Consider the following 144,179-nt stretch of genomic DNA (forward strand, 5'->3'; position numbering starts at 1 on the left):
CTAATTTGTTACTGAGGTTAATGGTAGTGCTTATACTGACATCAGAGTTAACGTGGCTGCTGAGATTATCCTCACATTGAAAAAACCTGAAATAGAGATTTTGTTCTTACAGTGAAGAAGATGCAGTGAAGAGATGAGATTCAAGTGTTTTTATTAACTGTTGCTTACATATCTTGGATGACTGGTCATTCTTCGACTTTAGAGAAAAGTATATGTTCAAATAAACACAAGTCAGCATCTACCATTTTCTTGTAAATCATGGTGATTTAACCATAAAGCATGAGTACAGAAATTTGAATATATTTTACAGAAAAGTTATTTTCTCTATTTATTATATGAATGATGGATGTAGGATAAATGCATAGTAATAATATATTTCATTTTGCAGCATTTTCAAAGCTATTTGAGCCATATAATTATAATTAAAATTCTAATATTCATCACTGGTCTTGTTTTTATTCATACAAGAATTATTTCAAAGAATAAGGAACTTGTATTCCACATATCAAGAAAAGCACATTATACAAAGTCCCTTGAACTAACTCCATTAAAATCCAGTCATCATCTTTTGCCATTCTAAATTGCCAGATTCATCATCCTTTTTTTTTTTTTTTTTTTTTTTTTTTTCATTCCTGGTAAGCATATACAAAAATCGCACTCTTCTATGGTTAAGACTTTTGAATAGTATGATATAATTCCCCATGGCAAAATTTTTGTAGTAGAATTACAGTCTAGGCAAATTAATGACAAGAAGCAAAATTCTCCAGGGACGTAGTAGAACTATTCTCATGATAACCCACACCCTTTATTTGCTTTATTCCCTCTGTCTCTTGTCTGAGCTGTATTTTTACAGAGAACCGTTGAGTCTATCATTAAAACATAAAGGTTTACAGAAGGACTTTGGAAAGGCTTAAAGTTAATTGATGTCCAAACCCTCTCAGTCTGCAAATCGATAACAAAAGACATTTTGCCTCCTTTTTGCAAACAGAGCAGACGTCTAAGTAAAATATCACCTCTGGAACAGAAGCAACTGACTTTTATGTTCTCATCACAAAAATGGAAGCTCTCCACTGGTGGCCTTTCTTATTCACACCACACACATGGCAATCTTTGACATTCATTTCCTTGAATATAAACAGAAGATACAGTCTCCATCTACTGAAGTTAATGAATTGAATGATTAGGCCTCACCATATACCCCTTTTATTCAAATGCCTAATGACTTGATCGTACTTGCAGAGTTCTGCAAAAAAAGTGCATTAAAATCAATTTTATATTACAGTGAAAAACAGATTATTGGTGAAATAGTACTTATCTGCTTAGCATAAAAGGACCTTTTCATATGAAACCTTAACCCAAATTAGATACTGCAATTTTCCTACTGCCTAAAATAGTCCTGTTTTTTTGTTTGCTTTTTTGTTTGTTTGTTTTTATCTTGAAATATAAACAAAATAAAAACGGGGGTGGGGGTGGGGGTGGGGGGAAGGGAACCACAAGCTAAATTTTATGCAGGTATGAAGGATATTAGACTGCTAGCAGAATACAGAAAGAAACGCTCCTTCAGTCTGCATATGTAACCTTTTGGCATGACCAAGCATTTAAAAAGAACTCCATAATTTTACCCATTAGCAGGTTAAAAGGAAACCCTCTACAAATTCATGCAAATAAAAATGTCATCTATTGGAAACAAGATCTGGTCCACTCATATTTCTGATGAGTTTTTAGATGTCCAGGAATGCATGGCTGAGATAAGGCAGAGAATGTGGAGAAGTGTTAACAAAATATACACATTATTTCATAAAACTATAGAAAATAGCTCTTAAATTCTCCCCACACAGAAACAGACTTCATTCTATCACTGCATCCCCATTTGTAACTATCAGTGATACCAGTAAAGCATAAGTAGTTGAGAAAAGCAATTTTAAGTAATTAAGTTATCTAACTTAATTACTTAAAGGCAAGTTCTTAGCCTGTTTCACAAAGTATGTGATGATAGGTACGTAGTTGAAAAGTAGTTGTGGAGAGTTGTTAATCATTGAACAATTTCTCTGTTTTTTTAAAAAATGTTTAAATAAAGGTTTAAAGATGCGTAAGAGTTTAGTTTAATTTTATCCATCTGTTAGAACAATATGTTAGAAATGGAAGACTTTGCTAAGGCTAAAGGAATGAGTTGCAAAGTTGGGCATGAGATATTTATTTTCATGTATATCTGCTTGGAAATTCAATTCTGTTGTTCTGCACTCTTCATCAATGTGGGGGAGTTGGAGGTGTTGCAGCCCTGATTCTTTGTGTTTGTCTGTCCTTTTGTAACACTTGTATTCTCCGTTCTTATGAGTTTGAGTCCAAAACTCCTATACAAAATCAAATTGTGTGTATTTTGGGGCCTGATCGCATATAAGTCCCTTACATATAGCTTGTTGGAAAAAAATATATTTTTAACATGTTGATTGACTCCAAAATATTTCAGTGGACAGCAGTATAAATGTCAGAGCTGTACTGGTTCTGGGGCTGTAAGGAAGCAGCAGAGTAGACAAAACTGCCAGCTAGCTGAACATACAGTTTAATTTCCTGAATTAACTTGCATTACATCTTACAGTCCACGGGACTGCAGTAGATGAAATAAAATAATTAAAAAAAAAAAAAAAAAAGCTTTTTATACATCTAATTTTTCATTCTAACACACAATTCAAAACTAATCAAGAATGCCCAAGGTTGCAAATGTTCTCCGGTCATTGCTTCCTGTCAGCATACAAGCAGTTCAGATTTCAGAAAGGATCTTTTTTTCCCTCAATATCAATAGAACAGAAAATGAAGTTTAATTAACTGATTATCAATGAAAATTCTACAACAAAAAGGCAAAAGGGAAAAGAATTAAACAGCTATACATTTCTGGGCAACTAATGTGTGACATTTTATCTTGTTTTTCAAGAACAGTGAACCCTTGAAGTTCCCACCAACCTCAGGTGAAGTTGTGGTTGGTTAGCAGTCCTACAGACTTGGATCATGGTATCTGCAGTTTGTAGCTTACATGTAAAAGGATCCAGAACAGTGGCCATTTGGGAAATTTTCGCTTTTACGTGCAAACTGCCAAGAAGCCCTTAACCCATCTGCTTGGGAGCCCCATATTTTATAAACATTCATGTTTCTACTCAGTTGATGTTTCAGAGAACTTATGCTCATTGATTTACTGTACTTAAAAGGCAATGTTTGAGCAATTGAGTTTTTACGTATTTTTATCCATTGCTGTCAATGTTGTGTAAATGCTTCTACAGCTGGCATTATTTATAGAGTTATGTAAACTATGGCTAGGCTTCATTTCCCAAGCTGAAGTTCTGAAGCATATTATAAAACTGTTGCATAAACAAAAGGAACAAAACAAAAAAGAACAATCCCCTACTTCCTGCTATACATCACTATGATTTTCTGAATACCATACAACATTTTCATACAGATCTTCTGATGCAAGCTGAAGTCTCCATAGAAACCAGTTCCACGCCATCATTTTCTACAGATGACAATCTATGCAGCTTTTAGGGACAAACTTGGCTATACACCAAAAACCCTACTACTTGTCCCATGAGTGAGGTTCTGTAGTTGGGAAAAGGAAAAGCAGAGCTTGGGTTTTTTATTGCAGGAATCTATTTGCTTATTTTCCAAAAAGAAGCCTTCCTTTAGGAAGGTTAAACCTATAATGCCCTCACTAATAACCCTACAATTTGTTGCATATCAAATACAGGTCAGTTTATCTATTTTCCACATGTACTCCAAAAGTTCCTAGTGCCTAATTACACAGAGGTCTTGAAACAATTTTTCATAATTTGTTATCACATTTAAACTTTTTTGACATTTGAACTACAAATGATTAATAAGGTTGTCATATAAAGTAACATTGTTGTATGAGTTAGGCAACATTTTTAAACATGTTCTTTTAGACCCTTGAAGACTTTAGCATATATCTTTGCATTTGTTATACTGAGCTTGTGTGTAAATTGATTCTTATACAATCATGTAACCACAAGAAATACTACCATTAAGGGATGAAAGATGACCTTAAACACCATTTGCACTGCACCACAAGGTTCACAATGTTTGTTGGCTTTTTTCAGTCTCATATCCCAGTCCCTTGCAAATATGTGACAATTTTCTGCTTAGTTCTGCTCCAAAAAATAAAATTGTTTAATATTAAGAAGCCAGTTACAACTTATACCATTGACTTAACTGTTTCTGTTGCATGACAGATTGTGAAAGATTGAAAAATGAAATCACGGTAAACAGAGAAGTACTGGTTTATATTTCAGCTTCTCCAGAGCTAAGAATCAAGGTAAGCAGAAAAGCAATGACAAAAAGGTCTGAGGAAAGTTACTGTCAAGATCAGTGGCACGGTCACCTCCAGTCCTATCTCACATGATCATTAGGTAGATGCACACATTTAACATCAAGCTTTTGAAAATTTCTGTTTTCCTTGTCCTTGTTTTCTTCAAATGTTTGGAGCCTTCAGGCCACACAGTCCATCTGCAGCAGAAAGGGTTGGCCACACCTCTCTCCATTGTTTTCCTCAAGATTCCTGAACAGGGACAAATTCTCAGTGTGAGAATAAAAGGAATAGGTGGAAATAGAAACAGATAATACTTTGCAGCTATATCCTGCACTGCAAAGCCACCATAGTCCACTATATTAGTTATCTTAAATTGTATTAATTAATTTGATCTGTTAAGAACACATAATTACTGCTGTGGTGACAGCACAAGTTGTGCAAGTAGCCTTTTTTGTTTTTTATCCTCTATTTTCAATCATTTCATGATGTTGATAAACTAATTACGTGAACTAAAAGTGCCTGCTTTAGTGTTCACTGCAGATTGAAATTTCTTAAGAAAAGCTTCAACAACAACAAAAAACCCTTTCCCATATGCAAATACTGGAGAATGGAAATGAAAAGGGGTTTTGTTAGAGTTAAGTGCGGGAGGACTTCTGAAATTTTCACCACGTGTTGCATTTGCTGAATAATATCTGTTGTCTGCTTTGCTGACATTGAGGGTCTAGTGGAAAAATAAGTGATCATTTTCTGGAAAACTTTTTCAAAATATTCCTGAAGGAATAGAAGTTTGAGTTGACAGACTACTTTAATTCCAGTACTTCCTAACTTCCAGACTTGTGATTTTGCAGCCTTAAAATATTTTTGATAGACACTATTTGACATGGGTATGAAACAAAATGTAACACATTTTTTTGTCAGTGAGAATATGAAAATTATTTTTTTTCTTTTCTAAAATGCATTTGGTAGGTAAGCTAGAACTCCAATATAAACTCATGTTTATGCTTGTTAGAACAGTATACATCGAAAAAAATCTTGTCAAGTATACAACCACAGGCATTTCAAAGTTTCTCTCTACTTGGACACACCCTTTTTTGTAAACTCAGATGTATAAATGAACATACCGAATGGATATTGGGATATAGATATAACCAGAAATGAGTCCACAGAAAAGTGGTAGATTGTTAAAAATACTTTCATGCCCAAACAGCTGCAAACTGATCTTTACAGTAATTTTGATCTAAGTGAGAGCAGCAGACATGTCTGGCTTGCCTGGAATTTTAGAAATTATTGATAGGAACACAAAGTGATTTTTATTGTCATACACTAACTTACTCCTAGGACTTTTTGCAACCAGAATTGCAAGAAAGAAAAAAATGTAACAATCTAAATTTGTCCTTAGAGGCATAAGTACAATGAGTTCAGGGTATATTGTACTTTAGTGGTTCCCAAAGGAATTCTGCCTTTATTCCATTTGATTCATGCTTCTTTCAAGACAATTATGCTTCACATACTTTTTGTTTACAGACCTGCTACCCGTTTTCCAAATCAGTCAGTCAGTCATATTGGAAACGTACTGGAAATATTTTGATAAAATAAACTGCATAGACCTGTTTAATTCCTCTTAAAAGAACATGCATTTTATTTAAAACCCTAACTAGAGCATGTTCTTTTTCTAGAGGTTTTGATGAATGCACACTAAATGGGAAGGGGACCTGGGCAGGTATGTTCGGAGGGAGTACAGTGATGGATGGAGTAGTGCAAGACTTCACTATCCGTAAAATATCTTCTCTACGAATTCTTCACTATTCCTTACTATTTTAATGTCTGTTGAAATCTAAGATGTACACCTCTATTGTGGCTGAAGGGCTAATTACAATAACAGCACAAAGAATTGAAAGCATTTTAAATTACAAAAAGCCGTAGGTCTTTACTTTGGCTAAAGAGCTTTATATCAGTAAGTAATACTTTACAAGATTTTACCATTGGTTTGACCCTTTCTTGATCAGAGATTGTGAATCATAGCACTTTGTTTATTTGTTACTAAAATAAAATTCTGAGTATTTTGTGGAATTTTCTTCTTGAACAATTTTCTGCCTCTAAAGGTGGATATTTCTAATTGAGAAAGAATTTGCAAAGAATCTCCTGGAGTATATTTCCATGATAAAATTGCAGAAGGTCTTTATTCCTTCCTGCATACAAAACCAACATTTCCTCTCCTAGCCTGAGATAATATAATATAAGCTTGATCCTAATTTATCTCTGTACGACCAACTTATTCGAGAAAGGTTTGCTGCTAAATTTCTAAAGGTGGAAAGGTACTTGAGACAAATATAACCACTCCTACCTTGGCAAACATACCACTCTCCCACCCTTACTAAGAAACCAATGTTACAATAGAATATTGTACAGTTATGCAATGCCACAGTATTTACACATCTGGGATTTAAAAATATTTTGTGATTTACTTTGAGTAAGTTTTGTTCTTAAATGCAGGTATTCATAATTTTGAACTTCTAACCCTTCAATGAAACTATTTAGAGTCCAGAAAGACTCCAGCTGCAATGAGGGCAATACACAACAACTAAGGCTGATACTCTAAACTGGAGACTTTTACAATGCCTTCGTATGTGGTCAGTGGCCTTACAAACCAAGAGACCACACACGCACAAACAGAGGCTCTCATAATTGCCTAACATTTTCACCACCTGTCCTGAAGCGACGTTATCAGATGTGAACAAACCAGTAAAAAACAGTTTATAAGCTATAAATGGAAGCAGCTATGTCAGAGAGCTGATAAACATTTCAGTGCAAATTATTTGTATAGCAGACTGTAATTTACACTACACTAAACTGCTTTAAAGTATAGGTTTCAAGTTACAGGATGTCACAATTACTGTTTTGGGAGGGGGGCTATGTATGTTGGGGTGGGGTGGGGGGTAGGATAAGAAAGAATGCAGGCAGGTGATATTTCTTCTTTAACAGATTATGTCAAAGATAGCCTTATCTTTTCCTTGCATTTTCTGCTTCATCTTTGCCATAGTCTGTTACCCAGGTGTGAAAGCTTGGTTTAGTTCAGAAAAAAAATATAAGGATACCCACCACATTCAGCCTCCAGAGGTATCATGGAAATGCTGATATGTCAATCTCCAGTGACACCAACATAATGAATCCAAAAAAAAAAAAAAAGAAGAAGAGGTAACCTTACACATGTTACTAGTTTAAATGGACTAACATTGAGTGGAAAAACATATTTTGTATAGATGAATCAGGTGAATATGAAGGTATCTCCACATCCAATTAGAGCTGTTTAATTCCTACATTGTTCATTAAAGGCATTCACTTTATAATATTTTACTAGTTGCTCCTCTGTCATGGCAGATCTGAAAGAAAATTAGACTCTTCTAGAACTGGATATTTTGTATGATATGTGATGTTTTGATGTTTTGACTTAAATTCTCACTTATTTGTTACTTAAGCCCAAAGATCAGCACTTATTGGCTTCCAAAACAAGAAAAAAAGAGAAGCAACTCTTCCTGCATGCAATTAGCCCTGTTAGCTTTGCACATCCCATTCAGGAAAAAAAAAAAAAAAAAAAAGAATTTTAGTTTGTATTTTCAGTGAACTTGTCCTTGAAATTGTATTCTTATATATTAACCTCTTATTGGGTTTGGTTTAATTTATCAAGGTTGTGAATTCTTGCCTATAATACTCTTGTACTAATAAGATTATCTTTCAAGAATGTCTGATATTTAGACATATACTAGTAAAATCTTTTTTTTGTGATATATAGGCATGTACAAAAAACCTTTAACACTTATAACTGGCAAAAACAATACTGAAGAATTTTCCACATATTGCTTACCACATTGTTTTTGCAATTCAGCCCCTTCAAGGTCACCTTTCTGTATTTGATAAAACTATTCTCACCTGGAAATCTTGTAAAAGCTGTATTGTGCAGTTACACAACTCTGCAGACATCTAGAGACAAATTGTTCGATTTGGTGCTATTTAGCACAGGAAATATTCCTTACTATTGCCTGTTACTGGCTATGATAGTTTGTTTCTTATCCCTTAGGCAAAGCATGAGTACTGGTATTAATGTTTAACCAACAACCACTCACTGGTGGAGCAGTGGGCGGTGTTTGAACCACACATTTATTCGTGATGACTTCTTGAAAATTTAGTTAGGAAATAACATCCCAATTTCATCTCTCAGATCATCATCCAGAAGACCTAGCAAGTTTTATGCTATGGAAATCTGTGTCCTGATTGGACATTTTGCAGTGTTTTTGTTATTGCTGTCTCAGAAAGGCTATCACAGAATAAGAGAAAAACAGAGAAGGAGTGAAACAGTTATCATATGGTAAAAGATAAGTGAGAATGTTTCTTCAGTTTGGGAAGGTCTGACTGAGGCAGGCTGAATGAACAGGAAAGAAATCACAGGGGTCAATGATAGAATTACTGTAGTGAAGAGGTCTAAATCTAATGAAATTAGGGACATCCAGCAAAATTATCATGCACAGACTAATTAACAAAGGAAGTAGTATATTCTTACATACCTGTAAGTCGTGGAACTTGGAGTTTTATGATGTTTCAGATGTTGACTACAGGAGACTGCACAATATACAGTTGGATTAGTGTCCCCTCCCTCACCATAAATACAACTGACATTTTTCAGGATTGTCTGCAGAGCTAAGTGGACTTAGGTCCAATCTGTTGCAGCAATTCTGTAAGTGAAATTGCATTGCAATGGTGGCAACACTGCTTTTTAGTGTGGAAGATTTTTCTTGCTCTGATTAGCTGAGGAATGAAAGCTTGAGGCTCTGTGCCTGCAAAGATCACAAAAGGCTTTTGCTATTTCTCCCAATTAAAGCTCTCTCACTATTCTAACCTTTCTAATTTCAGCAGTACTTTCTGTTCAGATGAACTTCAGTTTTCCTGGAAAGTAGATATTTTTCCATTAGCAAAGCCCCTTTTTAAAACATTCAGAAAACAAAACAATGTTTTTGGCAACACAGGCTCATTTATGGACTAGAAATGAAGTGTGAAAATTGTTGAAAAGTGTTACTTATTATTGCAAATATTTCATATGTTTCTAACAGCAGTGTTTCAGGTGTACTAGGCAACATAGTCTGAGAAAACATCTGAAAATTTCAGAACTTTAAAATCACAACTTTGAAAATTAATGTTTGGGAAACTTTTTTTTTTAAAGTTGACTCTTTACTGAACTTTGAGTGGCAGTCTCTCTCCTTGTAATCATTGCTTCTCTCTTCCTGTTGATTCTTCATGAATTCCTTGAGCTTCAACCCCATGACCCTTGCTAAGAAGGGTATCTTATACTTTCTCTGATGCTGACTGTGTCTTCAAAGCAATTGTCTAATTTGGTCACGAATCACGTAACCACCAGAACACATTGCACCATTTTGTCATTTGTAAAGAATCAACAGATTTAACATTTTCTCTTATTTTACTAAACAAGAGGCTTCATCCATGATGCTATGCTAACCACCTGCTTCCCTGTCAACCTCCAGCAAAGAATCTTCTCCTACTACTTAGTATCGCTGATTAATTTTTAAGTATCTAGTATCAAATATTTATGGTGAGTATATCCTCTGTGGCTTTGGTGGAGCTCTGGAATTTTGCTTCAATGCTGCAAGCACTCAGACAGCAAGAACTGGACCTGATGAGGCCCCACACAGATTTCAGTATAACCTGGTTGAGTCAGGTGGCAGGGAGCTTGGAAACTGAATGAAGTTTCTGAAACCTAAAAATAAAATTAAAAATTAAGCCATCAGTCAAATCATTAATCAGTAAAATTAAGCCATCAATCAAATTCTTATTTATCAAATAATTTCTGATGAATGCATACAGCAGATGAAGAAAGGAAATACAACAACAACTGAAAGAGGATAAACATCCCCTGGAATTATTCAGTCTAGAACTTTTCATATGCAAGTCTGTGTCCTTGAGCATGCAGTTGCAGAAACAAAATGAAAACGAACACTAAATTTTATAGCTGTGAATTGGAAATAGATGCAGATCATCAGCTTGAATCCAGGCCAGGATAGCAGTAGCTGAAAGTCATTATGTCATGGAAACAATTGTGTAGTCTGTTAAAGATGGGTTGAGATTTGCAGAAAGCTTTTCATTACCCAAAATCATGTGGGCATTAAAATGAAGGAGGAATATTATGATTTAATTCCTCTTTCAGTCCTTCCTGAAGTCCAGCTCAGCAGGGGAAGAGCTAGGATGAGAGACTAGCTGTGCTATTACCTGCAGCGGATCACTATAAACAAAAAGGCTAACATCAACCTAGTTGAAAGGAAACGTATAGTTATATGGGCAGTGTATCCACCCCCTACTCATATCCCACTCTAATCTCTAATTAAGTATTACATGGCTTCCATTTAAGGAGACACTCCATTGGTTTCAGTCAGAGTATAATAAGCTAAAGGAAACCAAATAATGGAGTAGTGAGTTATGGACTCTTGGGGCATTAATCATACACAGAAAGAAAACAGACACCACGAACTTCACAGAAAAGCATGTTTTTCTCTTTTTCTTCAGGTGGGAACAGCCAACTACTGTCAGACATGGAGATCTCTGGTCATCTCAGCATCCAGGCAGAACTGACACTTTGCTAGTACATTGCCCAGCAGGACAGACCAGAGGGGCACCAGAGTGCTCGCTGCAGCTGCTTGTGCTGGCCATTGCAAACCGCTATGCTAAAACTGTGTAACTGGCTGCACACCTCAGAAACGCTCCATTTGCTATGAGTTACTCCAGCTTGCTGGTGACACCTTCTTGTACAGTCTGTTCTTGTCTCTAACTCTGTTTCTTTGTCGATAATAGTTTAGCAAGCAAAGTCTGCAAAAAAGCTAAGTACATATATATATAATTGGGTTATGAGTCATATGTGTTGCAGTGACCACCAATTTTTTGAATATATCAATATTAACTTGAAGTATAGAATACTGGCTCTTTCTAAATTCAGAGTCTATACCTCATAAAATAAGTTACATTAAAATAGAATCAAAGAACAGTAACTTTAAGAATTATGATCTTCTATACCCCTCTAAAAGTCACACCTCTTTCACGAATTTCAATTCAAATATTCTTTCATTTTCTTTTTGAAATGCATATGAACTGAACAACACCACAACCTTATTTGCAGAGACAATATATAAGACTTATTTATAAGACTAATTCTTCCTGTACCTAGAGCAGAAGGAGGAGACAGAGAAAGTAAGCTTGGCCTTTGATACCCACAGGGAACATGTAAACTAAACACAAGTTCTGCATTGTTCAACTTTTTGCTTCTTTAGCTTGAGCAGAAGTAGTTTTTTATTTGCTTATCTCAAGCAGCTACCCAAACTACCGTCTTTCCCTGTCTTTTATCAGTGGACAAAGCTCTGGCCTGCAGATCTTCCCAGAATTCAAACACTTCCCCAAATAGCTACAGCTTTGTAATCAACTCTCTGCTTTTCTGAGCTTTGTTTTAACCTCCTGATCACCTTTCAGCCATCAGAGGGCTCCATACCTGTGGGGAGCAGGAAACATTACTAACTCACAGCTCACCAGGGCCATGGAGTCCAGGCACTGAACTTTCACGTAGTGAGTACTTTGCCATATAGTGTTTCAGTGGTTCTGCAGTACTAGTAACGACAATTCATTGCCCTGGAAAGATAACACCCTTAAATTGCTTACTTCAGCAAAATTTCCACAGTTGATTTTTTGCTGCTGTTGTTGTTCAAAGAATTTTATATATTTGATTTAAATTAAACAGTGGTAAAAGGGAGAAACAGTGCAAGACCTCATCCTCAGAAGTCGTGGCAATAAACTAAGGTGTGGAAAGAAAATTAAAGTCCTGGTGCTACAAATACCCCCTGCTTATTAACTACAACTGCTTCACCTTGAAGAACCAGTAGGTCTTGTTTAAAGCACTTGAAAGGTGGGAAATTCAGGTAGACACCCCTGTGTCAAGCACTCTGTGACCTGGTCTCCAGTGAGGCTGCAGACTGCTCTGGGATGGAAAGGGCTCTCTGCTCCAGACATGAAATCCCACATGGGCCAGAACTGGGTGTGAATTCTCAGGAAGGATGTCCTGGAAAAGAAAAAGATGCTGACAAGTTCTCACTGGTTTTCTCTAAGTGCTGGCTATGGAACATGAGGCCACAGGTTCCAGTCTATGAGGGGGCAGAGGGACCATGCATAGAAAGGATTGATACATGCAGAAGACCCAGAAAGCATTGTTCCCACTCTACTCAGTTACTCACTTGAAAATTGTATGAGAAGACAAATACAGGTTAATGGTTTCTTGTGCCTCTTACTTCAGGCAAATCTGGCAAAGTGCTGTGTCACAAGAGCCAAAAAGAAGAATTCATTTTACAAATAAAAGTGTCTGGGCTCCCACATAAAACCTTGAAATGTTGTGGGACTTTCCTTCTTGCAGCTTGTTTTATTGCCTTGTAGGCAACTGACATAGCAGTGGGCTATTCAGCTTTATTTCGTTTATTAGTAGTAGAGGGCACACACACAGACAAAGCATGCCTAGCTTAAGGCTTCCAGGAAAGAGTTAATGATTACACATTATTACATCTGCTTGGAAAAAGTGAAATTGACAAAGATATATTGCTCCTTCATCTTGAAATGCCTGGAAGCCCACCTGTCCCATGAACGTCTTGCATACACAGCAAGCTCATGCTATGTTTATTTCTAATGTAAAGTTTGTTCTTTTCATTTTGTTGGATCTCTTTCTCTGTTTTACATGCTGTATTTCTTGATGTCTGTTGTGCTGCCTGAATAAGAGTAAAAAAGGTTTTAAGGAGTCCTTTGGCACTGTGAGTGCAGTGGAGATTTTTAACATGTTTACTGAGAGACAGGCTGTGCAAAGGATTTGTTTTTGCGAGTATTTGTGTGCATATGCGTGCATCATCCCTGTGTGTGGCCTGTGTGAATATAAAGTGCCATTTACCCCGAGGGCTCTCTAAACCACCCTCTCTGCCTGTGTAGAAAACATCTTTCTACTGTAACTAAGCAGAATAGCTATTTGTCCATTATTTCTTTTATATGTGCACACTTTGGCCCTCTGTGAGTCTCCTCTCCAATTTTGCTTTATATTTTTCTCAGGGGCAGCCACAAGTCCTCTAACACCACAGCACAGGCACAGCTGAGTTGAGAAGAGAGAGTCAGGACACTAGAAATACACTATTGCTCATTTTCTCACAAAGCAGATGCTTCAAACTCCGTCACTCTGTGACCACCTACTAGGACTGCTCCTCCATGCATGTTTCTGCCTCCTGCCTCCGAATACACTCAACCACCAGTCCATTTGTTGTATTTCCCTCACTCATGGCACTCCTTTCCCAGCACATGTCACTGATTTAAGTTTCTGATTCCTCAGAGGTTGCATGGATGAACTTTTTACAGAATTACACAGGACATCTACTTCATGGACCATGGAAACAAGGTCCTATCTCTATCGTATTAAACTATTTCTTCTACATGAATAAATAAGTCACCAAGTAAAACCATCACAAACCAATAGTTCAAACACCTTTTTGAAATGATTGTTATAAAACCTTGGAATGGATTTGTTTAATGTCTTCCTCATGCATGCTTACTGTGCATACTCACCACTAGAAATCTGTGGAGTTAACTTAATTATCAGTGCAAGCAATTCTAATCTACAGTAGTTTCTGGCATATAAAGTTCATTAGCAAAAATAAGGAAGCATAAAACACTTCACTGCTAGTGCATTGAAAATTAAATTGGTCTACTTTGGAATCTGAGATAATTGATATCTACTTTATTGTGAGTAGTTCAAAAACCTTATTCCAGAGGTTGTTCCAGAGCACAATACATAGTGTTTGAATGCAGTCTTTCATTTATTTTGTTTATCACCAATAGTGGCAAGTGTTTCAGACTCATTTTTCTGCTAGGGAAACTGTAGTTGAGGGAAGACTTTCACAACAGTTTGAGAGTTTTGCTGGTCTAATGACTTTCCATTAGCCATTACTGCTTCCAGTATGGGCAGGCAGATTGCTCAGATTCTTCTAATGTATTTCTATTACCACCTCAAAGCTGCTCTGAAATGATTAAGCACATGGCCGGGAACCACAAGTTCTTTTTCTCTTCCAAAGCTGAACTCTTCACACAGCATTTATTTGTGTGGGTGAGGAAAAAGGTGCTCAAAAGTGTGAAGGATTCCTAGCCATCTGGAAAACTGGTACTGGTACTTACATCTCCCAGTGCAATGCTTGGTGCGCAGTACCTGCTGGAGAATCCTCATCAATGTTTCTGGTGGTATACTAGGTCTTTTTACCTTTTACCTCAGTGGATTCCAAATTTCCCCTTTTCTCTCCATTTTTTTTTTTTTTTTTGAGGATGTACCTATAAATGGTCTATGTCTGTAAATTTAGCCTGACGACACTTTTATTTCAGATGCTTCTTTCCAGTTTATGAAGAAGGAGAACATTTCACCAGAGGGTATCAATCCCTGTGAGAAGAGAGGCCTCTGCATGAAGCAACAGACCAGGACTGAATATTTTTTAACGTGTTTCTAGCTATTTGAATATGTCTTACTATAGGCGAATTTGTGAAAGAAAAGCACCCAAGTAATTAATTCCCAGACATTCCTTCCTCATAAATATGAAAAAATACAGAGGTTGACAAAAGTAGTGGTTGGTTATATGATCTATGAAACTATTCTCAATCTAGTATGCTTTTAGTATGGATATAAGAAGTAAATTCTTGTGCTAGTGGTCTTGATTGTTTATCCAAAAGTAGTTACATGGCATTAACAAGGAAGAAGAAATATGTATGGATTCTTCATTGAAAACCACACTTAATTTTCTAACAACAGAGACATAACCGGCATGTAGTGTTTTCAGACAGGCAACGAATTCTAGCATGGAAGTTAAAACTGCATCAGCTTTTGCTTTATAAAAAGCAGCAAGCAATCTACTTGCTTCGCAGACTTGCGGATACTTGGGTTAGGAGTCTCTACAGCTCTGACTGTGACACTACCTACACCGCTCTGCTTGCCTAGCTTGAGGCATGTTCCCATGGGCTACACTGCTGCCTCGCCATGGTCCTCCAGGAGCTCACAGGCAGCACAGAATTGTATGTGCACTGGATTATGCCTACACTGGGTTGTGTCTGTGCTGTAGCACACTGCAGTAAGCCTGGGACATCCTGCTTTTGGATATAAGGGGCCTAAGTTCCTTAACTCCATATTTTGGAAAGGGATTGTGTGAAATATTGGCAATGACTTGTGTTATACCCTGCTAAGGGAATGAGACATAGAATATCTGGAAAGCACATAGTGAAATTAAGCACCACTTGGAGCCCTGAACTTCCGCCCGTGTGGTCATCTTCCTCACCTGTCAGTGTTCTTACTGCACTCACTCAGCACAGGTGAGATGGGGCTAGGAATGTTTGCTGGGTCTGGCCACGATGGAGATAACTTTCTTCACAGTGGCCATATGGTGCTCCGTTTTGGATTTGTGTCCAAAGTGGTGTCTATAGCACACTAGGGTTTTGGCTGGTGCTGAGCAGTGCTTGTGCAGAGTCAAGGATTTCTCTTTTTGTCACTCTGCTCTCCCAGCACACATGCCAGGGGAAGGGACACAATCAGCAGCACTGACCCATGCTGAATAACACTTAGCTTAGCTGATGGCCAGCGACAACTCACCCCAGAGGGCAATTACTTAAAGGAGAACTTAACTCTTCAAATTGGCAGAGATTTAGAATAGCAGGTTCTGGTTTTGATGAATCTGGATGTGGTTGCTGATGTAAACACGGCAGGGCCTATTTCATAGAAGAAATCAGTGCATCATTTAATCTAGCAGAGCAAGGTAGATATCAGCTAGGTTATTGCTCATAAATGTTTTGAGTTTTATTACATACCTTTAATGTTTTAATTTTTTTTTTTTTTTAACCTGGTAAACAGGTGTTATACATTATTTAGAAAATAAAAATAGATAGGAGATTTTAATACCAGAAATCTGGCATTGAGCAAAATGCTACTTCAGAGATGCACTTACGTCAAAAATATAAAGACATTTTTAACAGAAAGACTAAGAAAAGTAACTAGATGAAAGTGTGTTAAATTAGAAGTCCAGTAGTACTTTTAGCTCAATTATTAATGAATGGTGGACAGCTTAAAGATAAATTCGCATTGCTGGTTGGGAATCCAAAAAAAGACAAACTCAAAGCTAGATGGATATGGAAAGAGAACTTGATTCCTCTGACTGCTTATCAAAATCTCAAGATTTAGACTTTCCAGAGGACAAGGGCACAGATGCTACTAAGGGTAACATCTTCAGAAAGAAAATTTTGCGTTGTACTCAGCTTTACCTTTTTTTTTGAGAACAGGCAGGCGCTCATGGTTCAGAAGCATGCCCTTCCTCCTTCATAAATCTTAAGATCATAAAACACTTTGGTAAAGCCCACAAGTTCTCTTGAAGCATACTTGTAACAGCACTAGTGGCAGAAATCATGAAGTAATTGTCTCATTTAATAAGGTCCAAATTTTACTGCAGTTAATTTCTAAGTAGTCAGGAGCAGATTCAGCAAAAGGTTGTATTTCTTGCTGCAATTTCTGCATAAATGACATAGGAAATTGGCTTATTTATTTAAATGGATGTCAGATGTTGCTAAAAAGACAAGAAAACTCAGTCATGGGAAACAACTTCTTAGTACAACAGGGTACTCATAACTGCTGAATAAAAGTGTAGGTAGTGAATTTTCCTTCCAGAAATATGTGTTACACCTTTAAGTCATCAGTGGCATTTCTGCATCATGAAGGTCAATGCACCAGGAGTAATCACCTGACTTAATAACCCTTAGCAGTTAGTACAACAGTGTCAATAAAAAAAAAAATAAAAAAAAAAATAAAAAAAAAACACCATTTAATAATAGATTTATATAAAGTTATATTTCTGGTAACCTAGTACAAGCAAAAATATATATATATATATTATATAGAACTCTTCAAAAATGTTTTAAAACCAGATTTATTTTTTTTTTAATATTATCTCTCTGGAACACATTTATTCAGGTAAAAGCTGGAAATACTACTATGCCAGAAATACCTGTTTTTCAGTAAAAAAGAGCGTACATATTTTCTTTTAAAGGTTGCAAGTGTAGCTCTGTGCAGACTTCAGTTAGGACAAGTTAAGGAAGCAGAACATAGAGGAGACTTAAAAATGGGCACAAGTGAGCTAAATTCGTTTTAGTATCAAGCAGGAAGGAATTCCGATTCAAAGCAAGCATCCTGGTTCAGCTTTCAGGGGGAGGTAACAGGAGAGGGGCTGCAATGAACATCCTGTTCAGCATGCTACACATCAAAATCTGGATTTTAAAAGCCTAGACAGCCTAAAAACTTGTATTTTGACACCTTAGAACTATTCTATAGGCCTCTTCTGTTCTCATATTTGTTTTAAACAGACCATCTCTGTTTACTCTAACAGCTATGTCTATTTACTTTAGGTTCTTTTTCAGGCTCAATGGCCACATTTCTTGAAGCTTCAACAAAATGATTTTGGTACTGACGCTGGTAAGAATTTACACACATGCTAAACTTCCACGAAATGTATTCCCCTATGAATAACACTGCTGTCAGTGAGACCATTTTTGCAGTTCAACGTGTATGTAAGCACCTGGAGAAGCAGGGTCCTTTAACACTATCAAACAGAGCCAGTGGCTTGTGTTTAGTAGTGTCTAGCTTAACTAACATCAGTTTGCACCTAAGGAGACGTTAGGCCATGTGACATTAACTCAGTTTTTATCTTTTAATGAGGAAATTGTCATTTCTAAAGAATAAATCTTTAGATAGATAAAATAGGTAGATAAAATTCAAGTAGGTTCAGTAAGACATTTGGTATGATGGTATATTAGAAGTTATGTGGAGTTTGATTAACCTAGGAATGGTCAGAGATGGAAAACATTAACTCACTAAATAGGAGAATGCCTTGAGTTATCCTGAAAAGTTAAAAAGAAACTATTCTTTCTGGAAACACATTTTGAGGATAAATTATTATTTATTTTTTTAATTAATTACAAGATCAGTAATAAGTGTAAATGCAACATAAGTTGCTGTTGCCCAAGTTGTGGGATGCCAATGATCCAGAAAAGAACCCAAAAGTTATTCAAGAGTTAGGGAACTCTGAGGACAAGAGCCATGGGAAGAACTCAATGGTACCAAAAGAAATAACTTCACCCATTTAGCATTTGTTAATACGAATCTTCACTCTCCTGGGTGATTACCACTTGGAAAAAGAACAGAAAGGATGTCTATTATCTGTTGTGCAGTAAGACATTAAAAAGAACTTACATTTTAAGAAGTAACCTTGTGTTTGTGAATACAAACCAAGTACAGTACTCACTGCAGCTCCTCTCCCCCCATGCTTCCCAGTAGATGATACCAAAACATTAGGACAGGTAAAGAGAAAATGGGAAAGAGGACAAAAAAAAAAAAAAAAAAAAAAAAAGAAAGTTACATTTTGAAATAAGCAATTCATGGGTGGTTTTATATCAGCATGACCTCTGGAATAAGCTGAACATAGCGTGTCTGAGTCCAGCAGACTCCTGTGTGGGATCTTCACTCCCATCCATGGCATTCTACCCGGCTTCAGCTGCTGTTCTGTCGTGGTTGCAGCCAAAGGAGACTCAAAAGCCTTTCATGTACAGACAGATGAAACAGGCAGTTATACTGTCTGGCTGGCATGCTCACTTTGTCTCTGCTGCTAAACAAAAGGTCTCTGTACGAGGTCACTGTATAATGAGCTGCAGTTCAGTTGTAAATACATTTTCGATGTTTCCGTCCCAGTGCAGAACAAAGAGGATTGTCCCAATTCAGGTCAACACTTCGCAACATCATCATTTGAGGAGAAAAATAATTTTTTTCATCAGTTTGTAAGCATCCCCATTTCATGGGAAGCAGGCTTCCTGATGCATTTGATACTGGCTGCGATGTCAAATGCTTGCCATTGCCCTCTTTAATCTTAATTGGTGATCTCTGCTTTGAGTTTTGTAGCATTTCTGCACACTCAATATTATGTGAATGAATCCTGTTTTGTTCATCCTTCAAAACTACACTGCTTTGGTTTTCAAAGACTTTCTTTCCTCGGGTGCCTGCAAATAAATAAAATTTCAGGTGCAAAGCACCAACAAAAGATGAGCTGGACTAGGAAATGGAAGGTTGGTTGGTTTGCTTTTCCAGAAGAGAATTTTTCAAATTGTTTCATGTATTTCAGTTCCTCTCCAGAATGCAAAGCCAACTTCCAGGTCTGCAGACTCATAACACTGATATTTCACTGTGGACTTCATATTTTGATTCTGAAACTGGCTCAAAATTCTGTATTCACTCTAATTTTTGGGTTAAATTTTAGGACTTGGACTATTTCACACTAACTTTAACATCACCTAGTCCAACTGCCTGACCAATTCAGGGCTAACCAAAAGTTAAAGCATTATCAAAATTTTTAGATTTTTGAGGATAAATGTAATATACTCAGATAGTATTATTAAATACTAAAGAATATTTCAGAATTCCAAAATCAGATTTTCTTTCAAAACTAACACACACACACAAACAAGCAAAAAAAAACAACCCACCAAAAAAAAAAAAAAAAGGAAAAAAAGAAAGACGCTTATTCTTTTGAACTGAAGATTATGGGAGATTTCCTACTAATCATGTAATTACAGTTGTGAATTAGCATGGGAAAAAAAAAACAAACAGCTAAATAAATTTTCATCTGTCCCACTGTAACTTACAGATAAAGCAAAGCTGACAGTTTATTTAAAATTATCCAGTCTTTAATATTTTTTCAGCATGATCGGATCTAAAGAATCCTCTTGCATTAAAAGATATTAATTCAAAACCTTTGGCAGTTTCTTCTTTCTGGATAAATCCCATCTCTTTGGCACATTTCTTCTGCTTTTGCACAGTTTTGCCTTTGCTACCCTGTGTTGTTGTGAACACAGCTACATTGCTCCTCAAGTTTACACGTAGATGCACAGGGGCCAGTGATTAGAGATGGCAGTAAGCATTCCAGAATTTTTTAGATTTGTTTATTTTATTCCTGAAAATGATTACTGAATGCTTTATATGATGCATCGTCTAAGCATGGAGTAGAAGCAAAAACCGTTTTCGGGTGCCACATTTCCAGTGTCAGCTTAGTCTTTGCAACTACATTGCTAATAGGGCACTTGGAAAATATACCCTACTAGTTCCTAAATAAGGAAGCATACAGACAGATTTTCTTGGCAAATTCTTACACTAACATAACAGCACATTAACAAGGTACTTTATAGCAATATAGGGCAAGGTTACTGTGCAAAATGTTTAGTTTTAGGAACACCAATACCTTTCAGTATAACCCTCATACTTTCTCTGTTCTGAGTGTTTTGCATACTTTCAATTACTCGTTTCCTGGACTTCCAGAACATGTCTGCATCTTCCCAAGGCTGTGATGATCCAAACTCTTTTCCACCTCTGGTGTGAAATTCCTAATGCCTGATGACCAGTTTCTTTGGAATTAATTAGAATATTCTTTCTTTAAAGACAGACCTGCATTTGTAATACACTGCTTTGACCCAGGCGTAATGGTATGGTTTCAAGTCTCTCACAAGGGGCTACCTCAAAAATGTGTCACCAAATGAGGCAGAATGTCAAATATTCCCTGAGTAAACAACTCACTAACCTCCAGGCCTGCTCACTCCTTACAAATCCATCAAGTGTAGTTGTTCCCCACTTCTGCTTCTTCTGAACTGGTGATTTCTGACTGACTAGAGCTTCTTCTAGTTATGCAAAAGCTTGTCAACCAGCACGATGTAAAAGAAAAAAAAAAGTTGCTTGAAAAAGACTGCAGTCTGGCTCTTCTAAAATTGTACTTGTATTAGAAAATGAAGGTGAGGAGATTTAGAGAAAAGGTCTTCCTTCCTTCCTTCCTTCCTTCCTTGGTTAGTCAAAGCTGGGAAGTTTCTGACTTCTGTTTTCAATTGCAATTGTATTTTGTTTGACTATTGTTAAGAACAAATAGATTCTGTGAGGAAAAAAAGCTTTTAAAAGAACATGGGTGTGGTTTTTGTTTCTCCTCTCTTGCTGGTGACACAGCCTACATGATTGTACTTTGAAAATGCATTTCTTGGAGGGGGAGTTGGAGCCTGGATGTCTCCTTCAGTGTAAAAGATTCTAAAAAAGCAACAAAGACAAGGTCATATTAAAGGATTTGAGAGATTTGTCAGGATGATTCATCATGATACACTGCAAAATGTTAGAAGCACGTTAGATGTATAGTTGATTTCTCCAGTCCCTTTCTACTGCATGGAAAACTCCACCAAGCATCTCGTTTCCATTTATGAATCTATACCCTTTCATTATCCCTGCCAAAGAAAACACAAAATCTTTAATATTTAAGAATAATTGAAGAAATATTAAGGAAGAACTATGGCTTATCCAGTCTAAAGGGTCTGTTTACGAGGGCTCATGAACTTGAGTCTTTTCATTCACTGAATAAAAAAAATATCTTTTTGGAACAAGACATATAATTCAATCTCTCTCCTCAGGATACAGCAATACCACGGATGTAGAAGTCTTACACCTTTTCTATTTCTTTTGAGTATTGCTTGTTTCCTAATGTGTCTGAAATAGAGAAAACAGCATAACTGGAGCAAAAGAGCTCTAAACTTCTTCATATAACTTTATTTATTTCATGAAGAATATTGGGGTGCAAATAGACTAGACTGTCTGACAGTTTCTTTTGACGTGCAATTATGTTTATTATTCAAGTTTATCCAGAGCCTATTTTCAGGAGGTTTCTTACTTTACAGACCGAAAAATAGCTAGCAAGAAATATAGATGGGCAAAAACAAGTATTTCAAGCACAATCAAAAGGTTATGAGTGTGCCAAAGCAAATAAACAAACACAATACGAAAGGCTTTGTTTTTGTCCTACTAAATCATAACCTTATTTTGAAAATTGGTATGTGTTTTGTAATTTTTTTGTTTTCTTGTTTTGACAAAGAAAAGCATTCCTTGGAGATTTAATTCACTTTAACATACACTTTGGGGAGTTTCTTGGAAGCTGATAGTAAGAAAACATCCTCTCCTTTTTATTATAAGTTAAATTTTTCCTTTAATTCTGTGAATTTCTACTGCATTTTATTTAGTGTGCTTTTGTATAAAGGAAGGAGAAAGAGAAAGGAGTGATACATAAACTTGCATGGCTTCTAACACAGATGTATATTTTTTTTTCCTTTGAAAAATACATTAGGCCAAATCCTACTTTTAGTTGTAAGGTTCAGTCCCAAAAATCTCTAGTGAAGTCAGTGGACTTCCTCTGGATTTACAGGTATAACAGGCTAGGCTTTATCTATGGGTATTTATGTTTTGTAACAAGTAGTGTTCCCTTGAAGTTTTAACATACACTGTATGAGCAGCTTTATCTGGATATAATCAGTACATCTTAAATGATGAATAACAAAGACTTACAAATAAATAGAAATGTTGTCTCACTCTTCAAAGGAACTGCTTGTTTGTTTGTTTGCTTGTTTTGCTCTGACTTTAGTCCTTATTTAATACTGAGTCCTTATTTTATACTTGCCTTTGAGAGTATTACATTTCTGCCAAAACTGCTTAAAAGGCTTTTCATCTACTTCCAAGTCATCTAGGCTCTCCTTCATTCCACAATGTGCTGTTTTACTCCCAAGAAAAATCTCACTAATAAAAGTCATCAAATATCAAATAATACACTGATTTTTGAATTAACAAATATATTTCTGGGTAACATTGTATGAAGTTACTAGGAAGACATTAAATACTTAACCAATGCCTTAAAAAGTATGTGGATATGTATATGGCTTGCTATACTATTGTATTACTATGTAAAAGCTGCAATTCTGGTGTGACTTATAAAATATTCTTCTGAAGTGATCCTGCCATCTATACCTTAAACAGAATTCTAAGGAAATTTGTAGTGTTATTCTTACCGATAAAAACACCCTTAAAGCTCTCTATGACATAGAAGAGTTACTTTTAAGTCTCAGTTTTAGAGTATAGATGCTTTTATTGCTGCATGAAATTTGCATTTGATTACCTAAATAATTTTCTAGCCCTTACCACAATAGATTTTTATCTTTCACATTGACCAAAAAATTACTATGTTTGCAACTGGGTAGAGAATTAGTTCATATTGTAGCTTTAACTCTTGTAATTACCTCCCTTACCTTAGAACCACAGAATAATCATAGAATCATCTAGACTGCAAAAGACATTGAAGATCATCAAGTTCAACCACCAACCTGACCTACTGTGTCCTACCTCTAAAATGGGTACCTCAGTGCCATGTCCACACATCTCTTGAATACATCCAGGGGTGGTGACTCCACCACTTCGCTTGGCAGCCCATTCCAATGCTTGATCACCCTTTCTGTGTAGAAACTCCAAACAGCCCCAACTCCCCCTCATATGTCTTGTTTTCTAGATCCTTCACTAGCTTGGTTGCTCTGCTTGAGAAACTCATTTTCCTTCTTGTAGTGAGGAGCCCAAAACTGAACACAGTAGCTGAAGTGCAGTCTCACCAGTGCTGTTTACAAAGGGATATCTTCTCTCCCTAAAGTTGTTTTTATTTAAAAAACAAAATCTGGAAGTCAGGATTATGCTTTCCTTAAGACTGGGAGTTTCCATTTTGTAACAATGCAAGTTATTTATCACACCTTTCAGTAGAAATTGAGAGAATGAATGTTCTGTATCCAAAGTTCCTAAAATCATTGAGTTTGGAATACTCACTGAATAATCAGTGAGTTTGGAATTTCTGTGAAACTTTTGTTTCAGGGAAACAAAAGTCTGAAGAATGACTGCATTTTCAAGCGATGCGGTTAGAAAATGCTACCGTTTCAAAATCTAATGCTCAGAAAGTACAGGATTTCTAACCTCCAGATAGTAAGCTTAGTCTGGACATATATAATTATGTCTACAGCAATATTACTGTAGATTTCTAAGTGTTTTTCATGTCATAAAAAAGGTTTTATATTTTGAGTTAGCTATATTTTTAAAGGAATGTCATCATTTAGACCTGGTTAAGAAGACAGTGGTAATCCAGACAGGAGGTGTTAGGGCCAAAAGTTCTTATCAGAGAAAAATAATCATGAACCACTAAAATGATTAAAGAGATCTTGATCTGAGTCCATGCCAGGGATGTTTGAGCCACAGATGTTTCAATTTAGTTAATGAAAGTAGCATGACAAACTTCCTCCCACATAATGGGATTAGACATTAATTTAAGAATATTAAGTATTCTAAATGATCAGAAGATATTCCCTTTATAAACAGGAAATCTGTGTACAGGACAGAGCTGCAGCAGAGTAAGAAGTTACACCATCATGGAAAACTGAGTATAAGTAAATATTTTTACAGAGTGCTTGAGAGACACCTGAAAATGACAACTCCTTTGTGCCAGAGATTTTTCACATGATTAGTGTTGAAGGTGGATCAATGGCTTGTAGCAATGGTGATGGGGGTTTGGAATATTTTTAGGACAACAACATTTTTGGATATCACAAAATCCTTACTTGAGTGAAAAAAGTACAAACTGCCAAATTTAAACATATGAGACACTGGTTTTAAATGAAGTTGGAAAACAGATTCATAATAATTGTTTGGTCTCCTTGAAGTTAATTTAGCAGATATATCAACATGAACAGGAAGGCTGAGGACACAAAGGTAATCAGAAAAAAAGATGGAGAGCGATAAATTACTGAGGTGATTTAGAATAATAGAAAAATACAAATATTTAGAATAATAGAAAAATATAAATATTTAGAATAATAGAAAAATAGAATAATACAAGAACAGCACAGAACATTTACTAGTGAAAGGATTTCTGATGGTGAGTGTTAGCCAGTTGGGTTAATTGCCAACTAAAATGTCACTAAAAGTAATACTTTTGATGCAGAAAAGTAAGAAATGAAAGATCTTATAGCACTGACAGCACAAAGCTTGTCAGTTTGGGTAGACATTGGAGACAAATACAAGGTAAAAGAAAAACAGGGGCTCAGCTCTCCAGGAGCTTTTGATACAAGACTTGGAAAGAAAAATGAAAGATGGCAGGTGATACAAGGTAGAGTTATTTGAGGAGCATTTGTTATCTAAAATGTCAGATGTGATAGAGTCTTGTTCTTATCTCAACATCAACCCATCTCTTCTCCTTGTGTCCCTCATAGGTTCTACAATGCATTCTGATCCAAAAAAATTGCAACCAGACAATAATGCTCTTAGGGATACAAAAATAAAGGTAATGACTCAACTAGATGAAGTTATTCTACAACACTCTTATAGCTGTATTATAATAACTTTATTTGTGTTTTGTAACATTAACAACACTGCAATATTTGGGCTAGATTTCCGGTATATGTGTATGTAAAGGTTTAAGTATTAAAAACTTCATGTCAAAGGAGTTTGAGAAATGCTAAGACATACAGTGTCAAATTTGGCTACCCTGTACTTGTACTGTCAACCACACATTTTTTTTTAAGTAAATGATTCAGCGTGAATAACCATCTCTCCCATGTGTGTAACACTGTAGCAGACTGCTGTGACTAATATAGGACATATATAATCACATGATATTTCCATTAGTAACATGCAACACAAATATAGACTGGACACCCCCCCTCCCCTTTTTTTTTTTTTCCAAGCAGTAAAACCTGGATATCTGTCTCATATATTCCTTTTGTTGCTATGCAGTCTTCTGTGTACTTTATTCCACAGATTTTATTTTAAAAGTACCAATATATATATATATATTTTAAATGTATTTATATAACATCGTAGTTTTACTTACAGTGCTGTAAGTTATTATAAAAACAGAAAATAAATTTTCATCTCAAAAACTGTAAGAGTAGAAAAAATAGACTACAAAAGGAGTCATTTTTTAAGTATTACTTCCAACTGCTTGTGGAAATCAGGCTGATTATTAATGATATTTCAACTTTGTTGATGTATTGTTTACATGTTTTTCAAGTTAAAGTCAGACCACAGTACTTTACTAGCTTTTAGTATGTAATATTTCAGTTTTGCTTGTATAATAGAAAAAATATATACATTTCTCCAGTCTTTGTCAGCAAAAAGTATATTTGTCTTCTTAGAAACTCTATATTTCATTCTGCATTTCCTGAAGAAAGTCAAGATTAAAGCATAAGTTTAGCTGATTCTCATGATAATCACAGGAATTTTTAATTAAACTAGCAAATATTATTAATTAACAAATTAATATTTTAAAACTCCTGGAAGGTGATGGTTGGACCAGATGATTTGGAGGTCTTTTCCAACCTTAATGATTCTATGATTTATTCTACTGTATTAACATCCAGGTATAAAAGCAATTTTGTCTTAGAACAGTTCTTGTCTTAGAATAATATTTAAAATTTTGTTCTTGGGAAAATATTAAATGTGACTTCAAACATAACCAACAATTTTCCTGTTCTTATTTACAATTTAGTAGTAAATTAATAAAACTGGAAAACAAAGGCTCTAAACATGATGGTTGGGTTAGCTCAACAGTAGTAGATGAATTATTGAGAAAAAAAAAAAAAAGCAGACAAGAGAGCTTTCCCTCTCCTACTAAATTATACTTGAGATCCTTATCCCTCCATTACCTTCATCCCCATATACTACTCCTTTCCCGCAAACCCAGTGTACTGTAAATTGTTACAGCTCTTAAACTGACTTGTCATATTTGGCATTAGTTTAATTAGTTTTGGCAAATGCTTTTTGGTGACTCATGGGAGAGTTCTTTTGGTCTCTTTACTAACAGATGTACCATTTCCTGTGCTAAAAGCAATGACAACAATGTCACATGGCTATAAAATTGTAGGAATTTGCTACTCATAGGCCAATAAAAACAACTTGTCTGGAAAAAAAAAAAAAAAAAAAAAAAGAAAGGAAGAAAGGAAAAAAAAAAGAAAAAGAAATGGATTAGATAAGACAGAATACACATGCAGAAACGTTTGGTTATAAAATATTGAATCCTTTGTCACTTATCTAAATTTTGTATGTAAAATTCTGTATAACAGAAAATATTAACTTGGTCTGAAAGTGACAATTATTTTTTTGGGAAAAAAAAAAGAACTAAAAAAAAAAGTGACTACATTGCACAAAGCTACCTCTTTGTGTTACTTGCATGGAATAAACAGAACACACATAACTGCTGTCACTTTATCATCTTAAGTACAATTCCCTACTATCGTTATTAAAGTAAGGGGTGAGAAGTAGTAGTGAATCAGTAGTATTGTTCTATGGAGTAATACTAGATGACCAGGAAATGTTCCACAATAATTTCTAAAGCATGATGTATTAATTCACACGTGCTTCCTCTCTTGCTATGCTTTGTTTATGCCACGGAGAAGCCGCTAAAAGATAGAAAAATAAGTTGAAGTGTAGCAATTAGGATATAGCAATTTCTTTAAACGATCCCCAAAACTCCCTCCTCATTTGGAATCAGAGGGAAAGCTGCACCTCTTCTGGCATGGGTGAAAAAAAGGCAGTGGCACCTTGCCTGCAATGCCATCTTTTTGTTCCAACAAGGGCCCTGGAGGAGGCTACCAGGTCTTTCCTAGACTCTTTTGTTCTCAAGCCCTTAGGGGAAAGCAATTTAAACTATCAGTGACCATAGAGTTTTCTGCCAAACACCTCTCACAGCCGTTCCTTCAAGTAAAGCCTTACAAACATGGGTATATATTGTCTATTCATTTCAGTGTGCTTTCATAAACATTCTGAGATTTTTATCTCTTTTAACAAAGAACAGGAAAATCCTGTGAATCCTCAGGAGGAGAGATTTCCATGTGAATATGTGCCTGGCCATTCTGAAATATTTTTAAGATGCATGTCCTTCTGATGAGACAGCCAAAACATGTGGCTTTTGCCTGGCTGCACTATACAAATAGCGTTTCAAGGTGTGGTACAGACATCTGGATGTAGGTAGACAGGAAGGACCATCCTGCTGTTAATAAACTGTGATTGTTTAGATCTAGCTGAAACATTTTTTAGATAATTCAAGGGGAAAAAAAAAAAAAAAAGTTAATGAAATATTTTTTTGAACCATTTCTCAAGGAGCTTCAATTACTTCATTCCCCAGTGCAATTAATCTGTCACCTTTATCAGAGCTGAATTCACCAAAACAAAACAAAAATGAAGGGAATGTATTCATCACTTAATTAAAATTAAAGGTTCAGTTTTAGACAAGCTGCCACAGGGATATGTAATTTACACTTCCTAACATCAGCCAACCCTCCTATGCCAGAGGGGGCAATTCATCATGGAGGGGGGGGGGCGGTATGTGGTGGTTGACGGGAGTGCTGCCGGCAGTAGGCTCCGAGTCGACACCTTTGTTAATCATCCTAGTTATGCCCCCTTCTGGACGACGCTACCCACTCCTCTAGCTCCTCCATCAACAGCCAGGACCCAAAACTGACATTACTTACATTGAACCAGCAGCTTGCTGCTGCAACTTCCCGACACATCACAAGGTGGGCAGAAGAAAATTCCTCAGCATTAGAAACAAATTTTCAGGCCACAAATAAAAGATTACATACACTCACTTACTTTTTTTTTTTTTTTTTTAATCCTAACTCTCTGCATACATGAGGACAAGAAAGAAAGGTTCTTAATGACAAACTAGACATGAAGAAAAGACTAAAATTAAACCTGGAGTTGGAATGGTCTCAGATGTACTTTTCAAATCACCTTATATTTCCATGGTGTTTACTACGGATTCCTTCTTTCCACTTCCCTTTTGTATTAAGTAAAAAGTAAATGATTTTAAAAATCTACTATGTACACGCCCCCATCCTGTAACATTAATTCAGGCTTCAGTTAGTCAATTAACCAAAGTTTGATATTTGGTGTATTTCTCACCCAGCTCTTGACTATTTTGATGGCTTATGTGAAAAAAAAAAAAAACAGAAGCAAGCTTGGAAAAGAGCTCTCTATCCAAGAGTTCAGGAGAGCAGATTTTGGCCTTTTCAGGGGTCTGCTTGGTAGACCACTATGGTACAAAGCCTTGCAGGTGGGGAGGCCAAGAAGGCTGGTTAATATTCAAGGCTCACCTCCTCCAAGCTCAGAAGGGGTGCATCCCAACAAAGACAAAATCACGCAAAAATACCGGGAAGCCTGCATGGATGGACAAGGAGTTCCTGGAGAAACTTTAACAGAAAAAGGTCTACAGAGGGTAGAAGCAAGGACAGATAGGGAGGAATACAGAGACATTGTCTGAGCAGGCAGGGATCAGGTTAGGAAAGCTAAAGCCCTTTTAGAGTTAAATTTGGCCAGGGAATTCAGCAACAGGAAAAGCTTCCATAGGTACCTCAGTGATAAAAGGAAACTAGGAAAATTGTGGGCCCTCTCCGGAAGGAAATGGGAGACCTGGTTACCTGGGATACAGAGAAGGCTGAGGCACTCAATGGCTTTTTTGCCTCAGTCTTCGCTGGCAAAACATATAGCTATATAGCCCAAGCCCCATAAGGCAAAGGCAGGGACTGGGAGAATGAAGAACTACCAATTGGAGGAGAAGATCATGTTCAAGATCATGTAAGGAACCCAAAGGTGAACAAGCCCTTGGGAGCTGATGAGTAACATCCTGAGGTTCTGAGTGAACTGACGGCTGTAGTTGCTAAGCCACTGTCCATCATATTTGAGAACTCATGGCAGTCTGGTAAAGTTCCCACTGAAAGGACGAGGGCAAACATAACCCCTATTTTTAAAAATGAAAAAAACGAAGACCTGGAGAACTACAGGCCAGTCAGTCTCACCTCTGTGCCTGGCAAGATCATGGAGCAGATCCTCCTGGAAACTATGCCAAGGCACATGGAAGGTAAGGAGGTGATTGGTGACGGCCAACATGGCTTCACTAAGGGCAGATCATGCCTGACAAGTTTCATGACCTTCTATGATGGGGTTTATATTGTGTTTACGTGGCAAGGTTTTGGTAGCAAGGGGGCTGCAGGGGTTGCCTCTGTGAGCAGGGCCCAGCAGCTGCCCCATGTCAGATCAGAGCCCACTCCAGCTGGCCCTGAAAGGGACCTGCTGCTGGCCAGAGCTGAGCCAGTGAGCAACTCTGGTTGGGCCTCTGGGAGAGCAGACTGAAGAAAGGCAAAAACTGTGCAACAGAAGCAGCTGGGAGGGAGAAGTGAGAAATGAGAGAGAAACAGCCCTGCAGACCCCAAGGTCAGTGCAGCAGGAGGGCAGGAGGTGCTCCAGGCATGCAGCAGCAGTTCCCCTGCGGCCTGTGGAGAGGCCCCTGGTGGAGCAGGCTGTCCCCCTGCAGCCCATGAGTCCCACACGGAGCAGATCTCCACGCTGCAGCCCGTGGAGGAGCCCCCGGTGGAGCAGGTGGATGTGGCCTGGAGGAGGCTGCGGCCCATGGAGAGCCCCCGCAGGAGCAGGCCCTGGGCCGGAGCTGCAGCCCGTGAAGAGGAGCCCACAAAGGAGCAGGGGGTCTGGGGGGAGCTGCCGCCCGTGGGGGACCCTTGCTGGAGCAGTTTGCTACTGACGGATGGACCCTGTGGTACGGAGCCATGTGAGAGCAGCTCTTGAAGAGCTGCTGCCTGTGGACAGCCCCTGCAGGCTCAGTTCGGGAAGGACGGCATCCCGTGGGAGGGACCCCATGTGAAGCAGGGGCAGGGAGTGACCGTGAAGGAGTGGCGGAGACAAAGTGCTGTAGAGTGACTGCAACCCCCACTTCCCCATTCCCCTGGGCTGCTCAGGGGGGAGGAGGTGGAAGAGGGTGTATGGGGAGAAGATGTTTTTAGTTTTCTTTTAGTTTCTCACTGTTGTAGTTTGCTAGTGATAGGCAATAAATTACATTGAACTCCCTATGCTGTCTTGCTCATGACAGTAATTGGTCAGGAATCTCCCTGTTCTTATCTCAACTCTTGAGCTTCTTTCTATCGTATTTTCTCCCCCTTTTCCTATGAGAGTGGTCTCTAAATTGGAGAGACATGGACTTGACAAATGAACAATTTGTTGGATAAGGAATTGGCTGTATGGTCATACTCAAAGAGTTGTAGCCAATGGATCAATGTCCCAGTGGAGATCAGTAACAAATGGTGTTCCTCAGGGATCAGTATTGGGACTGGCACTGTTTAACATCTTTGTCAGTGACATGGACAGTGCAACTGAGTGCACCCTCAGCAAACTTGAAGATGACATCAAGCTGTGTTGTGCGGTCAACATGCTCAAGGGAAGGGATGCCTTCCAGAGGTGCAGGCTTGAGAGGTGAGCCTATGCAAACCTCATGAAGTTCAACAAGGGCAAGTGCAAGGTCCTGCACCTGGGTTGAGGCAATCCCAAGCACAAATACAGGCCGGGCAGAGAATGAATTGAGAGCAGCCCTGATGAGAAGGACCTGGGGCTGCTGGTTGACAAGAAGCTCAACATGAGCCAGCAGTGTGCACTTGTAGCCTAGAAAGCCAACCGTATCCTGGGCTGTGTCAAAAGCTACATGGCCAGTAGGGTGAGGGAGGTGATTCTCTCCCTCTACTCTGCTCTTGTGAGACCCCACCTGGAGTACTGTGTTCAACTCTAGAGCTCCCAGCATAAGAAAGACATGGACCTGTTGGAGCAAGTCCAGAGGAGGGCCATGAAAATGATCATATAGCTGGAGCACCTTTCTTACGAAGGAAGGCTAAGAGTTGAGGTTGTTCAGCCTGGAGAAGAGAAGGCTCCAGGGAGACCTTATAGCATCTTTCCGATAGCTGGAGGGTGACTACAGAAAAAATGTGAAGGCACTCTTTGTCAGGGAGTGGAGTGATAGGACAATGGAAAACGGCTTTAAAATGAGAAGGTTAGGTTTAGATTAAATATAAGGAAGGCATTCTTTACTGTGAGTGTGATGAGGCAGTGGAACATGTTGCCCATAGACATTGTGAATGCTCCATTCCTGACAGTGTTTAACGCTAGGCTGGATGGGGCTTTGAGTAGTCTGATCTAGTGAAAGATGTCTTTACCAATGGCAGGGTGGTTGGAACTTTGTGATATTTAAGGTCCCTTCCAACCCAAACCATTCTATGGTTCTATGATTCTATGAAATCTTTGTGTTTAGTTTTGATGAAATAATTATAACTTCATCAAGCTTTGTAATGTGGAAAATCTTTTCAAAAGAAAATCACAGAAATTATATATTTGACATTAGGGATTTTTAAACATGTCCAAGAGTTTCTTTTCTATGCTATTAAGGCTAACTTTGACTTCCTCTTTTTGACTCTGGACAATGTTTAACACATAGGGAGTTATTTTGCTAATAAAGAAAGCCTATTGTGACCTTTATATTGTCTGTGATACAAAAACCTCACACCATAACAGAAAGCAATGTCAGATTTAATTAAAATCCTTGCAATATTATCTGTCATCATGGTGACTTTTTTTCCCATCAGCAACTGGGGAAAATGTGTCCACTCCTTTGAAAAAGTGTGAAAACATTTTGTATTAATGAAAACAAGTTGAATATTTATTTCCAGGTTAAAATTTTGGTTATATAAACCAAAAATGACTAAGCAAGATTTCAGTAACATAATAATAACTCAGGTTGAAAGACTTCAGACCATTTTAGGAGAACAAAATCTTCAGATGCCAACGATTTAATTTCTCACACTAATATAGATCAGTATGATTGCCTTCCTTTGCAGACAGATAAATCGAATGAAGTTATGATGCTATGTGCTAAGAGACTATCCTGGATCTTGATGTCATTTTTAATTTTTTTTTTTGGTAAGCATTCATTTTAAAATTAAAAATGCTTAGTGGATCAGAAAAAGAGGCCCTCAATGTTTTGTGTGAGTATTCGTGGACACTTCAATTCCTATCTAGTGTAATTATTTGAATTTCTAACAGTAATTTAGTCTCTGTCCACGTTATGCCTCTTTTATCTTCTCAAGAATTTGTAGCTAGTGAGTTGAGAAAACCATTATTTACACAATTTCTGGCAGTACCATATAATTCATATTGTCTCCAGCAGACTTATACGAATATTCATTTCAGTACACTCTTCTCACCACTGAGCAGAGAAATGAGATGTAAAGAGTTTTATCCTTTCTCTTTTAAAAATATAGACTGCACTTTTTACAACTAAAGTTTCAGGTTTTAGAATCACGTACTTCATGATACATTGCCATTATAACTGAATGTTATTGCTTTCCTTTCTTTTCTCTTTCAGATTGACTCAAGAGATACCAGTCATGGGAAAAAAATGTGTAACTCTAACTCACGTTAAAGAAAGAATATAATTTATATTTTCATTACTGTTTAAATAATTTTAGATTGTATAAAAAGTACATAATAAACTTTGCTTATTACCAAATTTTAGTATTTGTATAGCCCATGTCTTTTGCATTTTTCCTTATGAAAATTGTTTCCACAATGTTTGTGTTTCTGACAGTATTGAAACTTGTTCAAGATTGCCAACTAATTTTTGTGTAAATAGTAAAAAAAATCACAAGACATCACATTGGGAGTCTGAATTACCACCCAATGTGTATCTTATTTTTAGATTTCATTACTCAAACATTTACATTTTTTAGATATGCTTTTGGCTTTGTTTTCAATTCACAATTAAGCTTAACTTGCCTGCTATTTTTGTGTGCAAACTGAACCCAGCTGCAGTCGTCCTCTCTGACAGACCAACATCTTTCTTGAAACCTTAGTTCTTCTGGCATGGAGAGGTAAACTGTTATTGTTGTTGCTGTTTTGGGTTTTGCTTGTTTGTTTTATTATTTTTTATTGTTAGGAAACATACCTTTCCTGGAGCATTTGACAGTTGCTAAAGATTAAGGTCAGTTGTCCAATTCTCCCATCTCAGGAAAATTACACCACTGTTAATAAAACCTTTCAGATTTTGTGTGACAGCATGGCTTGAGCAAGGCAGAACAAGCTTAACAAGGGCAACGGTGGTAATTCAATGCTATAATACTACTCACCAATGTAACTGAAAACAGAATTCATATCAGTTTCCTACTCCAAGTCTCAGGAGATTTGAAATAAGGATGGGGACACCATTACATTATTAGGCAGGAATACCAGGAATATTACTGAGGCACCAGGCTTAATAATAATTTGAAAATTAGAAATTAAACTTGAAAGCATAAGACAAGTCACCATCCTTTGTTGGTATAAGGCAAAATATTTCTGCTGCATATTAACACTGGCAAATTTTATTTCTGCAAAAATTTTTAAAGCTCTTTTTATTTCTCATTTTATGGTTCTCAATAGTAGGAAAGATATTAATGTGAATAGTCACAGAAGACTATTTTGCCCATCTTGTTGAAAGAATAAATAAGCATATAATCAAATAACCATATAGTTTATAAAGAATAATGAATTTGGGAATGTGTGTTTTAGCATATGGACACATACACAGGATACATAACAGGCAAATTCTTCATGGCATATTTCTGGACACGAGTTTAGATGTCTTCTGTGTTTATCAGATCTGCATAATGAAAAGAAAAAAGAAATCATCATCTTGATGATCAATTTCATTACACGTCATTCATGCAGCTGCAATAGGTATGCACAGCACTCTAAAATAACACTGAAGAACAGCACAAAGTTTTTGTCTGTACTCTCACTATTGACAGGGCACAGTAAGTACCTTTTTTTTCCATTCTTGCACTTTCATCTGATACATCAGGCCTCCAAAGCAGCTCTTTTACAGGGTCATAAAAAACTCTTGGATATTCTGAGTCCAGAACAAACACACACACACAGAAAACCAAAACAAAATAAAAACCCCCCACCTCTTTCACCACTTTTGGGACCAGACTTTCATTAGACTCTTCACCACTGCAAGACTCTACAAACATTTCTATCCTGCCCAGGTTCAGGCAAGCCTAAGTTGTTTCTTTGGCAGCTAAATAAGCAATCATCTCCTATCAAGCTCTACCTTTCCACAGGGAGCAATCTTCTTTAGGTCCTGGCACTCAGCCAGTGTTTTTACTCCCACAGTAACAGATTTAAAAGAAAATAAAATAAAAGAAAACAAAACAAAAACCTCTTCCCATTCTCAAAGTGGAAAAAAATCAGTGTTAGGCTTCTCCCTTGGAATCTCCCAAGAAACAACTTAACATTGGTTGCAGCAGCTCCAGAGCTAATTAGGACCTTTAGTGGCTCACTGTATGTTTCTTAAGTAAAACAGGGCACAGCAAGTACCTGACAAATCAGCCTTACAGGATGGAGTTCTCTTAATCTTGGAATGCCAGATTCAAGAAAAATAAAGCTAGATTGCATTTTTTATTTTTTATTTTTATTTTTTTAGAAAAAGATGTTTCTACCAGTGGTGAAATGAAGACTACATCATTGTGCATGACTTGCACCACAAATTTTGATGCAAATAATTTCAAGAAATGTTTTAAAGTGTAAAAATTGCATTTATATCACATATGCAAACATACCGGGGGAAGGTGCAGGGAGGGATGGGGGAATAAATATTCCAAATACTTCATTGAACTAAGGAAATTTAAAAGATACACATGTGAAAGTATCAAACCAAACAGCTTACATCCTTGTGCTAGCTGAGGTATAAACAGGAATGCCCTAACAGGTAAGGGTAAGGGTTCACAATGAAAAGTGTGCAAAAGGGACAATCTGATAAGATTTTCTGATTCTGCAATTGTTGCTTGCTGTTCCAATCTCATCCCAAAGTAGAACTGATATATAAACATTGTTTGGGAAGCTCTAACTATATGCTAAAACTCTGGCAGCATAGAATTCAGCATGGCAGTTCTACCTCACAGTAAGATACACCTATACTGGGATCTGTTGACAACTGTGTGTTGATTTGCCCTAACAACTCAAGTTTTAGTATCAGGGTTTATCATGTAAAATAGTTCTTCAGGTTATTGGTACCTTCCATGGCCAACTTACTCTGTATATTGCAAATAAAAATCTCCATTGTTTATCCCCTTTTTTTTTCTTGGTTTGCTCTTTACTGAAAGATGTACTATATATTGGCTGTGCCAGCTCCATTGCAGATCACAGGATTACATCACTGTTGATTCTTAAATGTACTTGAATGCCCCATATGTTTGTTCATATTGGTGGACAACTCGGTAACGACAGGTACGGAAGCTGGAAGTATTGCAATAGCAAGCAAGTTCTGAGAAGCCAGATAAATTACTATTAAAAGTTTTTGCCAAGCTGTCCTAGCTCCACTCATGACACATGCATCTTTCAAATAACAGAACACAGCCAGAGCTTTAACTAATGGCCCTCCAGTGCTGGTTGGCTGCTTCCTATATGTGATGTAATTGTGAATCATAACATATCATGAAGTTACTCAGTCTTAGTAATAGAACAGCTTTTTTTTTTCACACATTTTGTTAATCTGTATAGAAAAAAGAAATGTAAGCCAAACTTCTACAGTTTGGGGTATTCTTAGCCAAGGAATGATTTTGTACAGATCAAAGTAGGTCCTCACCAGCTCTTGGAGGGTAAACCCCTACTGTAATTCATATTTACAACATCCTGCATATATATTGCAAATATTGTGACATAACAGACTCCACTTTTCAACCAAGTCTAGAACATACATTATGTCCAGATAAAATAATTATAACAATTAAAGGACTCATTATCTCTCTCTCTTTTTTTTTTTTTTTTTTTTTTCCCCAGGGGTTGGGATAGCTGCTACTGCCTTCTGACCAAAATCCTATCCTATCCAGAGTATCGAATTGTTTGATATTATTGAATATGTCATTCAATTTAATTAGCTGGATGCAATATGGACTTCCTGACCTACGTACTCATTTGCAGCAAGGAAGTTGTAATCACTGTTGAGGAAAGACATATATATGAAGCCTTTGCTTTCTATGATCTGGTACTCATGCAGTGTACTGAGTGCATTTCTCAGTTTATGTTTACTTCTAGTCTGTGGTCCCAAGAGACATCCTGGGAATTGGTCATCAAAATAATCCTGATTTGTGCTCTCCTTTTATCAGTTCTGCACCCTTCCTGGAAGCAGATCCTGCATTCAGCCTTCCATTCTTTCCATGATTAACAATGCAATCTTTGCAATACATATGTGATACATATGTGATCCTGCAATTCAATATACTGTACCAAATGACCCAAACTCTTTTCTTCAATAGAAGTAATGGTCATAAATCCAAACAAGAAGAGACAGACAGCACGCTACTCCAAGCAACACTAAAGTTTGTGGGGTCTGAAATCAACAAACATTTCAATTGTGGAAGTTCCCTCCTTCCAAGAAGGAGGTGAGAATAAGAAATAACAGAAGAATACACTGAAATGTAAACTATGCCTATGACAAAGGTAGGGATCTTATCCAGAGAAAGAAAAAAGGAAAACAAAATTCAGTTATGCAATTAATGATCTATTGATGTGCAATTTTCTTCTGCTTGGTTCACAGTTCAAAATACGGTTAATATAAAAATCAATCATTTTATTTCCATATTAGACTACAATGAAAGTAAGATTGAAGGAATGTTTATACCTGAGTGATCTCTACATCTTCCATTGCATGCAGCTTCTATTCCTGATAAAGCTTTTGGTTTCCGCTCCCACTTCTCTCTTCCTTTCCACCCATTTTCATCATCTGTTTATCATTCAGTATCTTTCACAAGACTAGGGTGGCACGAATCCATTGGAAGATTGCTTTCGAGCCTTTTCTCCTTATCTTCCTGTACTTGGATGCTCTCCATGCTATCTTACTGAGGATAGGAAGGCTTTCTTCCTGAGCATAGGCTTGTGCTTTAGCACTCCACCTTCCAAGTGGGAGTTGTTTATTAAGGAAAAGGAACAGACATTTCAAACCAAAATTGAGAACTTGCTTGACAAGAAGCAGAAAAGAGACATAAGATTGGATGGTGCACTCTAGCTAAATGGGGTGTTGCCATTTCCTCTCACTCGACACCTAGGTTGCCCTCCCACTTGATGGTGTTAAATATCAGGCAAGTGCAGAGTGATTTCTTTTGGCTGCTTAGCAGGATTCTTCTGGAGGCTATGTGGCACAGAGAATGAAAGATGAGTTATTTGATGCAGAAATAAACTCCATAGCTTAACTTTCTAATCTGAAACCAAATCTTTATCTGTAACACCTGAATGCACATCTTTATAAACTTGTAGAGCCAAAAGGATTTTGACAGTATACATAAAGTTCAGGTCCAGGGCCTCATAAGGTTTCTAATGAAATGCATCTAATTGATATTAGTAGGAGCTGGCTCTATGACTTCCAATAAACTTTAGATAAGAATTCTCCTCAGCTACTATTCCATGAAGAACTGAGACAATGCTGGCACCAAATGTTTAATAATTATCAGGTCTTCTCAGGGTGCTTTTAATTTTTTATTTTAATACTACAGAGCAGCATCAAGCCTTCTGTACTTGACACTGAGCTAAGAGCTAAGATGTTAGACCAAATAATTTAGGGAACAAAATGTGAACTGAGAGACAAAAGCCTGTGGAGAAAACTGAAAAAGTTAATAGACTGTGGTAAGTTGAATAAATAACTATAGACAGCATATTAGTCTCTATTAAAAAAGCAAACTCTTCAGTAGATGGCAGGTACCACAGATATGCTATGTTTTTAAGAGACAAATACAGTACAAAATAATTAATCCATGAGGCTGAGTCTGGCACCTCGTTTCTTATGACGGCTACTTTAGTTTGGTGGCAGTCTACCTTGTCAGAGCACTCAGCCTTCTTGCTAGTTTATACAGTATAAACTTTGCAAGTAGTACCAATGACAGGCTCACTCAGCAGTGTCAGAGTCCTGATGAAGGCTGCAGCTCTTTTGCCCAACAAAAGTAAGAGAAGATTAGAAAGTAGATAGAAGCTGCATGCAACCTGCAATGTTTCAGTGTTGCAATCTCTTGCTTCAACTCTTTCGTTGTCCAGTTTAGTATCCTCTCTTTGGATAGCCTACTTCTCCAGTTGATGGAGATGTGGGTGGTGTGGGTGATGCACCAATTGGCAGCTGTCTTGGTCATAGCAACCATGGTCATAGTGACCATGAAGCATTGAGTTTAAAATTTTTAGTGGCAGGAGAAAAACTGCCCCCAAAACATCAACCCTGGATATGGGGATAGCAGACTTCAGGCTGCTCAGGGAACTAGTTAGTAAGGTCCCCTGGGAAACTGCTTTTGAAAGCATCAGCATCCATCAGTGCTGGTCAGTCTTTAAGCACTGCCTCCTAAAAGCACAGGATCAGGCAATCCCAAAATATCGGAAGCCTAGCAGGTGGGGCAGAAGGCCAGCTTGGCTGACCAGGGATATTCTTCTAGAGCTTAGGGACAAAAAGAAAGTGTACGGCTGCTGGAAGCAGGGTCAGGCAACGTGGAAGGAATACATGGACACTGTTCACCTTTGTAGGGAGAAAATTTGTGCGGCCAAAGCCAAATTAGAGTTGAAGCTGGCCAGGTCTGTGGAAGACAATAAAAACATTTTTTTTAGATATATGAAAAGAAAAAGGAGGACCAGAGAAAACATAGGTCTGCTACTTGATGGGGATGGTCACCTCATAAACAAGGACATAGGCAAAGCAGAGACGTTTAATGCCTTCTTTGTATCTGTCTTCAATGCCAATGATGGGCTTTGGGACCCCGGTGCACTGAGCTGGAGGGCCATGACAGTGGGAATGATAAACCCCAACCAACCCTGAACGTGTGTGGGATTTGCTGCTCCACCTGGATCCATACAAGTCCATGGGTCCGGATGGGATTCATCCCAGGGTGCCCAGAGAGCTGGCTGACATCATTGAGGGACCTCTCTCAATTATTTTTCAACAGTCTTGGGAATCTGGAGAGGTCCCATTGGACTGGAAGCTGGCAAATGTTGTGCCAATTTTCAAGAAGGGCAAGAAAGAAGCCCCTGGTAACTACAGACCTGTTAGTCTCACATCAGTACCTGGTAAAATTATGGAGAAGATTATCCTGGGAGTTACTGAAGTGCACCTGAGGGACAATGCAGTCATTGGTCCCAGCCAACATGGGTTCACGAGGGGTAGGTCCTGCTTAACAAACTTAATTTCCTTTCATGATAAAATAATCCATCTAGTTGATCAAGGGAAGCCAGTTGATGTAATCTTTTTGGATTTCAGTAAAGCTTTTGATACAGTTTCCCGTAGGATCCTACTGGACAAAATGTCCAGCATACAGCTAGATAAAAACATAATATGCTGGGTGAACAATTGGCTGACGGGTAGGGCTCAAAGGGTTATTGTAAATGGGGCTACATCAGGCTGGTGGCCAGTTACCAGTGAGGTCCTCCAGGGCTCCATTTTAGGGCCAGTTCTTTTCAGTGTTTTCATAAATGATTTGGATGTAAGACTAGAAGGTGTTTTGAGTAAGTTTGCTGATGATACTAAACTTGGAGGAGCTGTTGACTCTATTGAGGGTGGAAAGGCCTTGCAGAGAGATCTGGACGAGAGCTGAGCGATCACCAACCGCATGAAGTTTAACAAGAGCAAGTGCAGGGTCCTACACCTGTGACGGGGCAACCTTGGCTATACGTACAGACTGGGGGATGAGATGCTGGAGAGCAGCCCCGCAGAGAGGGATCTGGGGGTTGTGGTTGATAGCAAGCTGAATATGAGCCAGCAGTGTGCCCTGGCAGCCAGGAGGGCCAACCATATCCTGGGATGCATCAAGCACGGCATTGCTAGTCAGTCAAGGAAAGTCGTGCTCTACTCTGCACTGGTGTGGCCTCAGCTCAAGTACTGTGTGCAGTTCCGGGCATCACAGTACAAAAAGGATGTGAAACTATTGGAAAGTGTCCACAGAAGGGCTACAAAGACGGTGAAGGGCCTAGAGGAAAAGACATACGAGGAGCAGCTGAGGTCACTTGGCCTGTTCAGCCTGGAAAAGAGGAGGCTGAGGGCAGACCTCATTGTGGTTTACAGCTTCAACACAAGGGGGAGAGGAGGGACAAGTGCTGATCTATTCTCTCTGGTGACCAGTGATAGGACCCGAGGGAATGGTGTCAAGCTGTGACAGGGGAGGTTCAGGCTGGATATCAAGAAGAAGTTCTTCACTGAGAGGGTTGTCGCGTGCTGGAACAGGCTCCCCAGGGATGTAGTCACTGCACCAAGCCTGTCGGAGTTTAAGAAGTGTTTGGACTGTGCTCTTAGTCATATGCTCTGAATTTTTGGGTAGACCTGTGTGGAGCGAGAAATTGGACTCGATGATCATTGTAGGTCCCTTCCAACTCAGGATATTCTGTGATTCTATGAGATATGATGCATATTCCACTGCATATTCCAATGCATATTCCAATGTCAAGGAAGGGCTTACTGTCTCACTGCTAAGCCTCATTCACTAACCCACACAAGATTAAGTTCCAATGGCCCTCCTATGAACTCAAAAGGCACAATGCTGAAATGATAAATAACAGTGCCTCAGGCAGAAAGTAGAGGGAAAGAGAGAGTGTTTCCTTCATCATGTTCAGGCATTACTGTAACACAGAAAAAGTATTCCTTAAATAAAATACAAAGATCTCTAAAGCCAACACCTCAGCTGAATTGCAAACCTTCTTTTCTAAGCAGCTCTCAGTTGAGCTGGGAGATACTATCAATTTTTGTTTTCTGAAAATGTCCTCAGTTCTATATGAGGAGCATATCCCAGGGAGATAAAATTTTAATATTAAAAAAAAAATAATAAAATAATTTAATATAAAATTTTATATCAAAAACAATGAGTTATCAACACAAGCTGCTTTTCAAGAAGTACTTTCTTTTACCATAGAGTTATCTTTAGTTCATATTCTCAATAATACCTGCCAGAGAAGGTTCAGTGGTGCTGTCTGTAAGTGCAAGCTTTAGTGTATGTTCAAAAGGAAGAATTGTCTTAAATCAAGATATACAGGATAGAATATGTGAAAGAGGATTTGTCTTCTCAGAGCCTCAGAGCCTCAGAGCCTCAAATTTCCTAAAATCCGCACCATACTGTTTCAATATCAACTGAATCACTCTATCAAGGACTGCTTATGATTCAAATATTCAGATCTTCTGTGATTCACCTCTTGAAGTGTTTGTTTTCAGTAGAAAATAATTTCCATGTTCTGTAATATTTCTCAGAGTCACTTTGTACTCATGAACACAAGACTAGTAGGCCCATAGCTCTAATTGGTTCATATATAGCCACTTGGAAGGCATTTTTTTGCTACTTATAGTCACAGAGGGCACTTTTGGGGCTCATCTCTCTACACAAAAACATTTCCATTGTTTGGAGCATGTCAGATGAGTAAAATTTGGCTGCCAATAGATCATCTTGTTCAGTAAGAAGTATTTGCTGTAAACACTGTGCAGGACTGCAGCCTTACCTTACCACCACTATGGATCATAAATTCAACTAGAAATTATGCTCTCTTGCTATTCTGCAGGCCTCAGGCCTATATTCTGCCAAGCAAGAATCTCCTGTTCATTCTAGAATCTCTCCTCAGCCCTTAGGCTTTAGGCAAAATTAGCAGCCCACCCAAAACGAAATCCTAGGGCCCCTAGCAGAGGATTTTTTTGCTTGTATCTTGCATATGATGAACAAAATACAATCTTATGGAAGACTACACTAAGAAAAGGGAGCCTAACTTCATATGCAAAAAGGTTTGATGATTGGCACTGAGTTAGGACACAATGCTTTATCTCAGGGCTGAGTGGTACCTCATCTCTATCCAGTCTTGAGAACCTGCCTGCATAAGTCCTGCAGGTGTGGCAGATGTAAAGCTGTCTGTGACCAAAAAGTTCCCGTATAAAGGAGCGAATTCTTTAACCCCTTTGTATCAACAAGGAGTCTACATCTATAGACAGTGTGATAAAATGCTGAACAGGAAATGAATGATAATAATATTTGTAGGACAAATACGCTCCTTGGCCCCCAACATACACACAAGCAGATGTTCTATTTTTTCATGTCAGCGGGAATGGTGAGTTACGGTGCAGAGCTGAAATTCCAGAAGCTGTGTTTGAATTGCGGTGTCATTTGGGTGTAGCAAATATCTTCCATCTCTGCTCCATTTTTCATGAAGGAAATAAAAATGGAAGTCCCTGCTCGCCTCATGAAGTGGGTCTGGATTTAAGGGAGGTTGCAAAGAGGATGCAGCTAGGTAGAAACCAGAGGTGGCCAGTTGCAGAACAAGAGGCAACGGACACAAACTGAAACACAGGAGATACTCCCTGAATCCCAGGAAACACTTCTTTACTTTACTCTGTGGGTGGCTGAACACTGGCACAGAGAGGCTCCCTCTCTAGTTGTGGACTCTCCCCCCCGGAGATCTTCAAAAGCTGCCTGGACACGGTCCTGGACAACCTGCTTCAGGTGGTTCTGCTTGAGCAGTGGTTTGGACCAGATGACATCCAGAGGTTTCTTACAACCTCAGTCACTCTATGGTTCTGTGGATTGTGTGAATCCTGGAGTTAGAACTGTATGTTGTCATTAGATGTAGCAATGGAAGACATTGCAGTGAGCTGAAACTATGTTTTGGAAGGCAGAGGAACGACTACCAAAAAATGAAGTCTGCCAGTGTCATGTTAAAAGTTTGGACTATAGATTCATAATGGTGTTTTCAATTATTCTCCTATCATGTGGTAGGGGGTATGACCAGAGATTCTTCCAGTTATCATTTGATAATTTGAACCTCCTCTCCCCCTCATCCCCCAAACTAAAGATATTTCATAATAGAAGGGATTGTTCTTTTTGTCCAATTCTTGGTGAAGAATTATTCACCTTCAAAGTCTCCCAATGCAGATAATTCAGTGAATCTAACAAAATAATTTAGGTCTGCTATTTATACACAAGCAAGCATTGTCAGGAGTGTACTATCTACAACTCCAGACACCTCACAGGGGGCTCTGTCCATGGTGCCAGCTGAGGCATTTTCTTATTTGCTGTTAGGTAAGTGGCACAACAGAAGACTAGAAAGGATGAATACTTAGGATATAGTGTCTGAAGAATCTGAAAGACACCATGTAATATGTTTCTTTAGTCTTCTGCAGGAATACAAACCCATCAAATTACAGACATTTGCTTTTTTTTTTTTTTTCCTAAACTAAAGGCTTTAAAATACTATTCATAAAACTCCACATGTGGAGAAAATGGCTTTGATCCAGAAAGCCTATAATATAGACAGATAACAGAAAAGATAAAATAGCAGAAATCATGCAACAATAGTAGGACGTTATAGCAATGACACTGAGCTTGTGTCTTTGCCTTTTTTCTACAAATACATTTGTTGTTTGTTTGTGTGTTTGTTTTTATCCTTATGTATTAGCTGCCATATTGAAGAAAGGATTGAAGGAATTAATAAGCTAAATGCATTAGTATTAAATGGCAACAAAATGAATATCAGCAACCTCAAAAGCCACTTTTCTGCATAAATTTGACCTAGCAAAAGCTATGCCTTTAAAACTAACCTTTTCTGAAGAAGTTAATTCAAGTAAAACAAGTAAATTGGAAATATGACATAAGGCATCTAAACAAGGATCCCATTTGTGGAGATGTCATCCCTTTATCTGCTGTGAAAGAAAACAGGCCCTTACAGACTGCATTATAGCTCCATCTGTAGGAAGCTTGGACATAAATAATTTTGTGAGTCAGCAAATATACATATGGATATGTCTCTCAGCTCTGGCATTTCTTGTATCTCTTTTTGAAAGCCTGGAGTTTACAAATTAGGTCTCTAATTCTAGCTCCCCTTTGGCCCTAGAATTCCTTTCTGAAGTCAAAAGGAAAACAGGGCAAAGGGAAGATGAGATGGAAATAAAAGTAAGATCATGTTCCATGTCTTCATCCCAGTTATCTGAACTGTCTTACATATATTTTACATATATATGTATCAGAATTTAGATTAAGGCTTTTTATAAAATTCAGGTTTATGATGTGCCTGGAACGCTTTTCAAGGTTTGGTTTCTGCACCTTAAGACTTCTTCTTTGTCAACTCCAATGATAGACAATATTTTAAAGTGATAGACTGCTATAATTGTTGTTAGAATAAATGTGTGTTGTTTTCTTTGTTTGTTTGTTTTCATTTTTGTATTTGTTTTCCTCAGAAAATGATAGGAATTCTGTAGGAACTAGCTACATGGACAAGTCTTTTCTCCCTGTCTAAATGCCTGTGCTACTGCTCATCCTAAGAGGCCACACCTGTGATGCATCTGAAAGTACACATCATAAACTAGGTAGGTATTACCATACACATCTAAGAGTTTTAGCTATCATTGGATACTAAATAAGCTAAGCTATATTTAAACTGACTTTCTTGCAGGCAGTTATTGGCTTTATTTCAATAAGACAGAGCACAATGCAGACTGCAAAGCCTACCTGAAATAATACAAAAGCCCACACTTGCTGCATCGATGTGGTTAAACTACTACTTGATATCCCAGTCAGCTAATATAAAGCCATGTCACTGTAGGCAAGCAGAAGGGCACATTTTCTGACGCAATTATTTTCATGGGTATACCTGGGGATTCTTCTAATTTAGATATGAGCTGTGCTGGCACGAGAGGTCTTGTTTAGAATAACTTACCATATTTACCTAAACAAATTATTTCAGTAATTTTTAGTCTAAATATATTGTTAGATATCATACTACTTATATTGCAATACTAGCATAAGTTTTCAGTATACATGTAAACCAGCTGTTTTTGCCAGTTGAAACAGCCTTTCCTAAATGATGGTAGCTACTTTTGGTAATGTGTTTTCACTGAAAGTGGTATGCAGACTGAAACAGTACTCTATTTTCTCAGCTTAGAGGCACATTCATTCCAAAACAAAAAGCAGAGTCAATCACTGAGCAGTACAGTCTTCTCTGATTATCTTATGCAAATGACCACATCCACTATAGCTGATGCAGTAAAATGATTTCTGTGTTTATACAAAATTACTTTAACCAGTCTTGGCATGAATGATTCTATTTCATTGCAGATTTATATATTGACTCTGTATGGAACTCTAATTTTTGGTAAAAAACAATACATAACAATAAAAGCTGATCTTGGAACTTGAGTTTAGCGATGTGAATCTGAAGCTTTGAAATAAGAAACTAAGAATCAAAGGATTTTTTTTTCCTTGTTGCTGTAAGTGTTCTTTGTTCTGTGGGGCAATTCTTTCATTCAACCTCCCTGTATTTGGTTGTCTAGTTGTAAAATGTATTGCTGCTGTCAGCGTATGCTGCAATATGTTACTTGTTGGGTGTCAGAGATGCTGTGACAGAAAATATTGTTAATATGAAGTAAAGTATTTGGAGAAAATTAATTAACAACTTCCTGCAGCTTATGGTGCATTTGGTTTTCAATTACAGGTTTATCCTATCACCTATTTTGCAAAAATATATGCCAAAATTGGTAATACACCAATTGTTCAATCACAGAGTTGTTTCTACAGCATACTGTAGTTCATTTTGTATTTATAAACTATGGTGTCTGACAACACTTTGAAAATTCCTCTAGGCATTTTCTCTAGTGGCTAGGTTTGTTTTTGGTGAGCAATTTAAAGGCACAAAGACCTGTTTGCCTTCTAATTGATAATTAGATGGCACATTAGCAATAGTCCTGATCCCTGAGAAAAATAGCCTAGATCTACCCCACAGGACATTCCCTCTGGTGCGTGAGACAAAGGCAGTTCATTTCACAGATATTATTATTTCTTGCCATTTATAGAATAGAACCAGTGTGGTAAATACGACCTATGAATCAAATTATACTCCAGGAGATTTTGACTGACTTCTCCAGATCATAGCTTTTAAAGGATCTTTGATTACAATGAATTCTGATTGTTCCAGAGTGAGCAGTACAGCAGTTAAGAGGAAAAATAATACTCAGTTATGTGCAAACTGCACTTTATATTGAATTTTATGTATTGTAATCTTCTATATAACTGCGAAGTGATGAGATGTGATTACACCATCTACCAGTCTTCCCTAATAATATTCAAATCTTTGGACCAGTTTCACCCAAAATGGAGACAGAACCATAAAATCTTTGTCAAGCTTAGTTGCAAGAGGTTCTACATCCAACCTCTTGCTGAAAGCAGGACTAATTTCAAGTTAGATTATGTTGCTCAGGTCTTCATTCAAGATTATGTTGCTCAGTTCTTCATCCAGTCAAGTTTTAAGAATCACTAAGAATGGATTCTTTAGCTCCTAAAAAGTCTCTGTGAAAACTACATATCTAAGGTCTAATGAAATTTATCACCTGGGTAGGTAGGCCAGTATGAGTGGCTTTGTCAAAGGCAAGGCAGACAGGAGGCAGTTAATAAACATTTTGTTTCACTTCTATTAGTTAGCCAGTCAGGTCATAGCTGAGATTAATATTGTGCCCTGTGGAGGAACTGGCAAGAACCTGATGGACAATATCAAAAGGAAAATAAACAAAGAAACAAACATACAAACAAACAAATAAATAAATAAAAGAAAACTTTGTTAGGTCTCCTGTTTCCCAAATAGTTTGGAAAGGTTTTTTTTGTTTGTTTGTTTGTTTGTTTTGGGTTATTTGCTTGCTTGCTTGCTTGCTTGCTTACTCTTATTGTTGCTGTTGTTGTTTTGGTTTTGTTTGTTTGTTCATTTTGACCTATAAAATGAATACAACATCATAAGCAGAAGTTTCATTTTTCAACTATTTCTTCTCCAGTGAAATGGAGTTCCCCTTCATGAAAAATATTTTCACAGTGGAGATACAGGAAGCAAGATACAAGATACGTAATTGGCCCAGATTAAAAACTCTTATTTGCCGACATCTTTCAAATAAACTTAAACCACCTAGGTTGATTTTAACTAGGATTCAGTTTATTTCTGAAGGCAGAATGCAGATGTGCTGGTTTGTTTTCATTATATATTGTTTAATCCTACAATTCTTACAAGTTCCTAATTGTGCTTGATACAACAGAGTTCATTTAGAAATGCTCCAGAGCAAGAAAGCATCAACTGCTATAGAGTGGATTTTAGCTTCCCCAATTAGGTTGTAACACATGAGTAATTCTGTGGATTCATACAGGTTGGGACTACTAACACCCAGCGCTGATGTATTCAGACCTTTCTAAACATAGATAAACCTAGATTTAAGAGCTAGAATTAGGATTACAAGACACCGTCATATTCAAGAATACAGCAATTACAAGTTCAATATAAAGTCTTACAGAAATTTTCTGACCTCTTCAGATAATATTAGATGTTACTGCATTTAGTATGAGAACAATATTTTTCTAATTTAAATATGGAACACTACCAAATGTGTTTGGTACTACTGTTGAATTTTAATGTCTACACATGTCCACAACTATTTTATTATTGGTAAAAGAATAAAATTATAAAAGTCATTATAGAGGTGGAACTAGGGCATATAACTAAGGTATGTGTGAACACACAGAAGCACCTGAGATTTTTGGGAATGTACCAAATGACTGATAAGATCAGTAGAATAAAAATTAAGCACTGTTAATATGGAAATTTATGTTCATATTTTTTCATGGTGGTTCAGAAAAGTCCACATAATATATATTCCAAATGCTGACAAACCTTTTGGAAAAGGCAAAAAAATGACCTCTTGCTCTGTTAAAGGTTTTCACCAGAAATAAAAATACTATAACACATTCCTATAATTTCTGAAAGACTGTAAACTTGTGGGCCTCTGAATGTCCATTATAGTAAGAAAACATATACAGATTTATTCAGTGGGCAGCTGGCATGCCAGTTACCTAGCAATGAAATACAAAAATTTTTCTACATGCACATTTTATTGAACATCTGTCAATAACCCCCCCTTAAGTTGTTTGATATAATTGCATCAGAGGCATTACCATAGCAAAAGACCTCTCCAAAGCAAGCATCTTATACAGAAATTGCTTTTCAGACTAATTTAATTGCTGTTTAAATTGATACCTAACCTCTGAGTATTAAAGAAAAAAGATCTTAAAAAGGTACAACTAAATCTCAGCATAGAGGCAAAGGCTTACATTCAACCACCCCTAAAAATCCACTACACATAAGCATGGTAACTGTGGTTTTCTGCATACCAGCACTGCATTCAGCAATACTTGGCAATCCAGCACTGTATGTTCTTGAAAGGGAGAGTGACATCAAAACAGCTAATCGTTTCAGGGATCCAGTAATACAGACTGATTTCTTCTTATTTCGGATGTAGAGGACATTTGTTTAACTGACAAATTGGATTTTATTTCCCAGTCAACTATATCTTTCAATGACCGATCATCATCCAGTCCTGAAATAAATGTTACCTGATTAAAGTAGTAAAGGTTAAAACATTTAAAACACATGCTGTAGATCTCAGAAATCAAGTCAAGATGTGTAAGGGTAAGAATTATTAGAGGATTTATGAAATCCGCCCTGAACAAATTAATTCATCAGTTTAGCCAAAGGCCTGTCAATGAATTCAAGAGCTTTACAAAAAATGGAACATCTGTTGCATATTTAAAGGTTCTGTTTATATGTGAATGTAGTGGATTATTCTTTCTGAGATGGGATACACAGTTTACGTAAATGTATTTGGAAGTTAATTTGGAATTGCTCTCATGTCTTTGAGGATCAGGAGTAATCCATGGAGGACTCTAACAATTACTAGTCCTCAAGCCTTCGGAGTGACTGAGGAGAATTAGGTCTTGAGCGAAGCTGAAAGATACATACATAAATCTAGATAATGACATTGTCAAAACAATCTATTACCACATAAGGGTTAATAGTTTTACTTTTTTCTTTTTCCTTTTTTTTCTTTTTCTTTTCTTTTTTTTTTTTTTTTTTCTTTTAAGGAATCAAGACTATGTGTCTTTCTAGAAACAAAGTAGAGTCTCTCTTCCTTTTGTGGTCTTTCTGAGATGATGTAATAATTTAGGCTCTAATTTGTCCCAGCACGAAGTACTTACTAATCTCATTCTGTTTTAGAAAATCACATAAGTCTCATTCAGCTAAAAGAATTCAAATGTCTTGTTGTGAAAGGATGGTACTGATCAGAAAATTTGCATTAACTGCTTAGGCACTTAGTTTTTTTGTTCTGTATATATATACAGCTTTTTTTTTTTTTTTTTTTTTTTTTTTTTAAATACAAAACAGATTCTGTAGAAAACTGACTTAAATGTGTTTCTTTGTAGTAGTTATATTAACTTAATATACATATATATATATATACATACAGCCACTTAGAGTGATTTTGTAATCTGTCTTTATTTTGCATAAGGGGTTCTAAGAAAACATCACACTGGTGCAAAAGCTATTCATACCACACAGAAGATGGAGAACTTTGAAACACTTTTGGCCAGGAAGTTCTCTCCTCTGCTTCATTTTCTATGATGGCTGCAGCCACTCCATTTATTTTTATGGCTTCCGTAGCTGTAGCAGTTGGGTGATAAGCATCATTGAAGGCATAACAACTGCATATCTCTCAAACACAGAATTTTTCCCTCCCATCTACACACAAAGAGCTTGTACAAGTGATGAGTTAATCTCTTCTTTAAGATAAAAAAAATGGGGCATGCTGTATGAGCAGTGACTGTGATAAGAATGCTCTTGGGAGCTCTTTTTTCTGCTATTTTTTTCCATTTTGTTATACCTAAGACTGTATTTTCTCCATCTTCTTTTCATCTGGGTTGAGGTCAATGGAAAACACTTGACAGTTGGCCAAGGTAGACAGGGACTTCTGCCTTACACTTACAGTCTGTGTCATGCTGGCAGAACCAGCCTCTAGGACAGACAGAGAGGAATACGAGAATTTGAAACAGGGCTGGAAAACTTTGGGCTGGCTGTAACCTTTCATGTTGTGGGAATACTCTGGTCTGTACAACAAGCAGAAGAAACTCAGCATCTTTATCTTTATTTTTGTCTTTATCTGTGGCTGTTCTTTTCTTTTTGGCTTGCTTTACTTACCATACTTTAAGCATTTTTGTTTACAGAGAGGGGAATGTAGCTTTCAGTGCAAGAGAGCACTGTGCAGGGGCAGGCAGGTCCACCATGCAGTGCAACCAACTTGATTGAAAGTCTATTTCAGGTCAGCAAGCCATCACGCTCAGAAAGAAAAATATTCTTCCAAATGCAGTAAATTCTCCTACTCTTTGGCACTGGTTTATGCTAGCAAAATGTGCTAGCAAAACCAATCATTTTAAACTAATTTAATATCAAATACTACACATGAACACATAAAGAAAAGTCTGTTCTATTTAAAAATAAGAAAAAAATATTGAGGTTGGGATCCAATCCCTAAATAAGACTGATTTCATTTATTTATTTATTTATTTAATAAGGAAGCCTATTACATCTTCTTGAGGTAAATTAAAGGTTAAAAAAAAAAAAGTGTGCTTTTAACAGTAACAGTAATTACTTTTGCAAGTCATAGATTATTTTGTGGTTTATAGATAGCTTATTCTATATGCTACAACCTGAAAAAAATGGTACCAACATGGAGTTTACTGGTTAAAGTGATCCACAGAAAGTATTAGAATGGTACAGCTCAAAGTTACGGACAGTTTGCTTATGGCTGAGGAAGATATATGTTTGCTTTGGACAGCAAGACTTTTATGGCATATGAATTAAGTTTACTATTTTGTGGTTTTACAAAGTTTTAATTATTGATACTTGCATTTGGACATGCTTACTTATAAACTAGGAATGGGTTTCAGTTTGTTTGGAGGTCAGTGCCACAGTATATGCATGTACCTGTATGTGCACAAACTTGCAGGTGACATATTGCTTTGAAACAGAAATGTGACGTACTACAGTGATCAGGTACCTGACAACAGCTGTAAATGATATTAACCCAAGAAAAGGCATACATGACAACTTAGTTTTCTCATATAAAACACAAAATGTTTTTGATTATTTCATTAAATTAATTTAACTGGCGTAATGATTTTTTGATGCTATAAAATCATATCACCGAATTTCTCCAATCATAGTTCCATTTGCAATTTCACCCATAACCAAAGATTTGAAAATATCCACCAGTAGTTTTACTAGTACTGTATTTTGTTGTTGATGTCACAAAAAGTTTCATATTTATATGTAACAGTAACTATTGGAAAGGGGCTCAGAATTCATCTGAATCGAAGATACAGTTTGCAGTACAGTTCACATCATGTTATGAAATGTCTCTGTGCTTGGGTTACTGGTTTAATATATTTGTTATATTAAGAGCTGATTCTGCAGAAATAATCTCTGACATACTGGCTCAGACGTTTGTGGTTTCTGGCAGCAGTGGCAGGCTGATCCTCATAGTAAAAGAGGTTAACAGACTGCGGTATTGGGGAAAAATACCCCATGAACAAAAATATCCCTGCCTTCTACACGAACACATAGCATTCTTACATGCTTTAGGGGACCTGACTAGTGAGTTGTTTGACAAGCCTCCAATTTAGCTTGTTTAGCTCCAATTTGCATCTTCAACATATTTGTACACAGCTATAATGTTCTTCTAAAAACTGCCACTTCATCAAGCTACCCCATTTTGCTAGATGTGGTGTACGAATAATGCAAAGAAACACAGGAAATAACTTGTATAAAACACTGCATTCTACTCACATTATTAGAATAGATTTTTTTGTTTGTTTGTTTAAACAGGAGTTGTATCTTTTAATGGAGCTTCAGAGTTGCTTTCCAACATGTTGTAGGGTTTTTTGGGGGGGGCTGGGGAGGGAGTGACGTGAGTGTATGTCTCTGCATGTTTCCTTAAGAGTGTAACACATCATGTTTTGTTTCACACAATTGAGGCAAATTGCTTAAAACAAGTCAGAAAGAATAAAAAAATTGTTCTTTATGCTTACAGCTATATGCAGATTTTTCTTCGTTTTTGAACATCATAGGAGCCTAACAATTCACAGCTGGCATCACAATTCCAAGGCAACCCTACAGTTTTATTTGATGAGCAATACTTTGGCTAGGTTTGACCTGATGATTAAGTCAGATGGCCTGTTTACAAGGGTTGTGCATTCCAGGTTTTCTGAATGTAGCTATGAAAGCTGTATGTCCAGTCTCATATATCACATTGCATTTGCATGTTACCTGGTTAGGAGGCTTTAAATCATGACTTTCTTATTGCTTGAGGACAACTCGCTATGTACCTCCTGACTCCACCCCCACCCCCACCCCAAAAATGAAAAAAAAAAGGTCTTTCCACTTCTAGCCTTTTTTACTCTCTTTTTGCATGTGCACTACTTTAAAGTCTTTCCCTTCATGATCTGGTGTCAATCAAAATTCAAAAAAGTAAAATCAAGCGTGAGGAAGTAAATGTTTTTTATTTTTTCCTGAAGGAAAAAAAGGGATTACGGGAACCAAACTCAACCGTAATCTCCATAAAACATTTCTATGACTACTGCTCCTAATGGAAAGCTCTGTTCCATTTCTGAAATAATTTATATTTGTAAAGTGAAATGTGTAACACATAATAAAAGATCCTCTGAAGAACAATTATGCTGATTCGGTTTAACCAGGCCCAGAGCAAAACTGAGACTGTTCCACAAGCCTTTCGAATGTTCACATATTTTTCTGAAACATTCAAAACTGCTCTACACAAATATCTGCTACAAATCCAATGGAGCTGACAAGTCTCATTAGCCAGTTCCCACTCCAGGCAATCATGAAATCTGAGTGTTGCTGACATGATCCATTTATATACAATATTTATTTAAGGACAAAACTTTACATTTTCCTCAAGTTACCCTTTAACCAGACACTTGAAGGAAATGAATCAATACTTTGTAACACTTGTGGAATCAGTCTCTCAGGTTTATTCAAGCTGAATAACACATCATCTGGCAGACAAACTTTAAAGGACAATTTTGCAGCATGTTATAAGAATTATACTACCCTGGCTTCTAAGAGCTTGGAAGATTTAAGACTGTCTAGTCTGTTTTTGAGAAAGAATGAGTTAGCAATACAAGGTATATCTGATTTATCGAGTTAAACTCTCAAGGTGTTATCTAGTTTTATGTGTTATTCATACATTTTACGTGTTGTGCAGCATTTCCAGACACGCTTAGTTAGCATTTTCAGGATTTTGTTTTATGATTGAGGGCAAGAAAGAGAAGAATGACTTGAAGATCTTGTGAGTTATTAACAGGAAAATGAGATTGGTAGTATGCATGTAGTTAGGCTAGAATTATTGTCCTGTGTTCTGACACTGGGCTACACGGGACAAACTGGTCTCTGGCTAAGCAATTTGCCTGGTATCTAAAGCTCTTCATTTTTAAGTAATAGCACAAGCAGTTAGCCAGAATTCAGTTTGTCCTACATACTTCACAGAATGGTTAAGGTTGAAAGGCTCCAGAGATCATCTAGTCCAACCTCCCCTGCTCAGAGTGAGTCACCTTAAGCAGGTTGCTTATGCATATGCCCAGCTGGGATTTGAGTATCTCCAAACATTGGTATCCCTGAGCAAACTATGCTGTAGGAGAATCACCACCTTTTGACCATTTGGAGACGCTCTTTCTTGTGCAGCCCAGCATGTTGGCCTTCTGTGCTGTGAGCCTCCACTGCTACCTCATGGCCAACTTGCTGTCCAGTGAGAACCATAGGTTCTTCTCTGCAAAGTTGCTTTCCAGCCTATTGAAGTCCCTCCTGGATGGCAGCACAATTATCCGGTCTGTAAAACACTCCTTCCAATTGTGTATCATGTGTAAATTTGCTGAGGATGTACACTGTCCCACCATCTGCATGAAAATGTTCTGGCCAGTACTGGCCCCAGTATTGACCCCAACATATACCACTAGTAATGGGACTGCAGCTGGACATTGAGCTGCTCACAATCCTTTGAGCTCTGAAGTTCATCTTGTTTTCAATCCACCTCACTACCCCTTTATCTAATCCATAGTTCATTACTCTGTCTATAAAAGATGTTATGGGAGAAAGTTCTGAAATCCTTGCTGATGTCAAGATAAATAACATACACTGCTCTCCCTTAGTCCACTAAGCCAGTCATTTCAGAAGGCTGGTCAAGCATGAGCCTGATCTCCTGAAGTACAAAATTATGATCCTGCTATTTACCTTCCCTTCTCTCAAGATCCTGGACTCCACCATCTCATGGCTGCTACCACTGATGCTGCCCCCAAGCTTCACATTACCAGACAGATCTTCTCTGTAGGTATGAGACTCAACAGGGCAGCTCCATCTGTGGAGATCACCTGTGTCAGAAAGGTGTTATCAGTGCACTCCTGGATTGCACTTGTGGAAAAAAACACCTTCTGGATTGCTTCTATGCTACAGCACTTGTCTTTTGAACATTACTGGGGTGGCTAAAGTCCCAATGAGGAAAATGGCCTGCAAACAAGGGGGTTCCTCCAATTATCCAGAAAAAGACCTCTCCTATTTCTTTCTGATCTGTCAGTCTGCAGCAGACATCCACTAAAACGTTGCCCCCTTTGGTCTGCTCTCTACTCCTAACCTACAAACTCTCAGCTGGCTTGGGATCTGTCCCCAGTCAGAGCTCTCTCAAGGAAACAGACAGTCCCACTCCTCCCTGTCCTGGTCCATCCATCCTAAATGGCCCCTGTATGTCCACACCGGCACTCCATTTGTGTGAGCTATTTCACCACATTGATCACAACCAGACTGCGTAGCCCAACAGCTGCACACAAGAGCTCTAATTTTTCTTTCATGTTTCCTAAGAAGTGTGTATTAGTGCACAGACACTTCATAGTGCCCCAGCAGACCAATTTCCAACAAGAAGTGCAAGAGCTTCTTGAATATTATTGATGGGGGATGTGTAAAACAGTGTGACAAACAAACTTTAGGTAGAAACAAAAGGTGTTCCAAAATGTTAATTCAGCACATATCACATAACCAAGTTCCTCTTACTAGCACTTTTAATGCTATCATGCTTAATTAACATCACTGAATTGAATGACCCCTTTTTTGTTCTGGTACAGAATTAGACAATTGTCTTATATTTCCAAAAATTCTAGGTGCTTGTGCTTTCTATGGATTTCAGCTCAATTTACAAACAGTGCATGTGAGAACCACTAACCTGTTTTGATTTCAGACATGCTGACATGGAGGATGCTGTAAAAAGTAACTAAGCTGCCCTTTTTAGATGCACATCAATTAGTTTATTTCCTCTCTGTGTCAAAGAAGACTGAACAGGAAAGCCAAAAGTTACATGTGAAATGCTTTCAGGGATACAGCACATCTTTTCAAAGTGCTTATCCCCATTATCCTATTCATTTTGGTTATTACCTGAGTCTAACACTTAGTCTTATGAGATCTAAAGTTAAGTATGAGCAAAGTTCCAATTTTCATACGGAGTTCGGATATATTGAACTTTTCAGTAATATCAACGGCTTTTCAAAATAAAACCTTACAAATCTTTTCCTGCAGAAACATGGTGTGAGATATTTTTAATATCCTAGCTTCTAACTTGAGCTAGAATGATTTCCTGGAAGGACTTCTATATTCTAAAAGCTGTAACAGATAGATTACATAAGTAATTAATTCACTGACTTCTGAAAACATTTTCATTATGGGCCTGGTCCTACAAAGAAAGAATGTCCTGGTGAAAGAAGTTCTCTCTCTCTGTCCAGCTTCCATTTTTTATGCTTGTTTTTTTTTTTATTATTTATTTTAATTATTTTTATTTTTTATTTTTTTCCCTGAAGTGTTGTAAAGTTACAGAAACTGCTTGTAATTTGTGAGAGGAATTTTAACAGCAGAGGAAAGCTATCTGCTGAGATAAAAGCTAACCAACTAAAAAGCTAACTAAGGATGCTTTCCTCCCTTTGTTGCCCATCTTAAGAAGAGTTACAAGAGCATACCTAAGTGTAATAGAGACTCATCCGAGTAACATCAGTTGGGTTTTCACGTGCAATTCTGGCTCCAGATAGGCCACTGAAGTCTTACCACTTAATGGGACCATTGGAGTGTAGTCAGAATGTTAGTCCCTGTTAGAAGAACTAAAGTGTTTAAGATTTAAAGTGTTTAAGGATTTTAACCTATTTCTTATTTCCTCCTATTGGGGAACTAAAATACTGTATTTATTATAGTAAAATAACAGATGTACTCTGCTGGGAAGAATCCTTATTAAGCACAAATATCTCTGTAGAAGAATCAAATGCAACATAATATTAATTAAATAAACACCTTGTGGTATAAACAAACCTTTATCTTCAAGCATGACCCCATTTAAAAGTTTGCCTTAGAATCACAGCTTATATTCTTGCTAATCTAAGACGTCCTGAGGGCTGAGGTTCGTTAAATATGTGAGGTCGCAGTGGGGTTACAGTGTAATTATTTTGCCAAAGCTTCAAAATCTGAAACGCGGTGCTGTTCTCAGCCCTGGTTTTGTGATGGTTCTTGTCACATTCCTTTAGAACCAATGCAGGTAACTACAAGACTACATGGGTATTTTTAAGACAATGTCTTTTATTCGTGGTGTATTTTTGAACAATCTCCCCCAATATATGCGGTGCCTGACACGTACTTTATTGTCTCAGGAATACATCGCACGCTCACGCCCCAGAGAACCACGAGCCTAACACAACCCCTCACCGTCCCCTCTCCGCCCCCCTCTCGCGACACAACCCCCCCAAACCTCGCGATGCTTAGCGCAGCTGCCCCGCCAGCCCCGCTCTTCTCGCGAGATCTCCCCATCCCCTCACCCCCTCTACCCCCTCCCCGCTCCCCCTCCCCCACCCTTCCCGCGGCCTGGCCGTGCCCCGCGGGGTGGCGCCGGGCCCCAAGATGGCGGCCGCGGCCCCGGGCCGTCTTGGGAGTCCCTCCGGGCGTCCCGCCGGGCTCCGGAGCGCTCCGCCGGGCCCGTCCTGCCCGGGGAGAAGCGGGCGGTGTCGGCCCCGCGGCCGCCCCCGGGGAGCGTGAGGCGCGGCCCCGCGGCCGGGATGTGCGAGGCGACCGCAGGTGAGGGCTGGCGGCCGGGGCGTCCCGGGGCCGGGGGTCGCTGAGGGGGGGGGGTCGGGAGTGACGGGGGAGGCTCTGAGAGACGGTTATTTTTGAGACAAACGGCCATGTCCTGGACTTACTGTTTATTATTTTTCCTTTGGAAAAGGGGTAGTGTGTGTTTAAGTGAACCCGAAACTCCCTGCTTCGTCATCTTTTTGGAAGACAACGTTTATATTAGCCTCCAATGTTTAGCAATTTTTAGGACTTTTAGGAAAAGTCGTGGTTTTGCTTCGTAGTGTGTTGAGTGTGCTCTGAAGGTAGGTTGTCGGAGTGTAAAAACTTCGCCCTTTACATTAAGTGGTTCAACCTCAATATTTACAGAGCATTCACAGTGATTTTGCTTATTTTCTACAGGAATAGTTGTTAAAGTGGGCTCACGAGTGACAGTAGGCCATTACACTTTGCATTTTCTCATAAGTGGTAATGGGATAGATATAGGCAAGCATCTTAAATATCCTCTTTTTCCGTGGATGGCAAGTGTGCTGCATCTATACTTGGAAGCCATACTAGATAATTTTCGTCATCCGTAAAGGTTTTACCCTACATAAATGATTGTTTTCTGGTTCCAAAAAAAGAAGGTAGTGAATCAGGCTAGTTAAAGTAGCAGTTCTTACTTCAGCTTGTACAGCGTTATTTTCTGGAATCTTGTAGCAGTGGTATTCTTAATACCATTATTTTGCCATTTTTCCCATTTTTCTTCTTGCTTACTAGGTTTGGAGTTTTGTATTTCTGAAGTTACTGTCCAATACTCTCTATTCTGCTTTGCACCTGGAACTCTAATTCTGTCAAGTCAGAAGTGACTCGTAAAACTGAAGTAAATGCCTTAGAAACTAAGGCACTGTCATCTTATCATAGCTTTAACATGAGCGTCTTCAAATGCTACATGTCACAGATATTACCGAAAAAGAAAGTACAATCGGAAATACTCATGTATTTTAAATTCTGTTTTGCATATTTAGTACTGAGCTGGATATCACTAGTTTCATATTTCAGTCTTGCTTCTCAGTTTTGAGAAATTGCCCAAAGATTCAGATGCTAATGGGAGAAAGTCATATGCTCTCTCCCTTTTTTTTTTTTTCATGGATTTAGGCATGTGTGTAAGATAGTACAAATACCTTAAAGTTTAAGAGATTGTATGTGATTTGTTGAATGTACTGTCTGTACATCAGCCTTTGCCTCAGAAAGATATACTTCAGCTTCAAATTTCGGGGAAGATCTTTGGGCATGACTGAAGGTATGTAGAGCCTTATGTACAGGGCACAGGGTGTGGGGTGGAACTTCTCATCCCAAGCAAGGATGATGCAGGGGCAGCATGAGAGATCTGCAGAATCATGAATCTAATGGAGTGATCCCAGTTTATGATCTCAATAGTGTAAGAACTCGTGGGCCACGGGTTTAAGATGCAAGTCTCTTGCAGGTGAAAGATACCGGACCTGTGAACCTCCTAGTCAGAAGACACCAAATGCAAGAAATTTGCATGTGTTGAAAGGGGAATTAAGCTACTTGGAAGAGAGGTCCACTGTGGTTTACTAAACAGACACCTGACCCAAGAAATCTCCATAGTTCCAAAAAAATCTTTAAGGCTAAAGAATTTTAGAAGAGAGGCATTCCGTACACTTGTGATTTTTTTATTGTGATCTGAAAGTCAATTTATGGCCACTGCTAGTTAGAGAATAGAGGGCTACGTGGATGTTTCTGTTTACTTTTACTATATGCAATTTAGTTAATTGAGTGAAGTATGCTTATCACTAACTAATAAGGTGTAGAGAATAATCTTGTGAGTATACGCTTCAGGAGCTCGGGGACTGGTGAGAACAACCTGTCTCCTCCATCAGCTTTTTGCACCGAGACATAAAAGTGGGGAAAGGTGGAGTTTCTTGCCTTCAGCACTTCCTCTTTTCTATTCCTTACTTCTGAAAATTAACTTGTTGTATTTCTGTTTCTTTCATTTACTCAGCACTCAGATCACTTTTTTTTTTCTGTACATTTGCAAAGAATTGGAGTGTGGAAGGGTGTATGTATTGCCACTGATAGCGGGTATGAAGTACAAATTGTTGCAGGATTCTCTGTCTTGCTCCTTCGCAAAAAAGCCTCACTGCCTGCTTCTGCTAATGACTTTCCCAGATGCAGCAAACTTATTCCAACAAATAAATAAGAAACAAAAGTTCTGAAATGAATTGTATTTGTCACTGAGTCTTTGGAAAGCTGAGCAGGGCAAGGCTAGAAGTTGTTTCCACAAACTCAGAGGCCTGCTTCCTCAGTTCAGATTTGAAAACCTTTTCATGCAATCATTAATTTACTAGGACTTTCTCTTTTGACTATAAAAAGTGAATGCCCTATTTTTTCTTATGAAGATATTTTGTTGGATATTTTCTTGTCAATATGATGTGGATTCTTTCAACTGATCTACTGCTGTTCTTAGCTTTTTCTGTTAGCAGCATATATATACCATTTTAAAATTGTCTTTGTATATGAAATGTATGAGATAGCTGTAAATAAAGCAGATCAATCTTCTCTGTTGTTAGTATTTGATATGCTGTATGAAGGCTGTAAGACTTTACAGAGACCATACAGAGGAACAGATTTTAACAGTTTAAGACCTGACGGCTACATAAGGAATTTGGTAAATAATTAGCTGTTTCAGTGAACAACATAGGCATATGCTAAGATACTATATGTTCTTATAATACACTTAGTGTTGTTTCTAAACATGTTTGTTTTTTTAACCTAATGCTAGACTTTGTAAGGAGAAAGGTGATGTTTTCATACATGATTATATTTGTAAAACAACTTACTGAAGGTGCAGTACTAGATTCAGGTAGATAAGAAATGTATCTAAGATCCTTTTAACCAGATTACGTGGACTGTTAATTGGATGCTAAATCTGCAGGCATCGGCCTTTTAGTGTTTGTGTGGGCTGAGTGAAGCCATCACAGAACAATGTAATCTATCAGAGTTTGGCTTTTACAAAGGATATTTTTCATATAGATTTTCAGGCATTTGTAAAACAGCAATGCTTTAGCAAACTATAATATACCTAGCTCAGGGTTTTGTTCTAAGCACTAAGCGGTTTCTAAACACTAATTCTTGTGCTGCCGTCAATAAAATCTTACATCTTAACTTATATGCATTTTTCAAACAAATTTGTATCTAATATTTAGATTAGTATGACAAATGCAATACTTTGTGCTTTTGGCTAGTTTTTCATTATGTTTTTGTTCTGCTTTTTTTTCCCTCCATAGGTAGTTGGCACGTTGGAGATAAATGCCTTGCACCTGGTACTGAAAATGAGAAGCTTTGTGAAGGAACAATATCATCTATTGAAAAGGACAAGAATGGAAAATCATTTGCTACTGTATCATTCCTGGAGTCTGAAGAAAAGAAAATACTAGTATCTAAACTCTGTAGAGTTGAAGCTGGTAGAGGTCCCTGGAAAAGCGTAATATTTGATGATGGTGATCTGGAAAAGCCTTTTTTTCCTGACCGAAATCTTCTGTCTTCAGCAGTGGCTTTTAAGTTATCTGACAATGGTGACTTTATCCCATATACAATTAATAGATACCTACGTGATTATCAAAGGGAAGGAGCCCAGTTTCTGTATGGACACTATGCTAATAAAAGGGGATGTATTCTTGGAGATGATATGGGCCTTGGAAAGACAATACAGGTATTTATTTTATTCTTTATGACTGCATTGAGACAAAAGGTGATTTTTTTTTTCTGCAGCGTGTTATCTATGAGGTGTAAATCATTTTTTTTTTATTTTTAAATTGACTTATTTAAGAAAAGCCACCTCTGTGGAGTTTAACCTCCCTTTCTTGGTGTGAAATTGGAGGAGGCAAGATGTGACCGTTCAGAACAGTACTTAGAGGCAGAAACCTTTGCTAATTTAAATCAGCCCCTAACAGGCCACAAAACTGGCATGTGACCACTTTTAGTGTAAGGCTGGGTAATTACAGTAGTTAAAATGTTAGTATTTGTTTCATGTTGAATGTATTTTAAGGGTTGATACCTGCACATAACGAAAGTAATTTGCACAGGCAAATGCTAAAAGTACATACACCTTTTAACTGACTGTAGGTCTTAAAATGTCTTTTTCCTTTTTTTCCTGGAAATGAATAATTTGACTGCACTGGGAACTGGAAGAAGCAGCCATGTTTACTCCCCTATCTGGGAAAAAGTGCCTAGATGTTCCATGTTACTTTTATCACTCTGTTGGAAGTACAACTTTTGTTGATGAAAGGACAAAGTATAGCTGGATTTTTCCATTATGCTGTGAATAGCGATTCAAATTATTCATTTTTTTTTTTTTAATTACGGTGGTTTTGTTTGAAACAATTCTCTTTAATCTGGTTTTAATTCAGCACACTGAATGCAGTGGTGGCTAGTCTTTGTCCCTCTCTCATTGCTCTCCTTCCACGTGTGAAATGCCAGCTCATTCCCTTGCTGGCAAGTGCTGTCTGTTGCGCTTCCATTTAGGAGAATGTCAGCTGATGCTTCAGTGTGCAGAAGCTTGTTCTGTAGCGAAGCGTTTAGAGAAATAAGTAAACTAAATTGGCAAAACTTGTCTGGGTAGGGCATTTAGTGATGTATCATGGATGAGCAGAGGTGCTACTGATCTGTTAATGCAGTTATTAAAACTAAACTGGATCCATTTACTTTGTGCTTCACCTAATCTTGGCCCCATCTCTTGTCCATGGCAGCCTAAGAACTAAGTATGCAAGAATTATGCAAGATTATGGAAGAGTTATGCAAGAATTGCAAATATCTGATTTAATATTGTTGAAGCATCCACATAAGACAGTATTAAAACAGAAAAAAATAAAGTTATCTTGAGTTAGTTGAGTTTAGATAACTAAAGTTATCTAAAGTTATCTCTTGTATTTCTTGAGTGTCGTAGCTGATACTGTGATGACCAGGTCATACTGAGCATACAGCGACTGTGTTCCTTTGTAGAATTTGGATGTGATGTTATGCCTTCTAATCACAGTGTCAAGTTTACATAAGGAAGTAATACATAAGATATTCTTCAAAAAAATCTACCTTATTAAAACACAGTATCTATGTTCTTCTAATGGAGTGTGGGAAAGCAGTTTGATAAGAAGTAAGTTGATAATTCTTATCTTACTTATCAACTTAAAAGATGAGTTCACTTGTTCGGTAGAGATTACGATGTATGAAAGAATAAATACTACTTAGACTTGATCGAGTACCAGATAACTTACTTAGTGTTACAGAAAGTTTTGCTTTTGTTTATCAGTTGTCTGAGTCTTACTATTTCTAAATTATAGGATGATATCTGAGATACACTGCAATGCAAAAATCTTACAGAAAAGTCTTCTTTCTACTTCTGTTTTTTGCTTACATTGGCTTGAGCGCATGGCTCTCTTTTCAAGTTGAAGTGGAAACAAGTGCAATAATGTTTTTAATATGACTGCAGTAATTTAAAGTTTTCTATCAAAGCCTTTAGATGGCTTCCTGCATTATCTGAAAGAGCCAAAGGTTTCTCAGCAGAGTTGCTCTTTTACAGCCTTTGCTATTGTTACAAATGTGTGATACATAATTGTTCTGAAACTGGAGGATCTGGAAGGCACATGCAGAGTTTGTTTGGTAGAATTTTATTCTTATTCTTGATAGGATTTAAAAAGATAGTAAAGTCAAACAACATGTGCAAGCTTGCCTCTTAGCCTCGGTATATATGAAATATTATGCATTCAATTACTTTTTCCATATATCTTTTTCCCATCTAGTCCTATATGTGATGGGTTTCCCTGTGTTCTTCTCATCTAACTCTACTCTTTTCAGATATTTTTCAACCAACTCTTGTGCTCTTGGCAGGCTATTCCCCCCCATCACTGGAGAGAGAAAGCTTTGGCAATTTTTTTTTTCTTTTTTGAAATCAACAGCTGACAGCTTTACCTCTGCCTTGCTATGAGCAGCTGTGAAGCAGCTGCAAAAGTCCTGGCTGTTCTGAGTAAAGGGAGCCCGGTGAACTTTCAAAAGAAGGGCACCTCTCTGATGATGCATTGGTTCTTGCTGCTGCTTAGCTGCATGGATGTCATTTGTCCCAAGTGGGTGTTACAGATTTAAATGTTCTGGCCAGATACCAGAAACCTCTTCCTTTTGCAGAAGTAGGGTTGGAGTACGGTTAACAAGCATCTTTTCCTTCTCTCCTCATCCAACACTCATGTGCCCTTCATGTCCAGGAAAACTGCAAGATGTGCCTTATCCTTTCTGTCTTCTTTATCATTTCTTCTGTAGTTTTGAGACATTTCTACTTAAAAGATTAAAGAGCAAAATAGAGCAATTCGTAAATTTATAAATGCCCTTGTAAATTCAGGATTCTCCAAGGGGAGTGGTTTCCATTTTAAAAACTGAGATTGATTTAAAATAAAATAAATATATAAATACTATAGTATATATAAAAATACTAAATCCCATACAGGATTTTGTCTGAAATGTTTATTTTCAGTGGAACTTGTTCATTTTCTGTTTGTATTTTTTTTACGTAATTGCTGAGAATTGTTTTCTTTCTCAAGGTCATTTCGTTTCTGGCTGCAGTGTTGCACAAGAAGGGAACACGTGAAGATATTGAAAATAATATGCCAGAATTTTTACGGAGGACAATGAAAAAAGAATCAAAGTATAGTCCTAAGAAGGTACATCTTTTAATGATAAACTTTTAAGGATTTTGATAAAAGGCAGTAGTTGTTTTTTGTTGTTGTTGTTTGTTTGCTTTAGGAGTTCTTGTATGTTCGTTTTCAATGTTTAGTTAATTTAGTAGGTTAGGGGTTCATGGCCTTTCTGGATGTGTCAGGGAAGCCTTCAGTTTTCCAGATTGTCACAGCGCATTGTCTAACAGTTACCTAGTCTGTTAATGCTCTCAGTATGTACTAGTGCAAAACATTTGAAAGTATCTGGCTGAGATTTGTGGCTAAAGTACTTTAAAAAGTCTGTGTCAGTGAGCAGAACATAATAGTTTTGTGAGATTGTGTTCCTAAACTACAACAAATGTTGTATGTATATGAGTTGATATGTTATTAGTACTTTTAAATATTTAAGACTAATGCATGTATTTGGAAAAGTTATTGCTAATATTCTTGTGACCCTGCCTGTTGTCTTGAATGACTATTGTAATGTCATAAGTAAGGTTGATTGATCATCTACGTAATCAAATACTGTTACAGCAAATAGAGATATATGTAACTATTCTGTGTGAATGAGAGAAATAGGACGTTTGTAATCTTACACGTCAGAAGACCCATGCAATTTCTGTTGTTCAATGCTTATGCTATTGGAATGATTGGAATATTTGACTAGCAGAACGACCTGTATGACGATAGCTTTGTGAACAATGGTTATGGGTTCATAACCATTCAGAGAAATTCAGGCAAGCAGGAAGAGGTGAAGGGATAGCACGTAATGTGAGATAACAGGGGTGCTTCTGACTGGCTACAGGACAGGAAGAATTCTACTCCAGAGGCAATTAAGTATTGGAACATGTCACAGAGACAGGTCCATCCCTCGTGTTTTCAAGACCTGAGTGGGAAAAGCTGTAAATGACCTTGTCTGGATTCAGTGTTGCCTCTGCTTTGACCAGAAAGTTGGATTAGAAACTTCATGAGGTCCCTTCCCATCTCACTGGTGTTATTTTTCTGTGATAACAAATGAATTATACAGATTCTTTAATTTTTTTTTTATGCTTTCTGTTTTAGTCATGTATTGACCAGAATTATGGATTGGAGGAAGCTGCTTAACTTCTTCATTCTTCTATTTTTAGCATCTGTAAAACATTAAATGGTATATGGATACAGATGCTATAACAAAGCAGTGTGATAGTATATCATGTCTTACTGCAGTTAATTGAGTGTAATTTGAATAAATACCAGTACTACTTTGGCTATTTTTGTAGCATTACAGTGATTTTTTTCCTGTAGTATTTACACAATCAGTAAACTTATTACTTCTGAATTTATATTGACTGTTCAGATATTTTCTGTACTGTGCCTTGAAGTGACACAATTAAACAGTTCAAACTACAAAGTAGTAAAATAAATCTCAAGATTTTGACATTCCTTATTGAGAAAGTTCTGTGTTGAAGATTTTCAGTAATACTATAATGGCTATTTGTTTTCAGCCTTTCCTCATAGTGGCCCCTCTTTCAGTGCTGTACAACTGGAAGGATGAGTTAGACACGTGGGGGTACTTCAAAGTCTCCATCTTACATGGCAGTAAAAAGGATGATGACTTGAGCCGCATCAAGCAGGGGAAATGTGAAGTTGCCCTTACAACATACGAGACACTTCGCTTGTATTTAGATGAACTTAACAGGTAATGATTTTAATGCATTTTTCTACACGTGCAGCTTTAAATGTCTGTTTTATTCTGTGTTATTCCTTGAAAGTACATATTTTTTCTGTGTGATGTATTTACTGTTAAATCCAATGACTCATTGCATGGAAGAAGTGAATCCCATTTAAATGTCTTCAGAGAGTTTACCCTATACTATCTTTGTGATAGGATGCTTGGGAGAAGTGTTTGAATAGTTTTCGTAAAACTAGTCTTTGCTATTTAACCCATTCACAAAGTGTTCTCTAACAACTGCAGGAATTGCCTTCCTGAAACAGTGGTAGATAAAGATATGCAGAAGATATTTCTATGTTTCAATAGAGTTTAAGGAAAAAGAGTTGCAGAATTTTTTAGCAAATGTTCACAAGGTATTTTCCTTCTTATTTGTATTTTTCACCTGCTTGATGAAATGTCTGAGTCCTAAAAACTTAGATATACGAGGGGGGGTATATGGGTGTCCAGTTTTAAATACACAATCGACTTAGCTGAATCAAAGTCTTTACGAGATTAGATCATATTAGAAGTCCTACTTTGTTTGCCTCATGGCTGCCAGTGTTTTAAAATAAGGAGTTTTGCCTTTCCCTTTGTTATATTTGGGAGTACTTAGCTTTTCACGTGATCCTAGTGGTCCTCTTCCCCTGTTTCATCTTGGAAGTAGGGTACAAGCTGCATGAACAGCTCTCTGTTAGTAGTAGCAGCCTGCCCTTAGCAGCTAGTGTTGTTTGTCAGTGGCTTTGCAGACCTTCTCGTGCCAGGTGATGGGAAAGGCCCAGGGCCCCAGTGTCCTGCTGTTCTGGACAGCCATCACCAAAACAATCTGATCTCCAGATCTGTCTGTGTGCAGGGCTGAAAAAGAAGCGCAGATAGGAGAAGACTAAAGGAGTTATGCTAGCAGTACCCTCTGTTCTTCTTGTTGTCTTTCTGAGGAATTCTTCACACTTGGAGATTGAATAGCCAATGGCCAGGAAGTAGGTGCATGTGCACAGCCCATGTCAGCACAGCAGTTCCCACGTGTGAATAAATACATTGCTTTAGTGTATGGATTTACCAAACCATTTCTGCAGAGCATGTGAGTAGATGGGCTTGATATTCTTTTGACACTGAGAGGTGTTATGCTTAGCTAGAATGATGGATTGGCCTCAGGCTGGTTTTAAGTAATTATTACTAAGAATGGCTTGACAAGATTTTGTTCTCAAATGCTCTAGTTGACTTTCAAGCTTTTGTAATAAATAGGTCAGCTGTGAAAGCTCTTCATAGCTAATTTCATATCCTTGAAGTTAGCCAAGCTTTAGATTGGGTATATAGAAGTTCTGTAAAGAGAAAGAAAGAATACATAGACTCTGTTCTTCATGTAAATTAAGTTATTAGCAGACTTTAGGAATGTAAGAAACTTGGATATGAGTATTTAGTGGGCATCAAAAATGTTACAAGATAATTTTCACAGTAGTCACGTAAAATGCGTAAGACCTGCTCAGGAAAAAGGTTTTATATAAATGTGTCTGCTTCATCTTTTTGCTGCTTCAAATAACAAAGAATTTGTTTGAAATATTCATTCATATATATAAAGCAATCTTATAAAATTATTAAATTTCTTCCTAGGGACTTGATGATTTGAAATTTATATCACAGTATACAGTTCAATTTTGCCTCCAAATTTTATACTTGAACTGGTTGCAAACTATCATTCAGTCCCTGCTTCTGCAGTTATATGCCTCTTGGTCTCAAAATCCTGAGATTCTAAGACACCTCTGTCATATTGGTTTTGTATGGATATTGAAGTTGCGCGATGCTTTCATTTAGGAAACTGCAGTTAGAAATGCTTTGAGCCTATTTCTAGTTACAGTGGATAGTTTTTTGGGGAGGAAAAAATGAGGCATACCTATGTTAATCATGGCTCAGAAGTTCACAGTAAGAGATTTATTCAAATTTTTCTAAACCTTCTTAATGAGTGGAATTAGTGCTGGTAAGATGTGCTGATTGATAGTGCTGGCGAGGTGTGCTGTAGTCGATTGCTTCGGAGATGGAAAGCTTTCTTCACAGAAAACGTTTGATAAGAGTTGACATTGGTTCATCTGTTTGTCTAAGTATTTTAGCTGTTATACTTAACTATGGCAACTGAATTTACTAAACAAACAGAATATGAGGAAACTGCTTTGTATAACACAATGTAAAATACAAAAAACTACATATTTTTAGGCTATAATTATCAGGGGTATGTGTGTGACTGATGTCAACTTTTATGTGTATGTGGACTGATGGGATACGTAGTTTCAGTTAAGACAGTATTTCTTCTGCTCTTCTGCAGTGTAGAGTGGTCTGCTGTCATAGTGGATGAAGCGCATAGAATCAAGAATCCAAAAGCTCAAATAACTCAAACCATGAAGTCCTTAAAATGCAGTGTTCGCATAGGCCTTACTGGAACCATTCTTCAAAACAATATGAAGGAACTTTGGTGTGTTATGGACTGGTAAATATCTTTTTTTTTTATGGTAAAACACCTGTATATCTTAATTATGCAGTGAGATTGGGATAGAGCTGGATTTGGACTCATCTCTGACAAGACAAGAAAATACAGAGTATTTGTGAGAATGTAAATATTTTTCCATATATGAATTTGAAGTAAACTCTTGCTAGATCCACTTGTAATATGTATTTTGCAGGAATTTAATAGATTTGGAGTTCCTCTTAACCTTCCTTAGTTTAGTGGGTGATGAGGCACTGGAACAGGTTGCCCAGAGAGGTTGTGGATGCCCCATCCCTGGAGGTATTCAAGGTCAGGTTAGATGAGGCCCTGAGCAGTCTGATCTAGTGGGTGGCATCCCTGCCTATGGCAAGAAGGTTGGAACTAGATGGTCTTTGAGGTCCCTTCCAATCCAAGTCATTCTATGATTCATTCTATTCTATGATTCCTTCTTTGAGGAATTTGGGAAGCATTTAGTTTTTTTTTTTTTCCCCTTCATTTATCTTTCTTTTCTAAGGACACTCTTTTTTTGCTCTTCTCCCTTCCACACAGTAGGTTGAGAAAGATTACACAGCTTTGAATGACATCATGCCTTTGTTTTGTCCAATATGTGCAGGTCATTCTGACATACTTGGAAGTTGGAAGTAATAATATTTTGCTGCTTTTCAAAATGAACAAGCGCAAATTTTACAATGCAGCGGTCTTGTCCAAGGAAACTTCTGAGGGAGAGGTGGAAATCCTAGATATAAATCCAAACATAGAAGCTTTACTGGGGATACTTTACAAAGGCAGAACAAAGGAAACGTTCTTCAAGTTTAAGGAAATCCAGGCTGAAGTGAAATGTCAGGAAAGAAATTCTTTAACGCTAAGCTTAGTGTTGCATCTGGTCCATTAAAACGATGCTGATGTTGTTGATGAGTTGTTCCAATATATAGCGTTGCCAGTGATTACTAAACTCATGTTCCTGTTGGGTTTCTTGAAATTTTATTCAGTAAATTGTAGTATCTGTGTAGTCTGTTTTTAATAAAAACAGTAAAAATTGAAAATGTGACAGTCTAGCTTCCTATTTAAGCTCTTAAACAGGAGCAGCCTTGGAGTTTGGAGTTTCTGTATGCTTGTGACTTGGTCTGCTGAGCTGTAGATTTCTGGAGACAGCATGCCTTTTCCTAAGGGGAACGTCTTTAAAATTTGAGGATCACAATAATAAAGAAAAAAATGGAATGTTTGGAAGTAGTGTATGTTTCTATTTATATACACCACTTTTATTCATTTCCTTACTGGTTGCTAATTTAACATCTCATGCTGTTAGCCAAAAACAATTTATGGTATGCTTTTGTAATCAGTGGAAAGGGATAGGTAGTCTTGGTGTAAAGAAAACGCTGCTATTCCTTCAAGACCAACCCCCTGCCCCACTCTTTTTTTCCGTACTTTTTTCTTTTTTTTTTTTTTTTTAACAGGGCTGTACCAGGACTTTTGGGTAGTAGAATGCATTTCAAGAAGAAATTTTCTGATCCAGTGGAGCATGGTCAGAGGCACACTGCAACTAAAAGAGAGCTAGCAACAGGTCGTAAGGCCATGGCGAAGCTAGCAAGAAGAATGTCTGGCTGGTTTCTGAGACGTACTAAAGCGCTTATCAGTGATCAATTGCCAAAAAAGGAAGACAGAGTAAGAGTGCCTGTACATTTCAAATACAATGCTAATGAATATCTCTCTTCTTTACTATTGTTCTCTCTTTTGTCATGCCTCTAATAGTTCGTGGTTTTCTTTTGGAGTTATGAATTTAAGAAGAATCCAGAGCCTTGAAAAAAATGCACATGCAGTAGTGTGTTTTGTTCACATAATTACTATGATTGCATGTTGAAATGGAGTTAATCAAGCATGAAAATGCTCAGCTAGACTTCTGACCAGTGATTTACACATCTATTTTATGTGCACTTCTGTGCTTACCTTTGCAAACCCAATGCAATGTGTGTAAATCTCTTGAAATTTGATGTAGGACTTCTGAATTCGCAACTTGATACATTGTATGTAGAACAGCTTGCTTTTAGTCTTTTTTAACTCTCATTGTCAATCATTAAGTAGAAGAAAAATTCCCAGACTAAATGATTAATAGGTCTGTAATCCTGTTCATCTAGTGCTATTGCAAACATCATATAAACAATAATAATACTTTATAGCTAAGAGTTCTAATTAATTCTTATTAGATATATTTCCTTGTAAGTAGATGAATACATTAATTTGAAAATATTTTTGTTTTCAAAATTTGGTATTTGTTCTTCATCCTTAGATTATAATAATAATGTCTAAGCTGTCTTCTAAAGGAAAGATTAACACAAATGTCAGTCAGTTGCCTTTCTAAATCTAGCAGGTTTTATTCTTTTCATTCTCTTGTTAATGTGAGTATATGTTCAAGTTACTGCTGTATTATTATAGCTCAGCATGTTGCTGTTGCTTTGTGGGTGGCCTGGGTTAAGGAATGATCTTGGGATTTCTGTCTCCTGCTGGTTAAGACTAAAGATGTCATGGAGATGCCACCCATGGTCTCTGAGAGGAGGGATAAGAATTTTGGCCATAGCACTGTGTAGATCCTTGCCTTCTCAGTGCTTATTCTGTTTGTGCTGCCTGTGGTGTTGCCCTACAAACAGCTAGTGCCTAAGAAGAGGAAAGGGCAAATTAAGCAACTGGCAAAGCACAGGGGAATCCTTAATTATGATTACACATTTCTCTCTCTCACTCTTCCCTCCTCTTACCCTTCCACAAAAGCCATACTGAAAGGTTTATAGAAACCTAACTGCAAGTTATTATAGCTTGACATTAATATTCTTTGTAGAATTTTGGGAGGGGATAAAACAGTTTTATGTACCTTTTGGATACTGTTTCATACTACTTTTGTGTCAAAATGCAGATTTTTTTTTCATTTGGGATAGAATAAATTCCTGTAACTATTTGAGCAAATATATTACTGTTTTCTACTTGCAGTGTTCTGTGCTTTATGTCTTTTGATGCAATGCTCTTTGCTTTTATTGTTTGCTGCATGTAATTGTATTTTTGGGGTTTTCTCTTTGGCAGATGGTGTACTGTTCCCTGACAGAATTCCAGAAAGCAATATACCAGGCTGTGCTGGAGACAGAGGATGTAAGCTTAGTATTAAGAGCAGGAGAGCCATGTAGCTGCAACAGCGGCCGTAAAAGGAAGCACTGTTGTTACAAAGTAAGAATTTGCACTGTCTGAATTTTAGAACATAAGACTTCCAGATTTGAGCAGTAGTTGAATTTTCTCAATAGGCTCCCTGCTGAAAGCGAGTAGATTGAAGTGGCTGTCTGGCTGTCAGTTTGGGAAATCCGACTAGAAACATTGGAGATTTCATCATGGTAAAGTTAGGGCTTTGCTAACTGCCTTAATAAGCAGTTAGCTGCTCTGCAGGTAGTCATTATTAATACAGTAAATTTGGGATGAGTTGTATTAAGTACGTCTGTGATACAGTTGACATTGGAAAGGGTAATACATTGGGATGTTCAATATGTGTCAAGTATGCTGCTACCATGCACCTTAACTGGTCAGTGCAGAAGATGCAAATTAGAGGCAACCTGGACCCAGCAGATTGTCTGGGCTTTGACTGTGTCATGACTGCAGTTAGATCATGTCTTTCTTTGCCACTATACATGTGCTTTGATTTATCTTACTGAAGGGAGAACTGTGACAACAGCCATCTTACAATGCAAGCAGAATGCTGTTCACTAGGAACAGCTCTGCAGATTCCTTCCTTCTTCTTTAATGTTGATTAATCCAGCTTTGTGTTCGTTTTCTCTGTATCTCTTAGTAGATTCAGGTTAAGGAAGTATTTTTAACACCTAGAAGTATATATCTCACACTTGCTTTTCCCTGTTTTACTTCTGGCCTATTTAGGTTCTTGTGTATTGGGTTTTTGTTTTTTGTTTGTTTCCCATCCCAGTAATGTAGTTTATTTAGTCTTCTGCATCTTTATTTAAAAACAATGTCAGCCCATTGAAGTATGCCATGAATACTGCTATTAGCTCTTTGCAAGCTCTTGTTTATTGTGATGTTTTGTAGAAAAAAGTAAAATGCTGTAGAATGTGATTGACAGAGGGCATTAGACAGGTCTGGGGATATTTGAGAGGTCTTACAGACTGTCTTATTCCAAAGTTAACAATGAAATTTAGTAACCTGAGCAGGGAAGGGAAAACTAGTATTGGTCAAAACAGCCAACCATAATCAGAAAAATACCTGCTGCTGTTGCTGCTGCATTGTAGAACGTTTCAAGTTGTTTGAATTATGTTACTTGAGTTGTTTGTGAAACCTTATAAATTTTTGCAGTAAAATAAGCAGTTGTAGGGTAAGAAGTCATTCAAACAACTCTACTTTGATTTACATTTACATCAGTTGTAAGGTTACTGTTGTTTTGCCTACCATGGAATTCTTGGTTATATTAATTTCTGCAGGTATCATGCTATCTGAAGTATTTAGCAAAGAGTGAACATAGTTGTTGTTTTTTTTTTTTCTTGAGACGATGTTTTCTATTAAAAGGACCACAAAGCTAGGAAGAAAAACATGCTGCATTTTTCTTAGAAATACAGCATGCATCAGTTTGGAATCAATTTTAGTGCTATGCAGAATTGCTAATGCATTGAGCCTTGTTAGAATGGTATTTTAGCTTTTCTTATTTTCAGGAGTATTTGGTTGCATCAATCGTTGTTTCTTGTTTGTTTGTTTCTTGTAGGCCAATGCTTATGGTGAAACAATTAAGTCACTGCGCTTCAGCTACCTGACAATCCTACAGAAAGTTGCAAATCATGCTGCACTGCTGCAGACAGACAACACTAGCAAGCAGCAGGTTAGTTTCAGAAGTTTTAAACAGGTGAACTTGTGGAAAATGGGGTGAAAACTTTTGAATAAAAATTTCTGCTGTCTTCTTTCTCCGTCTTAACTAACTGTAATTCAGATATTTTGCAAAATTCTCTTTCCATTCAGTAACTTAGAATGCAGCCATTATTCAGTAGAGATGGCACACAATGGAATGTTTATTTAATTGCTGATTATCTGGAAACAGGGTCTATATTAAAATTGAAGAACTCTTGGAGAAAGTCATTTTAGTGATTTCTCATAAATGCAACAGAAATAGCATTATTAGAAATGTTTACGAAGTGTTTACTATTATAAGTGTTTACTTATCTTTGTGCAAATAACACATTCTAATTGCTTATTTATGTTTTTCTCTAGAATTTTATTTTCAGAGATGAGTTTCTGTAAATAATATGAGAAATGTTTTGGCAGACCAAGGGGAGAACAGTATCAGTTTCTCTTGTTACAATGGCAAGTAACCACAAAAGGCAGAGGTTTTTAAAAAATACTTCTGGCGCACCTTAATATCCCCAAATGATCAAAGGTATCAGGGATGTTATCACTTCCTTTCAGAAACCACAAAGGAAAGGAAATGAGAAAGTCCTAGCAAATTTTGGCAAGTTTGTTCTATCAAAAAAGTATTGTTTTTTAGGAAGTGTTACTGTTAGTGCCCAGGGCCATATGTAGTTAATACGCACGTGTTTTTTTTGTGTTGTATATGTAGTTTTTGCTGTAAAAACATTTCATAGTGATTCTTAGTTGACAGATGAGATATTTTCTGCTCCTCTGGAAAAAGAGACGTAACGTGTGATCTATCCAAATTTTAGCAGTAGAGTTTTATTTGGCTTTTGAGCAGTTCAGTTGCAATTCCCGTACTGTTTTCTTTTATATCAATGGGACTGTAGAAATGCAATTACAGTAACAGAGACAGGAGAAGTTCTGGTACACAACTATGGGGTCATGCAAACACCAAGTGAAGAGTTCTTTAAACTGAGTCCTGTTGCAGTCTCTGCCCCAGAGAAGAAATCTTCACCATCTCTTACTCTAGCAACTGGATTGCTTCCTTTCACATTAGGACCTTCTGTCTTTTTTAAAATGAAGCAAACCAAAACACCCAGGAGATGAGTGATTCAATACTTCTATACCAAACTGAATAAAAATACATAACTCTTTCTGGTAGAGTTGCTTCAGCAGATTGTTTCAGCCTCTTTGACTCCTTTCATGGCTTACTGTTAGCTAGTGCAGCTGTGACTTTTAATGCCTATTCAAACTTCCTGCTTTTCTTTCAGGAAGCACATATCAAACGGGTGTGCAGCGAGGTCTTTTCCAGTTTTCCAGATTTCATGCAGTTAAGCAAAGATGCAGCCTTTGAAACAATTTCTGATCCAAAGTACAGTGGAAAAATGAAGGTAAACCTACTCTTTAGAGGAAAAATAAGTATTGGTAATAATAGATCTGTCATAGTGTATGGGTGTAAGAAAATGTACACTTAATGTTTTTTATCTTACTTATTCTGTTTATGGTGGTGGTGCCACTGCAGAGATCACTTGTCTTGGATCAGGATTGCATCATACAAAGACTGGAAAAGAGTAATTTGTGATGCTAAGACTGATACCTTAAAATACTTGCTTCGCATATTTAGTGGTGGGCACTGAAATGACCCTGACACTCAAGAATGAGAATCTGGGGTTATGACAGGTGGTTCTATGAAACCAACAACTTGGTGCCAGTCAGGAATACTTAGGAAAGAGAAATAGAGCAAAAGTAAATTATTATGAATTGAATGACTTGTGCCTCCTTTAGTATTTTGGCTATCTTCAGTCCCTTCTCTCAAAAAAAATGCGTTAGACCTTGAAAAGGTTCAGAGCAGGGTTACAAAGGTGGTCAGTGCTAATGGGTGGAAGGAACCAAGTGGGCTGGGACTCTCCAGCCTGGAAAAAATTCCAAATGATAGAGTTCTACACAATCATGAGTGGTATGGAGTTAGTGAAGATGTACTGAGCACTTATTGTCTTTTCTAATCCTTGAGGCGTCAAATGAAGCTCATAGGAGCCAGCCTAAAGGTGATCAAAATAAACATCTTAAGTGTAAACCTGTAAAACTCCTCATTTCAGGAACTGTGAGTTTTCCTGGTTGGTTATAGAGAGGAACAGGACGAATAACTGAAAAAGATGTTTAATGTAGTTAATTAAAAAGAAAACTATACCTGGTTTAGGAGTATTTCTGAGACGACGGTAACTGGAGAATAAGCTATTCAGAGTGAGGTATGCTGTATATTTGCTTTCTTTGTAAACCAGGATGTTTATAACTGCTGGCTGGGGCTGGAGGGAGGCAGAAGCAAGGTCACATTCTTTTAGCAGTGATGATTACTATCACTATATTGATTTGTTGTTATGCAAGCAACATCTTTTTCTGTTATTACATACATGAGAGAGGCCTGTATCTGACAGGCAATATAAAGTTAATTATCTCATGAAAGTTAACTTTATTGTTAGCTTGATACTGTTGAGATGTCAGGCTGAATGTTTACTTTGAGATCTAGGAGATCCACTTGGTTAGAAAAATTGTTCTCTATGCCATCAGTACAGAAGTGAAGATTTGATTTACTTTTTTGGATAGATCACCCCCAACATAAGTATGAACTGAGGAAAAACAATGATTAAAAATAGTGGGTATGGCGATTTAGTGAGTAGTCTAATGCTGATCTTCACTCTGTCTCGCTAGAGACTTTCCTCCCTACTATATTATGCTTTTTATTTCATTTTTGACCTTTTAGCATGTAATCAGTCCATACAGATCAATCTTCATATATTTCGAGGTAAACAGACTGTGGATAAATGCAAAAAAAAAAAAAAAAAGCATGTTCACAAGGAGGGCACTGGTATGGAGAACTTCAATTTTAAGAAAATGCAGTGTATATTAAGTATTTATGGAAAACTAGATTTTAAAAGCTGTCTTTTGCTTTTGAAACGTTTATTTTGAAAAATGTTTTTTCAGTGTTTTTGGTAGATGAGAGGTAAGTGCAATATAAAATGCTGTAGAAAAGTAAGAAGTTTTGAAGTGTTTTTCACAGATCATTTTATTACCCTATGATCTTTAAAAAAGTCAGCTTAGACTTTTTGTACTAGTTGTAGACATTGTATTAGTAGTAGGCAAAAGTGTAAAGCAGTGTGGACCTTTCTTTCCTCCAACATAAGAAACTATAATTATAGAATCATAGAATTGTCTGAGTTCGGTGGGACCTACAAAGATTGTCAAGTCCAGTTTCTGGGTCCCCAAAGGATCACCCCCCAGAAAAAATCAGACCATGTGTCTGAGAGCATTGTCCAAATGTTTCTTGAACTCTGGCAGGCTCGGTGCTGTGACCACTGACCTGGGGAGCCTGTTCGAGTGACCAACTACCCTCTCAGTGAAGAGCCTGTTTCTATGTCTGTCTTGAATTGTGGCACCCAAAGCTGCACACAGTACCTCAAGGTTAGGCCGCACCAGCACAGAGTAGAGCAGGACAATCGTGTCCCTGACCAGCTAACAGTGCCATGCCTGATGCACCCAAGGGTATGGTTGGCCCTCCTGCATGCCAGGGCACACTGCTGGCTCATGTTCAGCTTGCTGTCAACCAAAACCCCCAGATCCCTTTCTGTGGGGCTGCTCTCCAGCCTCTCATCCCCCAGCCTGTACGTACACCTAAGGTTGCACCTTGCCAGGTGCAAGCACTTCCATCAAACAGATCCGGCACTTGCTCTTGTTAATCTTCATATTATTGGTGATAGCCCAGCTCTCTAATTTGTCCTGATCTCTCTGCAAGGCCTCACACCCTCAATAGAGTCAACAGCTCCACCCAATTTGATGTTGTCTGTAAACTTGCTCAAAAAACCTTCAGGTCCTTTATCCAAATCATTATGAAAACATTGAAGGCACTGGTCCTAAAATGGAGCCCTGGAGAACCCCGCTAGTGACAGGTTGTCAGCCTGATGTGACCCTATTTACAAGAACTCTCTGGGCCCAACCCGTGAACCAATTGTTCACCAATTTTATTATGCTTTTATCTAACTGCATTCTGGTCGTTTTGTCCAGAAGGATGTCCATTTTGTCTCTCAGAGGACAGACAGTGTCGAAAGCCAAACTGAAATCCAGAAAGATTACATTGACTGACTTCCTTTGGTCAACTAGCTGAGTGATCTTGTCATAGAAAGAAATTAAGTTTGTTAGACATAACTTCCCCTGGTGAACCCATGTTGGCTCTAACGAATGACTGTGTTGTCCTTCAGGTGTTTTTCAGTAACTCCCAGAACAATCTTCTCCATAATTTTACCAGGCTCTGAAGTGACACTGACGTAAGATCTTTTGATCTATTATTGCAAGGGGTTCTTGCATGTTTATTTTGTTTTTTACTTTATGAATTATAAAATGGAGGCATTTTCAAGTGCTGCATTTATGACAGCCAAGTAGATTTATAGTATGGTTTTGCATTGTTGATGACCTCGGGTTTCGTGTTTATGATGCTTCATTTGGAAATCTGTAGCACCTGTTTCGGTGTATTGCAAACTGTATAGAATTTATCGTAGAATTACCATTTGTTACTTCAGGAAATATGTCTGAATATTCTGAAGAATATGATGGTACCTCTGTGCCTGGAAAGAGAAGTTTTATGTTGTGGGCCAAGTAGCCATTTTTGAAAAACAAGGTTTTTTGAGACCATTGAGTTTTACTTCAGAATAATTGTACTGCCAAAAATTGGTCCATGTGTATCTGGTACTGGGGGTGAACACCCCAGGGATGGTGACTCCACCACCTCCCTGGGCAACCCGTTCCAATGCGTGACTGCTCTTTCTGAGAAGAAATGTCTCCTCATTTCCAACCTGAACCTCCCCTGGCCCAACTTGAGGCCATTTCCTCTAGTCCTATCACTAGTTATCTGTGAGAAGAGGCCGACCCCCAGCTCCCCACACCTTCCTTTCAGGTAGTTGAAGAGAGCAATGAGGTCTCCCCTGAGCCTCCTCTTCCCCAGACGAAACACCCCCAGTTCCCTCAGCAGCTCCTCACAGGACTTGTGTTCCAGGCCCTTCACCAGCTTTGGAGCCCTTCTCTGGATACATTCCAGGGCCTCGATGTCCTTCTTGTACTGAGGGGCCCAAATACTGCTGCTGATTGCACTGGAGGTTTGTTTTCTGAGACACGACTGTCTATCTATTCTGATTTTTTTAAAAGCAGAAGCTGTTTGAGATTTTTATTTTAGATTCTCTGAGCAGAGTCATTTTGAGGATATTTCATTTAGAAGGACCTCTTACTGTCAGAAAGTGCAGAGAGGAGAGTCATCAGATATTAGAGCTTGAAAACTATGTATTTTTAACGTGCTTATTGAGAAATAGAATATTTACTAATTACAGTAAAACATCTTTAATAGCCTTGTGCCACTGTAGTAGCTTTAATTTTCTGTTCTATACATACATTATAGAAATTAATTGAAATGCTATCATAACTTTCATCTGGTAGCATAGACATAGTAGGTATTATTTAGTTCTTTTAATTAAAATTTAATATGTACTTCCCAGAAATTTTGGCACAGGTGATTCATCTTCTGCAGTTGAGCATATTTGCACAGGAAAAGCTTTTGGCACTTACTTTAAATTTATTCCAGCGAGAAAGGGAAAAAGGCATGGATTCTTCAATGAAGCGCAAAACAGTTACAACTGATAGCAAAGTAATTGTAGCTGTTTTGCAGAGGTGAATTTCATGCCTAGATATTTAAGCTGAAATAGTTGAATATGTGAGAATGCAAGTAAAAGGGGTGTGCTGCCTTGTTTGGAAACCACTATTTTTCCATCATGAAGTAAAAAAAAAAAAAAAAAAAAAAAGACTTGGGAACTACAGACCATAAGGACAAATTACACTTTTACTTCTGAAAAGCAAAGATTGCAAATTGCAGTTTCTCCCTCCATACAAAAGCATCAGGAACTGTTTGGAAAAAGAAGTACGGTAAATGAAAGGAGAAGTAGTTTTAAAGCCTGCAGTAATCCTCAAGGCTATCTTGTCTGATAATTTCTATAATTTTGCTAAAATTCTGTCTAAGATAGCCCATTGCACTTCAAAAGCATATAGTCTATTAAACGTCTGAGCAGTTGAAATGGCACTTCTTTAAAGATACACATATATATTTCCACAGGCATCCATTTGTGGAGTTTTGGAATACTGTTCTTAATATGAAACCCTTAAATTAATCCTATATAGTTATTTCTATTTAACGTATTGTCATTATTTTAGTAGGAATATGGAAGTCTGTGGGGAGTACCTTGCAAATAACAGTGACTTCCACTACTGAATATAAACGTAACCAAAATACACATTGTTTTGAAGGCTTAAAAATCCTATAATCTAGTATGGACACATATATGTAAGAATTCTCAGATGCGATAGGCAAAATTTCATCAAACAACTCACAATGTGTAGTGATGTAAATTCACATGAACTGTTACAAAAATGCTTTACTTTTGTTTTGGAATGATCAGTTATTATTTTTCATGAACAAATATTCACTTTTTCAAGCTACCAGATTTCAGAATAATGCTGTGATGTGCAAGCATAGAATTTATTTCTCTTTGGTGCAAAATCATTCATTACTTTTCAGTGTTCTTTATGATCTAGAATAGCTAAAAACCCAATGGACATGACATTGATCCAATTTATTTAAACAAACTGGGCGGATTTGTTTTTATGTTCTCCCATAGGAAATCATTTGACCTATACTTTACTCTGATAATAACAGAAGTACAGTAACCAAATTCCTTCTGCTTTAAAAGCATGTCACTGTTTTTTTTTTTTTAATTTAGCTAAACAGAATGGATTTAACTCTTGCTCAATTACCTGATGTGATTTTTTTTCCCAATAAAATAAATCCAGTTTTATATTTTTATTTTTGCCTGGTTTAATTGTAAAACATCTTGTTCTACGTTGTTTTCACTTGTAATTTGCTGGCTAATATATACAAATGGGTTTATAAATGGTGTAGAATGGCTGTTTTATATTTTAGATATTGTCCAGAACTGTAAAATTAATATAAACACTCCTCATTATTTGCTAGTCAAAGATTTGTTAGGCTTTTAGTGAAATTAGAGTCAATTAAAAGTTTAACTATTTATCACTGGGAGAAGAAAACAAAGCACAAGTTTTTAAATATTTATTGCCCAGTGGGAGAAAACTACAGACACGGTGTAGAAAATTCCTCTTTCCCCTTTGTGTATTGCTTCTACGCAGTACTCTGGAGCTGCCACTGCCAGATGTGGACATGCTTCTTTTGAAAATAACAGTATCACTGTTATACACACGGCTCTAGATTATTTGCTTCCCCACCAGAAGAACATTGTGTGTGGGCGGATTATTGGCATTTCAAGGTCTGTGCATAGTCTGGGAAGCTGGATCCTACTGTAAACAGAGCAACAGACAAGAGTGGGAGCAGGGAGGGGCGTATGTCTCACTGCTTATTTTAAGAAGACAAGTTCCAAGAAGTTCTGAACTCAGATGTAGTACAGAAAACTTAAACAGGCCTTCCTGTTTTCAGGGGAATTCTGCACATTTGTTAAAAGCAAGAATTCGCGACCTGACCTAGCGTGCATGAGATAAGTAACGTTTTGTTGCAGTCTATGCACTAATACAAATAGCTTCTGAATTTACCTGTTAATGGTATGATTACCTTGGAGATCACTGGAAAATGAATACATTCAGTATCTCTGTTACCTTTGAAATTTTTGTTATGTTAGCTTAAAAAAATTATTTTGTTATGCCTCTGTTTGGCTTTGCAAACCATTAGTATAGCATGTTTAGAGTCTGAAAACACAAGTAAGTGCGTGTGAGATGACCTGTAGATGAAATCTCTTCACTTGTGTTCTGTGGTTCCTTTGTAGGTTCTTCAGCAGCTTTTAAATCACTTTAGAAAAAACAAGGACAAAGTTCTCCTTTTCTCCTTTTCCACAAAGGTGAGCTCCTTATGATTTTTATCGATTAACCACAGCAGTAAGTTCTGATGTGTAAAGCAGTAAGGACATAAACAGCAGTCAACCACCTTTTTTTCTCTCTGTGCTGTGCTAAATGATGATAGAGGAGGACAGCAGACAGTACTTCAGAAGCACATTGAAACCTTATGTTATCTCATGATAAAAATGATGATTGCAAAATAGATGTAAGACTCTGTTTACTTCCTTATAGCTTTTTAGATTTGTTTTAGTACTTGAGGTATGCTTGGCTCATACTGAATTCAGCTGGTGCATCTTGAGTTAGAGCAGCATCACTGCAAAATATGACTGAAGTATCATACAACTGTTGTGTTAGCACTGCAAAGTATTTAAATTTCCTCTTTTGCTGGCTTTTGACCATCGGTGGTACTCAAATTTCAGCTTTGAGACTGAAACACCAAACCAATTGTTTTAAGCTTAAGGCTGTTTAATTGGAGCTAGAGTGGTATTTGCACTTTGCTTTTAGAGACTTGCTCTACAATTTTCTTGTCAGGAAATAGTGAGTTTCTTGAAGTGGTGCAATCTATAACATTGGTTTCTTTAAACATTTGTAATGATAGCACTAAAAAAGGCATTATAATACTGTGAATGACAATTCAGAGTCTTAAATATTTTATCACTTTGTGGCTGTAAGGAAGACTGCAGGTTAACATTTAGGTGTTTAAGCTGTGGTTCAGTGCTCAGGAGCAGTCTGCTGGTTACTGCAATTTCTGTTACTCCATGCCTCTAAACTCTGACTGCATACTAGCCTGTTTCTCTGTGTTGGCTGTGGTGCTCATTTACCATACCGAAAGTCACATTAACTTGCTAAGATGGAAGGACACTGTTTTAAGTTGCATATCAGCTTATTGAGGTGAACTGACTCAACATCATGTAGAGGTGGGATGGACAGAGAGGGTTGGAGTACGAGGCCCTAGCAGACCAATATTAATCACCTTAGAGTGCTGTAGAATCACAGCTATAGAAATTCAAGGGCTTTGATACCAAAATGGGGAAGATTTGCTCTAATTTTTGGTTCTTTGCCTATAAGAAATATTCAAGAAAGATGGCACTAGTGATTACATGTAATTGAAAAGATACCAATGAGTACTTGATCTTTTTTCTTCCCCTCCTCTCCCCTTCCGCCCCCCCCCCCCCCCCCCCCCCCCCAGTTGCTAGATGTGCTGGAGCAGTACTGTATGGCGTCTGGGCTAGATTACCGAAGACTTGATGGAAATACAAAATCAGAAGATAGGATGAGAATTGTAAGAGAGTTCAACAAAATTCAAGAAATTAACATATGCCTTGTATCTACAATGTAAGAGAATTTAACTTCTTGTGGTTTTGTTTCACTCAGATGTTCTACTGCATAAAAAATAGGTTGTTCTAGATTTTGCTGTATGATCTTGTGAGGGATAACTTTTTGGAGAGAGCAAAGTATGTTTGTTGGCAAACATGGACTAACTGCTGTGGACTCAGGCTTTGTAAAATTTCTAGAGGCTTCCGCCCTCCCCATCTCTTCTGTTTTTGAGGGCTTCTAAGATCTGAAGAAAGGAGATCCTCTGAATTACAGTTTCAAATTTCCAGCTCCTGCAGGAGTGAGGAAACAGTTATTGACATAACATCATTATTTACCAAAAGCTTTTGATGTATTGTAGACAGACTCCATTTCTTGCACGTTAGTAATAGAACTAGCAAGTGGGTATAAACACATGTGGTGCTTTCACCCTGAAGGCTAGCTAAACACTACAATACTCTGAGTCCCCCTCCTCAAAACAGCAAGGGGGAAAAATTTGCTGAGAAAAGGCTTATGGGTTGAGATAAAGACAGTTTAATTCATTAAACAACTAATAATATTAGGGGAAAAAAAATAGTAAAGGTTGCACACATGTAAAAGGAGATAATTATTCTCTACTTCCCATCAGCAAGCGAAGTTTGGCCATGTCTTGGGAAGCAAGGCCTCAATATGCATAACAGTTGCACAGGAAGGCACTTGCTTACATAATGAAAGCCTCCCTGTTCTCTTTCCCCCTTCCCACCTTTTATTGCTGAGTGTGACGTCATACGGTATGGAATATCCCTTTGGTTGGTTTAGGTCAGCTGCCCTGGCGATGTCCCCTCCTCACTTTTTGCCCACCCCCCAGCCTGCTGGCTCTGGGGGGGTTAGAGGAAGTCCTGATGCTGTGCCAGCATTGCTCAGCAATAGAAACAACACTGGTGTGATACCAGTGCTGTTCTAGCTACTCGTGCAGAGCACAGCACTGTATGGGCTGCTGCAGGGAAGGTTAACTCTCCATCCCAGCCAGAATTTTTTTTGTTTTTTTTTTTGTGTGTGTGTATCTTTGTTTTTTTGTTTGTTTGTTTTGGACATAGAGCACTTTGTTCAACTAAAATTAATGAAAATGTGGTGAGGATTATTTGATTCATTTATTTCTCTGGTTACCTCTGTGTTTCATCTTACTTGAAATTTGTTAACAGGCAAGGATATAAAAGGAACAAAGAGGAACTTAAATTTCCCTGCCCAGAGGGAAAACAAGTGAAACTCCATGAAATGTGCAAACGTACTTTTGTCTGTACCGTCACTTTGGCCCTTTGCTAAAAGCATATGTGTTGGAGTTAAATAGAAGGGTCCATACTAACTCTGTTTAATTAGAAGTCAGATATCATCTTAAAAAACATTGCAAACACGTGTCAGAACTGTCTTTGGATACCTTCTGGTGCATGAGTGGGGGCTTCTGAGGAGATTTGTGGTGCTGGTCATGTGCCTTTGCTTGTAACTGCAGATTTTGGCCATCAGCTTCCCCTAAGACCTTCAGGAGTCCCTGGTCTTTGTCCCTAAAGACAGTAGGGTGTTACTGTATCTGTAGCATAAGAAGACTCACTGGTCTGTGTGTATAAGTAGTTTAGTTTTGTAGCTATAACCTTTTCAGTCCTCTTCTATTAATTTACACAGAAACAATTCTGAAGGTTAGGTGAATAGAGGTGGACCTTCTCTTCTCTTATTGAGCTTGTGAATACCGAGGTAGGTGAGCTATGTATGCCTACTAGTGGAGATTGAGAGTCACATCTGGATAATACTGGTTTTAGTGTTTCTCAACTTAGTGAGTAAATGGAAGGAACAATCGATGGAATTGCAGTCAATATAACCTATCTTTACTAAGTTAAACAGGAGGTGCAGTTCTTAGTGTAAATCAGCACCGAAGACAAAAAGTGATCTTTTTGCTTGATTGATATATAGTACTGGAAGCAGCCTAAGTTTTGTAGTCCTTTGGAAATCAGAAAATTATTTATCTCTGTTCTACCGTACGAGAGGTTTTCCTTTTACTCAGATTTTTCAAACATTAGGGCTTTATATTATTGTCTTATTTCTAACTACATAGTAAGTTGACACAAGTTGACAGAATTGGGTCATGCTCTTCTGTTGATACTGTATTGCAAAGTTTTTGGCTGACTGTTCTCTGTAGTCAGTTTGTACGTGTTCTGTCCCATTGCTCAAAGAGACAAATGTTGTTTTTCACCAAAAATACTTATGCATTCTTTTGGCTGTAAAAATGTGTTCTGCAAAGGATGAATTCCCAGCATAGTGATTTTGAGTCTGCCATTTTATTTGACTGACACAATTAACAACTTTAAACAGGAAGTACCAATCAATAAATTAGTGAGTTACAGTGCAGACAGTGGTGGTGACTTCACTGTTAAACGTACAGTGTTCCTGTTTTTCATTAGTGTTCCATTTTTCATTCAAGCAAAATGGCCTTTTCGCCAGCAGTTGTCTCTGTACAGCCCATAGATGTTTGAAAATTCAAATTTTAATCGGTTAATGTCCTTTTGAGAAATGGAGCCTTAAACAGTAAAGTTAAAAACTGAAGTTGTATCCCTATAGTTTGACCTCAGGTCTTGCATTTAATGTTGGTACCAAACACAGTAACATAACTATTCATAATGTTTGTAAACTCTGTATGTTGAAAGAAAATACGGTTGAGTTCATCAGAGCTTGTAAATTCCATCAGGCCAGTAGATACAGATCATGAATTTCATCCTTGATCTTTATGGAAAAATAGGTGCAGATCTGTTGGAACTTCTAGGGTTCATGAAGTAAAATTTGTTTTGGAGTACTTCAGTTCTGCACTGGTGTTGCTGGGAGATCACATGATTATTTGGAAGAAGAGAATGGTATTTTTCACAGAATCATCTAGGTTGGAAGAGACCTCCAAGATCACCGAGTCCAACCTCTGACCTAACACTAACAAGTCCTTCACTAAACCATCTCACTAAGCTCTACATCTAAACGTCTTTTAAAGACCTCCAGGGATGGTGACTCAACCACTTCCCTGGGCAGCCCATTCCAATGCCTAACAACCCTTTTGGTAAAGAAGCTCTTCCTAATATCAAACCTAAACCTCCCCTGGCGCAACTTTAGCCCATTCCCCCTCGTCCTGTCACCAGGCACGTGGGAGAATAGACCGACCCCTACCTCGCTACAGCCTCCTTTAAGGTACCTGTAGAGAGCGATAAGGTTGCCCCTGAGGCTCCTCTTCTCCAGGCTGAACAATCCCAGCTCCCTCAGCCACTCCTCGTAAGACTTGTTCTCCAGACCCCTCACCAGCTTCGTAGCCCTTCTCTGGACTCTCTCAAGCACCTCGATGTCCTTCTTGTAGCGAGGGGCCCAAAACTGAACACAGTACTCGAGGTGCGGCCTCACCAGAGCCGAGTACAGGGGGACAATCGCTTCCCTAGCCCTGCTGGCCACACTGCTTCTTATACAAGCCAGGATGCTGTTGGCCTTCTTGGCCACCTGAGTGTTTAGAAATATTTAAATACTTGCTGGAGTTTCTAGCTTGATAGACCTTAGAACTCCATTGATGCTGCTTAGCCTGAAGAGGGGAAACTGCCTACAGACAATACTGAAGTCTATGTGGTGAGGCTCTATCACAATTTTCTGGAAGAAATAAGAACACCAAGTCTTTGCACCTTAACAGCTAAGTCACCTTTTTCTGGGTTTTCCATACTAGTCCTTACTTATAATAACTCTGAAGGAATTAATTTAATGATAATCTATTCCTCCTTCTCTTTTTTGTTATAGAGATTTGCTTAGATGATGATGATGGGTACAGAAATTTGTAGATAGTTTCTACCGTGAATAGGTACAGTATACATTTCCATTTTGCCTGCAGTGTTCAGAATTACTGCCCGTTACTGGACTGTTCATTGCTTTAGACCTGATTACAGGGCTTCATTTAACTTCACAACTACTGCAAATAATGTTATGTGCATTTAATCACACTGAAAGAACTCTCAGCCACAAGATTTCACTGAAACAGAACTTGTAAGCTAGAAAAGGCATACCTCAGTAAATAGAACTAAGTAGTCACAGCTTTCATGGAAACTTTCCTAATGCAATAGTGTTTTGTAACTTTTGAACGTTGTGGTATTAAGTTGTCAGGATATTAAAAAAAAACAAGCAGTGTGCAGTCTTAAATAAAATGATCTTTTGAAAACAGTTGTTTGCAATAGAAATGTTATAAGGCCCTTAATAAAGGGCTTTTCATTCAAGTCATATTATACTAATTTGCATGGACCATCTTGCAGTAGTATGACTTAAACAGCTGATCAAAATGATACTTAAAATGGAGGATATTTTTTACAATGCACAAACTAACTACTGCATTCATTCTGTCCATGAAGGATATAGGAGACATTGTTTTTCTGTTCTGGAGTATCTGAATTTTTGTGACATGCCTAAAATTGCTGAAAGGTAAAGTCTTTATAAAGCTAAGTATCCTGTTTAGTTATTTTTTTGCGGTTAGTCCATTTTACTTGCACTAAGGCTTTTCACTGAGAATATTTCAGTTCCAACTACTGCATTTTTTTACAAGAAAGCATTTGGAAAAATGTGTTGACCTATGCATCAGTCTGACTGCATGGTTGTCTTGGTAAGAGGAGAGTATGAATTCTGCCCTCAGTAAAAAGAAATACACCAAAATTCAAAAATACAGTAAGTTATTCTGAAAAACACAAAGATTTTTATTCAACATTTCAAACGTTGAGAATGCTCATCTTCCAGAAACCTCCATTAATATTGGCAGATTTTTACATCCTCAACCTTTCCAGGTTTTATTAACACTACACCACGCTACACCTGGTAGGAAGAGACCACAACTGTATTTACATTAGAAGCATATTCCATGTAAACCAGAAGGTGGTCAGGTTCTGTAAGCTTTTGGTTTCTGTTTCCATTTGTTCACTTCCCTGTAAACTTTATCTTTCCCACTGCTTTAAACAAGCAGAATATAAAGTAATCTGTTAAACAGTTGTTTGGTAAATTAAATTGAGTAGACTCTTTTAAGTTTTGCAGTAAGTCTTTGAGAAAATCCCATTTTCAAATTACTGCTGCCTATGACAATGTAAACAATTGTTCTAGTACTTAAATGCTATTATTTACGATGTAGTTATATAGAGAAGTTTTTGTCTTTTTTTGTAGGAACATTAGTTGAGACAGTGGAAAAGAATTTTCAGTATATGCTTGTTTTGCATCTGGATGAGAAGTTGTATTTTCCTCACTGTGGTTCCTATCAATTGATGCAGCTATGCACATTTCAAATTCAAGTAACTGAGTGGTTTTGTTGGATTCAGGCAGGGCATTAAGTAGTTACCTCAGGTTAAATGTATATTCTAATTCTCTGCTGGATTGCAGGCTTTACCTGTAATCGTGCCACAGCTATTAAATAATTATGGTGATTTAACTGTTACCCCTGCAACTCTTTTCCCCAACAGTAGAAAATTTTTTTACAAGGACTTTTTTTTTTCCATGTAATGACCCCTATGAGTACTGCTCATACAGAGATGTGTGGCTAGCTGTATTTTTAGCAGTTGTCTTAAATACTGTACAAATAGTCTGGTGACAGTTGTTCATTCTTCTAGATGCAACTTACCCTAGATTTTGACCGTTTCAATGCAAGAAGCATAGCACTATTGTCAAGACCATGTACTGGGACTAGAGGAAATAAAATTCAATGCAGACACTTGAGTCCCTCTTTACTTAGACTATTCTTCTCCTGTTTCTGTCATGGTTCTATAATATTAATTGCCAAATATATGGTTATGAATTACAGTATACTCCTTGGGGGAACTGGGCTGCATAGCTCTCAGCGTGCATGAGGAAGTCAGGACTCCTACTGTAGTGAAGGTCACAGCAGTTGACTGTGACTGAATGGGTCATACAGTTCGTAGTCATCTTGCTACTTAAGTGAGGAGACCGCGTCTCACAGCAGTGGTTATTTAAGTGCTTGGTGGCAATCAGTTCGACATTAACACAAAGCTGTCAACACAGCATTAACACAAAGCCATACCCCAATTTCCGGTATCTCTGTTGTGTTGTTTTAATGAGTCAAGGAAGATTCATGCTTACATGGACCTAATACATTGGGGGGGAAAAAAAGTGTTGTTCTTGCTATCACATAATTCTGCTGGTTTTGTTTGTTTTGTTTTATGTTTTTAGGGCTGGTGGACTGGGTCTTAATTTTGTGGGTGCAAATGTTGTTATACTGTTTGATCCGACGTGGAACCCAGCAAATGATCTTCAGGCTATTGACAGGTATATTCTCAAAATGCATAACTTGATCTATGTTGTACTCTTTTGTTTTGGTTGTGTAATCTAATTGTCCAACTATAGTTTTCCTAAGGGAAGAAATTTTTTACATAGTCTGGCTTATCTGTAAGACAGTAAGAAATGTCTGGTTAAATTATTTTTTTAGGTTTGATGTTCTTGTTTTTAATCCTTATTTTGTATCTTATTTAATATCTTAATCTTGTATTTTATTTTCCATTTTATTTTTGTGGCACTGTTACAGTTGGCTCATAAAAAAAAGTCATAGTTATTGTAACTCATTGTTATCTCTAAAAACAAGTGCTTGGGTAGAGCCGGATGGCATTTTTCCTGTGTTTGTCAGGGCAAAGTACATTGTCATTGACCCTAGTTCAAGTGATGTTTTGAATTCCAGAATCCTTTAAGAAAAACATTTATGTTCTTTTCTACCACACCCTTGTGGAGATTAGTCTTTTACCAGCACTCGCTTCCATGATAGTATTCATTTGTGGAATATTTCTAGGAATCTTGGTTTGTCTTTCCAGGCTCTTTGACCACAGGATGTTCCCTAGGAGTTCAGGACAAACATTTGAATAGTGGAAGTAAAGAACACCAGAAGCCTTAAAAATTCCGTAGATATGTGTATTTTCATGAGGAGAAACAAACTTATTTTTGTTGTCCCATCCAATTATGTAATTCTGCTTTCAGAGTCTTTCTGATATCTAAGAGGTGTTTATGTGCACCTGTCCTACAGAAATACATATATCAGAAATACGTGTTGTTGAAAGGGACCGTCTTTAAAAGAGTCTTCATAAGATCACATTTCTATAAATTGGTTCAGCGTCTCATGAACTTTATATGTTGAATTTTCTGAATATAATCTGTTAGAAATCTCAGAATTTGCCATTTAGATAGTCCACTGCCTGTTCGTTAGTTGTTTTTATGATGTGGTAACTTGCAAAGTGCTTTATAAAGTTAAGAAAGAACAGACTGCCCCAAGTAATCCATGATCTAACTCATGTATAATGCAAATACAAGAATATCTTGTGCAAGAGCAGATGCAGAGGGAGAGGAAAAAGACCCTGAAAAAACATAGTGGAAGTGTTTTTTAGAGAAATGGGAGACAAGCCTTGTGTTACAAAGAGATAAAAGTTTTTGCAGCTGGATGGGCCTGAGAAGAAATGTGGAAAACTAAGGATAAATGAAAAGGGAATTAAATATTGAGAGAGTTTGGAAAAATTGAAAAGTAACTCATAAATGATTTAGAGTATTCCCATTTTGTTGGAATGGTGATTTTTATTTCACTGCCCTACAAGCTTGCTTTATTCTTTAATGATTTAAAAAAATGTTTTTTAATAAGTCACTTTCTTTGCAGAGCTTACAGGATTGGTCAATGCAAGGATGTTAAAGTGTTTAGACTGATATCCTTGGGAACTGTGGAGGAGATGATGTACTTACGTCAAGTTTATAAGCAGGTAAGGTTCACAAAGTATTTTAAATCAAGAGGGTTTTATAGGTGTTTCAGTTTTCATTTAGTTGTCTGACCTAGCCATGTGTCTGATGCAAATAAAATTGAAATCTAATGTACAGAAACTCAAATTATATATGTATCCTAAAGTATACTTTTGTAAATACCATGCATAATTCAAGAATGATGTAAACTGTGCCTTTGGTTGCTAAAGTTAAACTGTAATTTGGTTGTATAATTACTGGCCTACATAATTTAAGAGACATGCTGTCTAGGAAAATGGCTATTCAGTGCTAGAACTAGAAGTGAGTAGAGCTCAAGTACTACCAACAGCTTAGAGACAGATACAAAAAGTATTACATCTCTGGTACCCATAAAACCATAGTTTTGACATTTTTTCTTAAAGTCAAATACACTGATTATTCCAAGGACTGCAAATTTTTCAATATTTGTATGAAACTAAATCTCCCTGACTTCAAGAATTCTTGAATTCTGCCTGAGAAACTATTTACTTATATGTTTTTGTTCCATGTGGAAGGCTTTTTAGTCTCTTCTGTTTAAGCTACTTTGGAAGAGTACATAGTAATTAAAATATTCAGAGATCAATAGAATTAATCTTGTCTGTATTTAGTGTTTACTAAGTAAGTATACAATGCCAAAGGCTATGTAAAAAATAAGTAGTCAAGATACAGAGGGGTGTCAGTAGTTCTTATAGTAGGTATCTGATACTAGATAACAATGAAGTAAAAGATTTGAAATATATGTGTATTCATTTATTCAGTAAAACCAAGCAGGTTCATACTATACCACAGTCTATTATACCACCATCTGCCAGGGAAATTAAAGCAAAATATTCTCCTTTAGGAATTTCTGCCTTCTCTAACTAAAGCTGTGTATATAACGTAGATGCCAGGAAATTCTGACATGTTGTTGGAGCAAACACTTCTGAAATCTCTTGTGTTGTTCTGTTTTAGCAACTACACTGCGCAGTGGTTGGAAGTGAAAATGCCAAGCGGTATTTTGAGGCAGTGCAAGGATCAAAGGAACATCAGGGAGAGCTTTTTGGGATCCATAACCTTTTCAAACTTAGGACTCATGGGTCTTGTCTTACTAAAGAAATCCTGGAGGTGTGAAGTCTTTCCCTTTCACTTTTGGTTATTAGTTTTATATTTTTCCTTTCTCATGAGATATTTTGTCATAATTTTGAATGGAAGCACTTTAAAAAACAGAATGGTGAAACTTAACCATGTGTCTTGGTAGTACCTTAAATGAAATAGGCCTGCCAATTTCTCAGCAGAATATAAGCTAGAAAAATTTCCTTAAATCAAAAAAGGGGGAAAAATTGGATTTTAATTTGCAAAAGTTTGCTAATATATTTCTCTTCTTAATAAAAATGCAGTTAACTTAATTTTGTGATACTTTCACATGCTTTCAACTTCATACACAGTTAAGTTTTATGTATCAGTAGCTCACAGTGAGATTTTAAGCTACAATTCCTTTTGTGAAATATTTTGATGATCATAGTAGTCTTTGTATAGTACATGTGGAGATGGCAAAAACTGTTTAATAAAATTTGCTTAAGGCTGTTTTTTCTCAATGTTACAGGATGGAGTTGTACAACTGAGGTTTCATATTCTGTAGGCTATTGTCCCAGTTCCAAAAAGTGTAGTGCAAATTGTTAAGTATATGCAGTACATATTCCTTTTCTACTGTGCATGTTTGTTGCAACTATTTTGCATCTTAGAATTTTATTCTAGGCTTCTTTCTATCCTTCCCTTTATGTTGTCATTTTGCCTAAGAGCAGGCTGGGGAGAAGCTGGGATATTTGTAATGTGCTATAGCAGTATAAATGTACCATAGCCAAAAGAGTAACACAAAGATGTAAATACATGTACTTTGGGGATATTTAGCTCAAAACGTCTCTAAATTAAATGTAAATTTAAATATGGCATGTAATATGAACATTGTAGCAAGTATTCTGCTGTGGGGGAGGGAAAAAAGGTGTAAAAAATATTGAAACAGTGTAAGATACAATTTATGCAATAGGTTAGTTTTCCTGTGGGTTGTGTGCTCCTGCAGGTTGCAGGTTGGATCAAAAGAGAAGTAAGTTTATTGATAAAATGCAGGTCTTAGTCTTGGGTTTGCTTATTACACTTTTGGTGCTTATACCTCTATAGTAAGGGGAAAAAATATATTGCTAGGTTTGCCTTTGTTAATTTGAGAGGATACAATTTTTGTTCTCTATATATTTTTGATTGTTTTAGAGGGAAGGGCGAGTAGAAGCGGGAGTTATGACAGCAACTACTTGGCTAAAGGAAGAGTCTCCTCCACACAGCTCAGAAAAGGTGAGTTCTCTCTGTGGGATACAGGGCAGAGTGTGAAAGTCTCTCTAATTCCTGACGCTGCAGTAGCAAATGTTGTCAGTATGTTGTTAGGCTGGTAATGCTTTTACATGCGATTGCACTTGCTTTGTTTCATTGGCTGCTTGCCTTTTGTTGTACATACTGTAAATCATTAGATAATGTTCTGCTGTCTGGATTTACAATAGAATATTTTGAATGTCTGGTGTTACAGTATTCTATAACCTTTACAATACTTCGGTATTGTCAGGCGCAATGAAGGTTTTACTAACATATTGTTACTATACAGCAACATTCTTTACTGATGGATTGCTCTGTACTGTCTTAAGAGTGATAGCCTTATGCTATGATATGACCTGATATAACAGCCAGTCATTTAACAATCTGGCACCTACCGCTGTTTGGAAGATTATGGTTAGGTAATTGTGGAAAGGAATAGAGTTGTTTTAGAGGATTGAAAACTTGTTTCAGGCTTTTTGGCCCTCTGTGGAAGACATGGGCTATTTAGTTGATGAAGTAAAACAGTGATTACCACTGCATCAGTGATTTGTTCAGTCATGGCTTTTTAATTTAAACAATGAATCTAAAGGTTTGCTTCTGGAACAAGAAAAGTTTTTCTGTAAAGGCTAGGCTTAAATGAAAACATTTTAACCTTTTATTTATTTTTTTCGACTGAACACACTGTATTGAGTTGATTTGGGAAATAAGCAATGGAGTCTAGAATATGGCCTCTAAGGGTGAAAATACAGTGAATTATACTGAAAATTAGCCACTATCTATTATGCTTTGGAAGGGAAGTTCTGCAGGTAATTATCAGTATTAATTTAAATCAGTGTGACCTCACAGTGGTCATGACCTCAAATTGGACCTGGTGACAAACAGCAACTTTTTGGTGTTATGTTAAATACTCTTATAGGCAGGATTGTATCAAGATTAGTATATTAAGCTGAACTTGTAAAACTTCTCTACATGGAAAAAAGTTGAGTATTTACCCTCTGATTTGCCATTTACATATTGTCATAGTTCTTGTCTCAGTAATATACAATTTTGGAGCTGTATTCTGGACTCCTGTAGGTTTTAAGTGTTTTAATGTTGCCTGGAGGTAATTTTTGTTGGATTGCAGTAGGCTTCAACTAATTTTAGAGCAGAATCTTAAGTACTTACAGCTCCTTTAAACTTTTAGCTGCCTTATACAAGGAGGTTGACCATAGTGCAAAGAGATTTTTTTATGAATACCATTCATAAAAAGGCTTTTTTATGGCTTGAACCATGAAGTCACTTTTCAAACTATACCTTTGAAAGATGGAAAGTTGCAACAAGATTGTTGCAACTGAAAAAATTTGGGTATGAATTAGGAAAATGAATGTTGATTTAGACAACATATGCTGCCCACTGCTGAGATGCATAATAATTTTTTAGTGTTATCTTTATTATTGTTCTGCTAAAGATTTTGTTCTGCCACACTTTGTTTGCAATATCTAACTGCTATAATTTATTTTTCTTTTTTTAGTCTGGACAACCAGACTTTGAAGGACATGGAGATCCCCCAAGCTCTAAGGCACAGTTAGAGAGAGAAGAAATAGATTTTCATGATGATTTTAGTGATGATGATATGCTGGAAATTTCCATGAAAAGAAGTGACAGAAAGAAGCCTTGCAGCATAAATAATTCAACGGTAACAAAGGGACAGCTTTCCTTAATGCAGTGTGGTTTTTCTAAATTGTTGCAGAGAGAAATTGAAACTACCAAAAAAAATGATGATAATGACAATTCTTATCATTCAAGTTCTGATGGTCAGACTACAAGAACAAACTTAAATAGCAAAGGTACTGGTGTTCAGAAACGTCAAAGCCATGCACATGTTTTAGAGCACAGCAAAGCTGCTCAGTCACCAAATGGAACTGACAAACAAGAAATGTGTAGTGCAGATTGGCTTGTTTTATCAAACTCTGAGGAGGAAGAGGACAGAGAAGATGAAGATCAGTGCATTTCAAAGCAAAATGATGTAGTCATGGAAACTGAAAGCAGTTCTGAAGAGAATGATAATATCATCTTTCCAACCCAAGTTCCAGCATGCCACCAAGCAGTGCTTACTAAAAGAGCTGAAATATGTAGCTCAACATCTGAACATCCTGTAGAGTCAGCAAAAGAAAAAGATAGGTTTGTATTTAAGAGAGATGGTAGGCAACTTGGATTCTGTAGTACTGAGTCAAATTTCAGCAAAATCAGGTCTTCTGAAGATGTTAAGAACAGTGCAAGAGATTTGAAAGGTGCAAGTGACGTGAGTGATGAGTCTGATGATATTGAAATTCCCTGTAATTCTGAATCGGGAAAATTGAGAACTTTCAGCTTTCCAAGACGGAAACAAAGGCACGCCCATAGCAATGAACTACGTAACTTCTCCAAGTCTCAGCTGCAAGCGAAGCCCAGTAGAAAAGAAAAGGAAAGTGAATCTCAGAATATAGATGAATTTTCATCCTCTGAAGATAACTTACCGGTTCAGAAGATTCATGCCAGAAAGCAAAGCTATAAGTGTAAAAGCCAGAGACGGACAGTTCGGTTTGGGTCCAAAATCCTCCATCCTATTCAAGATACAATGTGCTCTGTTGTAGAAAACAAGTCCAGGAATTATGCTGGGCATAAAACTTACGCACATAAAGCAGAATTTGACCATCAGGATCACAAAGTGGAATCAATGGACAAGTATTTAGGTGACTAGTCATTTAATTACCTTGCTTTTCTTTAATCTGGAGTAGTAACATGTTTAATATATCACTGGTGGCAGGTTTTAAGTTCTTTTATTCATTATCTTGTTACAATGTACTAAGTTATCTAGTAATGTCTTTCTGTTACTCTTTCTACCTGCTAGCCTTACTTTCCTGTCTTCTGGGGAAATGGGCTGCTCTTCAGTATTTTCTTGAACATTTACTGTCCATTGAAAAATGCTAGGATTAAAGATCTACTAAGAATTCACAAATTGAACTATTTAAACAGTAAAACCGTGAAAGTCTTGACAGGGGTGGTAATTTTTCCTCATGTGCCTTAGTTTTTATTTATGTGACTTAAGAGTTTGAAACACCATGTAGAAGATTTGATTCTGTTAGTGACTGAACTTTAAAAATGAGTATTGCACCCATTAAATCATAGATATTTTGAAACTTCTCCTTTATCAATCTGAAAAAGTCCCACACTGAAATGGCAGCAGCATTAAACTGGATAAATCTAATGATTGTTGTTAATTTCACAGAGCTGGGAAACCTAGGGCTGAGTGAAATTATAACAAAAGTTACAACTTTCAAGTAAAACTTTTTTTAAGATACGATATCCTTCTTGAGGGTAACCGTGTACCTTGAGAGTTTTGGAGTAACCAAGATCTTTGATATCTTTCTCCTAATATTTCAGATGGTGTTCAGGAAGTGGCTTATATGCATTCGAATCAGAATGTGGTTGGATCCAGCAAGGCTGAGAATCGCTTGAGCCGGTGGGCAGTGCGAGATGTATTTGAGTTGAAGCAATTTTCCCAGCTCCCTGCTAATGTAGCAGTCTGTAGTGCCAAGGTAAAGAGAAGTGTTTGGGAAATGTTGGTTTTAGTCTATTTTTATCCTCATTTTTCATCTTCAAAAGCTCTAACAAACTTGGTGGGTTTTTTTGTTAATGGCCACCATGAATGATCAAAGTCACAGAGGATGGGAGGAGGAGGAGGAGGTTCAAATGGTGGTCTAATAAATTACCTTTGTTTTTTTTTCATGTTGGTCAGCTCTGAAAGAGTTGGGAATTGAGCAACAGAGCACCCCTCTGCGTGATTTTTCTCTGAGAGAAACAGTCGGAGTAAAGATTAGGTGTTTGAAATCAAATTCTGTGCCATGTTGTTCTGATTTGAGGCTTGAAAAATCTTCAGTTTGACCTGGATTCAGTTAACAAAAATCCAGTTTCCACAGCACGTGCTAGAATCTCTGTGGCATGGAAAGTCAAACATTAATCAGTTCGAAGATTTTTTTTTTTTGAGGGTGGAAACATGCAGTTGCTATAATGGGTTAAATTAATGGTCATTAAAGTCTGCGCTTAATGTCTGAAACATAAAACTAGAGTTTACTTGGAGAGCTCCTTTGCAGCAACAGATACGTTCTATGCTTTTTGTTGGTCATGCGTCTTTTTTAATTACATTTGGAATACATACAATCTGGAATAAATTCAGGTACAGTTTGTGTATTTTTATTCTTATTACATAGTGGTTTTAATCTACTGTGATTATCTCAACACTTTGATGTTGTTTGCATTGTAATAAACATTTGCATTTTCCTAGACTGATTCTTAAGATGAACGACAAGCATATAATAAGTAATTGGTGAATAAGCAGTTTAGTCTTTACAAACATATTAGCAATCACCGTAGGAATTGTAGATACAAGATTTTGTCGTTCTAGGATGTTGAACATCCACAGTGGCTAAAAGAGTTTCTTCCAGTGTTGTTGATGTACTGTAACTAATAGAGCCATTAGCAGGGATGCCAAAGAATTTTTACACTGGGAAGATCAAACCAGGCCAACTGTTGTAAAGTGAGGCCTTTCAATTCCGACACATTTGCATTAGAATGTCCCTTCTTAACAGAAAAGTAGGTCAAAAATACTCAGGAATACCGTAGAAAGATGCTTTCTTAATGGCAGTTGCTGGTAACATTAATAAAATAAAAGAGAAAGAAAATGTTGAAGGGACAACTTTGAACAAATGGGTGTTAATCCACCTCTCTCAACATTTATTTTGTGAGAGTTCAATTGTATTGTTAGTGTAATTTAACTTTTATTACCTACAGGTTGTGTGACTACAAATATTGTAAATTAATTTCTCTTGTTTAACTTGTCAGTCAGTTTAAGTTGTCTATTTTTTGACTCAGAAGCAATGGTAGTGTCAATTCTTTTGGAGATTGAATGAGGCAGGAAGGTATCAGTAATTATGGAGAAGGCTGCCTCTTGATTTCAGTTCCCGTTCTTGCTTTGACATAGGAACATTAATCTAGAAGTAATGCCCCTATGGCTGCCTATTCTTAAACACGGAGCTTGGAATTTTTTGTTCTATGCTTAAAAAAAAAAAAAAAAGAGCTGCCAAAGCCTCATAAAACCGTCTGAAAAGAGTATCTACTTAGAATGCAACTGTTATTATGTTCATTTATTCATTATTTTAGTTTCAAAACCTTTCTGTGAAAAACATGATCATTTTTGCTCTTCTGACCATCAGACCATTTTTCAATTAATTTGCATTAGTTGAAGTTTGGTTTCATTGTCAGAGCAACTAATTTATCATAATTAAAGGGCTGATTTCAAATGAAGCTTACACAAAAAGATTTCAACAGATTAAAATAGTATTACATCTAATATTAAAAATACAACTAACAGTTTAAGTTTCCATCACAATTTTAGGGAAACAGTGATAGTCTTAAATCCTGGAATTTTAACTGTAAGCTGATAGTTCTTGAAAGAAAAACAAAATTTTTGACAACTGAAATTTCTCATTGATTTTGCTTTCTAGCATCATTATTCTAACGGGGGTCTAAAATTACTGTGTAGCTGTTTCTGTTCACTTTGAATGATCATTTTTTTAAATAGAAGGTTTTTTATAGTTATTTTATATTGAAGCTTTATTTGATAGCATCATGAAGACCTATGAATATGTCCTTTTTTTAAGCACATTTAATCAAATCTTCTGATTTTCTATGTAAGACTGAACAAAAATTGATATTTTCAATTCATAAGTCTCTTTTGGACAATCATAAAATATTTTTTGTGCTGTTCAGTTTATCTATGTCAACTCTGTCTTTCTGCTTTGATCTGCAATCTGTCTATAATAAGGTGTTTCTGTCTTTAATTTTTTTGTTAAGAAATGACTCTTTGGGAAAGGAGTGCAAGAACACTGAAAACTAACAGAGCATTCCATTGAAGTGGATGTGTTTTCTGTTTGGAAATACTGTTTTTTCCTGCAGATCTTAAAGACTAACTGAAGCATTTTTCTGTCTACTTATGTACGAATTTAGAACAACAGGAGTAGAAAGCAACAACATAATAAGCATTAAGTAATAAGCAAAAATAATAAGTAATAAGCAACTAAGACAGCCTCATGAGAATATTGATATTTTGTTGAATTCATCTTGTTTCCTATCCACAGTGGATAATCTAGGTTTATTAGTCCTTTATTGCTGAAGCATGAAGACTAATGTAGGCACTTAAGTTGCCTACAAGCATCCATGAGGATGCTTTCTTCAAAGTGTGAAAAGTTCCATGGGAAGAAGGTCCTTGGGAGTCAAGGTAGAAGGGTTGGGGGACAGGAAGTTTTCGTTTGTCAAAGAAAGCTTTGCAGAAATTTAGGAAATCTTACTTAAGAACATGAGTAACTAATGAATAAATAAGCTTGGATTTGAATTGATTATAAAAAGTGTAAGATTTGAACTTAAGGATAGGAAAAGGTGTCTTGACGATAGTTTCTTTCCTTAATTTGACTTCAGAAAGTCTGTGAGATCTGGGCAGTGGGTACTAATATATGTTTTTTGAAGTGTAGGTTTCAGTTGAGCGTGTTTTCTATCCAGTAATGAATAGTCAGTCTGTCCTTAATGTTACTTGTGCTATGATTCATGTATCATCTGCCTTTTGTCTGATTAATAAACATAGTATGTTAACCTGCTATTGTTCCGTACCTCTAAAGGCATAGGGAAACAAAATCTTGGTTCTTTTTCACAAGAAACAGCTCTTGCCACTATTTATTATCTTCTTGTTTGCTTTGTGCTCCAGGTTCCAGAACTGTGCTGATACACACCTTTAAGTCTGTTGCAGAGCTTTTGACTCTTCTTTCTGCAGAGGTATTAGGGAGCACAGTCATACTCTCAATTCTTGTTTGTTTTCAAATGAATTGTACAAACTGACTAGTTTAGCTAGGAGTCCACTCTTACAATACGGTATTCTTGTTAGTGTGGATGTCCACAGATCCTATGTGATGGCTGAAAATTCAGTTGGGTTGGGTAACAGCAATCAGAATATGAAGTGTGCCATCATGAAATAAGAGTAAAACATGTGAGAGCTGTCTCAAATTCTCAGCTGTGAAAAATTAGACAAAATCTAAAACTAGTAAAAGTAACAAGATGAAATATGCATTAAGTAGACAAACGAGAGAGTAAACCACATCTTGGATGACTATTACTAGCCAAACTGAGTACTGTCCAGTATTTGAATTAAAGAAAGATAACTATTTGAAGATAGTTTGTATACGACAACGGAAGAAGCAAGCAAATGTGGCAGTCTTTATCACATGCTCTTGAAGAAACTAAAAGATACTGTATTTTGGGGAATATCTACCCTTTGTCTGATGAGGTCATCAGAATGCATAAAAATGGAAGAAGATTCTGTAGCTGTAGGTAAGATGAAGAAGTGGTTTTCAGTGAAGAGAGAAGCTGTTGTCATCTGATGGAAGGAGCTATCATAAATAGACATCTGTAGCAGTGTATATCTGCTTTAACTTTAGTTTTCAAATATAATAAGGTACTTAAAAGATTAGAAATTTTAATTTATTTACTTTAGATAGACATGGTATTTATACATTTAGATATCCCTTAAAGGCAGAAAACTAGAATTATGGTAACAATATTTTAGCCTCCTAACAACAGTTTCTGAATCATACACATTACCTAGTGTCTGAAAATTGTCCAAATTCTGCCCATTGACCACAACTGGCAATGTAAGATCAATGTAGATTTGGAGAAGAGAGGACAGAAGAGCAGAACATACTGTTATATGATAATCTCTCCCAAAGAGCTGGTGTTTCTGATAGTGCTCTTTATGTGAAAGGCACTGAAGTGTCAATAATAAGAGGTGTTTCTTGTTCCATGCAGAGATGTGGCAAACAACTGTTCTGAACAAATTTTGGAGATACAGGTTATATCTCAAGTAATTTCCACTAAGTCCATCCTCTGCAAGTTCTGGGATATGCAATGTATTTTTAGAACTAAGTGTTTCAGAGACCAGTCAAGTGTGTCTCTCAGATTGCAGTTTGCAGTCTTTCATAGCAAGTCATAAATAGCAAGACATAAATTATGTCATAGCAAGACAGAAATTATGGTCAGCTGTCTGATACCATGATGCAGAGAGTATCACACCAGACTTCAGTGTTCTAAACTCCCGAGTGGAAAATGCATGTCATTTAGTGTGACATATCTACCACAGTAAAAATTACTGAGAACTGTTCTTTGCAGCCTCCTTACTCATACAAACACAGAAGAGACTTCATCTGCTGTTTCACAGTAGATTGTTTCTACGAAGGGTTTTCTGGTCTTTCGTATAGAAGTATGAAGGAAAAAGATTGTTTTTAAAAAAAAGATACTAGAGTAATGATCTTGTTTTGCCTGCATTTTCTTTGTTGTTTTTAGGCTGCTCTAATGCCTTTGAGTCATCTTTGTTCTGCATTTTATTTTCAATTCAAATCTTCTGTTTATACATCTGTGCAAATAGACTTGGTTAGAAATTCTCTTTTCATCAAACGAGTGAAAAATTGTGTCTATTGCTTCATCACTATTAAAAAAAATAGTTCTTCATTTGTTTTTTCAGCTATCTTGTGTAACTGCAGAAAAAAAAAGGATATTGAAACCAAAAACTTCTAAAATCAAAAACTGTGAAAGAAACCTGTAGACCAGACATGGTGGCCTTCTAAAGCCAGAGTGTAATTTTCAGACTAGATGTACAGTTATTTCAGCCTTTCAGGAAACAAACAAAGAAGTCTTGAGATTCATTCATGTGATACTTTGTTCAAAATTCTTTTGGCATTGTGAATTTTAGGTAAAAATGGAAGTGTTAACATTTTCTCTAAAATCTTAATCATCTCCTAAGTATTTTAGAGGTTTTTTTCCTGGTGGGTTCCAGGTTCCAAAGCAACCTGCAGTGTAGGAGCTTGTTACTTACTTTGTTTTTTTTGGGTAACTTGCACTGTTTTTTGTGAAGCTTTTTCTTAGGTACAATAAGGAATAGAAGCCTCCCAGAGTCAAGATTAAATATCTTCTAATGTTTCTAGTCTATTCTGAATTAAATGACTGCATTCCTTAATTAATTCCCTAATTAATTGGCAAAAACAACCCGTGTGAAATATTTTACGCAAGTACAGAAGTCTGAAGTAGGCTTTCTTTACTTCTTGTAAAGCTGAACTTGTGAAGTATTTCTTCAATAGGAATCCTGGGAATGGGGGGTGAGGAGGGGGAGCTGAAGCATGGGGAAGACTTTACAGAAGGCATGGATGTGTCATAAAAAAGTCAAAAATAGGAATAGGGCATACTAAATAAATTGAAAAAATGATGTCCCACATTAGAGCTAACTTGCCCTTTTTAATATGTGGAAAAGAATTAGTCGCATAGAACTTCTACTGTACCTGTTGAATATGTGGAGTCTTTTTTTTTTTTCATCCAACTGTATGTTTTCAACTTAAGTTTACTTAGTTTTACTGAAAAGAAATGTACAAAGACAGCCATTCAATTGAGGATTAATCACTATGGCAACAGAAATGTGGTGCCTGGAAAGGGGGAGGATGTATTCTCCCCTCTGCTTCCTGCCAGCTGTCATATTCAACCTCTGTGGCATGAATTCAGGCCAAAATATAGACTGTGACCAGCTCTAAGAAACTATATCTGTATTTTTATAAATTGGTACAAGAATCACACTATAAAAGAAGACTTAATCCTCTGAATTGGATGACAGACATTTGGCAGTCTTGCCAGTGTTGGACAGAGAAATAACGGGATGCTTTGTAGTAAAACCTGGATTAATGGTAAACCCCTCTTTATGTTATTGCAATGTGGTGTAAATGAGAGAACTAAGCATGCTGTCAGCCTGAGAAAAAAACGTGCCCTTTGTATTTCCAATGCAGATTTAAGTGCTGTTGAGAATACTGTAAATAAAAAAGTTGTGTTATTAAGAACTTCTCTTTATTGTATTTGTACTGCATTGACATTTTGTAGATTATTTAAACAAAGACTTTCTATCAGTTATAGTAACTCTGATTGCAGTGTGTTTGCACAGCTTTCAGGCTGAACAAGTTTAGATACTTGTTTACAATGAGTAGGCTTTTGGGAGATAACATTCCATTATGCTTGCTCTTCTGGGATGGGGAATGCCATTCAGCTTTAAAGTAATTGTTCCCAAATGATTGGCCTGTAATGCTGCTTTATAGAGATTACTGTTTCAGTTTACAATGGAATTAACTCTTTCAGTATGGTGTAGGTATTTTTAAATTTGGTGAGCATGTAAGTGACATTCTGTGATGCAAGTAGTTGCATTTTCTTTATGGTGTACATGCCTGGCTTTCTGTTTTGCTGCTGTTTAGTGGAGGGGTGGGAGTGCAAAAGAAGGTAGATGAAAATCCACAGACTTCTGTTGGAATAAAGTTAACCTTAGCTTTGAATTTTGAGATAGGCTGATTATCTCCTCTCATCCAAACAGTAACAATAAGTATGTTGATTTATGGCATTGTGTTAGTTGCGAAAAGGTAATATGGTTTATAGGAATTTTTTATTTAAAAAAAAAAAATCAACAAATTAAACGAAACTGCTCCTAATGAGAAAATTTGCTGGTACTGTATTGGAGAAGAAACAGTGGAACTGGGAAGTAAATGCAAAACAGAAAGAAAGCAATCTGTCCTCATATGACTTAGTAGGCTATTTTCCACTGCCAAGCAAAATACTAGAGTCTGTGTAGTCCCTAGTCTCTCTTTGGATGAGAAAAAAAAAGTGGAGATGACAAATGGGAAAATAACTGTATAGTGCTCTGATAAATTTTCTTTTATCAGCAAGTGTAGCTCCATGCTCTGGTAAATATAAATGTGCAAGTCCTGCTCTGTGTGTTGGCTGAATATTTTGGAGGAGTAATTGGAACACTGGATAAGTCTAAGTCTAACTTCTTTCTTGTAGCTTGGATGGTATTTCAGCTATTGGTCTGCTAGGATATTATCAAATATTAGGTGTCATAGAATTCATTTTAATTCAGAAATAATATGAATACAATTGTTCAAGAGTATTTTAAAATTCCAAAGTAGGTTAGCTTTATTTTCTAGACAGTTGAGCTACTCAACGTTAGCCATACAATTACTTCTAATTCTCATTCTATAATCCTATTCTGCTAGAACAATAGACCAGTTCAATCTGTGTAAGACTGCCTTTCAGTTAGGAAAGTTAAATTCAGAAGGAAAATTAATGTACGTGTTAGAAATTGATTTAATATACGATAAGATTCAGGCATATTTCAAACTAGGATGTGTAAGTCACTGTAACGCTTTGAAGTACATAATTTGTTCAGTATTACATCATCTGTAAGTAGAAAAGCAATTCTGCTTTCTTTTAAAAATTAGGTGGAAGCATTCAGATTATTCAAAGAAAGTAGCTTTTCTATGATCTTGAGTGGAGGGACCTTAATTTTAGATAAACTACGTGAAATTTTCAGAGGACACTATTATACTCCGTTTTCCTTGGCATGCAAAATGATTGAGGAAGAAATTCTTGTTGGACATGAATATGTGTAGAAGAGAAAAATGAGACCAAGGACAAACAGGTAACAAACATTTTAGTCTGTTTATATCTGATATGTCCTGACAAGTATGTAAAATGTAGACAAAGTAAAAACGCTATCTAAGAATAGCATATATTCAAGAACAGAATATAGAAAAGTCATACTTTTGGATATATATTATCCAAAAGACTACTGGGGAGTGGGTGTGGGGGGAACCAAAAAAAAAGGAAAACTAATGGGGAAAAAAAGATTAACTGAAATAATATAGAATTGTAATTTGGGTAGATAAAGTCACTGAAATACAATGAGTATCACTTGGTCAAAATAATAACAATTGCCCAGTATCTGCTGCAACTTGTAATATACCTGAGAAATCATCTGTTTTGTCAGGTTTCGAGGATAGTGGGAAAATGCAAGGTAAAATATGGCATACAGTTCTGTTACTTGCTTGCATGCCAAGTTTTAAGAGGATAGTCGTACTGAACTCAGTTTTCATGCTTTTTTCTGATTGAGGTAACAAGATATTTGAGAAGGCCATTCTTGTTCACTTCGGAAACAAAAACAGACAACAAAACTCTTCAAGGGATGGTATCCTGGATATCAGGCAGCAGTGGTTTCATATGTAGAGAAAAGCTAGTAACACTGCTTCAGATGTGAGTGGGGAAGTCAGAGATGGGAATTGCTGCTGGAAAGCAGTATCTGGCAAGGTACCTACCATAATGATTCTTCAGTTAAGCAGTAGCAGAGGGGAGGATACTCAGATGTCGTGCAACTATGGCTGAGGAGTAATTGTGCAAACATGTTTTCATCTTCAGGCTTCTGTAGGAACTTCATTATCCTCAGTCTGGTTACTCAAGAAAATGCCATAGGCAAGAAGAGACAGCCTAAAAAAAATAAGTATCATCCCTGCACCTGTGTCTTTTTCTCTACTCATCTCACTGCTAGACTCTGCTCATCTGCTCTATCACACGTTTTCATCTTGCTGTACATAAAAAGATGAACATTGTTCTCTGTTGCTTTGCTTGAAGAGGCTACAGAGAAAAAGGGGGAAGTCACAGGCCTAAGATGATCGGTCACGTGTGAGGATGCTCATGCGTTTGCAGTCATTGCCACAGAGCACAGCCACCTCTCTGTGCCTGTAGCAGGAAGGACATAGGCAGAGGTTTTGTACCGTCAAAAATAGGCACGAATTGGCTTGAGTACGTGTATGCTGTTTTAAAAACTCCTGTAACTGTGTGGTGGGAGGCGCACAGAGCAATCAGATCCAAGAGCTGTTGGAATCTCTAAGCAGAAGTGACTGCTGCACTGTAGCACTTACATTTTTGCTTGATTCTCAGCTGCATGTCCGTGAAGAGCATGAGTCTTTAAGTGTGTACTGATGTGGGACTTCAAAGGTGCAGGTGCTGGACTCATGGTTACAGCCGGTGTATAATATGTAACTCAAAGAAATTGAAACTCATTGTTAGTATCCAGAACCTTAGGTATAGTTTTATGAGTGAGACGCATACCTAACAAATGAAGAAGGAATAGAGGAAAATACCTTCTGTGGCAGAAAGATAGGAAGGGTGTACATACCGTGTTTAAGTTGAAAATCCCAGAGTTTAAATGGAACATGAAATGTGAAAATGAATGGTTTCTCTGACATTTTTTTCATGAGTGGTAAGAGTCCCAAGGTTTTCTGAATACTTCTAAAACTGTTTTCTGCAAAGTTATGTAATGACCACTCTTCTTTCCTAGGCTCTTTAGAGCCAATGCAATAAATGAAGATGGGACAGGATAAGAAAATAAGTGTAAAACAGGAAGAAATAACTGCTCATTTACATGGTACTTTCCATCATTGACAATAACACTTCAGAATTTCATTTTACTGTTCTTTTTACATTCCACACACACCCCCGCCCCCCCATTTCCTGGGATATTTTCTGCAGTGTAACCTTTTCTCGTGTAACTTTTTTTTTGAATCCAAAAAATGTTGCTTCTACTGATCAACTTGTATCTATAGCTTTTTGGGTGTGTTATATACATGCCTGTGTTTGAAGATAAGTTTTCTATTTCTCCTAAACTTTGTGCTGAGATTTTCTTGGCAAAGAGGAATGGCATAAGTTTGAAGACACTGGTAAAAATATCACATTCAGTAATTCAATAATACATTAGTGCTTTTTGTCTTTGGTAAAAGGAATTTAGGTGTTACTTGTTTCCCATGCCAATGTACAATGGTTTGAGAAAGGAGAAAATGGGAAGAATGCAGTAACATATAAAGGTGTGTTACAGGTAATTCAGTATATGTGCACTTAATTTATCAGATGACCAGTAAGTATGTGGTGAAGTTTAAAGGGAAACTTCCACTTCGAGCAGTGGAAATTTCTGTGTGTACTTTAACATAGTTAAGTATTTAATAAAGACTCCTTTTGTAATTGCTGTCAATCCTTTTTTAAAAAAATCTTCTAAAATACATTTGGGATACACTAATTATTGCTTTAGCTTTACATCATATATTTCAGAAGGCTAATTAGAAGATGTGCACTGCAGTACACAAAAAAAAAAATTAACACAGTAATGTGTGTGATGGCATAATGTTTGGCAAGAATTCTTTTTCATCAGCATGTTCTTTTGAGAAGTTCGACAACACTTGTGGTTATCTAAGTAAATTAATTAATATACAATACTATAAGTTAAGCAAAGGTGAAGTGCACTTCCAATGCACAGAGTCCTTGGGGTGAAGGATTTTTCTTTCCTGTATTATTCCCTTCTTCAGATCATAAATTTTCGAATGGGAGACCCTTTGTATGAATACATTGTGGAATGTGCTAGTGTCAGTAATGTAAGAACAACAGTCAGAGGTTCCTAGCTGAATGAGATTCAATCGATTTGTCTTACTCTGCAAGATTGCCTGAGGCATATGACATATGTGCTAATTCAGATTCACAAGACCAGGTTTCTAAAGTCAAAGTGGAATTGGATGTAGGAACAGATAACGGGAGGGACACATGATGGTGTGATGGTAGAGAAAGCACTTGGGGAAAAGAAAATAGCTGTCAAAAGGAATTTTGCATCATAAAATAGATTTGAATCGTTAAGTTAGAAGGCAAGTATTTAAAGGGAATCAAAAAAAAATCATTTTTGAGAGGGAGGAAACAGTAGAATTAATGATTAACAGATGACATCAGATTCAAAAGAAAGCTAAGAAATACAGTGCTGGAGTGTTGATTGAAATTTTTGCTTTTTTAATGGTAATACAAGTAGAAAAATACAGGGAATATTTTCATGTATACATGTGGAAATGTTATCAGTAGCTTGAACATCAGCCATGTGTCATTCAGAGTAACAAACTTCAGATTGGACCTTTAGACAGCCCTGACCCATCTTGAGAAAAACTACTGAAACAAGTGTTTTAGTTTTACTGACAAAATGCTTAGGCACAAAATGCTTAGGCTTATCATGCATATATATATTTATATATATGTATATGAATATGAGTTTGGGGCTGGATTTAAGTTGGCAAACTCTCAGAAACATTCTGAAGTTCAAGAGAGCCAGTTGTGTTTCAGCCTAACTGGGTGCCATGTAACTAATTGGCCTTGCTCCAGAGAGCTGTGATAAGATTTTCAAGAGTAACTCACAGTGGCCATTAGCTCTCACAACTCTTGTGGTAACTTGTTTCCACAAACTTTTTCTAGAGTCAGGAAAAATCTTTGAGCTGCTAATTTGGGTAGAAAAGGAGGAACCGTCTGTGTGTATACAGTGATACCTCGCTGTTTCTTTCCGGTTGGCAGTGGTAGTCAATGTAGTTAAGTTTTGTACTTCCACAAGCAAATATGCCATCTCTGAAGTTATTTACAGTTAGCAGTTTTTAACAGAAATTGCTTGTCTTTGCAGAATTATACGACTTCCAGTATGTCTACAAAATTTGCCTTTTTTTCCTCCAAAGAGTTTTTAATCTGAGTGTGAACAGATATGTAAGCAAAGTGTTGCTGCCTTTTATACTTTGGTCTTGTTTATTAAGTGGTAGTTGAATGTACTTTTCTGGAGGCTTTAAATACTTTTAAAACAGGCATTAACATGGTCGGGCTTGTATTCTACAGTTATTATTAGATTACACAATCCCAATTTCCTGACAGAGTGACAAATACTCTATGTATTGTCACAGTAAAGTCTGAATGCTATAACTATTTAGTCATGCCAAAATTACATCAAAACAGATATACTTTAAAACTGGCATTGGTTTATTTTTTTCAAATATGTTTTCCCGACTAAGTTCTCCATCATCCATGCAAATGTTTTTTTTTAAAAAAAGGAAAGAAACCTGTAAAAATTTTAAATATATACAGAATTAGCAAGATAACAATAGAATATTTATGCTACAGATGACATCTGCTAATTCAATGTTAATTTTGTTATCATCATAATATTGAGATATAGACAGTTTTTTTATCTTAATTTTAATTGGAGCCTTGTTTTCAGTTTTGTTTACTGTAATAACATATTGAAATTCTGATGTTTGGAATTGTTCATGTAGCTTAAAGAGTGAAAATCTATACCTGTATAAACTCTCTTTGTATGCTAGTTTGAGGTTACTTGCCAAAGTAATGGATTGGGAACAGATGTGCAATCCTAAAGCTCAAGAACATTGTGAACAGCCCATGGAAATAAAGGAAGTGGACATGGATCAAATAGAAACACATTGGGAAGAAACACTGTAGATCCAAAACCAAATTTTGAACTGCAGATGACAAGGTGTGAACACAGTTTGTGCTTTCATCTTTCAGATAGTATCAGTAGGGGGACTGAGGACATCATTAAGCAGTTTTTTTTCCCTGACTTCGTTTTGGGGAAAAGATGGTGTAGCTTTTCTGTTTTTCCTTGTCCCCCCCCCCCGCCCTGTTCAAATGCATTCTTTACTTTTCATATTCCTGTTGGCTTGCCTTTTGGGAGAGGAGAAAAGTGCACAAGAACTTAGGTGAATTTCTGGGAGGGGAAAAGAAAAAGTATAATATTTTTGTGCAAGAAGTTGACTGTCAATGCATGATGAGTTGACCTGTACCAGTCTTCTTGAATTCAATTGATGTCCATTAAAATTAAAATTTGCAATCTCCATGTAAGAGTCATCATGTCTACAGTGTGTTTTGCTCTTATCTGTATTATAATGTAAGTAGAATGTGTAGTTGTTTTCTCCACATTTTCAGGCAAGCGTAGTGATACTTTCAAAAGTAACCTTACATGTTTTATAAATTGTTTGTGTGTTAGATATTTTGGTATTGACAAAAATGTTCTTACCTTAATTTTGGTATCTCTATTTGTATCACTATATATAATAATACATATTATCAGGAATTATTAGGAAGCAGAGAATCTAAGTAATATTGTACTAAATAAATCAAGTAAGATATATATCTATTAAGACTATAACATACAAATAAATCTTTTTTTTTTTCTATTATATTTGGAGGTTCTAACTGAGGTTTGGGTCCCGTGGCCTGAGATTAAGTATTCATATAACACCTGTTAATGCATTAGAGAACTTTGTGATCTTTCAGTTATCCTAACTAACATGTTTGGTACAGTATCCCAGTTTACTCTTAGAGAACTAAGACTTCCCTTCGCTGTACCAGGAAGCTTGTGACATACCGGAGAGTTTACAATGCAGCTCTGAATCCCAGTCTTAGCACACAAATTCTTGAGCTTCAGAAGCAGTCACAACAACACTGTTTCAGAGACACAGCTGTTTTGACAATTTCCATGTCTTGTTTTGCTAGAAAGATGAAGAAACCCTTGAAGAAGAGATGGCGGGGACGAACATTATGAAAAGAGGGAAAGAAATGATGTTGAACAGTAAGCAACACCTCTATGTTGTGCATCCTGTGATCCAGAAAAACAAAAAAGTACACAGAGTGGGTTCAAACACCTTCTTGGTTGGAAAGACACCCAAAGAAATCCGCAGGTGAGTCTGTTTTGGTGAGAACAAAGTAAAATTCTAAGCTTGAAATGTTACTGTTGTCTTCGTTTCAACCCTACTCAGAGAATACTGATGATTTTCTGTGGCAAGAGCAGAACTAATGGGACACTTCCACTCAAACTTTACGGAGTAGCATAATTGATTAATAAAACAAATGGAACCCACAAATCAGTTTAATGTGTTGGTTCGGTCTGTCATACGTTATATGACACTGTGCAGATGTCATCACCACAGTGTTCATGGTATGTGCACCATGCAGTATTGCAAACTAATGTTTTAGCTGTTTAGAAACAAGAAATGTTACAGTGTGAGCTTCTGACTGCTTGCTGGTTTTGTCTGGATTTCATCACTTTCATAGAAAGACTGTAAAAAGATTGGACATTATATATACTTTTTATCATGAAACTCAGTATCTTTTTAATATCTTTTAATATGTTTTTTCCCCTTCATCTTTGGAAAGATAAGAGTTTTTCTGTCTCATTTTTCCTTTTTCCCCAAATTGTTGCTGTTAGTGTTGATAATTAAATTCCATTGGTACGTAGATAGCCATGTGGTATGTGGAAAAGAAAGTGGAAAGCTATTGCTAAGTCGGCAAACCTGGATTTGGGATTTGGTATATATTTTTAATTTGGCCTTGTGACAAGGAAATCACTATGGTAGTTGGTATATAAGTAATTTTGAAAATTACTTCTTTTGTTCCTAATTAAAGTTGTCGGTTATAAAACGTTTTTTCTTCTTGATAATTACAGGAGACAATTTGAGGAAATGGTATCCCACTTCAATATGGGATCAGTGGAAGAACTTGCAGAACATATTACAAAAGTTACATCAGAAACACGGCAGAAGATGTTGAAAGAATTTTACGTTTCAAAACATCCAGAGATGGCATCTTTATTTCCAGTTGAAATACCAGCACAAGTTTCTCACGACTATGTGGAAAGAGAAGCGGATGCAAGAAACTCCAGAAAAAGAAAATCTGTAGTTAATTTTGGAAGACGCAAGTCTAGACTTTCATCAGCTAAAGAACTTCTGAGTGGAGCTACAGGAATGCAGAAACAGCAAAGCTGTGAAGAAGTAGAGCAACTTCACAATGACTCCTGTTTGCAAGATAATGTGTGTGTTAAAAATACAAAATACAAACAATCACTCACTGATGCTACTCAATATATTGAAAGGAGAAACAGTCAGGCATTCAAGGATTTTATGGCATCTGGTTCATTAAGCAGTAAATCAGAAATAATTGAGGTGCTGTCTGTAAAAAGTTGTGAAGAACAGCAGGATTCAGAAGTAACAGAGCTGCCAAGAAAAAGATCCCTGTCTCAGTCAGAAAACAACGAGAGAAAAGCTAAGACTTATAAGAAGTCTTTTGTGGACTTGCTTGGAGATACCTCTATTCTCAATGACCTCTTCGGAAATGGTGGAAATGAGCCTACGGAATCACCAAGGAGAATCCCTTCAGGGCAAGTAGAAAAATCAAAGGAGAGACCGAAAGACTTCTGGGACATGCTGAATGAGCAGAATGAGGAGAGCCTCAGAAAGCTCACAGACCTGGCGGTCATAGAGGAGCTGTGTGAAAGAGCACCTCATCCACCAGTGACAGAAAACAGAGGTGTATGTGAAAGTTCTCTTTGGAAAAAAAATGAGAACTTTCTATGGAAAAAACACAATACAGATGATCCAGATGAACCATCCATTGCTACATCTTGTGATGTAGTAAAATGAAGATTTTCTACATGACTTGGACTATAATTGTTTTAGTTAAATGAACATTAAAATGGGTAGAACTTCAGCAAAACATGATACCTCCATGAAATGAAATGTAAAGTGATGAAATCATATTTATGATGATACCAATGTATATTTTACATTGACTAAATTGTATATTATCGTAAGCTATGACATACCAATTTTAGATTAAATTCTTTTTGAATGTTTTGAGTGCACTTTGCTTTCTTGAATCCTGATTATATTCCTAGAGTCGGTAGCAGTGCTAAGCAGTTTTACCCCTGTGTGCACATTTGCTACCCTCAGATATCTTGGCAGCATCTGACTATGGTAACAGGATTTGACAAAGCAACTCTTCATATTTTCTGAGCTACTGAGGACTCAGGAGCTTCCAGAGACGGGTGATTTCTAGACTGCAATGGATTTTTTTTCTTTGATGTTGCTTGGTCTCTCTTCAAAGCTGTGGAGCTTCTAATTAACTTCAGTATCCTGTGGCAGTGAGTTCCTCAGCTTAGTTGATGTGAAGGAGCACCAATTTTAGTTTGTTCACTGTCGTCTTCAGTGTGAGACCTACTGCATGTTAAATGATGTGAGATGTCAAATTTCATCTGTCAGTACACTTCTCCCTTTTTTTATTTTTATAGACTTCTCTGATGCCTTTGTCAGATTATGTGGTCTGAACAATACTTTGGTGTTGGTAACTATGTAAGGAAAAAGGTTTCTATTTTCAAGTGGAATAAAATATATTCTGATTTCTAGCAAATTTCAAGAAGAAGGTATTGCCATTCAGTAATTGAGACTCATTGTCTCTTCATTTCATACATGTATTTGGTTTGAAAAGATACGGGTGGTACAATAATGCAAAACAAATATGGCCTATACTTGAAAACTGTCATTTCTTGCTCAGCTTAACAAATGAAACAAGTTTCCTTTTATAAGTACTGTATCCTGATTTTATTTAAAAATTTTAATAAAAATGTTTTATTAATTTTTTATTTTATTTTTTAAAACTATGATATGGTATCTTATGCGCACTTAAAAAAAAAATACCATGCTACTGTGTATATGGACTGTCAGGTTTTTTTTCTAAACTCAGGCTTGGGTAGTCTTAAAAAAAAGATGAAATAACTTTGAGGAAATAAACTGTAATCTGTTGAGTTGGTTTTGCTGTTGACACTTAATATTACTGTAAAGTGCATTGCAGCCTAAAGTCAGCTTCTGCTGATAGTTGGAAGTTTTGTCAGTTGTGTTATGCTTAATACAGTGAATACAATTACGTAATTGTAATCCTTGCTGCACTACATCAGTTTACTCCACTACGATACTTCAATTGTTTCTGCAGCAGGAACCTGGGGATGCTCCACCAAGAACGTTACTTAATACATTTTAAGTACACAAATTAAACTAGACAGCAGGAGCTCCCTTAAGGAATTTGAAGAACTCTGCAAAATTACCACCTGGAGAGCTCCTGAAACAATCAGTCACACTCAATTGTGAAGGTTCAGTCACCTACTTTCAAGTCAGACCTTTCTCTCAAGATGGTCCATTATCTCATCTATGTGGATGGTCAGCAATTCCAAGGAATAAATGACTGAGTACTGCAGGTGCGTGCACGCCATGAATCCTGTCACCACTGAAAGCATAGGAGAATTTGTGCATAACATGGTCATATCCCATTATTTAACCTTTGAGCCTATTTTCAAGAGGGCAGGAGGGGGGCAGCTGTGGGTATGTTTCATAAGTAGGCATCGTGGCATGTGATGGGCCTTGTTGTGGACACATCAATGTCTGTTGGCTCTACTGCAAGGGCTGCTGAAGAAGAGGCTGGTACGGCAGTGAATGCTTGAGGAAAGCACGCCATTCCCAGCTTTGCACCAAATGCATTTCAACCTCTGCTATGTAGATTTCTCTGCAGATTTCTGTCCTTAAATGTAGGGTGTTTTGTGTTCCTCTAGTTTTGGCATGACAGCTGCTGTGTGCTCGTTTTGATCTGGTTGCTCTTTTTCAGCCAAGGCAAATATTTACGTGTGTTTTCTGCATTTGACTTCACCCTCCTACACAGGAATTGAAATGTGCCTGTATATGATCATAGTATCTAACGTTAGCACTTCTCAGAACATCAAATTTATATACTATTACTTTTCACTCACAGCTTTCAGGGAAGATTATTTTTATGTTGAACTTTTTAAACTTCCTTTTTGACCAACAGTACACTAGTGGTATGTAGGGTTGCAGATTCAGGCACTTAAAAATGAGGATTGAAGGTTCAGCCATAAGTCCTTTCTCTGATGCATGCATCAGACACATGCGTTATCAAATAGAAGGATGCATAATGTTTTTTTGTTTGTTTGTTTTTAATCTAGTCATGATTGCAAGGTGAGGTACATGGGCTGTACGCTACCCAACTAATTCTGCAATAGAATACTAATTTATTCTACCAGGATGCTAAGGAACACGACCCTAAGAGTTCTTTATATTCTGCATCCAAAATGCTAAAAATAATTCCATACGTCTGTGTAAATGTAATACTCTTGGAGGTGTACTTTAAAGGAAAACACCTATTGGATCTTTCTTTTGTTTCTGTAGGTGATATAATACACATAATTCAAAAAGTCAGAGGTTATGTTGTCAGTTTTTGAGAACATGCAATACAGTATATGTGGAGTAAGAAGACTTCTACATACCCACAACTTGTCATCTTACTCCTGAAACACTGGCTGTAATAAAATCTCCAAATGAAAAGTATTTCACAGATAAAGAGAAGTGGTTATAAGATAAGCAATGTCATGTCTCATATGCCTCATAGTCTGTCACATTTCTCAATACTACGATATCGTATGAAGGAGTACCTTATCATAACACTCAACCAAAAGAGGCCAAGACTTCATGTTGCTCTGGAAACCTTAACCATAATCTTTGATTTCTGTAAGCTTTGACATCTTAAATTTAATGCTGTATTAGCATAGGGTTTTACACTGAGTACACTGTATAAATTGTTTTATGTGAAGGGTAAATGTTATGAAATTTTAAAACCTTGGACACTGAAACTGCACAGCAGCAGTCTGTGAATGGTGGTGGTTTTTGTGGTCTGGATGACTGCCCATTGGAAAATAAGCTTAAATTTGATCTGGAGCAGCTTCTACTTTAGGTCATGGGAAGCTGTTGTAGGCTTTGCTCTGTCTGTTAACTGTTATGCGCTTGTTGTAAGTGGGAGCCATCTAAAAACTGAACTGGGAAATCTGACTTAGCTACCTGGAACAAGGAGCTCGGTTCTGAATGTACATGATGAAGTAGTAAGAGGCTTGGTCTTTATAGGCAACTAATGTGAGTAAAATAAATGTGTTCCCTAACTGTTTCTCTTTCTTTAACCCTGAATCTATGCTGTTAGCATTTTGTTATACAATGACATTTAAGATGCAAAATGAAATTCAGTACAGTCAATTAGAGCAGCTGTTTATTGTTTTTGTTTTGTTTTTCTTTTTTTTTTTTTTTTAGTCTCAACTAAGGAAATAAAGGAGCCATAAAACTGTTAGTTATTGGTGCCTTTGAATTATGTACAGTTAAAAGAAGTCAGTGTAAGATAGGGAATATCTGGACCCTTCTTGTTGATATTACTAAGTAGGGCATAAGTTAAGGCCTTTGATTGATGGCATTAATACTGATTTTTTTTTTTTTACAGATCAGCATTCTTCTGCTTAATGAGGCAAACCGCAGCTGCTTATCCTACAGAGGAGAAGATTTGGTGGAACAAAGAATATGGCCTTCAAATGCATAAAAATGATGCAAAGAGAAAGGGCATAGTTCCTTCACTTCCACTGTGAAAAGACAAGAGGTGAGTGGCTTAAGCCACACCAAAGATAACAGGTTAGATAACAGGACAAGTCTCTAAGAGTAAATATTGTATAATATGTTGTTTAGGGAGGAGTGCCAATGTTGGAGGTCATTAAGAATGCGAGAGACTAATATCTGTTAGAAATTATATGGATATAACTGTCCATATTTTAGGGCAGAGGGAAGGGCTGGTAGCTTCTCAAATAATCTGAGGGCCAGAAGGGGCTAAATAATGTCTATTTTGGCTTATACCAAAGTGCTAGGGAGAGATTTCACTGAAGCACCACTAGATTGTCAGACATGATCTACATCAATAGATAATGGGGAAGATGAGATCAGATTGAGTTAGGTCAACATTTCCTTCTTTCCTTTCTTTTAGAGGTTTTCATGCAGTAGAAATGTACTGGTACAAGGCTGAAATGCAGAACTAATTCCCAAGAAAGAAGTCATCATATTTCTGAAGTAATGAGGAAATTGCTTCTCATCTGTAAGATGATGAAATGTGTATGTCAAAACCTCCATAGAAATGCATGTTTTATTCACATCTATGCCACGTACTGCTAATTTATTTGTGGAAATGTATTTTTATTTTAATCTGTAATTAAACTGAGCCACAGGGTGATGTCTTGAAGTAAGATTTATGTTACTCTGTATCTTCCTATGCAAATTTAACTTATTTTAGTAGGGAGTATCGCCTAACCCATAAATACTGCAATTTAGTGCCCTAGGGATGTGTGTATAAAATATTTTTGTCATGAATAAGATGCGTGTATGATTTTAAAAAGATGAACTAATTCAAAAAGGATGACATTTTGAAGGCATATCCTTCAAATGTTAAAAATAAACAGCTTTTTTCTTAATGGAAATCTGTGACTATCATTTTGTTTGGATTTGAAAATGAAGGAGGCTTTAGGGAATTCTGTGTTTAGGATTTCAGTGGAGTGAGATTCATACAGCTTCCACTCACAGGTTCCTGCTTGATTGCAGTGAGGCACAGACTACTGGGAAATTGTAACAGCTTCCAATCGTAAGGAAATGGCTTCATAGCAGTTATCACCTGATCTCAATTAACCTGATTAAATCACCTGATTAAATCAGCCAAGAGGAGAAGGATGTCTTTTTGTTGTTGTTGTTGTTGTTGTTGTTGTTGTCCTTGCTTCCAGCTGGAAACAGCTTGCAAGTTTGGTTGGTTTTTTGTTTGTTTGTTTTTTCCTGTTCGTTATTGCAGTTTCCTTGCTCTTGTAGCTGATGGGGTTCTGCTGGTTCTGGCTCTGGGTCCCTGACCCGACAGAAGGTTCCAATAGTTCCCCTTGGCTTCGGTGGGAATTCTTTGACGGGGGGTGGGGGGAATAGGATGCCAGTGAAATGGTAAGAAATCTGACCCTGCCTGCAGTAACAAATGCAGCTCTGTCAGCAACCTGTTTACAAAACTGTCACCAGACCCACTTAAAAACAGTGTGTGTGTCCTGGGTCTGTTTTGTAAGTGCAGTTCGGATCTTAAGCATGTTTTACAAATTAGAGCTATGCTTATAACTGGATTTGGGAATAGCCATGTGGTCCACACATTTCATTTTTCGGTCTGGGGGAGGGAGAATGAATAATTTCCAATAATGAATGTGTTTTAAAATGTCCGGGTGTGCATACAAACATTTCATGAACACAAAAAGGCAGTTTGAAAGGATGTATTTGCTCAGCTTTAGCGGGTCATGACTTTGAGCACTGAAAAGCAGACTAACGCCAGCACCATAGCCTGAGCACAGTGAGTGAAAGCAGCATTAATAGGAAAGGGAAATAATTAATTAATAATAATTCATTCTTAGGGAAGGGAAATGGCTAACAGTATAATCACAATTTAAAAATTATCACTAGATACTTCAAAAACGAGAATACAGTTACCGTGTATGAAAAAGATGATTTAAGTTACTTGCTTAAGAATCTTTGCAGCAGAAGGAGAAGATTCTGTTCTTCCAAGGAAGCATTTAACTGCCTTTGCTATTAGGTCTTTTCCTGTTCCAGCAGTGCCCTGCATATTTTATTCACTGCATACCTTCCAGCTTATGCAACAAATGAGGTAATATTCTTATGAAAACTTTCTCTCTTTGCATTTGTACATTCCATGATTCCGTACATCTTGATTCAGTGCATCCTATGGAAAAAAGTAATGACCATCTAAGTAGACTTCATGCGAGGATCTACCTTCCTGAATAATGCACCTAAAAAATAGGTAACTGGCTCAACATAACTCAGACAATTCAATTTCTGAGATATAAATTGTACTCCTAGATTGTGCAAGTGAGAGGTACACAGAGATTCAGAACATTTAAGATGTTATGCCCTTTTTGCTACAGAACATGTGTGGACCATAGGGTTATCCTTGTGATAGTAATTGAACCTGTATCTTGTGTATGATTCTGCACAGAAGACACTAATTCTAAAAGAGGAAAATGGGTCTGAACAAACTGATTGGTGGGCTTCAGAGTTGTTCAGCTGACATCCTAACCTTTGTTGAATTGGCACCCAAAAGACTAAATTGCCTTTTTTCCAAAGACCAAGTGAAGACTCTATTCCAAAATGAAAGAAGTAATTTGATGTAGGTATTCCCTATATGCATGATACTTAAGAGTTATTTGCATTTGCTTGAGCTGAGAGGATGGAATCAAGTGGTCAGATTCTGACCTTGTGTTCAACTGAGATTGCACACATAGTAAGCTATACAAACTGGAACATGAGCAGGCCTGCTGCACAAAAGCACTGTTTTCTGAAAGTGTATACACTGAGCAAAATTGCGTTAGAATTTGCATCAGTCTAAAGTAACATGTACCGATGGCTAAGTATTGGTAATATGTTTGATATTAACATTAGCAATCCCTAACGTTGCTCTCATTAAAGACAATGGCAAAGCAGCATGGATAGTTCAGATGCTAAATGAATACCAGCTCAACTCAGAATGAATCTGTGTTTTACTTCACTAGAACTGTTTATACTAAAGGGATTTTCTTCCTCTATGGTTTGATACTAAGTTGTTTCCATCAAGTGGACGCTCATGTAAACATGATCTCCTGTATCACCCTGAAAATCATTCTATGCCAATTGCTTTAAAAACAAATACCAGATGTATATTTATGTTGTTTGAAGTAAATGCTCACAACTGTAGGCAGTGCTGGCCTTTCTCTGATTAAGGCTCTGGTGGAAGTTACAGCGCAGTTCCGAGTTGTCCTGGTTCATAATTCAATGACAAAGAAAATAAATCCATACTGTGGTCTAATTGGGACTATAATTTACGTACCTCTGAGAAAGCTGCTTTCTTAGAACATCTCTTTTGTGCTGTGGTCTCATCACCCACACAGTAGATGCAGATTTGAACTTGCCTTGGTCCTTCTACATGCAGAAATTGTATGAGCACAGAACTGTTCAGGCTCCTCTTGCCTCTGCCTGCCCCCCACAGTTTTGTAGTTGGACTTTACAAATTACTGGATTACAATGCACTACTCGTGATTTAACAGTTTTATACCTGGAGGGAATATTGAGGAATATTTTGTCTGCATGCTTTAAGAGGGATATTGAGGGTTGGGAAAGGGGTCTCCCTACAATAAGAGATCAGACCATCAGGGCCATACCTGGAACCAGCCTTCTGAAAGCCTGCCTAATTTTGGCCAAGCTCTAAAAACTGTGTTTTGTCCATGTTCCATGTACATTTCCTAGAGAGTAGCACCATTATTCTTCTTAAACTCGGGATATCTGGGTTTTAAATACACAAAGTCCTCTTTAATTTAGTTACTATGTTTTAAGCATGTCACCAGTTTGCCTTCTGTTGCTTCAGTCTTTCAGAGGCAAGAAGTGAGTGTTCAGAATTGCTGGGAAGCTGCAATGAACCTCTTCCACCCAGTGCAGAGAACTATTTAGACTTGAACATTTTTAGCCTTGCAGGATCACAGGATGACAGACATGAAGTCTGTGATATGTGTCTGGTTTCACCTTTTGGTTTTGTTCACATAGGAACCAGGAATTAACTGAGGGCTAGAAAAGATTACAGTCACCAGTAGCTTAATTTGGATGAGTTGAGATGGAAGCCGATGTGCAGCTGTGGCCTCTTCACAGCCGCAGAGAGGCTGCAGCTGAACTGGAGGTGCAAACTGGAATTTCTTCATTCTTGGCTTTCTTCTTGGACTGTTTATACAGAAGAATTGCAAATCTGAGAGGGAAAGAAATAAAGGCATATTTCTAGGATCATGTTGTTCTGCGCAAAAAAAAAGGGCGATGGCCTGGGGGAAAAAAAAAAAGTATCAATGAGAATACAGTTAAAGATTGTACTGTAGTACATATACAGAAGTTTTCATGAACAGTTTTAACATTGGCATTTTCTCACTTTTGACTGTTTTTATAGCCTTAATATTTCTAGCATGGTTTTGATGCTGTGATTTTGGAAAACTTTAAGGAAAAAAAAGCAAAAAGAAAAGCAATTCAAAAATGAGTGATTCCCACATGGATCATCATTAACATTTAGAATCACAATTTCTGACATTTGTCCAATTGGAATGGCTCATAGCAGTAACTAGTAGGTTGCAGTCTCTTCTACGGACCAAACACTTAGAGGATGAAAGGATATAGATGCTAGTAGATGTCACAGATGCTAACTGAAAACAAAGGAGTGCTGGGATTTGTGAATTACTGTTTCTATTTTACAATCTGGGGAGATTGTATTATGTATTTAAAACACAATGGATCATTCTGCCCTGACTATTCTACTTTCTCACTGCATCTATCCTTCTGTGTCTCCTCTGCTTTTTCATTTCTTTCTTGCTTGTTTTCAAGGTAAGCAGCTTCTTTAAGTATACTGCATGAGTACCATCAATGGATATTGATGGTGTAATAAACAGAATTTCTATGCTTTCAGTTCTGGTACCACAGCAACTCCTGGGGGCCAGAACTAGAAACTGCATAAAAAGTCCCAAACTGCCCTGTATATCCTTTTCTGCCTGGGAGGATGCTTAGTTGGCCTGTGGGAAGGATGCACACATGGTCTGATGATGGACATGGAGGAGATGTATGAGGTCAAGTTCTCCTTCTGTCGAAGGGAATATACAGAAAATAATGGTGCTGCTCTCTATGAAACCTATATGGAGCATGGGCAAAGCACAATTTTTAGAACTTTATAACTTGGCCAAAGTTTGGGACATTTTCAGAAGGCTAGTACCAGGCGTGACCCTGACAATTTGATGCCTTACTGTAGAGAAACCCATTTTCCCACCCTCCATATCTCTAAAAAACATACAGACAAAGTAGCTTCTCAATAGCTTTCAGGGGTAGGGAGGGAATGGGGAAAAAAGGAGATTGCTCTCTTTTAACCCCATATTCAGAACAGCTGTACTATTTTACTTGAAACTTAACAGAAAAAAAAATCAGCCTGATGCAGACACCCAGCATGGAAAATTTCAGCTGGAGCACTGAGAGTTTGGCGCAGTTATAAACAACTGAAAGCAAGGTCCTATAATGGAAAGTGTTAAGCAAGTTTAGCTGTTGGTGGGAGTAACAGCCGTGCTTAAAATACATGTACAGATATACATTTGTATGCATAAGCAGCTATGCAGTGTCACCATGATAGAGCAGGTATCAGTGGGTGAGATGGTTCCTGGTATTACTGATCAGGTATAAAGCAATGAGAAGCGGAAGTCAGTCTGTAAACACTTTTACTCTCTTTAAGCTCTACAGGGGCAGCTTAGCAGACATGCTGCAATTGTAATGCATGAGAACTCCTTACCTGCCGAACACAATGAAGCTGCTACTTTTGGATCAGCGTATAGGACATATTTAAGGAGACCTGAGCAGGGTTTGGCCAATGTGTCAGTGGTTAAGCGCACTCTCTTGCTTCAGGACCCTGGGGAATTAAACTCTGGAGATAATATTTTAGCACTAGAGTAACAGCTGTGGAAAAGTTTGCCCTTTGCCTATTCTGCATGTAGTTTGTTCTCACCATACAACATAATTCCTGTGCTTGGGAGAGGAAAGGATGTGAGGTTTTCTTATATGCAATAAACTTTATCTGTCTGTTTTACTTCACTGGATTATAATGGAAAATAATATTTGAAACACTCACTGATTTTAGCTTAACTAAACAAGGAGTGACAGAACCAACATTATTCTTTAACAAAATTGTGGGGAGGGCTCCTTGTCATCTCCCTATGCAGTAAAAATAGCTTTAAGATGTTTGCATCAGCAGTTTCTCCTCTTGAAAGCTGTGTTTAGATGGCATAGGCTTTTCACTATTTCTTTTTGGCATGGTATGCACATACTGTAGTAATCCATTTTTTCATCAGCTTGTTGCTAATAATGAGCCACCTAAGCTCTGAAAACCTCCCTCTGCCGTTAGCTGTAGAAGAATGCTTAAAGGATTTAGGGATGTCAGTCATCATCTTGTTTTTTAGCAGGAGTGTGTGTGTATGTGTGTGTGGGGACGAGGGGAAGAGAGCATGAGTTGGAGTTCAGAAATTACGCTGTGTGTGTGGTCTGAGGTTATTTCTCATTTCATGAAATGCACGCTTCATTCCTGGCTCAGGCAAAACTTGCACGTCACTGAATAAGTCCCTTATCCACTTTCCAAAACACTGAAGAGATTTGAAAGGGCTCTGTGGGTGGACTGCTACTATCAGCAAAAGCAAATAAGCTAACTTATTTAGCTAAGCATTTTTTAATACTTAAACATAATAACCTTCAGCAACACTTGAACAGTTGTGGCCAGCCAAGGGAAGAGAAGGGGAAAAAATGCAGAAGTTTAAGCAGTCACACCTTAATTAACATTAAAGGCTGGATTATAGTTCTTGATGTGTAAAGGTGCTGTCTGATCAGTCCAGGGAAAGCACAGGGGGAAGATTAAATGAACTGGCTGTACTGCTAGGAGTCCCATGGGGTGTGCTGGCCCTGATTTAGTCAGGATTTCACCTTCCCTTAATCAAATGTGGTGTGCACCCAATATAGTCATGCTTGAAAAGATGAATCCAAAGACACCTTGTATCAAGCTGTTTTGGTGTCCAACAAAAGTAAACGGTGCTACCAGGAAAACAATCGATGTCCAGTAGCAAAGAGTTATTGCAGCAAATATTAGTTCAGTGCTAAATCTCAGCATCCAAAATAACTTTTGGTTTATTTAATGGCAGAAAAAAAATAAAGTAAACCCAGAATGCAGTCAGGATGCTAATGAAGCAAATGAGCAATCGTGGGTGGGAAAAACCTAAATGACAAGACAGCACCAGGGAGCCTTACAAAACATTGTTATTCCTCTAAATGGAAATTATTTAACCAGAACAGGGCTGCGTACTGCAGATTGTTTTCAGGCCAGTAGACTAACACTGATCTTGATAAATTTACTCTAAATTAACAGTGTAGATAATGCCCCAACTGTCTGACCCATGTATTTACAGGATTAACTTCATTATCTGTCTGAGCTAAGTCAAGTTGGAAGAATCTCTTTCAAAGTGATCTTGGAGCCTGAGAGATCAGGATCCGTGAAAGACCATGCAGGGTAAAGCATGGTAATGTAATTTGATCAAGGCATCCTCCGACAGGTGTGTAGCATGATCTTGCCCTTATTAGCACAGGAAAGACCCACACCTCTCAAAGCAGAGTGCAGGGCTAAAGGCCTTTGCCCAGGGAGGGAGGTTCTGTTTCACTGTGGCATGAGAGGGGAAATAGTTGGGTTATAGTTGGAGGATTTTACTGAGACCTTTGCAACCCAAAGGGCAACTTTGAATACTTCTTACCTGCCAATGTTAAATCTTGGCCTGATAAGGTTTGCTAAGTGGCTGCTAGTAACCTATGTCAGAGTCTCACTGTATTATTCATCGAACAAGACTGACCCAAGGGGCTCACTTTCTGAATAAACAGTGGACAAATGAATGTTAAGAGGTTGTTGAAGCACAGGGCTGAAGAAAAAGGTTCTTGATGCTTTTGCTTCCTTCAATACATTAGCAATTCTTACTTGCATGCCAAAAACTGATGCCAGTGCATGCCAAAACCTGACGAATTGCCAAAGCTGTGTTGCATGTTGTCTCCACAGGATACAGGGAGCCAGAAAAACACTGGCAATGCTGTGCAGTTCTTATCTGTGGCCGTAGCCCAGTGCTGCAGACCTCCCCCATCATATCTTGCAATGTGGGGTGGAGAGGGTGGGCTTAGCCTTCCGTTTGATGTCTGATTTGCATCTGTCCCTAGTTGTCTCCACCCCAAAGGGAAACTGAGGCAAAAGGTGTGTAAACAGCACACACAAAAAGCCTGTGATGGATCCAGGTTGCCACAGGCCTGAACTTTTCTTCTTTTTCTTCTTTTCTTAGACTGTTTAGCACCCTGTGGCAGATCTTCCACTGCATTGGTTGACTGCCCAAACAGTGAGCACAGGAGATGTGAAGCACTTTGTACAGTCAAGGATGGTATGGAAATCTTTACAGTGCATGCAGTTACAATCTAGAGAGGTTAGTCAATGTAGGCACAGAAAAGACGTGTTGGGGCATATCTAATTAAAATTTAAGGGTAAATGAGTCTGGAGAAATTGACAACTTAGCTGATGAGGAAAGGTGGGATTGGAAGAAAGTTGTAGGTTTTTCTGCAGGCCAATCACAAATGCTCCAAAGAGAGTTCTGAATAATAGGACACCAGTGTGGTATAAAAGTCATTACGTGTTTTCCCTGGCCTTGGATAACAGCAGTTATGTTGAAGTTCTCCACATTTTCACCAGCCCCAAAGCTGAAATTCATCTTCTGTTGTTGTTTATTTAGTCTGACTAGTTCTGGACAAGGTGTTAGCCCCTCATTCATTTGTGCTTAATGCACAGCAAGTCCAGCTGCCGAATATGGGACTTTTCTCGGCAGTTGTCTGCATTAGTGTCTGGCTACTAAGACCAAGCTCTGCTGCCAGACCTCCATGACACTGTCCAGACAAGGCTTTCCCAGAGTTGGATGAGCCTAGGAAAAGCAAAGAAAAAAACCCAACTCTTAATGAAATCAATGCCAATTTCAAATACCACACTATAAAGTGCTTCTACTTGTGAAGCTAGCAATCAGAAAACCTCTGCCTGGAAGAGGGCTCTGAACTGGCTCCTATTATGCGACCTGACACTGAGTTCTTGGTGGTAAATGACCACATTACTCTTTGGGGCCTGTGGGTGTCAAAGAAAAGATGCATGTGAGAAAAGTCACTAGCTGAAAGCAGGGCATGTTTTGAACACTAGAGGTAGTTTAGTAGCCCAAGCCTGTTTCTGATTAAAATCAGAGACCTTCAGATGAATGGAATGTAAACCACATACCAATTATTGGAATCCCATAAAGGAAACTCCCTTTTCCGTCTGTCTATCCATCCATCCATCCGCCCACCCACCCAAGAACAGTGTCCCAGAAATATCACTTTTTAGAAACGATGGAAAAATTCAGTGCTTGCTTCCTTTTTCCTTACCTCCCAGGTGCTGGATGACAACTGAAGAGATGAAATTGCAGCGAAGCCACTTGAACACTTATCAAAGAAATGGACCTGCTAATTAAGAGGATAATATTTCCTGGCACCAAGACAAAACATACAAAGCTGAATCTCAAGGCCTTCCTCAAGCAAACTTCTGTGGGAATGTGGCTGTGTGAGGGCTGCAAGAACAAGCCTTTAAGTAAAACCCACTCTAAATGAAAGCATTAGATCAGCATGCTGGTTAGAAGAAAATGTACTTCCCTAAAACTAAGGCATGAGTATACCTGTTTCTTTTGCCAAATCTCACATTGCTTTGCATTCCCATTGAACTTCTTATTGAGGCTGTCCTATATATTGATTACAGTAATTAATCTTTGTATCAATTCTGTGAGGCAGGACATGTTTCTCCGATGTCTGCTGTGCATTTTAACTATTACACTATCTACTTTACAGATAGTAAAAATGAGGCACAAAGTTCAGAGACAGCAAATCAATGCCAGAGTACAGCAGAGTCCCATTCCTGGCTCTATCCACAATACACACGGTTTTTCCTAAGTATGCAGTAATCTCAAACATGCTTCTTAAATGAGCAAATCTTCCCATATGAATGAGGGTAATATATCTGTTTTAGTGAGTATTCTGTATTTCTAACATCTATGACTCCACAAACAGAATTTAGATCACGATAAAGATAATACTATGGCATGCTTTTTATATTTACTATAATTGTGAGACAGTTCAGTCTGAGTACAAAAGGCGGCCTTTGGACAGCTGGAAGAAGTTTTAAATGTTAATAATTTGGGTAAGAGTTGGTTCTACAGTGGTATTATGGTCTAGTTCACAGTAACTGTTTTTTGATACTTTGCTGGCCTCTAGAGGGATAACTTATACACGGGCTGAAGCAGTAACACAGCGATTTTAAGCATTACAGCCTGCTCTTCAATCTTTCTTGCCAGGTAATTCTTTTCTATTTTGCAAGGCTTTTAAGTAGTGAGGCTTTGTAGCTCTTTGGAAACACTTTTTTCACTTCCATGATTTTCTTTCTGTCTGGGCAATAGGTGTAAGGTATGTTTCTTCTGCTTGAAGAAATAAGGGTAGAAGATCCTGGCAATAAACACCTCTCAGCCACTGAAGTGAGAAGCTCTGAGGAAAATGTGCCAGAAGGGTGTGAGAGAAAGAAATGCAGAAAAGAGAATACAGCATTTTTATGTATAACTTTTATTTGTAATTTAAAAGCTCCTAAAAGCTGAGAGTTCTTCTCGTGAGTCCTGTCCTGGTCAGTGAGAAGCATAACTGTATTGTGTAAACAAACAAACAAATGGACTGTGACTTTGAAATCCCCAGAAAGCAGCATATTTTCCTTGGCTTATTCTGCTTTGTGCTTCTCGCATTTGCTATATTCTCTGCTTCGTTCCCATACTCCACCTTTTTATTTCTTTCAGGATACATGTATTAAATCTGAAAAAAACACTAAGCAGAAAGGTTGAGTGTTTTCTGCTGAGAGTTGATAAAGTTTTATAAGCAGTAACTGCTTGCAGGGAACGTTGTAGCTTTCTTCAATATTAAGCATGTGGTTTTCTAATGTTTCACTGTGCTTTTCTGTAACTTGACAGTGTAGCAGGCATCTTGGTGCTTTTGGAGGCCTAAGTTACTGTTCCAACTCATCTGTAGATTTTATCCAACACCAGCAGCATACATCCGCCAGAACCTTAGCTCTATCCTAGCCCATTATCTCCAGTTCTAATGGCCAGTTATCTCACAGATGAAATATCTCGTCTCATGGTATCTCCATTACCGTCCTATTAGCAGTTTTCCACCTGGAGTGAGGTTGGCTTGCTGGACCTCAACCAAAACCAGTTTAAAAGAAACATGGAATATCCTGAGTTGGAAAGGACCCACAAGGACCATTGAGTCCAAATCCTTTTCTGCACAGGACCACCCAAAAATCAGACCTGAGATGTCTGTGAGCGTTGTCCAAACGCTTCTGGAACTCTGGCAGGCTTGGTGCCGTGACCACTCCCTGGGGAGCCTGTCCCAGTGCCTGACCACCCTCTGGGTGCAGAACCTTTCCCTAGCACCCACCCTGACCCTCCCCTGTCCCAACACCTGTCCCTCCGCTCCCCTTGTGAGGGAGCTGCAGGCCGCCATGAGGCCTCCCCACAGCCTGCTCTGCTCTGGGCTGAACAAACCAAGGGACCTCAGCTGCACCTCATATGTCTTGCCCTCTAGACCCTTCACCATCTCTGTTACCCTCTTTTGGACACGCTCTAAAAGTTTTAAATCCTTTTTATACTGTGGTGCCCAAAACTGCACACAGTACTCAAGGTGAGGCCGCACCAGCACAGAGTAGAGCAGGACAATCAAGTCCCTGACCAGCTAGCAGTGCCATGCCTGATGCTCCCTGGGATATAACTGGCCCTCTTGGCTTCCAAGGCACACTGCTGGCTCATCATCAGCTTGCTGTCGACCAAAACCCCCAGATCCCCTTCTGTGGGGCTGCTCTCCAGCCTCTCATCCCCCAGCCTGTACATACACTCAGGGTTGTCCCTTCCCAAGTGCAGAATCCAGCACTTGCTCTTGTTAAACTTCATATTGCTGGTGATTGCCCTGCTCTCCAGTTTGTCCAGATCTCTCTGTGAGGCCTCTCATTGAGGAGGCCTCATTGAGGGTAGCCTCAATGGAATCAACAGCTCCTCCAAATTTGGTACCATATGCAAACTTAATCAGTATACCTTCAAGTCCTGTATCCATGTAATCTATGGAATCGTTAAAGAGAACTGTCCCTAAAATGGAGCCCTGGGGAACCCCACTAGTGACTGGCCACCAGCCTGATGTAACCCCATTTACTATTACACTTTGAGCCCGAATTTGTAATTCCCTTGTGCCTACTAATATGATAACCATAGAATATGCTTATATTAACTTCTTCCTTTCTTTTTAGCATGAATGTCAAGAGCTTTCAGTGTAGGGAGGAGCTTCACCTAGGAACTATCTTGATGTCAAATGCTATTTTAAGATTTAAGTTAACATACTTCTTGATCAAATTCTCCCACACAGTCCCTAGCACCATTTAAACATATATGGCAGATGCTACCAGGTGTGACAAAATGTCAAGTAAGATCTCACAGGTAGGTTACACATCTGTCACAGGATTTGCTTCTGTTCAGCTTTTTTTTTTTTTTTTTTTTTCTAGCAAAACACCAGAAGAAGTCAAAGGCTGTAGTAATCCTGATGTCCAGCTAGACTCTACAGCAAAACTCATTCAGACTTCAGGAGGACTAGGCTTCCAGTCTTTTGTGGAAAAAATCCACCATTCCAGGATGCCTGTCTCCCAGGGAAACATTTCCTCTAATTCATTCTCTGTGCTGGTATTCTGTAGGGTATGTCACCAAAATACCAAACTTTGAGCTGTTGTTTGTCAAAATTTACAGGTACTCCTCAGTACATACAAGGAGTTATCAGGTTAAAACACTGCAGCGTAATGTAGCAACATACAAGCATTTGGTGAGAACTTTAAAAATTATCTGAGCAACTACTGATGCTTGCTCTGTGCTGCATCAGCAGTCAGAAAAGGTAGCTTGTATGAAACTGGTCTTCAGGAGGGTATGTATTTACTAAACACAATTGCCATAAATCATGGGGAATCTGTGTAGTCTCTATGTATTGTTAGTTGGTTTTTTTTGTTGTTTGTTTGTTTGTTTGTTTTGTTTGTTTGTTTTTTTAAGTCTCTAAACAGAGTAAGAATTAAACAAAGGAATTTAACTGATTCAGTTAAGAAAATTAAAGGACCTATGTAGTGCTGCAGAGTTTCAGTGTTATTTTGCAGGCTGGGTTAGTGTGTGGTGTGCAAAAGGAGGCAATCAAAAAGTAGCTGTTGGCTGTTTTGACCCTAAAATGTGCACTAGAAATTACTGGATTAGGGGAGATGGTAACTAAAGATGCCAGGGAACTGCAACAGCGGCATGTCATCTGTGCAACAAATAACCGGGGTCAAAGAGAAAGCACAAAGACCACATTCAAGGACTGTGTCCTTTTGTTGTGGGAAACAGCCTCACAATGCAAATGCTTATTCGTTCAAAGTAACCTTGAAGAAACTGCTAGAAACAGGGACAAATTCAAAAAATATGCAGGTCAGTGCTAGCCTTTCAGGAAGACAATGCCAGGGTATTTTGGATTCATCAGCTTGCAGGTGACAACACAGAACAGGCTGAAAATGTTGTACCAATTCTACAGCTGTGACAATGACACAACAATAATCACCGTGTTATAAAATGAGAGTTAAAGCAAGGCTTGATACAGCCTCAATGGTTGCTTTAACTTTGCAGCCAGACTATCAAAGGCACGCTAGAGGGATGAATTTGCAAATAATAATAATAATAATAATGATGATGATGATGATGCTCTGAGCAGTTTTAACAGGGGAAATCTTTTTTCTCTTCGGTATTATTACTGAAAAGGTCACAAGTAATTGAAAGAAAATTAGGCATAAGTCTCTGTGTTGTGGAGCACAGGAGTGCGACATTTGTTGGCAGAGGGTGGCAAAAGGGTATTCATCTGATCTGCTGAAGTACAGGATATGCAGACTGTCTACTATGGAGCCTAAATTAGGTGCTGAATTTCTCTCACCACCCCCACCCCCGAGCTTTGGTTTGAATCACCCATTATTCTCTTGAATTTGGAGGCTGTAGCAGGCATGCAGTGTCATTGAATATGTCCCAGAATGCCTGAGGGTTTAGGGAAAAAAGGGGGGAGGGAGGGAGAGAGGTGGGGGGGATTCCTGCCTAAATAAAAAGGGAGCTTCAGTTTCAGGTATGTCAGAGTTGGATCAGAATTTCAGAGAAGCCCAAAACGCGCATGATTTCTGAAGAGGTTTCACCTTTGCCTGAAAGGTGAACATGTGATTTTCTTGTATGGAGTAGAGGCTTACCATGTGGTGGAAGGTCTTTCCTGTCTTTGCGTTTTGATCTTTCACATCAGCAGAATGTAACTATGCTCATGGTGACAGAGGAACTTAGCAGCTACTAAGGGCTGCTGGGTAGGAAATGATTTTCTGCCATTGCAAACAACCAACTTCTAAACCTTGTTCTAGGAGTACATGTAAAGGTCTTATGCTAAGAATGACAGAGAAATGTGGTTGTTTATGGCACCAACTGTTAATGATAGTCATTTCCAGCTATTGACCAACTGGCAAATATTGGTTACTTGCCAGTGGAAGCAGGAGACAGCAAGAGTGAAGGAACTGGAAAGTTATTTTATGGCATATGATGGTGCAAGGTGTATATGATGGTACAAGGTGTAATATGACTCCACATTGTCTATACCGTAGTGTATGATGGCAAATGGATTGACTTATCTACACAAACAATTGTTTGTAGATGCCTTTAGCTCTGAAAACAAGTTAGAGTAGCTAATTTATATTTTCAGATGATTGTTCTTGTGAAACACAGTCCTTTTATGCTCCAAGCAACACCAGAGTCCTGTGAAGCTGCTGAACCACAAGTGTCTGAATTAACCACATATTTCTATGCAACTAAGGGGGGGAATTTTTATGTTAATCACAGTAATGCCTCTGTAACTTTCTAATGTCTTTTTCATAGATTCATAGAGTGTAAAGCTGGAAGAGACCATTAGTCCAGCCACTGGATTTCATTTGTTTTATGTTAGGGCACTAAGCATACGAGAACTTAAAACAGCTTTCACCGTGTTTTACACTTTCAAGATTGGCCAGAACACCGTATGCATAGATAGCCTTCAGATGTTCATTATAATTAGCAAATCTTGCTATCCAAAAGCCAACTGTTCCCATATGATTTTTCCATATTATTTTGCTGTATCAAGAGCGTGAGATATGAGAGGAGACATTCCCATCATCCATTCTTACTCATCTGTAAACACTGTCAAAACCAAGAAAACTGATTTCCAGTAAACCTTTTTTTTTTTTTTATTTTTTTTTTTCCTGGAAACTGGAATACATAGATCGATGCTGGATTTGTATTTTCCCAACTCCATCCCCCTACCTTGCTTAGATTTGAAATTGCTGAATAGGATTTCCAATAGGAACTCCAGTATAGGCTTCAGCTTTCATGACTGGATTCTTTTTCTTCAGTGAAGAATACAAGAAATTCTCCAAGAAAAGGAAGGAACTCATTGGAATAATAGGAGAAAAATGCTACTTTCAGTTTGCAGGGGGAACTGTTTCTGGTAACAGTCTGAGTGGGTCTATTCAGCACACTGAATGCATAGCACAAGGGACAGGACTGTTTAATGAAGGACATTGTTATCTTTTAGCATTCATTGTTAAGAAAACTGGAAGGTATTTACTGAATCAAGCTGAGCTAGGGTTGTGAAATGCTGCCACTAACAACTGAATTCTCTCTCTCTCTGACAGATTTCATCTGCAGTGTATTGCCAAGAATTCAACAGGTAATTGCTTGCTGTGTGCAGGGGTCTTATTTGCAGAACTGCAGAGCACTTGCAATAGCCATGGAAGTCAATGGAAGTGGTGTCTGGAAGGTGTAAAGTGCCTGGTAGTGCTAAAAACTCAAAAAAATTTTGAAATAAAAAAAATCTAGGAGCTTCAGTTTAGGCACCCAAAACAGATGGGAGGGACCTTTGGACATTAATCTGCCTATGCTTCAATTCCCATTTTTTATAACAGTTCTTCATTTCAGAGGCTTCTTGTAAACACGGTCTGTGAAGCATTCAAGTATTATAATAAGAAGTAAAACAGAGACCTGCAAGCAAATTAGCAATTCTTTCTTCAAAGTTGTGTCTGAAATGTGCAAAAGACACATGCAGAACAATGGGGATGGGACAAACTGCTGACTAGCAGCTTAGTCTGTCAGCCCTCACCATTCCCTGAGACACACACGCAAGTGCACCCAACGAAGATTTTACGGGTGTTGGAAGTTCTGGCGTTCTTCATTTTAAAGAATTTAATCTGCAATTTCATTGTGTATTTTTAGTTCTACATATGTGCACCATGCATACAAAATATTGCCATCACCAATAGCATTGCTTTACAGTCCTTAAGACTAAATGGAGGATCCTAAAATATTTCTTATATTCCTAGTCTTCTCTTTCACTAGAAAAATGTCTGTGGGTTTTCTAAGTCGTGTCATCTCCGATATCTAAAACATGGGAATAAGTATTTAATTGTCCACAAACATACCCTCTCTCCCTCCAAAATCACAAGGAAAATCAAGAGCTTTGCATTTTATAGGCTTGTCCTTGTTCTTACATGTTTTGGTTTTCAGTTCTGTACACAGTCATTTGCTGATCCAGTTGAGTTATTTAGCTTCTGCTTTGTTTTCAGCTTCTCTACTCTCTGCCCTATCCTTCTTTCTGAGGATGTCCTTTCCAGTATTTCAGTGAAGTGACTTCTCTGATAACACTAGCATTTACAAAAAATCATCTCATACTGTGTATGAAATATTACATGCTTTTCCTAACATACTATGAGTTGCTTTCTCATCTTTTCTTGTAAGTGGTGCTTAAATTTGCTGTATGCTTCACTTCAGGTCTATCGAATACCACAGAGCTTTCTCTTCTACCAGTAAAGGAGACCTCATAAATTTTAATGGCTATCAGTGTATTTCTTACTTCAAAGGCACTTCTATGATCTTACTGGAATTTCCCTTCTTGAAGATATATCCATCAAAATTGTTGTTACATATAATCATCACTGGAGAAGCAGAAGGTTGACTGGAGGCAGTATGCATTTAAAATAACCATAAGGATGTGACTGAAAGATCATACTTACGGATGTAAGCCTGAGGTTGTAAGCTTCCCTTCCTATCACTATCCATATAATAAAAGGAATACTCTCACAGCCAGAGACCTCTAGGACATTTCTCATTCATCACGCAGAAAATGGATTGATTTGTAATGAAGCCAACAAATCTCTAGCTTGTGCATGCTCCTTATTTGATGTGTGATGCATCTTTTTGTTCCTGGTCTGTAGTTCATATAGACCAAAATGATGTCTTTAGGTGAAACAGGAGACTAGAGGGCTGCTGGGTTCTTCAGGATTTGCAACTTCCAGATGTTTTTGCACAACTGTTCGAAATTGAGATGTTGGGTGAATGGCTTTCATTTTGTTTTTCTACAGTACTCTCTCATGCTACTTCTCCCCCACCCCCCCTTCCTTTGTGTGGTATTTGAGATGGTTTAAGGTAAGGGCATATATTGTCTATCCATTTTTATTGTGGCTCTGGATCCAATCAGTGCTGCTAGTGGTTGAGTGAGCTCTGCCTAGTAGGTTTTTACAAGCTTCTTTATGCTGTCTGAGTAGTTGTGTCTTTCTTTGGCAAAAATGTTTGACACTGCTGGATCGAATGAAACAGAAATTGTCAAACTAATTTCTGAACTCTGCTAATGAAAAGGAGTAAAGTGAAAAAATAAATCATTACTTTGAAAAGACCCCTATGTTGTGTCTCATAAAAGAGCCTTCAGATGTTCTTTAGTTTGAACTGTATTTATTTTTATTACTCTTCTTAATATCTAATAATGAAACCTTCTATTTATGTGCTTCATCTTCAAAGTGCCTTGAAAACATTTGTTATCTGAACATCTGGAAGATTGGATGTCCTTCCACCATTCAAAGTGTCTCCCACTACTACACGAGATAATCTGATGTCTTAAATGATTCCAGCACAACTTTACCACATGCCAGACTCCTGGGAACGATGATTTTGCATCAACTTTAACCTCGTGTCCTATTTGCCCAAAGGCTTGCAGTATATTTTAGGTATTCTTGACTATGATTCAAACATGCTATAGCAAAATAATATATTTCAATATGACACAAAAAATGGAATTTGATTTTTCTGTAACTGGAGAGTTGTGGTGGTTTTTGTTGTTGTTGTTGTTTGTTTTTTTTATATATATATATATAATACATATATATATATAATATATATATATGTTACTTGGTAGCCTTAATCTCAGAATCATGTAAAGTCTAGCGCAGCACAAATGTATATTGAGACCTGTCAGCTATTCCAGTTGGATTGTTCATTGTGTTCTTCCTTTACTATGATGCATTTGCATTTTTTACTGGTGGTTGAATTGTCCCATCAAATCTGATTGCAAGAATTTAATGCCTTTCCTGTTGTGTGACCTGCTTACTGTCATCTTCTTCTACAGGAGTCACACTTTGCCTTTGTGGATGCTAAAGAGGAGTTCAGGCAAACTGTGTGAGCACAACTGATTGACTCAGTGTAAAACTTCGCTATCCACACAGAGGCTGCAGTGGTTGAGGCTGCAGTGAAAGTCTTTAGTATCTAATGGGGTACTACCTGCCAGCTGTTTGTGACTACCCTGCATTAGAGCTTGTCACCTCCCAGCTCTGGGGACACAACAGTAACAGCGTTCACTAAGTCCCTGCCAGCATAGTTGTCTATGTTAACCAACATGTGTGTGATTTCTGTGGTTTGGAGTGCTGAGCAGCTAAGGGGGGAATGCTTTAAGGCAGAGAAGCAGCTCAGGAAGTCCACAGCCTCCTCCACAGCTTCTCCCATACATCTTGGTACAGCAGAGGAACTCAGGAGTGGCCTGCTCTATCAGTGACGTTGAACTACTGAAAAAAATGTCAGTGAAATGATAATCAAGTGAACAGTTTTGCTGTGGGATTAGCATTCGTTGGGCTCTCACATTAATCTTACGTGGGATGTGAGTCTAGGTTCAGTGAAATAAAAATATTATTTGCACAGACTTAAAAAGGAAGAGTGTAACAATTCAGCAAACTCAAATTTGGAGCTGAACTTTCATCTCCTACTCCTGAACAGCTATTCAGGGCCTACTTGCCCTGTTTGAACCTATTTAATTTTTCTTTTTTTTTTTTTTTTTTTCCTTTTTTTTTTTTCAGTTGGATACTTGGGTCGTTGAGATTGGGAAATGTCAGATGAGTGTGTTTTACAGGAAAGTTTAAAGGAAAGAGTTAGTGTGCAGCATGTTATCAATCATGTCTTGTAAATATGATTACAGCATTTACACTGCATCACATCAAAAGCCAAATGTTATGTGACATCTCCACCATCGTAAACTTTAAGGAAGCTTTTTTTTAAGTATAGTGATCCATCTCTGAAATTGGATGCCTGCTGTCAGCATTGAAAGCAGCAGCACTCTGATCTGAAAGAGCTGGTAGTAGAGGGTGCAAATGCCAAGTTTTCAGTGGTGTGGCAACTTAGGGAAGAACCAGAGATTCACTGTCACCTGCTCCAGTTACATGTAGTGAGGATGTCTGGCATCTCTCCAGCTGTGCCTGTGATGAAATTATTATGGGAGTCTTGTTACAGCATCTGGAGAGTTGTCTGTGTTAAACCACTACCTCCCACTATCCTAGTGCCCTAATTTTGGTTATCTCATTGGGTATTTTATTTATAGAACGTGGGCTTTTTTTAACAGAATTTTACAATGACTGTGACTTTTTCAACATTTCCATCAGAATGCAGCAAAAGTAAGTTTTCCACCGTGATGACTGGGGAGATGGATCTGAACAGAAAGACTGGGTCTTTGAGATGAATCTAAGTGCAACCTGTGTCTGGCATTTATTTTGTCACCATGATCCATTGCGTACCTCTCTCCGGTAGCTTTTATGCAAGGAAAAGAATATGACTTTGAAAAACACCGTGATTGAGCACGATTTATTTTTCACTCATTTGCCACTCCTTAACTCCCCTGTCAAGCATTCTGGGTAATGTAGTCCACCAGGCCTCTTCTTGGGGTAAATAGTACCAGATGGTAAACGTTAGTGCTGTGGGAGATTCTCCTACAAAGAGCCCTAGGCACAAGAACCTTATACAATACAATTGTGCTCCAAACAGTGGGCTTTGTGCATGTGCTGTCTGCAGAGGCTGTTTCTCAAAAAGAGAGTCTGTGAGACTCTACGCAGCAGGATTTGTGGGGATGGGGAGGTGGAATGGGGACAAGCACTGGAAAAGAAGCTTAGCCTCTGGGTGCTGGGATCTGGGATACAGGAACAATGGGAACAAAAATGGCTGGGAATTGGGATTTCTGTTCTAAAGGAAATTCCAATGGTTTCAAACAAAGCTTATTCCAAAACAGAACAAAATGCTAAAATACTCCCATCAATCCAAGGTCTGATGGGGTTTGATTACTGTAGTATTGAGAACAAAAATTGTTTCAATATTAAAGTTTTATATCTGCAGAACTTTCAAATAAATTAGTGCATGGGATATATTATGCCTACAACATGTAACTAATATAGTACATATAGATGGCAGCATTATATAAACTTGGTGGTTGTTTTTTTTTTTTTTTTAAATACAAGCAACTTAATCAAAATTATGAAATTTAATGTATGTATTCCAGCTACTTCCTGACAAATTTGTGGAAATTTGTGACCCCATTCCCACCAAGTTTTCTCATACAAACAAGCTGCATATTTTAAAGTAGTGTAAGTGGGGACAGCATCATGTTACAGCTGTGACCAAATGGATGCAGTTCGTTTGCTAGCATGTATAGGAGATCGAGTACTGTCCTCATAGCCCCATCCAGCACTGTTGTGCTAAACCCATATATTCAAGTTTACAAACCAGTATTTAGCATATAAGCAATTTTCTTATGATTTCCCTTCTCTCAAGTTTGGGAAGCTAAGCTGTTAATTTTTAGGCAGTTTCCATGGCACTACTGCAGTGAGAAGTCAGAAGTGAGTGAGCCTGTTTTTTCATTATTCCATCTCAACAGAGTGCAGTGGTCTTTCTCATGTGCTTGTTACTAGGTAAAACCAATGTTAGATTTCTTGTAGGCAGCACTGACACTGTCATGGGCAAAGCTAATTTACCATAACTTTTCATTTTTGACATATCCCCAAAGTAGCAATCTAGTTGGTCCTGATACATCTTTAAATTTTGTTGTACAATCTAGGATAAGAATTTCCTATAAGGCACAGTTATTCCATGATTTTCTCAGGTGCACCTTGGTACATCTCTGTAAACCAGCAGCTGGATCCACTAATTAGGAAATGAAAACCATAGTTTTGTCCAGAGACATACTTATGGGGCCATACCGCTCTTGCCCCATGACTTCTAGCAATTTGACTGTTTTGCAACCCCAGCAGGCAGTAATGGAAGATCAACATATCCTTCCTAATCTTCCTAAACTGTACAAAAAGGATATAGACTCACATAACCACTAAAACAGCTTTAAGCATTGCCTCTGTCTCTAAGCCAGGTAATAACTCAGGACAACAACGATTTCAACAACCAAGTGTAAATACATTCCGTCCCTTCAGCAGGTATCCTGGATCTGCAACTGGAGGTCACGTGTGCACTGGTAGTTGCTTAGTTAATGCCATCTTTAAAAAGGACATATGCTACAGATGGTTTAGCTGTCCCACTGAAAATCACAAGGTATCACTGAAATCTGTACATCTCAAAAAATTGTCCAGCATGACTTTCTTGGTAGAAGTAAATCACTTGCATTTGTACACATCCACCAGTGTAAATCTAGCCCTTCAAGTGGAGACTTCAGACTAGGATTTTGGACCATCAGTAGCAATGGCTATCTTTTGCCATCAAGAGGGGTAAATGTCCACTATATTACAAGCATAGTCCGTGGGCTGAAGCAGCATACAGCTGTCCTTCTATGAAGGAATAAGAACAACAAGAATTGTTGGGGGGAGATTTGATGTTGATGTTGGCCAATGAAATGCAGTCAGACAGCAGAGCTGAACAATTTCCATGCTGCCCAATCATATGAGTTGGCAGAGCTCCCCATGCCATGTCTTATCACACGTTCTGCTCTGCATCTGTGCAGCACCATTCTAAGACACATCCAACCAGCACTGCTTAGGCCAGTCTGTACAACTCTGGCAACCTGCTACCCCTGTCATCCTAAACTACTTTACTAAGCGCTGAAGACCAAAAAAATGAGGCTGGTTTTACCTACAGCAGAGTAAAGCTGAGGTGGGGATGATGGGGCAAGAGGCCCTTTCAAACTGTTCAGTTCAGACTCCATCTGCCAGTAGATAAACAAGCTATTTTGTAGCTTGGGAATTCATCTATATTTGTCACTGCCCCATGATAAGCAGGAAACAACAGGTGAGGTAAAGTATCAGTTCAGTTCCATATATTAAAGTATATATATATATTTGTTTTACCCTTCTTTTGCTTTTGTTTGATACCATGGGAAGAATTCAGTACCTTAAACATGGGTGTCTAGCGTTTAGATGCTATGGAGTATCACACCTTACCTCCAGATGCTGTCCCAGGTGGTCACAGAGTGCTCCTAAGTCCTTTACAAGGGTTTCAGATGTATAAGGGTGTCTTAAACCACAATAGGCTCCTGTGTCAAAGCAACAGAATCTAGTCTTTTATTGCTGTAGTTGAACTATGTCCCCCATGAGATACCTTAGCTATAACACCATTACTATAGTGTAGAGGAACAGCTCTGGCTTTTTACCAGCCCCAAGCATTTATTAAGAACAGGAAATTCATGTATTATTGTAGAGGGATGAAAAGATCAACAATGAAAAGCTGGATAACTCCCCGTGCTTTTAGTTCACATATAGAGACATGACTATTCCAAAGCACTACGCCTAGAATTTGGTCAGCGTGGAGCTCTAAATGTGTATTGCCCACCTTTCTGAGGTCCAGAGCACTTACTCCTGCCACAAACTTCATCCACCCCCTCACTCAAACCATTTCCTTGCACCCTAGGTGGACAAGAGACCCGTGGAAGTGGCTGCTCTCTGCAGATCCACCGAGGCCTACCAGCACCCTTCCACTAGGTCCCACCCCACGGTACACCCTTAGTTTTTGGTGGTATCAGCCCTGCTTCTGCCAGCCAGAAATTGCAACGAGGTTAAGTTTGGGTGGCTGCCACTGGCTAGGTTCCCACGTAGCCAGCTTTGTGCAGATGCTGTTGACTCTGTCCATCCTTGCTCTGAAGTCAGCTCTCCACCATGGTCATGGCTGCTCTCCATGCTTGGCAAAGGCCCTCCATTTTGGGAATGCAGAGCAAAACAAAGCCCGCTGCTACCTCCAAGCTTTTTAACTTTGTTATTAAGCCAAAAGATGTGACTTGTAAATTCAGTGTCCTTCTGCAAGCATACTTAGAATAATAATCTATAAACAATCAAAACATAAACAAGTTCCAACCAAACCTTCAAAACTCAGCAAGAGACCTTATCAGTAAGCATGTAAACAAAGACACCCTGAACTATGTTTTGTCCTTCTCTGGGGAACAAAGCTGAGTTTAAAATTAAAACTCTCTCTCCTACACCTAAAAGCAGACCTTTTACTCATCCTCTCTCTCTCTCCTTTAAACCCATCACTTCAGACAATGTTTACTGTTTTCTCGTCATTCCTCTCTTGAACTATTGTCCTCTGCCATGCCTTCTGTTTGTCATGCCTGATTTAGATATAAATTCTTTGGGACAGGGGAAATATCTATATTTGTAAGTTGTCCAGTAAATTTATGGTGCTGTATAATTTATGATTGTAAGTGCAGGACGTATTTCAGTTTGACATTCCAACTTATATTTTCAAAGCCATAAATAAAGTATTTATGAGCAAGATCTTGAACATTTTATTTTTAACATGTTATACTTGAATGTTTATTTCAGGGATGGATAAATATTGAAATAATATGGGCTGAACATACTCCTCACTTTCTCCTTCTTCAGGCAATATTGAGGGGCCAATGCCCTCTTTACTGCCAGAAAAGGGATATTTTACTCTGCTTATGAGAGTCCAGCATACTGTGCGTCACCAGGGAAGAGTGAGCAATGATGGCTCCAGCTAAAAATGGCTTCAGAAAGGACAAACAATGACTGCCTTTCAAAAGCACTTGTGAGCTAAGCTGATACACAGAAATGTTATTTTGATATAGCGCAGAGTGAGTATGAATGTTCATCTCTTAAGAAAATATTTGAGTGCAGCTGTTGCTCTCTTGTCCCATATGGTTATGCTTTTAAGCATGGCTTGAACTTGAAGCATTTTCCATCTATAAAAAAAAAATACTTTAATGAAATCCTTTTTCCGAAAATAATATTCATATGTGTGTCTTTGCTTCTGATATTTTTCTAATTAGTTAATCTTGTGACGCATAGTTCCCTTGTCCCCTTGCTCTTTTCTATCTGCATTTTATACCCACAGCTCTGAAATCTTCTTAACTGGCTCAGGAGTGTGGAAAGGTTAGGCAGCCTTGTTTTTGCTCCAAAGCACCTTAACTTACACTATTATGACAGTGTGCAAAGTCTCACAAACCAGGTGTACCGCCTCTTCATTACAGACTCAAACCAATCCTCCCATTTTAATGTACTCACTGACAGAATTTCCTGTTATATTTGTCTCTGTGAGGCTGTTCTAAACTCAGCCCTCAGCATGGGCAGATGCTTTGTTAATGTATCACTTACATCACCATGAAAAAGAAACATCCTTTTAAACACGGGAATGTGTTCGTGCAATGTACTCTGGGCCACCTGGCAATGTAGCTGAGATTATACGTTAGGAGTTGGGCTCATATCTATACTGACACTGAAGCATAGCTGCAGACAGGTCATTTTCTTTTAAAGGTAATGTTCTGCATGGGATATTAAACAGACACCCTTTCCAGTAGCCGTACAGATGGAAGCAAAAATTGCACTGAGCCTCCCAAAGAAGATTGGTAGACTTTAAATATCACCGGCAAGGCAATAGCCTAAAGTACTTGCTGTTTGTCAAATGACCTTCAGGAATGTCTTTTCTGAGCATCACATTATTTTAACAAAAGTCACGTAAATAAAACCAGTTTGTCTTCCCATATGTAATCTATTACTGGCTAAGCAAAAAAGACACATGCTGTTTCTCTATCTACTGCTGTGGCATGTCTTCATAAAGGAGATGAGAAGAGAGCCCTTCCTTTTACAGGGAAATGCTGGAATGACTCTGATATATGAATGATAAACAAAATATCTGAATTTGCTAATTTCTGCTGTGCAAGCAGTGCCATCTACTGTGACATTAGATACTAGATTTTATTTTCCCCTGAGCACCCTGTATAAATAGTCTGTGACAGTTTAATATACCCAGTTTAGTACATCTGTAACCCTCCACTATCAGCTTTGCATTTCATGCATGATGCTGGGAGCTGGTGGCACTCAGAGTCTCACAATAACACTTCTCCATTACAGACTTGCAAAATAAAATGGCTTGTGATCAGGCAGCTATGCGCATTATTATATTTCTTTTTTTTTCTTCCCTCCTTTTGCAAGTATAACCTGCACTGGTTAACATTGTATTCTGAAATGCAAGTATTTTGATACACCACTTTTTCACAAGTGTTTAATACCTACAGTTTCTACTGCTTATGTGACAGAGCTTGCAGGTCATCTTTAAGAAACTGACAATGGGAAGTGCCCAGTTTGAAAGCAGCATAGAGAAGATGCAAAGATAGGCAAATACTTGGTATTAGCAGAAAAGACATGAAGAACAACATTTAAAGTGAGTAGTCAGGTAACACTTTTTACTAGAATTGCTGAGGACTGTACAACAGAAGTTTAGAGAAGGAAAGATGTTTCCTGCCAGTTCTGAGGATTAAATGATAATGGATCAAGCCTCAAAAATTCATGAGACTGCCTTAAATACACATTTTAAATATATATATAAGAACAAAAGTCATGTTCTCTATATTTTTCTTTCTTTCTTTGATGCTTGCTTATGCCTTGCTTTGTCATGCAAACAGTCCTTCAGGCTTGTTCACAGAAGCCAGGCAGGGGGCTGGGGCTGCTCTTGTATTTATTTAACATAGCTGTAGCGCACACAGGATGCCGAGGAGCATGGGGAGCCCGTGCCTCTTCTCTGCTGCACAGCCTGGAAGGGCACAGACAAGTGTGCGAGAAGCAGCTCAGCTGGATCAGGGGCCGCATCTTTTGGCCACCAGTGTGATGCCCAGGAGCTGTGTGTATCCTGCTCTGCCCTTCCATGGCCACATGTGCACAGGATGGACTCTGTGGCTACTGCAAAGACTGGTTGTGCCAGCTGAAACGAGTGCACTTTGGGATACATGCCCCCCCAAATCCTTCAGTTCCCTGTCCCTGGAAGGAGAGTTTCAGTTTTCAGACTTCAGTTAGGGAGTCTAGACACTAGCCACACATTAAAACAAAAACAAACAAAAAAAACCACTTGATTCAGCAGTTCAGGTGCTTGAGACTTTAAGAAAGAGGCTCCAAATATTCTGAATCATGCTTCAGTAACTCTAAAAAATAAAAGCAGCCTTTAAAATACCTGAAAATGCATCAGTGACTCAATCAATTAGATGACAATTATCTATGCAGTCTCTCTATGATGATGCATGTATGTATAAAAGATGGAGTGTCTGTTCTTTCCAGTCATTATGCTTGATCCAACACCTATTAAATCATTGGTAAAACAATAGAATGATTTCCATCAGCCTCAGAGCAGACTTTGAATAAAGTCTTTGGTAAAGAGGGTGGGAAGAGGAGTCACAGCCAGAGAAGCTGGAGAACATGAGGAACTAAAGGGTTTTAGGGAAATTTCTCTGTCTGTTTTTCCTTCCTATTCACCATGCAACTGATGCACAGATGGTGTTCAGCTACAGAAATGAGATCTCAGTTTAGATTTGGGACCATTGAGAATTTGCACTTTCAATTGTCTTTTATTCAGGGGCAGAGTAAGAGTTCAAAGGACTTGGGATTAGCTTGATTTCAAACACTAAGTACAAAATAAGGGCTTGTAAAATGCACATACAGCTGAAGAACTAGATCCTGACTGAAAATTAATATGATCAGGATTTAAAATCTGTCACTGCAGAGTCAGAAACAGTATATGATTGGAAACAAACAAACAGGAATTTCAGTATCCATTAATTGCTTCTATATGATGAAGGCCCAGTGACAGTTTAATTCTAGAAATTCCAATCTGATTGATTACCAGTAGGCTTTCATGCTTCTTTGTGCCAAAACAGGTGTTAAAGACTCTTCATAAGCAAAAGGATTTTCCTGAATGTACAACTTACTGCACTGCTCCCCATCACTGACACACTGCATAGGACACAATTTATATTGTGGCCTGCTGATGGCTCTATGTCTGTGGTGGTTTTACCCAGATAGGCAGTTGAACTCTACCTGAGCCACTCTCTCACACTCCCTCTACAAAGGAAGAGGGGAAGAAAATACGATGGAAAGGGCTCAAGGGCTGAGGTAAGGACAGGGAGATCACTCAAGAACTATTGTCATGGGCAAAACAGACTCAGTGTAGGGAGATTAATGTAATTTATTGCCTATTGCTAGCAGACTAGAACAGTGAGAAACTAAAAGCAAACTAAAAATACCTTCCCCCCATCCACCCTCTTCCACCTCCTCCCTCCAAACAGGGAATGAGGGCTGTGGTCAGTCCCTGTCACTTCGTATCCGCCGCTCCTTCATGGTCACGCTGCCCCTGCTTCACATGGGGTCCCTCCCACGGGATGCCGTCCTTC

At 37.7% G+C, this 144,179-nt stretch overlaps 1 protein-coding gene across 4 annotated transcripts; it reads left to right on the forward strand.

Annotated features, from left to right (window-relative positions):
• The first annotated feature begins 57,913 nt into the window (after positions 1-57,913).
• On the forward strand, positions 57,914-113,447 carry ERCC6L2 (ERCC excision repair 6 like 2). Of its 4 annotated transcripts, none has more exons than XM_040540778.1 (19): positions 57,914-58,154; positions 61,439-61,863; positions 64,736-64,855; positions 66,334-66,527; positions 68,851-69,012; positions 70,464-70,671; positions 72,076-72,216; positions 73,745-73,858; positions 75,156-75,275; positions 81,765-81,836; positions 83,024-83,169; positions 89,350-89,445; positions 90,812-90,911; positions 91,879-92,031; positions 93,169-93,249; positions 94,775-95,975; positions 96,667-96,821; positions 110,539-110,723; positions 111,488-113,447. In XM_040540778.1, the coding sequence occupies exons 1-19, from the start codon at positions 58,136-58,138 to the stop codon at positions 112,458-112,460; spliced, it is 4,665 nt and encodes a 1,554-aa protein (XP_040396712.1). In that variant the 5' UTR covers positions 57,914-58,135; the 3' UTR covers positions 112,461-113,447. The 4 variants fall into 4 exon arrangements, 3 of the variants coding, with proteins under 3 accessions (XP_040396712.1, XP_040396713.1, XP_040396714.1); XR_005815190.1 differs by lacking the exon at positions 111,488-113,447 and adding an exon at positions 109,350-109,519 and having other exon boundaries at positions 57,915-58,154; positions 110,539-110,696; XM_040540779.1 differs by lacking the exons at positions 110,539-110,723; positions 111,488-113,447 and adding an exon at positions 99,136-109,065 and having other exon boundaries at positions 57,915-58,154.
• The last annotated feature ends 30,732 nt before the right edge of the window (positions 113,448-144,179 follow it).

Source organism: Cygnus olor, chromosome Z (assembly GCF_009769625.2).
Source record: "Cygnus olor isolate bCygOlo1 chromosome Z, bCygOlo1.pri.v2, whole genome shotgun sequence".
In the NCBI taxonomy this organism is placed as follows: Eukaryota; Metazoa; Chordata; class Aves; order Anseriformes; family Anatidae; genus Cygnus; species Cygnus olor.

What these genes read in the sequence shown, in the direction of transcription:
- ERCC6L2 (XM_040540778.1), top strand. An exon ending in TGCCAAAAAAGGAAGACAGA is followed by an intron (nt 70,672 to 72,075) that starts GTAAGAGTGCCT and finishes TCTCTTTGGCAG; the next exon opens with ATGGTGTACTGTTCCCTGAC. An exon ending in ATATGCCTTGTATCTACAAT is followed by an intron (nt 83,170 to 89,349) that starts GTAAGAGAATTT and finishes TTATGTTTTTAG; the next exon opens with GGCTGGTGGACTGGGTCTTA.